Below are 120,232 nucleotides of genomic sequence, written 5' to 3' on the forward strand. Positions count from 1 at the left end.
CTCTTTTTGTATAGCGCCACATTTTATGCCCTGGTGGTTGTTGTGGCTTCCTTTTCTGAGGCAATGGGTGAAAAGGGAAGAAGAGAAGCTAAGCTGGGGAGAGATTAAGACGCCCCATAGAACCAATATGTAACATGTAGGGGAACCTGTGGCCCTCCAGACATGGCTGAACGACACCTCCCATCATCCCTGACCATTGGCCAGGCCTGCTAGACAGTGCTGGCCCGATATATTTTGGCACCTGAGATGAACCACAAAATGGCTCACTCCCCTCCCCACCATGGAAGAAGGCATCAATGAAGATTTACATCAGGAACAAGGGCAGGGGGAATAAAGATTGATATTGGGATCTGCCACCTGAGGCAGTTGCCTCACCTTGCCTCTTGGGTGGGCCGGCTAGGGCTGCTAGGAGTTGCTGTTCAGCAACATCTGGTGGGCCAAAGGTTCTTCACACCACTGGGTGGGGCTGGGTGCATGCCTCCTATTACATTGGAGAACTGGAAAGCCGTAGTATGTAGCTATGGGTGCAGCCATTTAGCTTCCTGAGAACTATATTCCTTCCTTTTTGCTTTTTAAAAGAGAGAACTTGGCTAATATGTGCTTGAAAGTCTGGGCAATGCCTGCTGAACTCTCAGAAGCCCGAGAGGGGTCTAAATTAAGGTTTCCAGAGATGGGAGATGGATTCCGCTTAGCTCTTTCTCCTGTCCATGACAATCAGAAATGCAGAATAACTATGCAAAATGGGAGAAATGGTGCAAAATTGCTCCATTCCTGTAATTTATAAAGACTGAGAAACAATGCACAAAGCCCTAAAGCAGGGCAATAGTACTCAGCGAATTAATCTGTGAGGACTGTACTTTTTTATCAAACTGCACTTTGCCCCCAGCTCTTGGAAATGTTTTGTTGTCATTCCTCACTCCCCCTGCAGTTAGGTTGATTTTTGGATACCTAGTCTGGAGAATTCTGTTGAATGTTCCTTGTTTTTGGAATCTCGCCACGTACCAATCGCTCATTACTTTGGGAGGGTGTCCGAAAGCAACTCGGACGGGATGGTCCTTTTAACCTCAGCCAGCCAAAGACTGCTGGGATGTAGAAGAAAATGCAACAGAGGGCTTCTCATGAAGAGTGGTGAGAAAAGCTACCACTGGCCTTTGATCTAGTGCACCAATCACCTTTTTTGTGGTCCTCGCTGGTTTTCTGTGCCCTGCCTCTTTCTGGTATAGAGGCAGCCCTATCAATAAACAGATGACAGCGGCTGCTTCAATGTCTGGCTCCAGGTGCCATTAAGGGCGGCAGAAATTGAGATGATAAATCCAACTCATGGGGGCACAATTCTCTGGGACAATTCTCTGTACAAACCTCATTGCAACGGATGGGCTTTCAGTTAAGTCTTGTACAGCAAAAGATCCATGGGGATGTGCAACAAAGACACACGCACACATTGATAGTGTGTGGTAATAACATAAGAAGTGTATGCTGGATCAGGCCACTGGCCCAACTAGTCCAGCCTCCTGTTCTCACAGGGGCCAACTTGGGAGAAACACACAAATCTGGACATGAGTGCAACAACACTCTCCCCAGTTGTGGTTTCCATTAAACTGGTATGCAGAGGCATAATGTCTGTGTTGTGGAGGCTATTTGGATTTCCTGCTTCCCCTACTAAAGTTTCTTGAGGCAGCTCAATGGGAGGAACAATGGTGTGTTCCTCAGTCTCCTTACATGTTGAGCTTGGCTGATGAGAGTCACAGTCCAAATTATCCGGACAGCACCAGGTTAGAGATAGTGGCACTAAGCTTGGGCCCAATGCTCCCTATTCCGTTGCCTCTATTTCTGTTTTGTCAAGATGGCGGACTCAATTATTCTCTAAAACAATGTGAAATGTTCGCTGTACCTACAGCCAGTCAGTCCCCATCCTTCCTCGGGAAGCGGAATTTGGGGAGGAAATTAACAGCACAAGGGACGTGGAAGTATGAATTTTGCAAAGAAACCAGGGAGCCATCTCAGTCAGGGCAAACTGCCTGAGGAAGAGGCCCTCTGGAGCTGCCCCTCCTTGCATGCACAAAGGTGAGGGGAGCTACCATTAGCATCAACTGAAGAAACACGTTTAGACTTTGTTTGTGGTGTGGGAGAAGGTGGGGAAATGACTTGTGCCATTTCTAAAGTTTGTTCTGCCCTGACCCCTTGCCCTGTTCAATCTCTCTCTCTCTCTGAAACCTGTGTTTTCCAGCTTGTGGGTACATTGAAGGTATTCTGCTGTGGGTGACTTTTAAAAGAATCAGTTGTGTCATAAGTATTTGTATATCTGAGAATTGTACTGTACAATGGTTTTCATTTTCTACACTATTTGTCTTGAGTAATTATTGGAGTTTGTGAATTTGGTATACAGGGGGTTTGGGGGGCATTTTATGGTTGGATTTCAGCTCCCCTAAGTGAGGTAAATTGCATTCTGCTGAATCCAGGATGCGGGCCTGATTGAGGTAGCCTAAGGTTATTGGCTTCCTCTAGAGCAGTGTTTCCCAACCTTGGGTCTCCAGCTGTTTTCAGACTACAATTCCCACCATTCCTGACCACTGGTCTTGCTATAACTAGGGATTATGGGGGTTGTAGTCCGAAAACACCTGAAGACCCAAGGTTGGGAAACACAGACCTAGGGGCAGGCCTTTTATACACCAATGTGAGGTTGCAGTCTCTGGTGGCATTTTTGGTACCACTAAGGGGCAGAGACCTGATCCATCACGGGTTCAGTCTGAAGGGAAGTTCTTGTAGAAGCCCAAGATATTGAAATAAATAGGTATTGTGGAAGAGAACATCTGTTTCATTTACATTAGGAGTGAGGAACCCATGGTCCTCTAGCCTTCATGACCAAGTCAGGGAAGATGGTAGTTATAGTTCAGCACAACCTCCCACCCACTTCAAATTTTCTGCTTCGGGGTTTGGTTCAGACCCAGTGTCCTGTACCACTTTGTTCTTTGCCAGAAAGTTCTAAATTCCTTTAAGATTCAGTCTTAGAATCAATGTATGCACAATATTGAAATGTGCTTTCAAAGTTTACTCTGATGACTACTTTTTGTGTTCCAAAATCCCCGCTACCCATCCTGCCTTTTGCTATCCATTGATTTTTCTTCCCAACAGTTCAGTGAACTTTTTTCTCTCCATATAATATGTAAGAGAAGAATGTATTAAGTCTCAAAAATATTGTGCCTTCCGGAGTCAAAGCCTTTCCCCTTGTATGTAAGGACTGGGTAGATCAGAGTTTGTTTTTAAAGACTGTATTTTTAGAAGTGTATATACAGAACTGGATACCATAGAGCAGTGGTCAGCAACAGACAAAATTGTGAGCTGACTGGCCATCAGTTATGAAGGCAAACACCAGACCATTCTGCAGTAGTGATCTCTCCCATGTAAAAGTTTAGAAACCGCATGGTTGCTTTCTGTTCTAGGCTCTTTAACCCCAAAGCAAGGGCAGCTGAGCCCACGACATGTTGGAATTCCTAAATTTATGTGTTCCTATCAGTGTTGCCGTTTTTTCCTTGTAGGTCTCTGAACAGTTTGTTCTTTTGGGAAAATCTCAGAACAGAAGAGCGTCAGCATGTTTGCTTGTACGTATACTGCACAGCTGTAAGTCATTCCCAGCAAAAGGTTGCCAGGTCTCAAGGCTACAGCTAATGTTTCCACTTTTAAAATGCCCCCAAGTCTCTTGCAGGCATAAAAATTTGGTGTATGCCTTAGTATCCTACGCAGAAGAAAATGCTAGAAATGGGTGGCTTAATCATCGGAAGAGGTGAGCCAGACCTTTGAGAATAGCTTGCCCCCTTGACTTCTCACCCTCAAATAACTCCTTGGCTAACATCCTAAAACTTTGGGTCAAAGTGTGAGAACTGGCAATTTTGTGCTAGTCCGAAAACACCGCCAATTTTGACCAGAACGTGCTCTGGTCCATGGGGTCACGAAGAGTCGGACACGACTAAACAACTATTCGTATCTGCCTTGCCTGGAGTGCACCTCCAAGGCCAAAGTCACACCACTGTGTGACTGAGGCGACTTTCCTGGAGTGTAAACCTGGGCAGTGTGTATAGGATGCCCAGACAACAAGACACGACACGCTCACCCCAATATGTCACTGAAGTGATTCAAAGGAAAGCAGGGCAATGTTTGGCACCAAATTGGCTGCAGGAGTTGCTGGAAGGAGACACCAGGCACCATCCAGCAGTCTTGGGGACTCCACTCTGGATTAGTGTAGAAGAGCGGTTCTCTACCTGTGGGTCCCCAGATGTTGGACTACAACTCTCATTATCCCTGAGCTCTGGCCTTACTAGCTAGGGGTGACGGGAGCTGTAGTTCAACAAAATCTGGGGACCCACAGGTTGAGAAAGGCTGATGTAGGGTTTACTCCTTAGCCTTTTCTTCTTCCAAAGATGTCCTTCAAGGTGGCAGAGGTTTAGGACCAGAGTTTTCCTTCTCCTAGATGGGCTACCTTTCCAGGTTGATGAGCCCCATCTGCCCCTTAATTCTCTTTACAGCATGCACAGAAAATGAACAACTTCCATACACACAAAAGGAGACAATTTAACTTTTTTCCTTTATATAAATTGGACCAAACATAAATTCATCAACGTTTGCAGCACGTAAACTAGACAACAGGAGGTGGGGTGGGAGGCATGACTGGCGTTCTCTGATCTCCCCCTTCTTAAAGAGTTAGCAGCAGCACTTATGTGTCACTTTGCACTTCAACTGTGGCAGATGTGCCAAAGTCACCAATTGACAGATTAGAAAAGTGAAAACAGGGTGATAAAACCCAAGAGCCTAGGAACAGGGTGGAGGCATGAAAGTGGAATTTCAGATTTGAGCTAGATGAGATGGATATTCATGACAATAACTACACAGCAGCTCTTTCACACCTAGCAAAGCAAAATGTGTGGCCTATTATGCCAGAGCTTTCCCACAGAACCCTGTTCTGTTTCATTGGCTGCTATATCGCACTGGCAGGGAAACTTAACAGCATAATCAGGCCATCATATACATTCTGTATTACTATCAATGAGATGCAGGTCTAAGCATGCTAACTGCAAGAGATCAGGGTTTTATTTTTCAAAAAAAAAGGCATGTGTGCGTTCATATGAGCAATCTAACCAGAATTAAACATCTCAAGTCCCACGGGTTTGCAGCAGGAAAATTAAGCAAGTATTTCAATCCTGAAATCAACAGATCTTGAAAATGCCTCCTTGTATAGCTGGATAATGCTTGAGAATATATGGTTTAGTTGTGTGTTTTTTTTTAAAAAAAAAGTTCTTGCAGTTCTGCAGAGAGAATTATAACCATTGACTAAACAGCTTCAAAGAAGTAAGTTCTCACTGTATTGCTAGCCTGTTCTGAACTATGCTGAGTTTCATGCTAGCCTTCAAAAAGAAAAAAAAGGGCCAAAGCAACCAGCAGGTAGGTAGACTCAAGTGATGGCAGATCTCGTAAAAGGCATGGGCTCTATTTTCTCCTTTGTACAAAGATCTGGTCTGGCTTGAGGAGATCTCTTCCACTGCAGGTGCCTGCCCTGCCCTTATAGCTGCTATAATAAAAGAGAAGCCCCAAATCTCTGTTGTACAGGTTGCTATGGATCATGGGTGGGACTTGAACAAGCTCTGCATCACCACTGTAGTGGCCAACCAGATAGACCTTAACAACACAAGATGAACTGCTTCAAGCTAAGCCAAGCCTCCACTTTCAAGCCCACATTTGGGCAAGACAGAGAAGGGGACAATTGCAGAAGTATTGTGGAAATTTTCCCACATATTGTGCAAACAGTGAGCAGCTTTCTACACTGGTCCCCATGACTATAGTTTGAAGGTGTCTGAGGTCCTTCAGAGCTTGCTGCAACAGTATGAACCCTATCCAGACTGGATAAGATAGGGTTTCAATGAGGGCAGGACGAGATACTAGCTCATCCTGGCTCAGTTAAAGGGGGTTATGGGGACCTGGGAGGAGGAAGATCGCTGATGGCCCCGGATGAACCACTAAAGGTCAGAAGAGATGACCCAATTTCGAAAGGAGATGGGGGAGGGCTTCATCCTTGTCAGTTATACATTAGGACAGAAATGCAGCACATCAAGACAAAATTCATTCTGGTCTTTTTAAAAATGGGAGAGGCTCCCCAAGCAGGAAGGCTGATCCGCTGAAATTAATTTAGCAAGCACCTTGTTCTCCTCACCTCCTTAAAGTGGCTCAGGTTCTTGTTTATAAGGCTTCTTGTGTGTTAGCAACCCAAATCACCTTGCTGTGTTTCATCCTCTCCCCACCTACCAAGGTAATTAAACTAGGGTAGGAGATGGAGGCAGGGAGAGCGAGACTTAAGGGTGGGCAGGCAGGTTTGGACCAGAGAAAAGAGAGACTTAAAGGATGACACAAGGTGGTCGGCTCTTGGTGATCTTCTCGAGGGGCTCCCCGTTGCCAGCCTTGCGGATGGCTTCAATGAGCTGCAAGAAGAGAAGGGAGAAAACCGGAAGTGTGAATTCTTCATAAGCAGCTAAAGGATCTGAATATCTGAAAAGCTGGCGATTTCAAAATAAGTGCCAGCTGTTCCGCAGTACATAACCATAGAGTCATAAACACCCATACACACACTCCTCCTTCCTTCCCCATAAGCTCATCTCTAGAAATTGAAGTTAGTTTTTGCAACTAATGCTGTACACTTTAGCAGCTGACCAATCAACTATGGGTTGTTTCCAACTAAATTTTACTCAGAGTAGACTCAAAGAAATTAATGGACCCAAGTAATCTATTTATTTAAATGGTGACGCCTAGAATTAAGAGCATGCTAGTTTTCTTTTTCAAGGCTATTTTGCTTTTAGGGGATCATTTTTAAAAAATCAAATATTAAAGCTGTCTTCATTTTCTAAAAAAAACGAAGTTAGAAAAGCTTATTTTTATTAAGCTGTGACTTATTTCAAAGAGGCACCAATACAGAACTTTTGGCAGCACACAAAGCTATTTAAGCTTAATGAGCTGTCTGCCTTTTAAGATTTTGAAACGCCACTTATAATACTCCACAACTGTGACAGATCTTTGGACCAAGGGAGCCTGATTAAGAGCGCAGCTGTCTTTTAACAAAAACAAGCATCTTCAAGATGTAACGGATCTTCTAGATGTTAGGAGAAGCTGCCACTATTTGGATTAGGATGGAGAAATGCAACTTGCCTGCATTTTGGAGTACAAAGAACTCCATGCACAATACAATACATTTGGGGAAAGGGTAACTGGCAGCATATTGGACACTAGGCAATCCCACGGTGTCAGCGTTTGAAACTCCCATTGTTCTAGGTGTGTTTTGAGACAGGGAATCTCATTAACGCAAGCAGTTTCTGAGCTCTGGGCGCAGTATGCACCTAAGATTTCACATCAAAACTGCCATTGCTGGAACGAAAGGACCTTTTTCTGCCTCATCATTTCCAGCCACTTTGAGGACTGGAGAAGGAACCCTCATAAGACTATTAGGGGGGCGGGCAGGGGAAGTACGGCTTTGTTTTTTGCAGTCTTCAGATGAGGACTAGACCATGTGAAAAATGAATATAAGAGTTTAGCTGCAGTTCATTCAATTTCAGCTTTGTATTCTTGTTATAAAAAAGCGTGCCTAGACATTCCGTTGCTGTGCCCATAACAAAGGTTTAAGGTGCCATTTAGCTCCCAGCTTTCATATTTCAGTTTCTAACGCTGCACGGTGAAGCTGTTACCATAGTGGCTGAAGCATCCTCCCCAAACTATGGTCTTGGAACTGCTGCAGGGGGTGGGAGGGACTTACATCTTTCTCATAAGGGAATCCTCCATTTTCAAGTTTGGAGAAGATCAGCTGCCCATTTATTTCTATTTCAAATGCACCTGTAAGGGGGGCAAAAAAAAAAAAAAAAAAAAAGAGAGAGAGAGACAATATAGCACAAGGAGAAACTTAGCTCCAGCTTTACACCAACTGCTCACCACCATTTCACTGCCCAGATATCGGGCAATAAATCAAGATGACAAAATATCACAAAGGAAAAAGCAAACCCACAGAAGCCATGTGGCTTGAAGAGCAAGAAGGTCCAAGATGGCAGGGGCGAAACTAGCCTCTTTTTCACCCAGGTCAAAGACCCAGTTTGGAAAAGCAAAACAAAACCACGTGTATTTGCACAGACATACATACGCACACAGAGGCTGGGAGCTTCGATGGCACCCCTCTGGAGGCTTAACCTGGGGCAGAAACCCAGCTAGCCCACCCCACCCAGCTACACCTCTGCTAGATGGCACACTAGGAAGTGAGCCCAAGCCACATGAGAAAATAGAAGGCGCATCATCTCCTGTCATTTGGGCTGCGTACACACTACGCCTTCAAGGCACATTTGAAGCACCATTCCGCCCATCAAATAATTCTGGGCACTGTAGTTTGTTAAGGGTTGCTGGGAATTTTAACTCTAAACTACAGTGCCCAGAATTCTTTTAAGAGTGGAAACGTGCTTCAAATGTGCTTTAAAGGTATAGCGTTTACACTGCCTTATTCTCTCTTTCTGGTTACAAAACTCCCAACTCCCAGGGGAGGCCATAGGCTAGGAAGCTTCAGACTGTGTTCCTGAGATGCCTGGGGTTCTGCAATGAGAAGATTAGCAATGGTTGACAAAGGGATCTAAAATACTGCTGGTGCCCATTGCAACTGAGCTTCCTTTGCTAATGTGCAGCCACGGGGGGGGGGGGGGGAGGTTGATTGTATTCTAGGGCACAGATCTTCAACTGGTGGGTCAAGAAACAGATCCCGTCAGATCTCTATGGCTGCCTCCACAACTGGAACCCAGTGATGCTAACAGAACCAACCCATTTCTAGAGCATTATTGAGCATGCTGATGAGGCTAATATCCCACACAATCACAGGAATTCTGAATGATGTGTTCACCCTCATCCCACTATGAATGGGGTCCTTGCTCACTGCTGCTACTGTCAGCATGGAAAGTTCCACAGACACCATACCTGTCCCCCCAAGCCGCGATTCGATCTCCACGTCAGGAAATTCCTCTTTTACTGCATTTTCCAGCTCTAGGTAGGCAGACTCAAAGCCACAAGGTTTGCTAGGAAGAGAAATTTGGTTAGGGTGTCAAATGGAAGCTGAAGATGGCAACGACGAACGGAGAGGAGGACTTGTGAATGGAGTGGGGGAGGGAGAAAATATTTGCTATTTGTATGTGACTGCTTTTGTTTAAAGGCAACGCTGAAGTGGAACACCTGTTCAGATGTGACTGGCCTTTGAAAAAGGCAGAAACTTGCACAAAGAGCTTGATCCAGGTCCCCATTCTGCAGGACCCCTGGATGTGTGCCTTTGTAACAGAGCAGTGCTGAATGAAGTACAGCGGTGGAGTCTGATCTGAAGTTTCAGGGCTTCTTCCTTCTTCCCAACAACTCCAGAAAATCCCAAGGCAGTAAACCCAAACCAAGAGGGCAGGCTACCTGTTGCTTGTCTTGAGGGTTCTGCCACTGGCTTCCCTGTCACCCCATCCTCAGTCTACACATCATTGGAAGCACCAAGCACTGGGCTAAGAATTTCTACTGGTTTACATGAGTCATCCTACTCTTGCTAGCTTAGTCCACTCTGTCTGCCCCGTCCCAGGCTCCACACATTGATCTGCAAGTGAGACTAGACCAAGTGCAGCCAGAACCCAGCCATTCTAGCTTTGTCCCCCAACTTTCCTTCTGGTGGCCAAGTTATGCAAAGGCAACATTGATGCTTAGGGCAATGAAGGTGACATGCAGTGCCAACCCTGGGCTGTTTGTAAGCAGGAAGACAGGCAAGTAGCAAGTGAACAAAGGGCTGGCTGAGGTTGGTGGGGCTGTACTCCTGTTCCCCATAATGGACCAGCCCTCCCTGACTTAAGGCTCCCTTTGGTTTTTCCTAGAACTGGTCTGGGAGGAGAAAGCCTTCTCTGCGGCTCTCGGAAACGCCGTAAGCAGAGGGGGCAGCCTCAAGTTTGCCAGGAAGTTCACCTTGACTAATGGCAGCCTGTTGATAGCTCCGCCAGGAGAGCATAAGACTCTTAATCTCATGGTTGCATGTTGGAGCCCCATATTGTGCAAAAAGACTCCTTCATGGCTGGGCCTAGATGACCCTCGTGGTCCCTTCCAATTCTATGATTTTTATTTTTTGAAAGGGGTGGGTGACACATAAAGGTGTAACACTCGCTCTGGAAGCTCCTCGGGGCAGGCCCTTGTCCTTCTGGTTGCGAGGAGTCCTTCAACCGTGGCTCCCCAGGAGTTGCTGGCAGGGCCGGATTTTGGTTTGATGAGGCCCTAAGCTACTGAATGGGGCCTTTATATGTCCAGCTGTCCTTTGTCAACAACAAATCGTCACTTTTTTGTGTTGAATATATGCTATATGGTAATTTATGGACCTAAAAGGTTTCTAAAGCCATTTGCGCGTAACAAAATATGTATTTTATCAAAGTAATTGTTGAACGGAAATACATTAAAAATAGTTTTTTTCCTTTAATTTTTTCGGGGCCCCCTACGAAAGTGGAGCCCTAAGTTATAAACTTGTTTAGCTTGTACGTAAATCCGGCACTGCTGGACTTCAGCGCCCGTCCCGTCCCCCGCTGCCACCATCTAACACTGCGAAGCGCAAAGAAAAGAGTGCAACGCGGGAGGGGCGTGGCTAAATCGAAGCTGGGCGGGGCCAAGCAGTCAACCGCGGAGTCTTTCAAAGAGGGAGGGCGTGGCCAGGAGCGCGCGAAGGGCGGGGCCCGGGGCGGAAAGTGGGCGGGGCCACGCACTCCCGAGCCTCCTTCCTCTCTCACCAGTATTCCACCACGATCCGAACTCCTGCTCCGGTGGCTGCCGGGGCCTCCGCAGCTGGCTCGCCGGACCCGCTCATCGCGCCGCCGCCCAGGGAGCCAGCAGGCCCAGTCAGTCCCTCCCGAGCCGCAGCGTCGAGAACGTGAGGCGCGCTTCCGTCGGTGCAGCGTCACGTGCGTGGGGCGGGGTTGAGAGGCCGGGTGAGACGGCGCTTCCGGGTTCCCGCCTCTCAGCGGGAGGTCGGGTTGTGACGCCATCGGGCGCGCCGGCGTTCCTCGCGTCACGCGGAGGGGGCGGTTACCAAGGCCTTGTTCTCGCGCTCTCTTCCGCCGCCCGTGAAGAGAGCGCCGAGCGTTTTGGTGCCCCCTGGTGGCTCTTCACGGGAAGTGCAGGCTCCGCGCAGGCTGCTTTGCCTCGCCTTCCTCAGGCAGCTACCATGGGTCTGACCCTTTCACTTTGTAGGGTTTGGGCTCCGCCCCTCCCTCACAGACCACTCTTCCTACCCCACCCCCACAAAGGAGTTCAGGCAGGTGCTCCTGCACCGTGAAGGGTTGTGCAAAAGAAGAATTCAACAGGTGTAGCTTGCAAGAAGAGCTGCACCTGACGAAATGCCTTCTGCCACGCCCTGTGTGGAATCTGGTCCCTTTAGGCAGGTTCCCTCCTATCCTTGGGGGATGGACAAGTGAGCACCAGCTTCTTATCAACCCCATCTCTCCAATCACAGGAACACATCTGGGACTCTAATGCTTGACATCTGATTCCCCTCCTCACTCCAGCTCAGAGTCCTGCCATATCTCCCCAGAAGTCCCAAGTACACACATTTTTTTCTGGCACTTATAGGGCACACACACGTACACCGACATCATCTCCTCTAGGACAGACACCTCAGACATTGGCTGGTGTTGACATACTTTAAGACCTATCAATGTTTCTCAAACTTGGTTCCCCAGCTGTTGTTGGATTGCAACTCCCATCATCTCTGACCACTGGTCCTGCTAGCTAAGGATGATGGGAATTGCAGTCCAACAACAGTCGAAGACCCAAGTTTAAGAAACACTGATAGGTCCTAGGTGGACACATTCCTATGCACCCTTACTAGGGAGTAATTCCAGTTGAACTCACTGGGCTTACTTTTGAATAGTAATTGCATAATAAAACCTCAAACCTTGGCATAAGCTCTGTTAAACCGTTGTCCGTGCTTAAAGCATGCAATAGTGTCACCCCATATGAGTAATGCAAAACACATGCAAGTGAATGTATGAATGAAACACGATCTTTAAATTCACAGATATACAACCATTTGAGATGTTATGTGCAGCAAGTTCCATGGTAGACCAACACTAGACATGTCAGGAGAGCGGTAAGTAAACCAGTATTAAAAATTATTACATGTAAACATAATCATGGAGACTTCTCTCCCCCCCCCCCATAAATCAGATTCTTAGATGTTACAGATCATAACACAATGGTGCTTTTAACCCAAAATCAACACAATAACATCTTATCTCTTTCCAGTAATTTCCAGTTCCCCCAGAATTGTTCAGGCTTCCCCTTCTTTGTCTTTGGTGCAGACCCTCAGTCACCATTCTGCATCCCAACACAACTCACATCCCTAGATGATGAGTTTCTATGACATTTTTAAGCTAGGATACAAGCCTTGGTACCAAAGCTGCATTATCCAAAGCTTTATTCATTTCTCCTTGTACTACTGTGGCATGAGGCAGTTTTCAGAAACACACAAATGCACCTGTAAACCTTTAACACTATTATTTATTTTCCTGAGCTTTTTCACTGTTCGCCTTCTCCCTCCAGACTGTCCGGTTTTTCCTCTTTCCCTCTAACTGTTTATTGTCAGAGGATAGCAATCCTCTTCCGCAAGTATCAAGCCAGGGCAGAAGAAGGGATGCAGCATCTCTTGAAAGTCACCTGTGATCGTGCAGATTTCCACCATGTTCTCTGCACTGTAAAACCCAATCTTGCCATTTTCATAGTCTAGGAGCACTCCAACCTTTGAGGGGCTGTGGCTGGGAGCAAGACTCACTGGGGTTGAGCTCAAGGCGTAGAAACGGTTTCCAGGCGTTTTCCTGAGGATCCAGTATCCATTTTCAGGAGCGAGGTTCTCCACTGCCTTGCGGTTGACGCGGCAGCTGGCTACCCCAAGGACCCAGTTGGTTTTTTGCCCAACGCTCACTTCCCAGTAATGCTTACCTGACTGGAAGCCCTGTGAGCAGAGGACATAGAGGCAGGGCTGAAAACGCCATAGGCTCTTTGGAACTGCCTGGCAGCGAGGGCTCAGCTTGACCGATTTTAAGTCTGCAGAAACAATCAGGTGAGGATGGGCGCTGCTGTCATCAAGGGTGAGGTCCTCTAGTGCACAATGTGCCGCTCTCTTCAGCATCTGCCTGCAAATGGAATACTTTAGGGGTGGGCTACACAGCACATCTGGTCCACAGAACCTCATCTCCTTGCTGTACCTGGCCATCTGCATCCGTAGCTGCTTCAGTCGTAACTCGGTCATGCGCATGCCGTGTCTGCTGGTGTTGTCGGCCACACTGAGGTTGTCCGCCAGTTTCAGAGCAGAGGATGCTGCCTCAGACACATCCATCAGCTTGTTCTCCAGAAAGCGCAGGTGTTTCTCTTCATCTCGGTCTATTTTAGCCATAAGAGACGACTCCTCGTCATAGAGGAAGTCATGCAGCTCCTTGAATCCCATTGTCACTTTCTCTCGGAAGGAATGCAGAGCTTTCAGAGTAACTTGGATCTTCTCTGTGTAGCCACTGCAGAGTTTTTCTGCTTCCTCATGCAGGCCCAGGGCATTCTGAGCCACCTCTTCCGCTTCCTTTCTGCTGTCGGCACCTGCTGTTGGCGATTCCATTATGGAGGCTTGTGGTTCTTTTTAGCTTCAGGAAAGCTGTTGGAAACAGTGGCGTTAATATAATCAGAAGGATTGTATTAGCTCCTTCTCTAAAGCCAGAAGACCGGCCACTTTTTTGAGGTTGATTCTGACACTTATCTTCTGGCCTTTTATAATCAGCTGAGGAATAAATAGGTTTCCTTTTCCCAGGGTTAATGTCCACACCCAGGTGACGCTTTAGGAGTTTCGTTTTCTTCTTCTTGCCCCTCCCTGTAGAAAAGCTTCTTTACATTCTCAAGCTACATGTTGCTCATTTCAACTGCATATTTTCCTCCACTTGTTTTTGTATTTTAAAATGTCTCAGGCTTCTGAGCAGAGAAAACTGGGCAGATGAAACAATATACATAATCAAAATACAACTTCCCTCTTTTGTCCTTTTCTGCCTCAAAAATCACTCCCTTCTTTATCACACAGCCTGAAGAGGGTGGTTTGCAGCTGGAAAAGGCACAGGAAGGGAAGGGTTAAACAACCTCCTGCCACCTGCCCTCCTTCTCCAGGCAGTGTTGGTTTAACAACATTAGCGGCATGGAGGAGAGAACACAGAACTCCACTGAACGCTTACAAAAAGGGTTGTGATGGTTTACAGGGGAAGGAGAGGGATGTAGGTGGAGCCCAGGCTGTTTGCAAACAGTTGCGGGAAAACATTTGCAAACCTTCCTGCTGCAGAATTTCTGTAGGCATGCAAAAACCTGTAAGATGCAGTGCAAGATGTTTTTCTTCCATCTAAAACGAAAGATGAAACACGGATAAGCAGGAAAACGATGTTTGAAGCACCTGCTCATCATTATATGGCAAACCCAACCCTCTACAGGGGGACTTTTTGGAATTCCCTTCCCCTGGAAACTTGTATTGCTTCCACATTACAAGCTTTCCAGCAATCTGTAATGACTGTTTTCTTTTATTTGACCTTTGATTATTATTTTTTGGCTTTCCTGCTCTGTTGTTGTGATTTTGTAATTCAGTGTTGGTTTTCTACTCTTCTACGCTAGAGAAACGTATAGCTTTGTTCACTACACTTTTGCTTTGCAAACTGCTTGGAGCTGCCTTACAAATTACATTAAAACAGGCAGATGAATCCAAACTCCCCCGTCTACTACGCCAGACGGGGTTTGTATGGGGGCAGAGATGTCCCTTGGTTTCAGCCCTGTCTGTTTCCACTGGTCTCTGCTGTTGACAGGCAAGCCCTGCCATCAAGGAGCGTCCCAATATGCTCTCCAAAATGGCAGGTGGAAGCTACCTCCAGCGCTGCTGCTGGTAGTTAAGGGAAACCCCAAAGATGAGGCTTTTCAGGGGCAGGGCTGGCATAGATTCCACTGGACGCCACGCAGACCTTCCTCCCATCATGTGATGGTAAATGAGCCTGATCCAGACCATTTCACCACTGGGAGCAGATACAGAGAAGGGGCCAGTCTCCCTCCTTCCCACACCACACCTTCTCCAGGTTGGTGTGAGTGCTGGGCCAGGACTGTGGATGCAACAGGGACTGCTCTGCCCTGTCAAGTCCCACCACTGCCAGCCAGGAGTTGGGATTGCAGCCTAGGTTCCTCTGAGTTCATTAGATTTTACTTCCTTGGGGGAATATGCAACCTTTGTTCTCCTGTTTTCCCACAGGACGGATGCATATGGGCAGATCTGTTTTACCTAGTGCTGGTGCGAATGTGGGCAACCTGGGCTGACTGTTATAGGAAAATCCTTGGGCTCACTTGGATTACCAAACAAAGACACCAGCCAGGAACATAGGAGCAAAACAGAAGCCAGTAGGCCTGGTCTTTATTCAAACGACTGTTGCAACAGTACTTCCACCACATGAGAGAAGCAGGAAGAAGCCCAGAACAAAGGATGGCTCCCACTTTTATCAGTTTTGCAAAGATACTCACAACACCCCTAAAATTACACCATGCATACATTACAAATACATCACATGTTGGGAGGGTCTGGGGACAGAAACCTGAGCGTCAGGGCTTGCCCCCTGCCCCGCTTCCCTTGACCACCACCATACACCCATCAAGTGATATAAAAGAGATATTTACATGTCCCTGTTTCCCAGCCAAGTTAATCACAGCCTTTTGTCTTGATTTCGGTTTGCTATTGTTTCTGGAACGGCTACCTGTCTGGCACTCAGGTATCAGGATGCCAGAGATTATCACTCAGGCAGAGGAGCTGCTGAGTGCATGGGCTCACACTTTAGGGATTATGGCTGCCCTCCACTCATGTCTCAAGCTCCCCCCTCGGTAGCCATTTCCTTCCCAAACTGAACAACATTGGAAATTGTGTGGTGTCATGTGTTATGTGGTGTGTGTGTGTGTGTGAACAAAGGGGGGGGTGCACACTGCATGCTGGAGGGGCAACCCTCCCCTCCAATCATTATAAAAATTCCTGTAACACTGACTGAAAACCCTAGCTGTGGGCAGAAGTGAGGGTGGAAAGCCTCGTAAACTCATGGAAGCCATTTTGGATTCCCAGATCAAAGCTTTTGTTTGTCCCACGTTAAGTCTTGTATTCCCCTTCTCTCCCACCTTTACTTTTTTTTAAAAGAAGTCACCGCTGCACCTAATTAAAAGGAATAGGTTCTACTCCTGCATCACTCAAATCTTAAATCAGTTTGGCTCAGTCTAATTATGGCAAAGTCATCAATCACAGCTACCATATTGTGCCTCGAGACTGGAGACTTGTCGCGTGTTCCTTCAGACAGAATAGTTTCCTTCCCTCTTTGGCTGCCCCAACCCCTCCTCCTGCTGCCCCAAAGGCCGAGAGCGAAATGCAGCCAGTCTTTTCTTTTTTTGCAAGAACCATAATAAAAAAAAAGCACCTCCCCGGATATAGCTGGCATGTTCCCCTTGTTAAAAGTTTATCCGCTGAGGCCTGGTTTGGGAGAGATTTTGTTAACTCTCCCTGTGCCAAGGCAAACGTGGCTCACTGGAGAAGAATGAATGTGCGGCTAAGTGGCCTCGGGTTGCCTGAGCAGCTGGGTCTTTCTTCAAAAGCTGATAAAAAGTCCTGGTTGGCAAGGAAGTCCTCTCTCTCTCTCTCTCTCTCTCTCCCCCCCCCCCAGTCTTCTAGCCTGTAGTCCGTGCTCGGCCTGACTTGGCCCTGCCAGCCTCAATCTCGAGGCAGACAGAAATAGCTTGGCACCATGTGGCTTTTGAGTCACTCAGCATCTCTGGACGGCATCTGCTCCTTAAGGATACCCAGGCAGATTCTGCCCCGCAGGGCGCGCAGCCGACGTCGCCTTCTTCTCCAGACGGGTCCTCCAGGCCGAGCGTGTGGCACGGGGACCAGGGAGCACGAAAACAGAAGTGGGTGTGTTTAAGAAAGCCGGAGGAAGGGGCTGCTACAGAACGAGCCGTGCCGCCGGATGGGTCCCCTGTTAGTCGTCGCTATTCCGAACATCCAGTCCTGTCATCTTAGCCGAGTGTGAAGCATATGGGAGGACCAAGCGGGGAGGTGGAATCGGGGGGGGGGGCGTGGAAAGAGCCCCTTCTGCGCAGTCGCTTCGGAGTAAGGTGGAGAGCAGTCGTGGAGTCCCCGGGCCAGCCAGTGGGGTGGCTCAGTTAAAAGAGGATGACCTGGAGGCTCTCGCTTGTGGACCGCAGTATGCAGGAGACCCGGGGCTTGTGCTGGAGGAGAGCTGTGGGGGTCGTCTTCTGCTGCACCTGCCTGCGGAAGCGTGGCTCCCCAGGCAAGGGGCTCGCCTGCCCCCGTCAGAAGAGAAGTCGCAGCTTTGCTCCCTGCTACAAGGTAATCCCCGAACTTTGGGAACTGGTGGCTGCTGTCTTAAAGAGGGTGAAAAACCAGGTTCCCTTTACTCTAGAAGCCAACCCAGATGATCTGAAGGGGCTGCCTGTAATTTCCCTGGGGTGAAGCAAAAAGTTTTTGTATTATCTCCTTTCCAGGACAGAACTTGTTCCTTTTCTTAGGCAGTGGGTAATTCTTAAATAGAGGGATGTTGGGACTCAATAGGGCTCCCTAAGCTGAGCTGTGTGCTGGACTGTGGCTGCTGAGAAGTGATGGAACAGCACTCTGCACATGCACAGCGACAGTCTCTTTATTCCAGGCTTGAACTTCAACACTCAAAATGCAAAGCTAAGTCAAACTAAGACTAACCAGAGTGTTAATAATGAATGTGCAGAAAATGACTTGTCTGGAGCACACAGATGGTTCCCTTTTCTGCTAACGGATCCTGAGAGCATGAAGCTGCACTTTTGAGGTGAACGTCAGCTGTGAATTTGCATGTTGTCATACCTCTGATAATGTGAGTGGTTGCACATACGCAAGTTTGTTTAGAACGGGGGGGGGGGGGGGTGTGTGTCACAATTCAGCCAAAGGACACAGCTTTGTATGCAGGAGGTCCAAGATTTAATCATTGGCGTCTTCCTTGAAAAATATGTTGCGTAACCGTGCTGGGAAAGACCTGTTCCTCAAGGCCTTGAGCAGGTGATGCTAGTTGGTGGGGCTGGCGCTGGGCTGAATGGACTAGTGGTCTGCTGCCTATAAGGCAGATTCATACTTTTGCATCTGTGTGGGGAAGTGTGCCAGTGTGGGAGCTGCTATATGTCCGGGTGGAATTCAACGGAATGCCACAGCGAACATTTTGTCTGTGCAGGCATTGTAGCTTGCCAGATGAAACAATCCCCTCTCCCCTCACTGTTCTGGGGGGTTCTCCTGACACTCCCACCCCAAGCCAGTTTTGGGAGTGGGGGCAAGCCCCCTTTCACAAGTGGAAATCCTAGTGCAGTGGATGCAGACTCATTAGGTGAATTCTGCCCCATGGGTTCTAATGAATTATGTCCACCTGTGTAATAGGTCGTGTTGACTGATCTTGCATATTCGCGTATTTTCAAATGAAAACATCATTTCTGTTTTGAATATAGGTGCCTCCCCACTTGCACACGGTCAGCACACGTGCTTACACTGACACATGTGCCAAAAATTGCACCAAAATGGGTGCTTGTTTAGTACCAAGAAACCACAGTCTGAATCTATGCTTTGTTGCTGGCTTATGAACTTTGGCTCGTTCTAACTATAGTTTAGCATTGCATGCAAACCCAGCTGCTTCCTTTAACCATGGTTTGTTTGGCCACCCCCTGTAAACAATGGCCAAGGTAAACAGGCATGAGGCAACAGCTGCTGCAAAACAAACTGAACTTTGGGGGGAAAATGAGACATGGTTTGCTTGATTGCTGGCACAACTTGTGGTTTGTTTAACAAGCTTAATGTTAGATAACCTTAGTGTTATGTGGGAGCCAGTTTGGTGCCTCTTCCTCCAGTGGCGTAGTGTGGGGGGTGCAGGGGGGGCCGGCCGCACCGGGCGCAACATCTGGGGTTAGGGCAAATCCACGGGTTAGGGGGCGCAAATCCACGGGTTAGGGGGCGCAAATTACTTGCCTTGCCCCGGGTGCTGACAGCCCACGCTACGCCACTGTCTTCCTCCAAATTCTATGCTCAAGCTGTATGAGTTGGTGCATAAATTTCCCTAGTTTTATTTCTTGAATAATTCACTATTATTCCAAGATTCACGTTTAGAGATGAGACAAGCAACATACTTCCCCTGCTGAATTTCCACTGATGGTGTACCAGTTAAAAGTCCAAGCGATCCTGCCAGGAAAATAATGGCAACCCTAGGTTAGGGCAGTGAAGCTGGTGTGCTCAAAAATGCATGGCTCATCCCCACTGTTCCATTTGGCCTGTGACTTCTAGGGCTGGGTCTGAGCAGTTTTCCTTTTGTTCCTCTGCTTTCCCTAGGGAAGCCTCTCTGTTTACTGCTGAATTGGAGCAAACATCAGCTGGGTTTTCTGCATATTGATGTTTGATTCAGCTGTAAGCAGCAGGTTTTCCCAGGGAAAGCGGTAGGACAAAAGAAAAACCTCTGGTGCCAGTGCTGAGAAATCACAGGCCAAACAGAAGAAATTGCAGGGCAAATGGAAGTCAGAATGAGTCCTTAGTTGAGGGACTTTTGCCTAGGAGGCATACAGGTGTGTCAGTGCTTGCTGAGCCAATATGGTACCTGCACATGTTTCAAGGGAGCCAGGCTTGTCACCTTTCCCCCCACTTGTGGCAGGCAACAAAGCAACAGGTGAACTTTCCCCAGCACGTGAGATGAAAAACCTAATTTGTTTAATTTCTGCCTGTATTGCAGCTTAGAATAATAGAATTGTACAGTTGCGGGGGGGGGGGCACGAGTGTCTTCTAGCCCAAACCCCTGCAATGCAGGAATATTTTTGCCTAATGTGGGGCTCGAACCCACAACCCTGAGATTAAGAGTCTCATGCTCTACTGGCACAGCTGTCCCAGGGGATAGCACTGCCTTGGGGGGAAATGTAGTGACTGTGAGGAAAGGTGAGGTACAGGGGTGGGGGTGGGGGTGGGGATGCACCACCACAGAACCACGAGAAAAAACCCTCAAGGTGATGCTATAAGTAGGAAGGCTTGTTTTTGCAGCATGAAAACTGGTAGAAGCCCAGTGAATTTTGGAACCTGAAATTTTCTTCCTTCAAAGTAATCATTAATCATAATGTACTGGGTTTTTTAAAATTATTGCCAGCCATAGGGAAAAGTGGACCTGACCTTAATTACACACACAGAGAGAGGTTATCCCAAAATGAACTACATTCGTACCTTGGAAGTTGTACGGAATCCGTTCCGGAAGTCCATTCGACTTCCAAAATGTTCGGAAACCAAAGTGCAGCTTCTGCTTGGCTGCAGGAAGCTCCTGCAGCCAATTGGAAGCCGCGGAAGCCCCATCGGACGTTTGGCTTCCAAAAATAGTTTGCAAACCGGAATAGACACTTCCGGGATTGCGACATTCGGGAGCCAAAACATCCGAGTACCAAGGTGTTTGGGATCTAAGGTACGACTGCTCTCTACATAGGATTGCCTTTGAAGGCACTGCAGACACTTCCACTTATGCAAAGCTCCACCACCACAATGCTTGTGGGGACTAGGCAGTTGGCCACATCACACTAGCTTTGCACCAGTTACATTGGTTACTTATTCATTTTCAGCTTAACCGCTAGTATTAACCTTTAAAGGGAATTTTGGAGGACTGCCTGAACCTATATGAACCTGCCTGTGCCCTAAGAGCCTGTGCTCAGAGAGGTTCTGCTGTCTAGCCCACAATGACCCCTTTTTAGTGGCGACCCCACACGTGAGAATTCCCCATCACAGGAGGTGCGTATGGCCTCTTCTTTTGTGATCTTAAAGAACCCCTAATTTAGTGTTATTATTCAGCCAAGCTTCATCTTCTTGGTGCCCCCATATATGATGTTTTTGTTGTGTTTATTCAATTGTGTGTGTGTGTGTTTAAAAAAAACAACATTTTAACTGCAAGCCCTCCCAGTGATGACTTTGCCTTAAAGGGCAGGGTAGAAATATCCTAAATAACGACATAACAAAAACCTCATATCATTTGGCATAGTGCAGAGAATGTTTCCTTGGGCTCTGGGGTGGCAGGCTTCAGGGAAGAAAGCGAGGCTGTTTCTTGGTGGTTTTGCCAAGGCTTTGGGTTACTGCTGACTTCAAATCCCAGCAGCGAGCGCAGCCCATCACTTCAGCTCCAGGATGACACAGCATTTCAACACTCTAGCGAGGCCTTTGCAGCTGTCTTGGCCTCAGAACTATAATCAGATTTATGTGTCGGCTGCATTGCCAGTAGACGCTGCCCCTCTACTCCCTTCCGTTCTCAAAACACGTAAGATCTCATTCTTGGGCAGCCCATTTTTGCACCCAGTGCCACACTGGCTGCCAGATCACTGTTCCAGGCAGCCAGGGATCCCAGCTGTCAATTTCTTCCCCCAGCCAAGCAGCCACTTTCCCGCTTTTAGCATTTTGGGTGTACGGCATGTTCCTGCGGCTTTTGCTTCTGCTGCTGGGAAAGAATTCCGGGAAGAGGCTCCTTGTTCCTGGAAATCTCATGTAACCTCAGCACTTTCGGCAACCAAACAGCCAAGGGGTGCTGTAAATCAACAGCCATAAAAGGGTTTTGAAGAGGGAGAGGGAGTTGTTGAATGTGGGGCAAAGATAAACTGGTGTCTCTTCCCTTCGCTTGGTGCCCCTCTCATTTGGTCCTGCCTTCTCAGAGATGCAAGAAACGGGCTTTATGGAATCACTGAGCTGAGCAGAATGAGAAGGGTGAAACAGAGAGCCTGGGCAGTCAGTTTGATTCCAGAAGTCCTGAACGCTTATCTCTGAACGACACCAGTGCCGACTGCAGATGTTTCAGTGCCTGAAATGAAACTTTTGACCCCTCTCTTGAAGTCGGCTTCTAGGAACTGGTGGCAGAGGGCAGCAGTAGTGTATTAAAGCGCAGGTTTGGGGCATGAACTGAGACGCTGTTGGTTCAGTGGTTGAGTACATAGCTTGCATGCAGAACATCTCTTATTCAGTCTCCAGCATTCTCCAGTTACAAGGAGATTAGGGATGATCGCTGGGGAAATCTTCTGCCAGAGATCTTGGAGAGTCACTGCTCTCGGCGTCTGTAAGTGCTGAGCTAAATGGACCAATGATCTGACTCGTTTTAAGGCCAGACGGTCTGCATGCCATATGTCCTCTGTGTACACATCACAGGTTCAGCATGACCCAAGGCACAGAAGTGCCACGCTGCCTTTTATCCACAGAGCAAGTTTAAGCTCTGTGAAATGTCACCGGTGGGATATTGGCGTGTTGTAGGGAGGGCTCCCTCTCTTTCCCTACCCATCACCCATGTGGTAGGGAGCCATGTGTGGCCCAGGCTGAATTTTTACAGCCGCCTCTGTGCAAGGTGGCTGGAGAAGAGAGCTACGTGTGTAGAGCTCAGTGTGGGAACTTGCCACTGCCTCAGCTTTTCATCACCTTCAAGTGTATCTTAAGAGTCTTGTGTCGAAACCTGAATCTTGCACCAGGTATCTGGGGTTCACAACTGGATTGCCGCAGGCTAGGAGTAAGGATGTTGGAGAATTGCAATGCAAAAGGAAGCAGAAACTGCTGCAGTTCGTATGTTCATCCATGGTCAGGAATGGAAATATCCCAGCGAATATTCGTTCATCAGGAATGGAAATTAGTCCAGCGAATATTCGTTCACCTCACTGTTGTTTATTAAGTCCGCATACAGTATCTTATTAACGACAGATGGTTTTTAAATACTGATGATATGATAAAACAGAAAAGCAAATAAAACAGTAAAAAAATAAAATAATATTGTTTCAATTTTTACACTGAAATTAACGTAAGCGTACATAGTATGTAAATAGTTACATCACCTACATCTTCTTCTTCTTCTTCTTTGGCAATCACTCGTAGCTGAGTAAGATTGTCTTCCATAAACACGGTTTTAACAATGAGTCCGTAAGTGACTGTGGAGGCCAATTCTGGGTCCACACGTCCTTCCACAGTGGGGACATTGGTTTCCGGGAGGGAGTTGATCACGGTGTGGATTTGCTAAGCGTGCCTTCCTCTTAGCACATTTCTCCCTTGCGTCCTGAGTTCGAGTTCGGAGTATCTTACGTCTAATAGCAGATAGCAAGGCAAATAACATCGTATTTGGTGAAAGCCAAACAGTTGTGATGAAGACCAACCAGAATGGGAACTGCTGCCTTCTGGCACCCCTAGCTGTGAGCCTCAGTGGGCAGGCTTTCTCCCACAGCCGCTTCAAAATGAAGTGGTTTTAGATACTCTTTCTCAGGTCTCACCCAGTGGTTTGGTAAGTAAGCAACAAAGCTTGGGGTTTAAACCAGGTTCTGGAGCATTGCACCAGCGAACTTCCATTTTAGTTATGTCATGAAAACATACCTAGGCAGACCTTACTATAAGACAGCATGACTGGTTTTCTGCTCGCAAAGAAAACCTGACCCTGTGAATGGCTGCTTCTAGATTTTCTTTTTTCTTTTTTAAATACATTTTTATTAAAGTTTTGCATAAACAGATATACATCAAAAGGAAAAATACACAAAAGGTCATAACAATATGGGTACATAGGCTAACATTTCCTTTCTCCCAACTATATATAAAAAAGAATAAAGTAACATGAAATCGTCAAAAAGGAAAAAAAGAAAGAAAAAAAAAAAGAAAAAAGAGAGAAAAAAAACTGGAACGTGAATGGGCTGAACAATAAAAATAAAAGGAACAAGATTGCACATATATTACTGAAAAAGAATTGTGATCTAATCTGCTTACAAGAGACCCATGTAATAAATAAGCATAAGAGGGTGCTAAGTAATAAGAGACTTGGATTAGATTTTGTGACGTCGGATAAGGTTAAGAAAAGGGGGGTGGTAATATATATAAAAGAAAAATACGACCCACAATTATTGTATAAAGACAATCAAGGGAGAGTGGTCATAGTTCAGATGGTGTTTCAGGGAGAAAAAATAATTGTTGTTGGAATATATGCACCAAACGATAAAAAATCAGCCTTCTTCTCTGAATTAGGTGATAAACTGACGGAATGGATGGACCAAAAAATGATATTGATGAGTGACTTTAATGGGATGGTGTCTCCAAATTTAGATAAGTTAACAAAAAAGCAAGAGAAGAAAGAAGGTAAATTACCCCGATCTTTCTTCGATATGGTAAATAACCTGGGACTAATTGATGCATGGAGACTTAAAAACCCTACTATAAAACAATATACTTTCTTCTCAAACCCAAATCAGAGTTGGGGGAGAATAGATAGCATTTGGATATCGAAGGAATTGACACAGAATTTAACTAAATCGGAAATTCTTCCACGAACTATATCCGATCATAATGTGGTGTCCATTGAGTTAAAAGGAAAGGACACCAAAACAGGTAGATGGAGAATGAATGAATTCTTATTTAATGACCAGAAGATTATAAATAAGGCCATAGAAACAATAGAAGATTACTTTAAATGGAATTTAAATGGGGAAACTGCTATAGAGACGCAGGATAAAAATAAAACCAAAATGCTGGTTAAAAATCTAACTAAGGAAGAAGCGATAGATTTGGAACGAAGGGCGGAAATTACGGTAGTTAAGAAAGTGAAATATCTTGGAGTGTGGGTTACGGCTAAAAACTTAAATTTGTATAAGGATAATGTGATGGGATAATGAGCTGCTTGTGCGTAAAAGCTTGATCCCTCTGGGATTTGGCTGGTCAACCAAACCGAGTCACTAACGGAGCCCCCAAAGCATGACTCCGTCAGTCGCTGGTAGAATCTGACAGTGGGCGTCTACGGAATTTACGCCAGCATAAAAGCTGTTTGACGGACATGCGCCTCCGTGACTCTCTGCGTGACAGCTTCCGGCGAAGGGTGGGAGTTCCCAAGGGGGGTCCTGTTACCTCTTCACTATTCTCACTGGAAGTATCCCAGAGCCTCCCCTCCGACTCCCCCTCCGCCGAAGCTCCTGCTCTCCCCCTACTGGTTCCTTCTTCTGCTGCAGAATCTCTCCTATTCTCCTGGAGCCTTTCCACCACCTGTTCCTCTGATGGCAGTTCCCTGACATCCACCTCCCCCCCAGGGCCCCCTTCACCCCCCCGCCTCCTCTCCCACTGGTGGTGAGGGCGGAAAGCCCCTGAAGGAACTCTCCTCCTCGTCCGAGGATTCAAACACTTCTAACCACGGCGTACCGTCTCTCTCCCCGTCTTCCTCTTCTTCGTCGGAGTCGGCTTCCTCACCCACCCCTGACTCTGGGAACCCTTCAAACTCCCCTTCCTCATCGGTGGTCCCAAAGTGTTCCCTTCTAAATCGTGCCACGGGTTGCGGTTTTTTTGGGAAACGCTGATGAAATGTTTCTATTACAACCTCGTCGTTGACTACCTCTGCTGGTACCCAAGTGTTTTCCAACTCTACTTCCCCCTCCCATTCTACCAGCTATTCCACCTGATTCCCCTTCCACCTGGAATCAACGATTCCTGCTACGTTCATGTCGCTTTCTCTCTCTTCGATCACGGGCGTTTGGGTGACCTCTCTCTCACGCTCCCCCCACTCACGTCCCTCTCGGTACGGCGACAGTAATGACCTGTGAAATACTGGGTGCAATTTCATGTGACTGGGCAGTCTGAGTTTGAATGCTACTGGGTTGACCTGCTGTATGACCTCAAAGGGTCCCAATCTTTTGGGTCTCAATTTTTTACTCCCTCCCTTGAATGGTAGTCCTTGGGTGGATAGCCACACCCGGTTTCCCACCCTTATAGTTTCACCTTCCCTCCTATTTCTGTCTGCTTGCTTCTTATATTCTTCCTTGGCTTTCTCTAAGTTAAGTTGAAGCTGACGGTGGATCGCTTCCATCTCTTCAACAAAATGTTCCGCCGCCGGCACGCTCCACCTCTCCCCTCCTTCTCCTGGAAATGCCCGGGGATGACACCCATAATTTGCCAGAAAGGGACTCATCCCTGTGGACACGTTCTCCGCATTGTTGTAGGCAAATTCTGCCAGAGGTAACTTATCTACCCAATCATTTTCTCTGTCTTTTACATAACACCTCAGGTATTGTTGTAAAATCCCGTTTGCCCTTTCCGCTTGCCCATTTGTTTCTGGGTGCCGGGCAGTTGAAAAATTGAGTTCCACGTGCAGTAAGCTCATAAGTTTCCTCCAGAACCTGGAAGTAAACTGTTTCCCTCTTTCGCTGACCACCCTCAAGGGGGCGCCATGCAACCTGAAAATATGCTCTACAAACAACTTGGCGGTTTCCTCCGCTGTGACCGCATGTGAACAGGCTATAAAATGACACATCTTAGTTAATAGATCTACCACCACCATGACAGCTGTTTTGCCCTTGGATTTTGGCAGGTCCGTCATAAAATCTATGGATACTGCCTCCCATGGCCTTTCTGGTGTGGGTAAGGGTTGTAATAGCCCCGCTGGCGCCACCCTCTCCCCCTTCGCTCGCTGGCACCTGTCGCAACCCCTGACATATTCCCGTACGTCCTCCCTCACCTTGGGCCACCAAAACTCCCTGGTAACCAACCACATGGTTTTGTGCTGTCCAAAATGCCCCGCTGTGGGGCTGTCATGCAACTGCTTGAGTACTCTGCCCCTCAGTTCCCCATCGGGTATGTACAGTGCCCCTTTGTAATACAACGCCCGTTCTTTTCTTCAAACCCCCCTGTGTTCTCCTCTGTCCTCCTGAGTTCTCTGAGTTTCTCTTGGGCGTATTCATCGTTCTCAGTACCCTCTATCAGTTCCCTCTGCCCCACCAATGCCGCCCCACACACCCAGCGGTCTTCAGGGATTACATGCCTTGCCTCAGGCGCTCCCTCCCCCTCTAAGTACTCAGGTTTCCTGGAAAGAGCGTCCGCCCTCACGTTCTCGGAGCCTGGCACGTAACTAATCTCAAAGTGGAATTGGGAGAACTCCTGGGCCCATCTCACTTGTCTCTGGTTCAGCACTCGGGCTGTTCTCCAGTATTCCAGATTTTTGTGGTCAGTTCGGACTTGAACCTTGTGCTGCGCCCCAATCAGCAAGTGCCGCCATCTCCGGAATGCTTCATGAATGGCGAGCAGTTCTCGGTCGTATACTGTGTAGTTCCTCTCGGATTTGTTCAACTTCCGCGAGAAGAATGCACACGGTCTCCATTCAGACGTATCTTTTCCCGGCTGGAGAAGCACGGCCCCCACCGCTCTGTCTGACGCGTCAGTCTCCACTCTCATTGGTTGTTGTAGATCTACGTGCAAAAGTTGCTCTTCCGACGCAAACGCCTGCTTTAAGTGTTCGAACGCCCGCTGCGCTTCTTCCGTCCAAACAAATTTTTTCTTGCTGCTAAGACAATCCGTGATGGGCGCTGTTAAATGGGCAAAGTTTTTGATGAACTTCCTATAGAAGTTTCCGAAGCCCAAGAATCTTTGCACGTCCTTCTTGGTCTTTGGTGTTTTCCATTCCAGTACCGCTTGAACCTTGCTGGGATCCATGGCCAATCCCTTGTCAGACAACCGGTACCCCAGGAATTCCACCTCCCTGGTATGAAACTGACACTTCTCCAGTTTCACCCACAGCCGATTTTCTCGCAGTTTGCTCAGTACTTCTCTTACATCTCGCACATGCTGCTCCTCATTCTCTGAGTACACCAGGACGTCATCTAAGAATGCTGCGCAGTTCTTGTAGAGCAATGGCCCCAGGACGTGATTCATGAATGATTGAAAACAGGCCGAGCCCCCCTGTAATCCGAAGGGCATAACGAGGTACTCAAAGGCCCCCAAGGGGGTGAACATAGTGGTCTTCCACTCATCCCCCTTTCTCACATGTATCAAGTTATATGCCCCTCTAAGGTCCAGCTTGGTAAAAATTTTCCCTTTTCTCACCCGTGTCAGAATGTCATCAATTCTAGGCATAGGGAAAGTCACTGGTTCTGACACTGCATTTAGGGCCCTGAAATCACATACAAGCCTGGGTTTACCCGTGTTTTTTTTGTCCACAAAGAACACTGGGCTGCCCCCCACCGCTCGTGACTCTCTGATGAAACCTCGCTTGAGGTTCTTGTCAATAAACTCCCTTAACTCCTGCATCTCACTGTCTGACATTGCATACAGCTTGCCCACTGGCAATTGTGCTCCTGGGTGTAAGGTAATTTGACAGTCAAAGGGTCTGTGCGGGGGCAGTTTATCTGCTTCTTTTTCGCTAAAGACATCCATCAAGTCAGCGTATTGTGGTGGCACCTCCCCCTTGTCCATCACTTCCATCCCTGCTAGAGTGGCCCTGGCCCCTGCCTGAGCCTCTCCCTCCTTGCAGTGTTCTAGGCAATGTGCTGATCCAAAGGAAACCACTCTCTGATGCCAGCCTACTAGCGGATCGTGTAGTGCCAGCCAGCTCATTCCCAGAATAATAGGAGCTCCTCCCAAGGTGGCTACGTTAAACGCTATCAGTTCTGTGTGTCTTGCCACCCTCATTATCATTGGTACAGTCTGTTGGCTCACTTCTCCTCCCAACAGTTCCCTCCCATCAATCGTGGTAACCTGCAAAGGCTTACTTAATGGGATAGTCTGTATCTGGTGTTCAGCTGCAAACTCCTTACTCATGAAATTACAGGAGCTGCCTGAATCCAATAGCGCTTTTATCTTTAGTGGGTGTCCGTTTGACAGTTCCAGCAACACCTCTATCACCAGCGCTGGTCTTGGAGGTTCCGGCGTGGGCACATTCACTACTCCTTGGCCTGGCTGCTGTGCCCTGCTGTTGGCAGCCAGGCGTTGGCTTTTACTTGCTCCTTGATTTCTCCTTCCTCCTTCCCCCCAACAGTTCCCGCCATCCCTTGCCATTCCTTCCTTTGCGGACAAACTCTGGCAAAGTGACCTGGCTGTTGGCAGAGATAACATCTCTTGGCGCTCTTTCCCTCCTTCTTCCGCCCTTCACTGGTGTTTGAAACTGCGCGCGCGCGCGCTGTTCCAAGTTCCATCGGCTCTGCTGGCGGGAAAGGCTGCTCCGGAATCTCTGGAATGCGGAAGTCCTTCCAACGTTCCCCCTTTCCTTCCCGCTTTTCCAAAGCTCTTGCCTCCTGGCGCCCCCCTATGGACAGCGCAGATTTAGTCAGCTGATCCATAGACTCCGCCCTAGGCGCCCGGGAAAGTTCATCTTTCACTGCCGGAGAGAGCCCTTCTTCAAACAGCATTTGAATTGGTTCACTCGCAAGGTCCACCCCAGTCTATGAATCAGCATGTTGAACTCAGTCCAGTACTCACGTACAGATCGGCTCCCCTGTTTACACGCCATTAACTGCCTGCGCACCACCCCCTGCTCAATCTCGCTGGAAAACATCAAGTCCATGGCGCGAAAAAACTTCATTGTGTCCTTTAAGATTTCATTATTGGCTGCCATCAGGGGTCTAACCCAGTCCTTCGCCCCTCCCTCTAGATGGCCAATCACGTACGCCACTCTAGAGTTCTCATCGGGGAAGTCATCAAATAGTAGATTGAGAGCATATTGCATCTCTGTCCTAAAGGCTTGATAGTTCCTGGGATCCCCCCCAAATTTCTGCACCAATCCAGGCACCTTTCTGGCAAGTGGGGCGGTTTTCCCCTTATCCACATCTTGAGCCCTCCTCTCTTCGAGCCTCGCCGTTTGCAGCGCGAGCTGGACCTCCAACGCCCTGTACCTTTCTTCCAGGCTTGGACCTGCTCCAGCTCCAGCTCCTGCTCCTCCGGTTCCGGCTGGTTTGCTCATGATGCCCTCTGCTTGCACAAGCTGCTTTCAAAGACTGTCAGATTGCTGTGATGGGATAATGAGCTGCTTGTGCGTAAAAGCTTTATCCCTCTGGGATTTGGCTGGTCAACCAAACCGAGTCACTAACGGAGCCCCCAAAGCATGACTCCGTCAGTCGCTGGTAGAATCTGACAGTGGGCGTCTACGGAATTTACGCCAGCATAAAAGCTGTTTGACGGACATGCGCCTCCGTGACTCTCTGCGTGACAGCTTCCAGCGAAGGGTGGGAGTTCCCAAGGGGGGTCCTGTTACCTCTTCACTATTCTCACTGGAAGTATCCCAGAGCCTCCCCTCCGACTCCCCCTCCGCCGAAGCTCCTGCTCTCCCCCTACTGGTTCCTTCTTCTGCTGCAGAATCTCTCCTATTCTGGAGCCTTTCCACCACCTGTTCCTCCGATGGCAGTTCCCTGACAGATAATTATGAGGTCACCTGGAGGAATATAAAGAAAGACATGGAAATTTGGGGGAGGATGAAATTCTCCTTTTTGGGGAGCATAGCAGTTGTTAAAATGAATATTCTACCTAGAATGCTGTTTCTATTTCAAACTATCCCCATACTTAAAGGATTAAAACAGTGTAAAGAGTGGCAGAGAGACCTGGCGAAATATATCTGGCAGGGGAAAAGACCACGGATAAAAATGAAAATTTTGACAGATAAAAAGGAAAGAGGGGGTTTTTCTTTTCCGGATTTGAGTTTGTATTATGAAGCGGCGTGCATACTTTGGTTAAAAGACTGGATAAAACTGGAGAATAAAGACTTACTGGACCTGGAGGGTTTTAATAATTGGTACGGATGGCATTCGTACCTTTGGTATGGGAAAGTGAAGGTCCACAGGAGCTTTATGAACCATATTTTCAGGGGACCAATATACCAGGTATGGGAAAGGAATAAAAATCTCCTGGGAAAAAAGACCCCCTGGTGGATATCCCCAATAGAGGTCTTAATGATCAAGAAAACAAATTCGGAGGAGAAGAACGCCACCTATGAAGAACTTCTAAGAAAAACAGAACAAGGGCCTAAACTTAGACCCTATGAAGAGATAAAAAGTTCATTCACTGGTTTTTGCAATATCACCAGGTGAATGATTTGTTAAAAGAGGATAAAAAGAACCTAGGTTTTGAAGATAAAAAATCAAAATTTAACATAGAGATAATAGAAGGTAAAAACAAAATATTGTCCAGAATCTATGATATGTTACTAGAGTGGCATACAAAAGACGAGGAGGTGAAGGAGGCGATGATTAAATGGGCAATTGACTTTGGCTATAATATTGACTTTGAAAGGTGGTCGGAATTGTGGAATAGCAATATAAAGTTTATGGCCTGTATGACACTGAGAGAGAATGTTTGGAAGATGCTATACAGATGGTACCATACACCGGTGAAATTGGCCAAAATGTATAGATTAAAGGATAAGAAATGCTGGAAATGTGGTGAGGTGGAGGGTGACCTCTACCATATGTGGTGGACATGTAAAAAGGCGAAAGGCTTTTGGGAATCAATCTACAATGAGCTCAAAAAAATATTTAAATATACCTTTCCCAAAAGACCTGAAGCCTTTTTGCTGGGAATGATGGGTAAAGAAATCAAAAAAGAAGACAGGACGATATTTCTTTATGCCACCACGGCAGCAAGAATTATGTGGGCACAATACTGGAAAGTGGAAACCATTCCCAGCATAAATGATTGGCAGATTAAAATGGTAAACTATGCTGAACTTGATAGACTAACAGGCAGAATACGAGATCAAGATGAACAGAAATTCCAGAAAAATTGGAGTAAATATTGGAATTATATTGGAACAAATTCATAAAGTGAACTGGCGGGGTTAGAACAATTCTTTCAGCGAGTGAATTTAAGACTTAAAGATTAAAAATCAAGTACGTAACAGAGGAAAATATTTGATACTTACCAAAAGGGTGGAAGGGAGTCTAGGGCTCGGTTGAGCCCCAAACATTGTGGTGTTTTTTTTTTTTTTTGGTTTGGTTTTTTCTTCTAGATTTTCTATTTCCTGGGGACAGTGTTAAAAAACAACAACACACAAGTGTTTGGTTTTAAAAAAAATAAAGTCTGAATTTTTATTGAAAGTTTTCAACATATAATACAATAAAAACCAAACTAATCTAAATAAAAATAGAGAAGGAAACAAGAAAAGAAAACAGTAAGAAATAAAAGAAAAATAGGAAATTAAAATACAGAGTCCTTTATCAGGGGTAGATCTTAACCCTTATCTCACATAATATGGGATGGGCCCTCCCAGCTCTCACCTGGGAGCTTCCATTTCTTTTCCCAGCCTCCCAGCCTGGGAGTTCTACCCTTCCCTGCCTCTCACGCAGGATCCTTCATCCGTCATCTTCCTGTATTAGTTAAAAGTTTTGTTGCTCCTGTTCCGATAAGGTAGTTCTTCAAGAGATTACTGCTTACTCCCAAATCAGGGTTCTCTCGCTGAACCTTCTGTTTCCTTCATCAGGAGAACGTGGAATCGGTTGCATCGGGACTCCCACTTCTGGAATGGATCCACAGGGGATCGCGCTTTGATATTCAGAGGCCAGGGAAAGGTAGGAGATCCCTTGCGATTATTCCTCCCAGGCCCCACGGCTCACAGATCGGCTCCCTTTCAACTGAAACGTGCTTAGGCAATACTTTTCAAACTCTGCCCATAGCTGACGACATATACAATAAGGTTTTTACAGTCTGAAAGGGAGAATATTCATGAAGTAGTGCTTGAATGAACAGTGTTTTCACGCAGCTTTAAAAATATATATATTGATCAAAAATATATATTTTGAGAGTCGTGAGCATCCCCAGGGCACGAAGCAAAGTCAGGCTTCACTTGGCTGTTTTCCCCCTTAGGGTCCCTATACACACACACACAAACACACACACACACACACACTGATGTGAGGTGAGAATATTCTCCACAAACTGTCAATTCTAATGTAAGAACCAGTTTTACAACCCACATTTTAAAAAATCTAGTAAATAATAAGTCAAGGTGTGATATTGCCAGTGTAAGTAATGAATAACGATTTTTTTTAATCCATTTACATTACTGGGCATTGTGTCCTTCACCATTGGCAGTTCTGAAATGTGAGCTACAGAAAACATAAAAAACAATAGTTTAAAAAAATGCTATTCATTTAATTTGATGAACATTTGAATTCATAGGTATTTCAACTATATGTAATAGTTTTTTTCTGTTTTGGTGTGACCTTATTCTTAGCAATTCTATACCCTTGGCCATATAATGGTTTGTTTCTTTAAAAAAAAAATCTACAGAAAGTAGCTTTAATGCTTTATACACTTAAAGTACCTAGGCTTATACAATTATGTGTAACTGCATGTGAGGTGGCCTTGATTTAAACAGCTGACGTTTCTATATTTTTGTTTATTTCTTGTGACAATTTATCAATTATAATTTAAATATGTTGTGTGTTGCCTTGCTTGTCTAAGCAGATCATAATTTGCATTTCTGATGTTATGTAACTTGTCATTACTGATTATTTGTGTTATATTTTCTGGAAATAATAGCATTTATTTTAAACTTTGTATTGATTTTATTAGTGTAGCACTGAAAATACTGTACCATGTAGATATGCTTATTAAAGAACGTACTCATGTAGCAGACCTGATGGTTTTTTTATATTCCTTTTAATTTAAAAGCTACATTTCATACATACGCAACATTATTAGAATTTGAAGTTGGTGGTAAATATACGGTTAGTGGCAGGCTTAGTGATTAACGTGAGTCATTCACGTTGAATTTTCAATTTCAAGTTTGGTGCAGAAAATCAAGGAATGTGAATTCACTTCATTGCCCCACTGAATAAAAGTATCTGTACAGTTCTTGGTTGTCATCTGAACAAGTTTACCCACGAATAAACATGTATATTGACTAATTATATCATTTTCAATGCATTAAAGTGAATATTCCTCTATTTTAAATGAAAATTCTCTAATATACTCATTAATTGAGAATATTCTCAAGAATGTTCTCCAGAATATTCTTCAAAAGATTATTCTCAAGAATTTAACATCACTACACCCACCCACATCCCTGAAACTACTGCAAGCCTCAAAGTTCTTCCCAAGTCTGCTTATAGCCTCTCTTTTGTGCATGGCTTTTTCTGTTTTGGCTCCATAAGCAGTAATATTAATTAAACCTGAATGAGAATACAGTGGTACCTCAGTTCTCAAACTTAATCTGTTCCAGAAGTCTGTTCCAAAACCAAAGCGTTCCAAAACCAAGGCAAACTTTCCCATAGAAAGTAATGCAAAATGGATTAATCCGTTCCAGACTTTTAAAAACAACCCTTAAAACAGCGATTTAACATGAATTTTACTATCTAACGAGACCATTGACAGATAAAATGAAAGCAATAATCAATGTACTGCAGTCACACAATCAATCAATCAATAGCTGAACTGGGTTCCACACAGTCACAAAAACAAGACAAAAAGCTGCAAAAACACAAAATAAATAGCAAAGCAAGACAAACCTCAGCTTAACACTCAAAATGGAAGTGTGGCACTCAAATCAGAAGCATAACACTCAAAACGGAGCACGTTCGACTTCCGAAAAAAGTTTTCAAACCAGAACACTTACTTCCTGGTTTTGCAGTGTTTGGATTTCAAGTTGTTTGAGTACCAAGGTTTTTGAGAACCAAGGCACCACTATATAGAATGGGTCTGCTAGTGGAGAAGAAGCAATGCCAGCAAGTTTCGCTAGAGGATGCTGGTGGACACAGTCAGGATATTTGCTTAAGAACGGCTGTATTCTGGTCCGAGGTTATAAGGTGCTGGGTAAATCCTGATGGATGTGAATATGCCGTTGAATTGCATTCCGGTGTTCTTGAGCACAGCTGGTTAATGAGGGCACTTAACGGTGGCGAAGCAATTGCTGCTCCAGTACTGGCAAGAAATAACATTCAAGTTGTGCAATGAACTTAGAACCTTACCAAGTTGGGACATGCGAAAAAGTGGCTTTTTGCAAACAGCAATCAGAAGGGAAATATTTAGACATCTCAATTCCATATATGGACTTGTTTGTGTCATTCTGTATCCCTATTCCCTCCCTTCCTTCCTCTGTCAACATTTTTAAAAAGTGTTTGTATTGTTACAATTATTATTATTTTTATATAAAAAAAGAATGGGACAATTTTCTGGTATAGATTTAAGTAACAAATAACTACTCTCACATCTTTTATTGAATTGTGAAAGCACAGTACAGGAAAACGATGTTTGAAACCGATCCAATTAGTATGCTTAAAGCAGCAATCCACTGCAGTAAACCTTCACAGATTCCCCAGGGTCCTGTTTTTGCACAGCATTTAGGCAGGAGAAGAGATTGCAGCAGGCAGGCCTTTTGGAAGACTTCGATTGGTGTGTTAAATATGATGGCTAAGGTCAATAAATCTGAATTGTGAGTTCTGTGTGCCCCAGGGGGGACTCTGGAGTTGTATTTGTCAGATTCACGAACTCTATGGCAAACTTCTGTTGGGTTTGTTATATTCTGCTATCCAAAGAATAAAACGGGGAGGGAAATCCTTCTTTGTACACACAAAAAGGGATCCTATACACCCGGAATTTCCCAGCTGGACATAGCCGGAATACGGCAGTCAGAAACAGTGTCTAGGAAAATCCGGACGTATGGCAACCCACGCCGGAAGTCTAGATTTTGCAGAATTTCCTAAAGAATAGTTCAAAAACTTTGCAAAAGAAAATGGCAACCCTAACACAAAGCGATATTTTGTTTCTATTGGCTGTAACCGATCAATCTGAAATGAAGTTTGTGTGCTGGCCTATCCTGAACACTGCCTACCCCCCCCCTTTTTTTGCACAGATTTCCATGTCAGCACTGGAGCGGGAAATTCTGCCTTTTACTTGGCACAGAATATTTATGCAAAGTCAAAGGCATTGTTTCCAGCCAGCCCCACTCCTGTGCTGGAGTGCAGGGGGCTGGCAATGCTGATTGTGTACGTATTTGGGTGTGGGAATGTACATAGGAGTGTGTGCAAGAGCGGGAGGTGGTGATGTCTTTCTGTAAGAATGTGTGTGGTCCGTAAGTCTAGGGTGTGGGTGCATGCAAGCATCAAACAGCCCAGGACACAGTGCATGTGGAGATGGCTGGAAAAGGGGATGTCTTACTGTCCTTCTGCATACCTGACCCATCCAATCAGCTCACCTCTGTGCTGCTGCTACTTTCTGTCTCTCTCTCTCTTCCCCCCTTCCTGACCACTAATGACATAACCCAGGCATATAATGATTTACAAACAAAGCAGAACCCTTGTTCTGATGACTAATGACTTAAGAACAGAGAGGAATTAAAAATTTAGTTATGCAAAGTAATATAAAACAAATAGATATTAAATAACGTTAAAAGCACAACAGAATATACTCTCATAAAACAGTCTCATAAATCTCAACATTAAAGTGCAAAGTTTCAGCTGATTCTAATATAATACAGATTATTCAATCATCAGCTGTTTAAAAAAATGTTACTGAGTAGATTAAAGGAATAATAGATTAATAAATGCTTAGACCAGAGGACAATTTCATAAGGGTAACTGGAAAATTTCCATCCATAATAAAGTGTGGAATACTCAGAATCAATCAGGCAGCTTTGGGAATTACCAGTTACAACTTGATCCATGGTTTTAGAGATTCTAACACCCTCCAGTCTAGCACCTGGAAGACTGCTATATCCTGAAACCAATCAATGAAGTTCAGGTAGGGTGGTGCCTTTGTGTAAAAACCCAAAGTGGTTCTGGAGTTTTGCTCACGTAGGGGATGGGGGCCCACCACTTGCCCACCACAGACTCCAGGGTTTTCCTTCCAGCCTATGAAATTGATGCAGATGTCATTACCCTTGTACACAGTGTTTTGTGTGGTCGTTTTCAGCAAATATTAAATGGTCACATAATTGTCCAACTATCTAGGATCTGAATGCACACATGAAGGGAGAATGCATGGCTGTCCTGCTTCTAACCTCCGTGTAGATTGTTGTGTGAAATTTGATGATGTGTCATACGGGTCAAGGGATCCAGCTGTTTTTGTCATGTCCAACTACATTGGAATGGAGGGTAACTAGGAGGAAGAACTGAGGTGCGGTCACACTCCCCCTCCACATTTGCAGTCTGCAGCTGGGCTAGGGAACCTTTGCCTGCTGGCCTCATCCAGCCTGCCAGTCCTCTCAATTCAGTCCACCAGACTGTCTCCAAGACATAGCCAACATTGTCTCTGCTCCGGCTATTAGGTTGATGCAGCAGAGCTCACTACTGCTGCTTTGTTGGATGGTTTAGCTTCTGTACTGGCCACTGAGGAAGTTAGGCCACTTCTTCCGCAGCTAATATGGAAACCGACTGGGCTGGTGAAACAGTGCCAGCGCACTCTGCTTTGTCAGCCCTATCAGGTATCGTTTTCAGCTTCCTAGTGAAAAAGGGATCCTCGCCATATAGCAAAGCATGGAAGTAAATTGAGCTGTGTGAGTACAGTGGTACCTCAGGTTACAAACACCTCAGGTTACAAACACTTTGGGTCACAGGCTCAGCTAACCCACAGGTAGTACCTCAGGTTAAGACCTTTACCTCAGGATGAGAACAGAAATTGCTGCGCGGCGGCAGTGGGAGGCCCCATTAGCTAAAGTGGTACCTCAGGTTAAGAACGGTTTCAGGTTAAGAATGGACCTTCAGAACAAATTAAGTTCGTAACCAGAGGTACCACTGTATAAGAGGGGTGTGTGTGTGTGTGTGTGTGTGTGTGTGTGTTAATAGGGTGTGCACGTGTGTTTCTGTTATGTGTGCTTGGGAGGGAATGGTATGTGAATGCATTTTCCCTGCACACTACTGGTAGGTGACCCCTGAACATAGAATCGTAGAGTTGAAAAGGATCCCAAGGATCATCTAGTCCAACCCCCTGCAATGGAGGAAGCTCAGCTAAATCATCCATGACAGAGGGCCATCCAACCTCTGCTTAAAAACCTCCAATGAAAGAGAGTTCACCACCTCCCGAAGGAGACTCTCAAAAAGCTCTTACTATCAGAATTCCCCCACCCCCCAAAAAAAATTATTTAGTCGGAATCTCCTTTCTTGTAACTTGAAGACATTGCTTTGAGTCCTGCCCTCCAGAGCAGGAGGAAACAAGCTTGTTCCCTCTTCCATGTGACAGCTCTTGAGATATTTGAAGATGGCTCTCATAGCTCCTCTCAGTCTCCTCTTTTCCGGGCTAAACATACCCAGCTCTTTCAGCCGTTCCTCATAAGGCTTGTTCTCCAGATCACACAGTATGTGTTAGGAAATAACATATGAAAAGGGCAGCAGACAGTGCGGGAGGTTTTTCTTCTATCTAGGTACATCCAGGCAACCTCCCACCTGTAGGAAGAGCTCTGCCACTTGTTATTTCTGCATATTTAGATTTGGACACCACTCGATGGAGTCGATAGCATCAATGGATTGCCAAAGTTCTTACGAGGTTCAGCCTTTCCTGTTCTCCCATACCAGTGATAAACCTTTTCTCAATGTGCCTGGTACACCCTGCCACTGAAATCTGCTACATGACTGTGCTTCTGTTTTCATGGAACATTCATTTCTCATCTACTGCAATCTGAGCTAGAAGAAATTGTAAAACGAGGCCAATCATTTTTCACTTCATGGATTTCCAGATAATCGTCACGTGGCTCATTTAGTCACTTTCCATTCTCACTCCCAATTTTCTCACCAGAGCAAAGTTCCTTCTGATATAATTTCCTGAACTAACCTTAGGATTATTTCCTGTGCAGCTGTATTCTTCTCCCCTGCCTGCTTCCTAACATTTTCTCTTTTGGCAAGGCATCCTTAGATGCGTTCTCCTCTTCTCCAGGTGCTTTCCAGATTGTTTTTTCCCCTGGGCCCTGACTCTTTCCAGAAGGACCTTAGGGCTGTGTTGTGCTATCCACATTCTGGCACGAATGTTCCCATGTCACTTCTGGACCAGCTCTGTTTACATGCAGCCATGCTAGTTTCTCCACAGAGTTGCCAGAGGCCTTGGCTGGATGGTCCCTGGCAGATACATTTAAAGATCTTTAAAAACTGGCTTTTGATGGCATCCCCTAATAAATGTATTCAATTGTTGCTGTTCATTTGTTAATTGTACAGTCATATCTCTTGTTACGTTCAGTTCAGAGTACATTCTTTCAGGATACGGCCCGCGGCGACCCAGAAGTAATGGAACGGGTTACTTCTGGGTTTCGCCACTCATGTATGTGCAGGCTCAAAATGACGTCGCGCGCATGCGCAGAAGCAGCGAATCACGACCCGCAGACGTGGGATGCGTTTTGCTCATGTTGCAAACAGATCCTGTTCACAACCAGAGGTACCACTGTAGTTCTGTAACTGTTTTCATGTAAAAATAAAGGTTTAATAATAATTATTAATAAGTTAAACAATATATTGCTGGGAGCACAATCCAGCAGTTTTATATTCCAGGGAGGTTCAGCAGACACCTTTCATTATACACTTTTAGCCGCGAGATAAAAACTTTCCTCTTCAACCTGGCCTTTGGCTGATTGACATCTGATGTCCTTTCAAATACATTGAGGGAGAGGGGTTTATTGGTTTGTTTTTGTTCTCGTTGTTATTATGCATTTTGCGTTTTTTGTATTATAATTTTATGTCGTGAACTGCCCTGAGATCTACGGATGAAGAGCAGTATTCAAACTTAATAAATAAAATAATAATAATAATTTCCCGACGTCATTGGTTCCAGCATGCAGTACGACCACTGACTCCTCCTTAGCACTATCTACTATGTAGGTGATGTGCAATAACAGCAATCTTCACGCCAGGCAGGCAGTGCACCCTATGGTCTGTATGCCCATCAAAAACCCTATGGTCTACCTTAGGTAAAGGTAAAGGGACCCCTGACAATTAGGTCCAGTTGTGACCGACTCTGGGGTTGCGGCACTCATCTCGCTTTACTAGCCGAGGGAGCCGGCGTACAGCTTCCGGGTCATGTGGCCAGCATGACTAAGCCGCTTCTGGAGAACCAGAGCAGCGCACGGAAACACCGTTCACCTTCCCGCCGGAGCGGTACCTATCTATCTACTTGCACTTTGACGTGCTTTCGAACTGCTAGGTTGGCAGGAACAGGGACCGAGCAACGGGAGCTCATCCCGTTGCGGGGATTTGAACCGCCGACCTGCTGATTGGCAAGTCCTAGGCTCTGTGGTTTAACCCACAGCACCACCTGCGTCCCATACGATCTACCTTATCACTGTTCAAATCAGCCACAACCAGAATCCTTCCATCCTACCCCACCCCACAGAAGTATCCTCCTCATGAGACCATAGCTTTTCAGCTCCCAAGGAATGTTTCCCTCAGGAGGGAATGTTTCCCTCTTCCTCAGACCAATGTTCTCTTTCCGCGAGACCCTCCTTGACAGCAGGGGAGCTGTCATCGTGGAAGTGTGACACAGCTGCAACATCCCTGAGGCTCATTGGACCTCAGTCCACAACGTCTGTTGAACAAGGGAATAATCATACGTGGAAAGACCCTGTAAGGAGCCGGAGTCAAGCATAGATCAGCATTAAAAAAAACACACCCAAAAAAGGATGCCTTATGAGGAACGGCTAAGGGAGCTGGGCATGTTTAGCCTGGAGAAGAGGAGGTTAAGGGGTGATATGATAGCCATGTTCAAATATATAAAAGGATGTCACATAGAGGAGGGAGAAAGGTTGTTTTCTGCTGCTCCAGAGAAGTGGACACGGAGCAATGGATCCAAACAAAGATTCCACCTAAACATTAGGAAGAACTTCCTGACAGTAAGAGCTGTTCGACAGTGGAATTTGCTGCCAAGGAGTGTGGTGGAGTCTCCTTCTTTGGAGGTCTTTAAGCAGAGGCTTGACAACCATATGTCAGGAGTGCTCTGATGGTGTTTCCTGCTTGGCAGGGGGTTGGACTCGATGGCCCTTGTGGTCTCTTCCAACTCTATGGTTCTATGATTCTATGATTCTAAGGTGTTAGTGCCGTTAACTCTTTATTCAAAGGAACCAAAGTAGCACAGGCCTAGTGATTCCAGCAACTCTTCCCAGTAGGTCTTGCTCCAATGAAGCATTTGTGAGGACTGACGGTTCCCACCACTCTCTAAGGCTCCTCCTCTCCAGGGTCTTTCCCAAGCAGGTCGCAGACGGCATCTGTACACAACCAATCTCTGCTCTTTTCGTTTCTTTGCGTGTTCTAGGAGACCAGAGGGGAGGGGAGCTGGTTGCAGCAGGAGGGAGAGACTCCCTGGATTCCTCAGCAGCCTGTCTCAGCTCTGCCTCTTGCCCAGCTTCCTCTCCAGCCTCTGCTTCAGCTTCGGAGCCTGAATTGCTCTCCCACACAGCCTCTTCCTGCTCACTAAACCCTGTTGCCCTTCTAGCTTCCAACACCTCCCCTCCCCAAGTCTTCTCCCTCTGACCCCTCATTGTCGTCCCACCACCAGTCCCTTGGCTCTGAGCCTTCTTCCCCTGGGGGTTCCCCAACTGGTGCCTCCCGCCACTCCTCACCCACGACAACATCCCTGCTTGCATTCTACTTGCATAATTGTTTTTGTAGTCCAAGTTGTTTGAGAGCTTGGAGTTTCTTTAGGTCACGGAAAGGAGGGGCAAGGAGTTGTGCCCTGGCTTCCTCCCACTACTGCGGAACTCACACGCCTGCTCAGTCCTGCTTAGTATATTATTGGTTTTTTTAGTCCTGTGCTGCTGTATGTAGCATGAAGTGGTAGACCTGAGGTGGTTGCCGTCATGGGATTCGTCCCTGTGGAAGGTTATATACATCAAGGCACCGATCAGCAGCCAGCAGGCCAGCTCGAAATGCGATCTTTGCTTCTCCAGCCTCTGCTCCCTGCCCCCATTCCATCTCTACTCTCCCGAAGCTGTCAAGTCTGGTTTTATCAGGCTTACGAGCAACACCAGATGCCCTTCCCTTGCTAGCTGGCAGGGTTTGAGGTGGCGTGGAATATTGTCATGGCCTGATTTATTTTTTAAGAACAAGGCAAAGGCAAGAGTATTGGAGGGAAGGGAGAGGGGAAAGTTTGGCAAAGTTAAACATCAAACTCTGCATGCTGTGACCGGGGAGGGGGGCGAATTGGAGGCTTGGTGCACCTGCCGTCTCGCGGTCGATCCCGGTCTGGGTTTTGTGTATATGTGACTGTGTGTGTTTTGACTGGCTGTGATGTCAAGAGGAGGAGGCGTGGCCGTTCCGGAGGCAGGTAGATAAAGGATTCACTAAACAGGATCCCCCAGTTCTGAGAGTCGAGGCTGCAGTGGAAACTCAAATCACCAGGGCCAGGTAAGCAGACTCCCTTTCCTTTCTGCCTCTTTCTGCAGGCTGCACTTCCTCTTCCCGCTGGGAGTCAGAAAGGGTCACACTGAGGATAACAAGTTTGGGAGGGGGAGACGAAACGGTTTGAGGCATCTATAGCTTGATCCTGAGTAGATGTACTCAAACCTAAGTTCCCTGCCTTAAGTGGCGCTTCCTCCCGGTATGTGTGGGTTGTACTGTGAGATCTCCACAACGTCCCGGTCTCTTTCTTTGTTCCTGCCTGTTTTGGTTTTGACGTCTTTCTTAATTATTATCTACGGTCTACCATACTAATTTTGAAGCTGATTGCTCCACTCCCACCCCCAATGTTTATGGTTTTTGTCTCAATGTAGTGAGAGATTGCCTGTTCTGAGTTTGAAATATATATATATTTATTACTGTGTTTCTGGCTCTTTTGACTTTTTTTTTTTTAATTCTCCTTTCACTTGTATCTGTCTGTTCGTTAGAGTTCAGTCCTCTTCCTGTTTCCCACTTTACCTTGAAGCAGAAATGAAAAGAGGACCTGAACAAAGGCAAATGATTGGGAAATCACAGTATAATTGGTTTCAATGTTTCTGTTTTCGGAGGGGGGGGTAAAAATGGGGGGGGGAATTCCTAGAGCAGAAGCTGGGGCAAATTTTGAGCGAGATTGCAAACAATACAACGGGCATAACTCCCAAACTTCAGCAACTAGTTTCACTGGAGAGTCACTTTCGTGTTTTTATATAGACAAATCTGTGGAGGAGGAGAGGTTTATTCATAGCTATTGTGTATGATACCCAACCAAATGTCCAGAAACAGTGTACCTCAAGTTCAGCAACAGTTTTCTTCTGATTACCAGTTGCTGGAGTTGAGGGTAGGATGAGTAAGCAACAGGAGATGGTTACTGCCTTCATGCCCTCCATATAGATTTCCTGGAGGTATTTGGGTAGACACCAAACCATGATGCTGAACTTGGGACTCAGCTACATTAGTCAAAAAACACACCAGCGCTTTGAATGCATTATAAACATGCAACACCAGATGGCGCTGGAGAGCAAAAAAAATTCTTTGCGCTTTTACATAGTGGTTGGTTTTTTTAGTAATAACAATTTAATTTCTGACATATTTACAGCGTGGTTTCCCCCCCTGTGTGTAGATCCACCCTGGGTGGATACTTGGTCTGTTGAAGCAGAGCTTGTCTTTCAAAAGGGGATATTGGGTAGAGGGGCCCCGGAGCAAGATCATCCTCAAAAGGGGGCTGCCACTACCTGCTCCCATGGTTGCAGATGCTGTCCCTAAATAGATGTACACTTGCTTCTAAATTACCAGCTGGGAGCAGTATAGTAGCCTTCATGAGGCTAGATTTGGCCACCTTGCTTAGTTTAAATACCCCCCCCCCCCGTGTGTATGTGTGACTAGTCCAGGGATGGTGGACGTCAGATCCAGGAGCCAGATGCAACCCCTCCAGGTCTTTTTGTCCAGCCCCCATAACGCCCCTTAGGCCACACAGCCATCCCGGGCCATACAGGCGTTGCTGTCAACCCTCTTGAAGTACTTTTGTCTGGTTGACGGGTCTTTAAGCTTCAAGGATGCCTCTTCATTGACTGTTTAGAGGATGGAGAGGTGTTTGCAGGTGGGTGTGAATGAACCTCTGGCTTCCACATGGCTGTAGTACAACCTGCTCTGCAAAGGGAAAAGACACATCCATTTCTTGCTTTACTCGCTTTTGTCTCTGACTCTGCCCACCACTAGTATGTGGCCCCTGGTAGGTTCCCTATTAGATTACATGGCCCCTCGTCTAAAAACGGTTTCCCACGCCTTGGCTAGCTAGATGGAGCGCACAGAATAAATAAGGTTTATTTACATATTTACATATAAGCTAAACAAGCTATAGCTTAGGGCCCCACTCTCTTGCCCCCCCCCAATATACTTCTTCTTAATTGTATTTCTCTACACTGGTACCTCGGCTTAAGTACTTAATTCATTCCAGAGGTCCGTTCTTAACCTGAAACTGTTCTTAACCTGAACCTGAACAGTTAGCGTATGGGGCCTCCTGCTGCTGCCGCGCTGCCAGAGCACAATTTCTGTTCTCATCCTGAAGCAAAGTTCTTAACCCAAGGTACTATTTCTGGGTTAGCAGAGGCTGTAACCTGAAGCGTATGTAACCCGAGGTACCACTGTATTAATATACTTCTTCTTAATTGTATTTCAGTTCAACAATTACTTCGATAAAATACATATTTTGTTATGTGCAAATGGCTTTAGATACCTATTAGGTCCAAAAATTACCATATAGCATATCTTCAACACAAAAAAGTGACAATTTGTTGTTGACAAAGGACAGCTGGACATATAAAGGGCCCCATTACCTTCAGTAACTTAGGGCCTCATCAAACCTAAATCCAGCCCTGCACAGGTGAATTAGCCACCCTTTGCCACTCTGTCATAGGCACTGGCAGATTCAAGGGTGGCAGGAACTACTTTTTTAAAAAATATACAATTTTTTTGTACAACAACGCCAATCGAAGCCAGGTGCAAAATGGTGGCAGAGAGCCAATTGCATGCAGCACCCCAGGAGCCATAAAGTGGAATGATCTGCATATGCAGATACCCCAAATCATCATCTACATCTGAGTTACTGCAGGTCAAGAATTCTACCGACTTCATTTGGTGGGGTTGGTGGGAAGACTAAATAGAAGGCTTTTTGTTGCCGTTAAACAATCGGGAGCCTGAAGCCCTTGCTGATGTCCGTTTGCCAAGACTTGCTGCATTGAGTAGACACTCAGCAATCAGGATGGTGGATAAAGAGCTGATAACAAGGTAGCCTTTTCTTCATGCTGGAAGGCAGAGGAGATGTCAAACAAATGGCAGCTTATAAGGGAATGAAGGTCTTCAATCCATATTCATGGTTGGGAGCATGTAAGGAGTGGGGGGTAGTAGTAGATCTGCATTACCCAATCTGGAGCAAGAGGCATGTGTGATCTTGCATGTATTGCCACCTGAGAACCTTCTGGAATTCAGAAATGGTGCATGAAAGTTGGGTGGGGGTGGGGTGGGGAGCGGACTACCAGAGTTGAGATTCTTTTGTTTATCACCCTGGGTGGCGGGGCATGTGACAGGCCGACATGGATTTATATATAGGGTGTGATACAATTTCAAGTTCAGTTCCAAGATTCTCTGTTGGCCTGATTTTGCCCGCAGATTGCAGCCTGTGGTTTGGCTGTCCTCCTGCTTCTTAGGGCCCAAGCAAGTGTAACACATAAACACAACTAACCAAATCCCACCTGCTTCCTCCCACCCCATTCCTTTCTAGAGAAGATCCATCAGCAGAGGTGGAGGTGATTTGAGAGTAAAAGAGCTGCTTCTTCATTCCAGATCCCCTCACCACCACACACTCCCCATGCTTTCCTTCCTAACTGGGGATCCAAATGCGTGTAGGGTTGCCCAATCTGAGGATTTGCCCGGCATTGTAGGGTTCTAGCCCCCCTCCCAGGGGTGGAGTTAAATTTCTAAGCGTGAAGCCAAAAATAAGGATTAATAGTCGTTATTTTTTACAAGGCCCTCTAACGAAAGTTCCTTGGGTGGCTTCCAACGTAAACATAATAATCTCATTACCGTTAAAGAAAATGAAACCCCAACAGCAACAACATCTAAATAACCAATTAAAGTGGAAAGGGAGATAAAGGCGCAGGACCAGATCAATTGAAAGAGAGAGCAGTGGTGTGTGTGTGTGTGTGTGTGTGTGTGTGTGTGTACATGCACACACAGAGAGAGAATAAAAAAATATGAAATGTTATGTTGTTGTTTAGTCGTGTCTGACTCTTCGTGACCCCATGGACCAGAGTACGCCAGGCACTCCTGTTTTCCACTGCCTCCCGCAGTTTGGTCAAACTCATGCTGGTAGCTTCGAGAACACTATCCAACCACCTCGTCCTCTGTCGTCCCCTTCTCCTTGTGCCCTCCATCTTTCCCAACATCAGGGTCTTTTCCAGGGAGTCTTCTCTTCTCATGATGTGGCCAAAGTATTCTCTTCTCCTGGTGTGGCCAAATGTTATAGCATTCTTTAAAAGGCCTGGAAAACCTGGCAACAGAAATACATTAAAGTAGGTGCCCGGCAGGCCTTTTGGGGGATGGTATTTCAGAGCTGAGAGGCTGCTGCAGAAAAGTCCCTTTCCCCAGTAGACATCCACCCTTCCTCATGGGAAGAGGGGGGATTTGGAGAACAATGCGGGGCAAGCTGTCTTCCATTGAGCCCGTTTACATTTTAAAGTTTAAGCCTCGTGCCCTCTTTCGAATATATTCACCCAGATCCCTTTCTGCGCAGGAGGGGGAGTGACTGAAAGGAAGGCAGGCGTCATTAAAAGGGGGCATAATATGTATTTTAAGACCCTTTGGAAAGGGACTGATAATCTTGCCCTGAAGAAACACTTACTTACTCAAATGAATCACCAAGTACTTCTTGGCTCCCACCTCTACTCCAGAAGGAGCAACCCCAAAACTCCACACACCGCATCTCAGATGCTGAGCATCAGAAGACCTGGCAGCCTGGCACATTAGAAGCATGCATTTTTAGCCCTGTTGTGGGGGAGGGGTCAAGGTGGCATGATTTGGAGAACAGCAGCAGCAAGTGTGGCGAGTTGTTCACTCTCTCCCAATCTACCCGTTCTTTGTTCCCCCTCTCATAGCAGCTCGTCTCTTTCTCACACAAACCCCGCCTTTTCAAAAGGCTTTTTCCACGATCTTACACACATTTCTGTGTAATGCTTCGGGCCTTAGGGCAGAACTGCATGTTCCTTTGGCGAGCGTGTGTCCCCAAAGCAGTTTGGGAGGCATTTGTGCAAGAGGACCAGCTGGCAGAATGGGTCTGTTTGACCCTCTCCAAATGCCCCTTTGCCCAAAGAGCACAGAGGTGGGCGAGGCTGGAAGCGGGGCATGTTTACTGAAGCAACGCCTCTCCTGGCTGCAAATCCTTCCCTTGCAAATGCTCCCCGTTCTCCCACAGTAGCTCTGTGGGGCAAAACATGGGTCGACTGCGCTCCTTAAACGGTGCAAATTCTGCCTTAGTCTTAGATGCACGAGGACCGGTTTTCCTTCGGTGACGAAGGAATCGCCCAGACGCAGAGGCATTCTCGCCTACATTTTGACCGAACGTGGTTGCCAGGATCCAGCCTGTGGGCTGCCAGTTGGCCGCTGGCCAGTTTTAGAAGGACACGGTGATGATTGGGAGAGGTACAGAGTGTTCAGTTAATAAAAGAAAACCCAGGTGGAACCCAGCTCCCGCCGTCAAGTTTAATTAGTTAAGACAGAGCACGTAGCAGATTGATCTGAAGTCACTGAGGACTGCCTGACAAAGGAGGCCGTTCTTTCCGAAGTGGTTCCCGAGTGGTTGGCCTCTGCCGTGGCCTTGTAAGCTGTCTGTCATGGTGGGGTTGGGTTAAACTTTAAACATATTAACTGGAGCATGGACTTGGAAGGATATCTGGATTCTTTAGCAGAGGTATATTAAAAAGAGAGAGAGCAAAAATTGCAAGCTTGTAAAAATGCCATTAGGATAGGTTCTGGTGCGGGTTTGTAAAATCATTGTGGAACTGATTTTTTAAAAAAATGATTTAAAGATTATGGCTTTTGATACACAAGGTTCCAGTGTTAATTCCTGTCACCTCTGCCTGAGTTAGCAACAATGGCCTAGAGGGGGCAATCCAGAAGTAGGGAGCTGTGCAGTTATGGGGAAACCAGCAAGGACACCCCTCTGTGCGTACTTGCCATTTGAGCCAGGCATTCGGATGTTCCAGCCAGCAGCGTGTGCACACAGTTGCTCTTAAAGGTTGTGTTGCCCAGAGGTGTGTGGATCCTGAGCCATGAAGGGTCTCATAGGTCAAAGTCACTTTCTGTTCCTTCTGCCCTGCCAAAGGCCCTTTCGGCCTTGGCATTTCAAACCTGTCCTCTCGAAATCCGGTGGGCTGGTTTTAAAACTACCGATAAAGCATTCTATTGCTTCTTTATAATCTTTGTTTATTGTGGTAATGACCTTAAGATGAATAATACAGTGGTAGTGATGGTTGTTGCCCTCCCATTGGACTCATTTGGGTTTTATTAGAGATGCCATTAAGAAAAAACAATAGGGAATTGATCATAGCCTTGTTAGCATAGCCAGAATGGAAGCGGCATCTAAATGGAAGACCAGCAGTTGTTTCATTTAATCCTGGATCAGTTTAAAGCCTACCTCAGCCAGGAAGCTCTTTTGGCTAAACTTGAGCCGATAACTGTCTCTCGGCCCAGCTTATTTTACAGTTCATGGCTACATATGGACGCGGGTGGCACTGTGGTCTAAACCACTCAGCCTCTTGGGCTTGCAGATCGGAAGGTTGGCGGTTTGAATCCCTGTGACGGGGTGAGCTCCTGTTGCTCTGTCCCAGCTCCTGCCAACCTAGCAGTTCGAAAGCACATCAGTACTAGTAGGTAAATAGGTACCGCTGCGGTGGGAAGGTAAATGGCGTTTCCGTATGCTCTGGCTTCCGTCATGGTGTTCCATTGCACCAGAAGCGGTTTAGTGATGCTGGCGCTGGCCACATGACCCGGAACGTTGTTTGTGGACAAACGCTGGCTCCCTTGGTCTGAAGAGCGAGATGAACACCACAACCCCGTAGTCGCCTTTGACTGGACTTAACTGTCCAGGGGTCCTTTACCTTTAGAGGTCAATGGGGCTCCCAGGGATAGGGTTGTATGTAGCTTTAGAATGTTGTTGTGAATTTATAATGGCTGCACATCACTCAGAGTTCCTTGGAGGAAGTGTGCAATATATGTGTTTATAAATAAAAATAAACTACACGTTGCTGTGCTTAGAGAGGGCAGAGAAGGAAGGAGACATTTCCAGCAACAGTGCAACCACAATTGTTGTCAAGCTTAGGAAACAACATTAACTCAAATACATACTGTCTGGCTGAATATTTATTTTCTGTTGAATGCTTTAATGCCTTTGGATGCCGCTCCCAGTACCCAAAATCTTAGTATCGTGGTTTTGTTGCAATTCACCCATGCTGTCCACACGGGAGTCCTTAAAAACATATTGCCCTGGAGATCGCGTTGTGACTGCACCTTTTCGAAAAGGTGTCATCAGCTCCAGCCACTGCATAGGAGCACTCCAAAGGACATCCCCTTTTCTCTTGTCCTGAGCAGTTAGTAAAGCCCTGGAATCTTTGCATGAGACAAAGTCCCCACTCCCCACACGGCGGGTGTGGGGTGGAGAGGCTGCTGACCTGAGATGTGTAGTGTGCTGGAAAGGAAAACATGCCACATGGACACATACGCAGAGGAAAGATCACAAATAATAAATGAATGATTAAGCTTCACAATCAATGGTCAACTTCATTTTCCAAACCAGACATTTAGCAGAGCTGCTTTCTGCAGGTCTCTCGGTGCACCCTGTGCTGAATACGTGCCTATGGGCAGGGCTTTCTTTCAGCTGGAACTCACTGGAACCCAGTTCCGGCACCTCGCAGGTGGGCGCCATTGCCATCCTAAGAGTACAAGGGAGGCATTCATGGCGAGCCCCGGCACCTCTTTTTCTATAAAAATAGCACTGCACAAAGGTATAGACTGCTTTCATCCAACAAAGATTAGTGGCCAGTGTTGCTTTTTAAAGTAGCCTGCATGTACACACATACCTGCAGTAGCAATTCATGGCTTAAAAGAAAGGGGCGGGGAGTGAACATGTGTCGGGTTGCCATATCTCAAAAAATGAAAGAAAAACCAGGAGACCCCAAAGTTGTTGAACTTTTGAATTATGGTGCTGGAGGAGACTCTTCAGAGTCCCATGGACTGCAAGAAGATCAAACCTCTCCATTCTTAAGGAAATCAGCCCTGAGTGCTCACTGGAAGGACAGATCGTGAAGCTGAGGCTCCAGTACTTTGGCTACTTCATGAGAAGAGAAGACTCCCTGGAAAAGACCCTGATGTTGGGAAAGATGGAGGGCACAAGGAGAAGGGGACGACAGAGGACAAGATGGTTGGACAGTGTTCTCAAAGCCACCGGCATGAGTTTGACCAAACTGCGGGAGGCAGTGGAAGACAGGAGTGCCTGGTGTTCTCTGGTCCATGGGGTCACGAAGAGTCGGACATGACTAAACGACTAAACAACAACAAAGATCCAGGATGAAGCGCCACCTTTTGGAACACCCCCGGACGTCAATTCTGCCTTCAAAATCCCAGTAATGTCTGGGAAAATCTGGACGCATAGCAGCCCTAACTTGTATAAAGTCCCCCTGCATGGTTTCCTACAGGCAGTTCTTGCCTCGCTATAGGCATTTGCTAGTCTCTATTTTGAATGTCCACTCCAATCAGAAAGTGGAGCAAGAGTTAGGAAGGCCTGGAAAGGCAGTGCAGCATGGATGCCTGCATAATCCAGATGTTTAGCCAGGACGGCCTTTTTGCCCCATTCCATCACCAGGGATGTTGACTCTGGCAAGGTTTCTGTGTGGGCGGCAGCTTCCTGCCTTCCCACTGTGATAAGCTTATGGTATGGAGACAACGCAGCCTATCCTTGGAAGCAAATACTAATGGCACTCCAAAATAAGCTTGTCTTGAACTGCACCCTTAGTCTTGCTTTCAGATGAAAGCTTATCTTGCAGTAGATTGTTTTTAAAGCTGCCAGAGGTCTGGTATACCTGAACTGCAAACCTATATTGGTTTTATGCCAGTTTGAAGGAGCCTGGGAACTTCAGTTTGGTGAGGTTGCAGAATATTCTCTGTTAGAAAACTCTTTAAGTCGCCACCCCCCACCCACCCCAGATCTCTGGTTCCCTAGGGAAAGGGCAGTTCTGTTGAATCTGTTTGTCTTGTAGCTATGCCCTTAGCTTTGTTTCCTGCCATTGCCAGACACAACTGCCCCACTATAATCTTGGGACTCAGAGGAAATAAATACTTTTTTAAGGGGGGAAAAGCCACTGCATTTACACAACCAGGTTGTTGTTCCACGACATCCGCTGCCTTTTAGACAAAAGCTGGTAGTTCCAAACATTATGTTAATTAGATTACAGATACTTAGGCCTGTCCTGATCGGATTCATGTTACAGAAGTCCCTCTGCAGACGAAGCCAGCCATGAGAAATGGATGATACCTTTGGGAATATAATTACTGAGAGTGAGGCACAACTGCCGCACTTCCCATCTGCATCTTCAGAAAGAAACCCTCCCCATAAGAAGAGAATTCTTGCTTGGAGGTTTGGCAGCTTCATGAGACAGGATCCAGAGTCTCGTCTATAATTAGCATCTCGAGGGCTGGTTCATACGTAAACATTGCTGACCGCTCCGTGGAATGTGTGAACTGCCTCTGTGGAGTTTGAATATTTTGCGCATGAGTTGGCACCTGGAGATAGCAGAGTTCCCTCAGCAGAATATTATCTGCGCTTGCAAAGCAAATCTTCACTTGTCAATGAGCGAGGGCTCTGCAGGTGTGAACTGGGCCTCAGAGAAATCAAACTTCCAGCATCCCTTGCGTAGCTTCGTCCACCAGAATGTGGGATGTGGCGGCAGCAGCAGTGGCAGCACTCCTGTGTGGCAAGCGCACCCTCAGCAGCTGATAAACAAAATGCAGTGCACATTGGAAAGTGGCACACCATGCAAGTCGCTTTCACTGGAAAACTGAAGGCATTGGAAGGTAAAAAAGGAAAAGAAAGAAAGAAGACTTTGACACCATTTGGTTTGGTTTCGTATGTTAACAGATCGAATCATACCATAATTCCTCCATCAACCCATGGTGACAGGCGGAAAGACTTTAATCTACTCGACTTCACAGTCAACACTATCCAGTGGTGTAGCGTGGGGGGCCAGGGGGGCATGCCCCTGGGCGCACATTTATGAGGGGGTGCAACCAGGCGCCCTCGTGACAAGCTCCCTCATCAAGGCCAGAGCCACGGGGAGGCAGGCTGTGCCCGGGCCAGGCCTTCAGGGCTGGGGTGGTGATGGTGGCTCCCCCTTCTCCTCTTGGCCGGTGAAGAAACACCCGTGCATACCCCACCCCTGAGCCAGCCAAAGAGGAGAGGGGGGAGGGTGGGAGCAACACTCACCGTGGTGGGAGGAAGAGGAAGGCGGGAAAGCACTGCTGTAGCCACGTGCATTGCCCAGAGCGCCTCACTGCAAGGACAGGAGGGCGACGTGACAAAGCAGTGCTCCTGGCTTTGCGTTTCTCTGCCTTATCTCTGCTCCCAGGTTGGGGCTACTTAACAAAAAGAGACTCCCTTGCATTATACCTGAAGGAGTGTCTCCACCCCCATCGTTCAGCCCGGACACTGAGGTCCAGCTCCGAGGGTCTTCTGGTGGTTCCCTCACTTCAAGAAGCAAAGCTACAGGGAACCAGGCATAGGGCCTTCTCGGAAGTGGCGTCCGCCCTGTGGAACGCCCTCCCATCAGCTGTCAAGGAAATAAACAACTACCTGACATTTAGAAGACATCTGAAGGCAGCTCCATTTAGGGAAGCTTTTAATGTGTGACATTTTAATGTATTTTTAATCTTTGTTGGAAACCCTTTGGAGAAACCCAGCCAGATGGGTGGGGAATATATAATAAATTATTATTATTATTATTATTGTTGTTGTTGTTGTTGTTGTTGTTGTTGTTGTTGTTGTTGTTAATAATAATAATAATAATAATAATAATAATAATAATAATAATAGTAATAATAATACTAGGTGCTGGCCAGCAAAGGGACTGACTTCTGCCCAGTCCACCAGGGGGGGACACAGCATTTTTCCTGCCCCGGGTGCCGTCAACCCGCACTACACCCCAGTCACTTTTCCAGCAGATGCATCATGATTCTGCTTTGTTGATGTTTGTCGCTTCTACATTCAGAAAACCATTCAGTGAAAATATGTACAAAAAGAGGGAAAGGCAACACACACTATGTGTCCAGGACATGCAGTCAGAGGTCGTGTCTGTGTAAAGAAGGAGTGAAAATTGGTAGTGTGGAGAGAGAGGGTGAACTGAGCCTGCGCTCTGACAGTGACGGGGAATGGCAGTTCTGAATAGCTCAACAGTGCACTTCTGAGGTCATTTCCAGGAAGGCAATAGGGCATGGCCAAAGGGACTGCTGGTCTTTGCCTGCGAAGAGAGCAGGGGCATTTTGCATGCTAAATGCCTTTATTATAGATTTAGGGCTAAGGGGTAGGGTTTAAGCCTTGCTGCAAAGCAGCTGCCAACTGGCCTATACTGGCTAGAGTCAAGCTACCAGGCTCCGGTTTACATCTGCAGATTTCTACTTAAATCTTAAGGACTTTGTGATAGACAGGGAGTTTTTAATTGAATCCTTTTTCTTTTGCATTTTGTACATATGCATCTAGCTATGTATCTGTAGAAAGATATGAGGCAGGTTTGCTTTTCCTCATGAAGAAGAGGGTTTCTTCATTTGTTCAGTAGTTTTGGGGGTCTGTTTGGAGACCTTTTGACAGATTGGTGAATGTCATGGTGGGTTTCTTCAGTAGAAACGCACCATTGTGCAGCTGGAGATGGAGCAGGATATTTGCCCCTGCTTCCTTTGGACTTCTTGTCCTAACTAGCAGGGATGCAGTTTCTGAAGGCTACAAAAGGACCTCTGTGTTTTGGAATGGTAAGCATGGCCAGGATCACTGGCTACTGATTATGTGGGGTCATTGGTGTATATACATGGATGCTTCTGGGTAGGGTAACCTAAACAAAAAGACATGACCCTGCCCAAGTGAGCTTCTTCACAGAACCATAGAGTTAGAAGGGACCCTGAGGATCATCTAGTCCAGCCCCCCCTTCAATGCAGGAATACACAGCTGTCCCGTACAGGGCTTGAACCTGAAACCTTGACATTATCAGCACCACTCTCTGACCAACTGAGCTATCCAGACTGAAGGCTTACAGTGTAAATTTTAGCAGAGGAAGAATGAACAAGAGGCAAGATTAATAAGATAAAAATTTAGGGGTGCATGTGTTTATATTATATCTTCAGTTATATTATTTATTCAGTTGTGGCTATCTTCTCCTCTTCCTCTCTTCCCTCTGTCTTCTCCTCTGTGCTTCACCCTGTGTGGCATTTGTGCTGCGCTTGCAACTTGTGCCTAATCTCAGCAGAACTTTGACCCTCCGTTACTCTATCTCTTTCCCCTGTCTGGGTTATGCCACAAACCCTGATGATATTTCCCCCCCTCCCCCTTTTTTTTTTTTTTTTTTTGCTAATATAGGGAGAGCCGGTGAAAGGGCAACTGATGTGCTGGGCTCAGCTTAGCTGCTGAGCTCAGATCCAGTGCCAGGCTCCTGGTGTCGGTATATCAACTTGCTCCGCTGTGTCAGTGCTTGAACGTGACCCTTGCATTGCCTCAGCCCAGCTGCTGACTCGGGCACTGCTCTGTTGCCAGCTTCCCCACCCCCACCCCAAGCAGCTGCATTTATCGCAATTAGCACAACAACAACAAACCTATGGTTACGTGAAACATACAGTGGTGCCTCGCAAGACGAAATTAATCCGTTCCGTGAGGCTCTTTGTATAGCGGTTTTTTCGTCTTGCGAAGCAAGCCCATTAACAGCTTAGCGGATTAGCGCTATTAGTGGTTTAGCGGCTTTTAGCGGATCAGCTGATAAGCGGCTTATCAGCGGATCAGCTGATAAGCGGCTTATCAGCGGATCAGCTGATAAGCGGCTTAGGGCTTAGGAAAAGGGGGGGAAAGGGGAAAAAACCCCGCAGGAACTTGCAAGACATTTTCGTCTTGCGAAGCAAGCCCATAGGGAAATTCGTTTTGCGAAGCGCCTCCAAAATGGAAAACCCTTTCGTCTAGTGGGTTTTCCGTCTTGCGAGGCGTTCGTCTTGCGGGGCACCACTGTACTCAATAAACACCCAAGACGTAACCGGCTGTACTTTTGAATAAATAAGGTATACTATTCGTTGTATCAAATTGTAGATTTCAGCGGAAGTCTCATAAAGTTCCAGAAAAAAGCAGAAGACCCAGTGGATCAGTTCATTCTCTAGTCAGTTCATGCATAAGGTCCATACATGTATAAGTGTCTATTCCACCTGTCTGTTCATAGAGTCCAATAATCCACATGAAGGGTTGTTACAGTTCGACAGAATCCTTTCCAGAGTCTCTGACAAGGATTTCTGGAATATTAGCCTTGTTTTGCCATCCTAGGCTTCATCAGTAGTACAGGCTTATATGTAATATTACAGGATAGTGGATCTTATATCATAGTAGTGGCTGCAACCAGACAGGTGGAATAGACCCTTATACATGTATGGACCTTATGCATGAACTGTTGAACTTTATGAGACTTCCATTGAAATCTACAATTTGATCAAATGAATAGTATACCTTATTTATTCAAAAGTACAGCTGGTTACGTCTTGTGTGTTTATTGAGCATTTATTGCAATGGCAGGCACCGGTGTGCTCCACTGGGGTGAGACAGGGCGGCAGAAAGTCCTCTCCTTGGGAATTCTGCATGGAGCCTCCTCCGAGTGCTATGCTTCCTTGGATTCCCTAAAGTAAGAGTCGTAATAACTTATTCTGAAAAACCGCACAGTGCAAAAATGAACTACAGTCTAGATGTCATCCTTGTCATTGTGTCAACAGATATTGGCTAAGGCATACATAGTCTTTCAGATTACACTGAAGTTTTTATTACGCTTTTCTCCCTGGTGAAAAATCTTAGGCAACTCAGTAGGGGGCATGAATTCCATTTTAGTTTTACAGTACCACAAAGAACTACTTGTTGCAACCCATAACCAGAGGCTAGAATGAATTAATAAAGGTTGCACCTCTTTGAAGCAACTTTGCATTGCAAACCTGGGGAGTCCTTTTCAAATGGGTGGGCACCCTCAGGCTGTGGATCTCATTAGGCCTGCCAATACCATTGTGGCCAAGCCACACCCATCTGCTCTAAATGTGACATAATGGAATTTTTTCTTTCTTTCTTTCTTTCTTTCTTCTATGATTCTATGATTCTTTCCAGAGGAAGCAGTTTGTATTCAAAGCACTGGAGAAAGTACTTGGAATACAAACTGGCTTTTCCTGCAGAAGGAAAAGAAAAATGCTCTGTTTTTAGGAGCATTTTCACCTTTGCTGGGAACTCCGAAGAGGCTGAACGGAAGTTACAGGGAGCCTCTTTGATGCCGTGGTAGCCGTGGCAATTGGGTGATTGGCACAGAATTATATCTTCAAAGGAGGCTCATCAGGGGTTGCAGCGACCCCCTCTGAACTTTGACAGGTGTTTGATGCCTGGCATAATTAAGATGACAGATGATTGACAGGTGGGTGGTCCTGCCCACTTGCCAGAGTTGGCACACGGGGTGGGAGAGAAATCCAGGCCAGACTCAGTAACACCCCCCAATCAATGGCTATGCTCTGCCTCCACTGTCAGAGACATCATGCCTCTGAATGGAAATCGCAGGTGAGCAGAGGGCTGCTGTGCTCACCTACTTGCCAGCTTCCCAAAGGCATCTGATTGGCCGCTGTGAGAACCGGATGCTGGATTTGACAGGCCATTGGCCCAATCCGGCAGGCTCTTCTTCTGCTCTTATGTCATCAGAGGTCCTACAGCAGGGATGGCCCGTGTGGTGCCTTCACAAATGGTCTCCCTCTCTCCTAATACCAGAACCCTGGGGTCTTCCAATGAAGCTGAACAGCACGAGATTCAGGAGAGAGACAAAAGGAAATGTGCTCCTCCACAGTGCACAAGTTAAATGATGGAATCCGCTGCCGTAACATCAAGATGTAATGATGGCCAGGGGTTAGACACATTCATGGCCATCGATGATTAGTTGTCATAATGGCTAAATCACCTCCAGTGTCAGAAGCAATATATCTCTTGAGCACCAGTTACTGGGGAATCATGAGCAAAAGAGTGCTGTTGTATTCGTGTCCCTGATTGGGGCCTCTGGTTTGCCGTGTGAGATTGGATCGCTCTTTGGTCTGATACAGCAGGACTCCTCTTGTGCTCAGATGTTATTGGACTACAACTCTCATCATCACCAACCATTGGCTATGCTGGCTGGGGCTGATGGGAGTTGTAGTCCAGTAGCATCTAGAGCAGTGGTTCCCAACCTGTGGGTCCCCAGATGGTGTTAGACTACAACTCCCATCATCCCTGACCACAGATCATGCTGGCTAGGAATGATGGGAGTTGTAGTCCAACAACATCTGGGGACCCACAGGTTGAGAAACACTGATCTAGAGGAACACCACATTGGCTATTCCTGCCCATGGTATGTTGCTCATCCACTTTCAGCTTAGAAGGAGTGTTGATAGTAACTCACTTACCTTTGGGTTCATGCCAGGGGAGACTGGTGTGCATTTTCCCGCTCTTCCTTACCACACACAGTTTGAGAAATCACTAGCGTATGTTGTAGAAACAGGACAAGGAAGTAAACAGAGCTGATAACCAGAGTAGGTTGGCTCCACGGTGAGTGTCTTTAATGCAGATTCAACACTAAGAGAAACACCAGGGTTGAAAGCAAAGGGAAATCCCCATTTAGCCCAGCTTCCTACTCAAATTCTAGACAATCTCCCCCCAACATACTATCATTTGAACTTGATTTATAATGACAATTAATTGCCAGCTCATGTCTGGTTCCAATTCAAGGTGCTAACAGTGTTTAAAGCCCTAAATGGGAGGCCCCAAGTATCTGCTTCCCTACAGACCCTCTCATAGAGCCAGTTTTTAATCTCTGGCGATGCTACCATTTGAAGGACCCCCCAGATGGGGCTCATCAACCTGGGAAGGTAGTCCATATAGGAGAAGGAAAACCTCTGCTGCCTTGTAGGAGAAGTAAAGGCTAAGAAGTAAGCCCTACACAAATCCACTCTGGATTTGTGTCCCCAAGACGGTTGGATGGCGCCTTGTAGGCCTCCAACCTGCAGGATTTGCTCTTCTTTCCTTTGGACCACATTAGTGAGGCTGAGAGGGGGCTCTTGTCGTCTGGGCAGCCCAGGCCCTCCATATCCAGTGCCAAGGCTTGTGCCAGGGGAGTTCACTTTGGTGCTGCTAATGCAGCGGTTTGACTTCACCCCTGGAGGTGCACTCTGTTGTCTCTTAAGACAGATAAGTGCACAGCATGGGGCTGTTTAAGAACCCTTTGCAAGCAGTCCCTTCGGAAACTGGAGGTGTAAGGAGCAGCATGCGACTGTTCGCTATAGGTTTTCCACCAGCCCCATGCTTCTTTTTAAACTTCACGTTTTTGGAGGTTCAAAGAGCGGTGCCAGGAGGAAGACATTTCCCTTGAATGGAGAGCACTTTTCCTTCCTTGTGCAACACGTGCTCAAGCAAAGGAATGAGAAGAAGCTCACTTTAAGCTCCCAATTGCTCCATCGAGGCCCTGTCCTTACCCACCCCACCACTGACATCGGGTATGACCCCAGGTGTAGGACAGGTGGGTGTGGCTTCCCCAAAATGTCCTCATGGGCTAAATGAGGAGGCCTGGTAGGCCAAGCTTGGTCTGCAAGCCTAAGGTTCCCTGTCCCTGATATACCCAGGGAGCGCTGCTCTAATCCTCTGAGGTAGATTAGGCTGAAGGACAATGACTGGCCCAAGATTGCCCAATGAGCTTCACAGCCGAGTAGGGCTTTGAATGCAGGTCTTTCCCCTCATTCTACACTCTAAGCAACACCACACATAGGCATGAGGACTGAAACCTTTTGCCATTCAGACAGTGGCAAGTGGGAGGGAATTAATGAAATGAGTGTCAGGACTGCAATGGTAAGGGAGAGAGATCAGCCAGTGCCTCTTTTAGCATTTGGGCTTCGGGAGTGGAAGATTAAAAAGCCCTTTGTGCAACAGTAAATCAGCAGATTGCTCTTCAGTCTTCGCCTGGTTCAGAATTCATCTCTGTTAGAATTAGCTGCTGGCCAGGCTCGTAGAACCAGCCACGGGAAATTGTGGACCAGCCCACGTGTCCCGAATCAGATCCTCAGCCTCGAAGAGGAGGGTTTTGTGCCCCCTTGTTTAGCTCTGTGCCCATCCCCGGAGAGTGGAGGTGCCTTGCTGGCCTCAGTCCCTCAGCTCCCCACCTGGCCTTATCTCTGCTCCCTCTCAGCGGGGGTTTGTTTTGTTAACACAAAACTGAGAGCTCTTGAACTTCTCTGCCTCATAAACCAGGGCAGGGAGCCAGTGTGGGAATTTGCTAACCTACAGCAACAAAACCGCTCTCTGTCTTGGCTCCTCTCCTGCAAACACCTACTTATGTGGGCCGAATGAATTGAGCAAATGTATGCAAAAGGGCACGGCCCACGTGGATTTCCTTGATGCGAAAGGAGGATTTTGGAGGTATAGGAGGACTCTGGAGAGAGAAAGAGGTAATGCTTTGAAGTAGAAGGCGCCCTCAGAATGTATGTTGAGGCCTTTGGCAAAATACTGGGGTGGCACGGGGTTGGGAAACAGAACCTTGGTCTGGGTGCCAACTTGGGATAGGGAAAGAGTTTGGTGCCTCTTCTCTCCCTTGCCTTCAGTCACACACACACTCCTTCCCATTGGCTTTTCCAGTTTACAAAACAGATGCAAGGCTATGTTTCTAGGTTTCACATTGATTTTGCGGTTTGGTCCAGAGATCTCTGGGAATGGGGCTGAAGAAGGGCCACTCCAGCAACTCGCACTAAGCAAATGTAAGAAGGTGTTCCTCCTCCGCAATCCAAAATAGGAACAATGCTATAGCAGCCACAGGTCTCAGAAAATCAGGACTTTTCCTGGGTAAATTGGAACAATTGGAGTAAACGGTGATGGAGGTGGAGTCCCTGTTCCCCCAGCTTTTCCACTCCTGGCCAGCCAGCCCCCACCCCCAGCTGCTTATGTTATGACCTTGAGATTGCTCAGAAACTTGCTCGACCATGGAAAAAAGCCTCCCGAAGGGCGCCGATCCAAAGACAAAAAGCCAAACAAATATGTTTGCATCGCTCACCAGGCTCGCTCCCACTCCAGGGACAGGGGCTGGGCATCTAAGGGCCTTGTCAATCCGAGCTCTTTCCTGCGTAGCTCAGTTAACACTGTTGTCGCCTTGTATAATTGACCACCTAAGGCAAAAGGGTGGGAGAGGATTGCCCTTAAGGAGGGGGTGTCCATCCCCAAGTGGCACGGAACTCGTTGGAAGGGACGGGAGCAAATTGAAGGATGTCAGTATTTAGTGTTGACATTGTTGTTCTGTTTTTATGTGGAACTCCCAACTCCCAGTGACTCACCCCCCTGAAGCCTCCTAAAGCCGAAGATGACGGGTTCTCGGTGCAATGTAGAAAGCAGAAATACAAGTGGAAAAGGGTCCACTGGTGTGTGCCTGACGCCACAGGGCAGATCATAGCTGCACTGGGTTCATTAGGCTGCACTTGTAGCATATGAGTGATGGGTGACAGGTTGGTTAGCTGTATTGCTTTGGGATGGTGCAGCATAGAAAGGAGTGAAAATCCTGGAATGAGCTCTAGCTGTAGACAGATACGTCAAAACTATTCTTTTGCGGTGAGCTAGAGAAATGTGAGACATACCAGGTTCTTGGCGTCCATTGATCTGAGCTGGTGCTATCTGTTGGGAGTGCCTTACCTTCACACACACAGCTGTGTTATACTGAGCCAGATCTTTGGTCCATCTAACCTAATACTGTGTACCTGAGTGACATAAGCTCTTCAAGCTCCCAGTCCTGCTGCCTGAAAAGTACCTGGGGCAACCCAGACAGACAGATGGAGTGCAAATAATAAAATTATGATTAAAACAAAACAAATTCCTTCCAGTAGCACCTTAAAGACCAACTAAGTCAGTTCTTGGTATGAGCTTTCGTGTGCATGCACACTTCTTCAGATACACAGATCTGAAGAAGTGTGCATGCACACGAAAGCTCATACCAAGAACTGACTTAGTTGGTCTTTAAGGTGCTACTGGAAGGAATTTGTTTTGTTTTGACTATGGCAGACCAACACGGCTACCTATCTGTAACTAAAATTATGATTGTTATTATTTTAACTGAAGATGCTCAGAATTTGACCTGGGACCTTCTGCACATAAAGTATGCGCTCTCTGGCTCTTCTCTCACACATCTGCTTGGGCCTTTAGACAATGTGTAGCCCATGTGGTTCCCATCTAGACGTTGTTGGACTATGACCCCATCAGCTCTGATCATTGGCAATGCTGGCTATAGTAAGGTGACCAGATTTTATTTCAAAGAACCTGGAGACACTTTTTTTTTTTTGAAAAGAGAAAAATAGTTATTAAAAAATTATTAAAAAGAAAAAGAAGAAGTAATATCTTCTCTTCTGTGGTCTCCTCTGTCACACGGCTTTCCTCTGGGCCCCGGCCTGCTCTCTGCGCTTGCTGCCATGGAGTCGGTTCTGGTCAGGCCTTGGTTCGGTCACATGTCCTTACCCTCCCGGTGCGCTCCTATCTCTCGTCCTCAGCGGCGGCAGCAGCAGCACAACAAGGTCGGGGCTCCCCTCTTTTTTCTCCTTACTCTTTCTCTCTCCTCCTTTCCTCCTTCTCCCTTCATCAGCTCCGGGGTTTTTCCTGGCCCCTGAGCACCGCTGGGCAGTCAGTCGGGTGGCCAGGCGCTCTCGCTCCCGGCTTGATTTGGGTCATGGGGGTGTCAGCAGTTCCCCCAGTTGACGCGTTGGGCATCCCCAGTTCCCCCTTGGCAGTGGCAGTGGCAGTCTCAGCAGCCCGGAGCCAGCCTGGTAGCGCAGTTGGCTCTGGCTGGCTTCAGGAGCTGCTCGCTACTGTGGCGCCTGCCATTTTGCCTTGCCGGAAGTCCCCATATGATGTGTCTTGTGCCGTTGAACCAATCACGCAACATTCATTCCCTACTAATAAATCTACAACACTTAAAATATAAATCCGGGGACATTAAATGAAATCCGGGGACAGATTTTGTCTGGGGACATATCCGGGGCCTGTCCCCAGGAAACGTAGGCTATGGCTGATGGGAGTTGTAGTTCAGCAGTACCTTGAGGGTACCACATTGGCCATATCTGCATTAGACAGAGCTCTGCTTTGAGTACGGCAGCTTTCAGGGCCCTTTGGACTTTGATGCTCTCTACCTGGGAGTTATTTCTGAAGATGGGTTGGCAAGATGGATTGCTTATGATCTCCAGGAAAGGGACAGGAACCCTTTTTGTGGTAGGTGATGTGTGGGGCACCTGGCCAACATTGCTGTCCTCAGATTTTGGCCTGTTGTCAGCATCCATCTGTCTCTGGAGTGCAACATGTTTTGTTGCAACCGGGGCAGATGAAGTTGTCCGGTTGTGCTGCTGCAAATGCACCATGGAGTTTCTTCTCTCTGCGCTCCTCCCAGTGGTCATTTCTCCACTGGTCACTGCTGGGGATACACAACTTGACTGCCTGTCTTCAGGCACTGCAGTCATCTGCAATGGATTCCCACTTGGCGGGCCCGATGTTGCCAGTCTTCACCTCATGTTTGCAGACATCTTTGTAGCACAGAGTTGGTCTGCCACCAGGCCTGGTGCCTGAAGCCAGCTCCCCGTAGAGCACATCCTTGGGGATCCTGTCATCTTCCCTTCTGTGGCCTGAATCACTGGTTTCTCCCCAGACCTATTTTCAATGCTGTTGAAGTTTTCATATTTTGTTTCGTGGATTTGATTGTAAACTACTTGGAAAGCTTATTTGGGCCAGAATGGCTTTGCAAGAAAAGACATGATAAAAAAGGGGAAGTATCTAGGGGACCCCTCGCTCTGAACTACTGCAGTGTGGAAGAGAGATTCCAGTGTAGGTGAGGTCCCTGTGGTTTGAGCTGACACAATAAGGCCACAAGATTCCAGGCTAGCTGGCAACTGTGTTAAGTTGACGTAACACGAAGGGAATGAACACACCAGGTAAGCCTGTGTATTGGGCTCCATGACCTGGGATGCCCTTTCTCACTCTATAATACTGAATTTTGCTCTGAACTTCTGCAACAGGGGAGAAAGAGGCCTGAGCTCTTGGGCCAGGCAGTTGAGCTCACATCAGCTGACCCAGGAAGGAAAGAGTCCAGACTGGTGGTGGTCCCTGTTTTGTGTAATGGGAGAAGGAAGTTTGAGCTAGCCGTTTGCACCCTGCTTGTCTGAGAAGGTGCAGAAAGGTGGTGGGAAAGGTAACCATTTTAATCTGATTAAAATTACAAGCGCAGTGCCCGTGCCAGTTGGTAGTTTTGTCAAATGCTGTTTACTTATTTTATTTTATTTTTTTAATTGCTATGTTTTCGGTTGTAGCAGGCCAGCCTCGTACTGCAATTTCCTCCTCTGCTTGCCAGCAGCTATCCCCACCTCCCTCCATTCCTCTTCCCTCCCTACCTACACCTCTCCAGCTTTTGCAGATGCTGCCTCCTGCACCCAAAATGAGCCATCCTCCCTTACTTACAGTGTCCCAGATACCAAGCAGATGAGGTGTTTACAAGGGAGGGGCTATTTGAGCATCCTGCCTGGGAGATCTTGATGCAGAACTGGTTTGACCGGAAGCAAGGAGGCGTATGGGCCCCGGGGTGTGTTGACCATGTGTTTGGTGGTGAGCTGGGGGTGGGAGGGAATTTATGTGTTGCGCATTCATTTCACCTGCTGTTTGGGTTTCATCACCTTCTATGTTTTCAGATCCAGGACCTGCCTTTAATCTCAAAACCGCCTTTCTTATCTTCCCTCCTCTCCCTCAATGTTTCTTCTCTTTCTCTCACATTCTGCCGTGGGCTCTCCCTTCTCTGTGAGTGAATACATCCATCTGACCAGAAACAGGGAAATTGCTTGGGAGAAAACTAGCAATATGTAAACGTCTTGAGTTGCAAGATTGGATGCGGCAACCTACTTATGGATAGCTATTAGTTTAAGAAGCTGCTATTTGACATAACGTTCTTAAGAACATTACGTTTCCTTCTTATTTTTTAAAAAAGCAGTGGTCTAGCGGCCAGACTCCAGCCCCTGCGGCTGGCCCACTGAGCACATTATATATGTTGGCAGTAACCTAGTGAACTTTCAGAAGCTGTGCGGGACTTGTGGAAGCAATGAGCTGTGGCTTCAGTGCGCTGTACAGCTGCTAAATCAGACCAAATTCTGCAGAAAACAGAGTTTTCGTGACTTCTTGAGGCTTTGAATGACCTTGACCCAGAATTTGGAACAACTAGGCAGGTCTGATTTGACTCAGATCCTGCCTCAGACCCACACCTCAGACGTGTTGTTGTGCACCAAAGCCTTTTGCCCGTCAGGGGTCAGAAGTTCACTGGGAAGGAAAACAGCAAAGTGAAAAATCCTGCCTTGTGAGTCTGACATCCCCAAGTCCTTTAATCTTTTCGGATGTCTGTCTTACTTCTGAATAATGATTCGCCTTCATCATTCTCCACAGCTTGGGCGATGCTGTTCCTGGCCACTCTTAATAGCACATTCTGTTTTATATAAAGCTCTTCCGGCAGGCAATGCATTCATTATTTCACTCTGTCCCATTCATAGGTAGGACGGTGGAATCTTCACTGTCAGTTTGCAGATGGAAAACTAGGTCAGCAGGTAGGAGCATTCGGAGGCCTCCAGACAGACTGGCGATTTGAACTAATGGTGCCTGGCTTTCAGGGCACTTCATCGAAACCACACTCGCTGAGGACAGCTGGTAAGCTTTGAGTTCCTGAGTGCCTGGTGAGCCCTAGGTGGGGAAGCATTTGTCTGTCATGAGTTCAGATCATCACTGCTCAACCTGCCATTTCCCCACTCATTTCTATAAACTGAGTACCAGCACAGTCAGAGATGAGTTTATATGCAGATTTGGTGTCCGTTCAGCATATAATGTGCGATTGAACAACTCACTTCCATTAAAGGAATTTTGGACCAGCAGTCGCACACCCATCCATGCCCATCTCTTATCACTGCTGTAAGAATCTAAAGATTATTCATGAATCGAAGTCTTCATATCTGCCATCAAATATTTTTTTCAGAGGAGACCTTGCACACAACCAACTGAGAATCATCATGTGATAGGTGTACATGTGTGAATTCTGCTCTCTTGCTTTCCTTCTATGTGATTGAGCAGCAGCTTTAAAAGCCCTTTGAACAGCTGTTAATAGGCATTGGCACCCCATGAGTTAATCTCCCAGCAGTATCTGGGGATTTCCAAATGAAGTTTACCTGTTCCCTTCTCAATCATTTTCTCCATTAGTCTTAGCAACCTGGCATTGCTAATGGCTCCTGGGGCACGTTTGGGAGCAAGACCTAGCTGTGCCCATGTTTTTCTCCAGGTAGGGTGAATGGCAGCTTTGGGAAGGAAAGACAACTTTCAAGAAATGGGGAGGAAGAGTGGACACCCCCTTTTTCAGCACTGCTGCACTGAGCCAATTTGTTCCTCCTTCTCTTCTCCAAGCTTCTTTTAAATCTTTATTAAAAAATGTCTGGGATTTTGAGCACAGATCTGCCACATCATGTGTAGCTTGGCACTTTTTTACAAAAGAGCAGAGAAATTCGTGGAGGTTCATTTATCAACTGGAATTCACTGTGATTCACTCGATGCGAGGGGTGGGATAGGAAAGGTTATTGGCTCCCTCCCTATTTACATGAATGTCAACTGTTGGAAATGGGACCCAGGGGCCTATCCAGACCCTTCTTTTGTTTCTTCCGCTTGCTGAGAGAATTATTGATCATTTCAGTGGTTTTGCTAGATGCGGGTAGGTGCTTTCTAGTCTAGGCAAGTGAACTTGAGCAAGCTTCTCTTGCTGTGGTTGGTCAGAGGCATGTGGTTCAAGAACAGGCAGGTGCTGTTTGCCTCAGAGACATGGCACCTTCTCCACCCCGCCTGCAGCCTACACAAACCTCCAAGGGGGGAAAGGACCCAAGGAGAGGCAAGGGGAGGCAAGAAGCGGAGGTGTATGAGAGGACTCGGACGTGCTTGAGCCAGTAGAAAGGGGTGGGGTGGCAGATCTGAGTCACCAGCCCACATTCTGACTCATCGCTTTGTTTTGATGGAGGCGTGCAGGAGGCAAAAGGGCCGGTTGGTGCCAGGTGATCGCCGGTAAACGAAACATGTATTTTGGTTTTTAGACGCATGTTTCTTTCTTCAACATTCGCTGGTGTTGACAGAAGCAGAACTCCTCTTTATAAAAGGCACAGGTGTGCGATTTTTTTGATAAGCCGGATCAAACCGGGCGTTGTGAGTTGGTGATTCATCCCTGACTGGTCTAGTCCCACTACAATGGAACACAAGGCGATCTTGGCGCCTATATGAAAAAATAATAATGGTGGCAGTGGTGATGATGATGATAATAATAACAACCACCACCTCCCGGAAGAAAACAAGTGCCGGGAATGAGATGGTGATGTTGCTTTCCTACAGACATCCTGACTGGAAGCAAGCTTGCCTGTAAAGCCGAAACAAATGTCCCCTGAGCAGCTATTTATTGCTTCAGCACTCTGACTTATGCACAGGCACATTTCCAGGTACAAGAGTATAATTTTGCATAGCAAGGTTTAGGCCCAGCGTGCCTTAGAAGCCTCCCACTCCCTTGCGTCCCATTGCCACCTCTCAAATCCGCCAAAGGTGCTCTTTTAAGGATACCATATATGTGCCGGCAGGGCATGAAGAGAACCAGTGGCTTCCCCACCGCCACGATCTCCCTCTGCAGATTCATCAAAGTCCAAACTTGCTAACCTTTTTGAAAGCCTTGTAAAGCCAGCCTTACTTAGTTTGGCTTTTGAGGCTCAGGATTAAGTAAATCAGGAAAGAATCTGGTGCGGGGGGTGGGGAGAGTCATTGACTTGATTGTAAACTTATACTGTTTTTCAGGTTCTTAAAAAAAAAAAAATTCCAACCTGTCAGGATGTGGCATGCTATAACGATGACTATATAGTGTATTTACATTTTGGCAGTTGCTGAGAGGTCTTGAACCTCTGTCTCTCCTTCCTCAGCTGCAGACATCAGTCTGGTGAGAATTACATTGCCCAGAATCTTCTTACTTCACAAACCCTGTGAATCATGAATCTTTTTGCACCTCCTGCAGATACATTTGGGCATTATTAACACATCTCCACCTTTCTCATTATCTTCCTGCAATGTGCTCTGGTCTTAACTAAACCACAGCAAAGTATAAAAACCACTTTGAGGGTCCCCCCCCCCTTACAATTAATCGGCATATAAATTTTATGAAATAAATAAAACCTGACGTCGTGTGTGGAGAAGTGTTGCTCCCCACAAAATGGCCTGGCATGGCATATGGGGAGGCCTGGTGGGCCGAGTTTTGCCTGAGAGTTCGAGGCGCCATCTTTGTAATGGGCAGAGGAGACTACAGAGTCTCCATCTTTCGCCAGGTTCCTTGTGTGTCTTTTAGGAGACAGGCTTGTAATAGACACTTTCCTGTTCACATACTGTAGGAATTGTGCCAATTTTTATCCCAATTGTGGTTGTTGTTGTTGTTTGAAAACCCTTTTTGGGCAGTTGAAGTAACACATATGGCTGCTTTAAAAAAATATATTATCTAGTAGTTTTCATGGACTTAATTGTGATCCTCTTGGAATCTCATAATTCTGCAAGCATACTTTGCAAGCACTGGATTTGGGAGCAGGCGGAAAATTTAGTGCCTTCTTTTGGTTAATTGTGTTTCTCGTCCTTCCTGTTGCAATGATAAGCCCAAAATTGTAGGGGTAGCATGTGATGAAATCTCAAACCCAGAGGGTATTTCTGATCACCAGGGAGTAAGGTTTCAATTCCCTGCATACCCCCCTTTTTTATACCCCCTCCCATGAATATCATTTTTTTTTTAAAATTAATCAAGTTTTGCTGTTTTGCTGACTGTTCATATTTTTTTATAGGTCATATAATTTTAGCTGTTCTTTGTGAGACGCTAGCACTTCTTCCCATGCCACCTAAACTGCGTTGTGACCTTTGGCTTCATTGATGCTCTGACCTGGGAAGGAACCCTGAGTCATTTTGCCCAGTTCTGATAAGGAAGCAGCAGGTGAAGCGGCAGGTGGCTAAATGAGGGAAGGAGGGGTAGGAGGAACCCTGGCACTGGAATTTTTTCATTATTATTATTGCTGAGCATTTGAAAATCCATCTCTTGTCTGAATCATGTAAGAAACTGGTGACAAGGCGGAAATGTGGCCATGAACCTGGTGCCACAATTGCCACCTGCCCGTGTGAGTCTCTTGCAGGGCAGGAACCAACCTACAAAGAGTCTTGTGGCACATGAAAGTCTGGCAGATTTATTGTGACAAGATCTTTGGCAGTAGCTAGGCTGGTTGAGATGCCGCAAAAATGATTCGCCTCACATGCAGTCTAATGCAGATTGGGCAAAAGATTCCCAGGTTAGCTGTACCTGCACTCAGCGATATTTCTAGGCTTTGCTGACCCCGTGTGACCGCATCTCATTTGCATCAATTGATTGACATGCTTGTATGTTATCCATTTTCAGTGTATTTTTATTTATTTATAATCCTAATTTGTTTGATAATTCCCAATTCCTGTGTACTGTATAGTGCTTCCTGTGCATAGCAGTGTTTAGATTGATCTCTTGGATAAATTGATTTAAAATCATTTGATTGACTGAAGAGGTGCAGCAGCTATGCAAAACTGAAGTTGTTAGGTGCTATGCTAGAAATTAGTTGGAAGGCGATTGTCGGCCTCATTGCTGAGCAGTGATTTGAACCTGGACCTCCCATCTCTGAGGAGAGCAGGCATAGTGTATGTGCTGGGGTCACTGGGAACTGGGAGTCCAACAACCTCTAGATGGTCACAGGTTACCCATCCCTGCTCTCAAACCTTCTGGTCCCTTTGTAGCAGCTGCTCTCCTGCTCAAAAGCAGTCATGCCAAAGTCAGGTGGAAAAGACAGGTCCCCCTGGCTTGAGGCACTTACCATCTGCCTGCAATTGTGTGGAGTGGCATTATAGAATTGTAGAGTTGGGAGGGATCCTGAGGATCATCTAGTCCAACCCTCTGCAGTGCAGGAATATGCAACTGCCCCACGCAGGGACCGAACCTGCAACCTTGGCATTATCAACACCACACTCTAACCAACTGAGCTATGCAGACTGTCTCCATTTACACCTTGAGAGCCTCTTGGTACAATAAGGCTAAACACTGGGCTTTGTTTTCCCTTCCAGACTATGAGTGGGCTCAGTGCCTGGAAAAGAGAAAGAAAACGTTCCATGCTAATGTCTGCCAAGGCTATCTACCTTTTCACTTTAAAGACCCAGTAGCTGTTTGACATGGTCAACGAGGCAGGGCTGACCAGCCTGCTGAGGAGCTCTGAGGAAGCTAGTCCAAAGCTTCAGAGCTAAGGCAGCATGCGGTCTTTGTGTTGAGTCTTAACTTGGCTTGTGGTTAACCATCTAAATGAACTGGGGATTCAACAAGTGAAATTCGGATCCTCATCTCCATTGGTGTTTGAGTCATCTGTGCAATCAACTCTCGGGTGCTCTTTATGTGCTCCACCACTTGATCAAGGGACTCCAGTATCTGGAAGATGAGCTTGCTCTGTGAAATTAGAAGGCAGAATGAGAGCTTTGCCTAAAGCAAGGCAGGCAACCAGACTACTGACTAATTGCAATCTTGGTCAAACGGTTGGGTGGTTAACCTAGTGCACTGCTCAATTTCCTGTGCTGCTGCAAAGCTGCCAGAGTAAGTCTAGGGCTAGTAAATTCCCCTAGCCAAAGTCTTTGCCTGTGCATTTTCCCAAAAACATAGATCAATACCATCTTGGCAGGGCTGGGCTTTAATGTGTGGTGCTAAGCAGGCTAGGGGTACATCTTTAATTGTAGTATTTTCAAACAAGTTTCGTTGTGTCTAAAATCCCAAATTATGCAATTTAACAAGTGGAAGTTTGCATACTCCGACACCGGCAGAAATTTGGCCTGGTGGGTAAGTCTGCCCTATTGTATTTTTATTTTTATTATTATTTGTTTTACAAATACAAAATATATATGAACACAAACTGTAAAAACAAATCTGCATAAAGAGATTCTCGGAATCTCGAGACTTCCCCCCTTCCCCTCCGTGGGGTCCCATTTTAAACATCTAAAACTGCATATTCACCCATACTCCAATTTTTATATCAAACCATATTATCCATAATAATTTTTATGCTACAAATCCTGCTCTTGTTTCCATCTGCTTACAGTGGTCTCCTAAATAACTTATAAAATTTTCCCATTCTTTTGTAAAAATTTTATCCTCTTAGTTTTTGAGTTTTCCAGTCAGTTTTGCCATCTCAGCATAATCCATCAGCTTGGTTTGCTATTCTTCTCTGGTAGGGACTTTATCTTCTTTCCAGTTCAGAGCTAATAGCATCCAGGTGGCCGTTGTTCCATGCGTGAATAGTCTTTTCTGCTCCTTTGGTATATTGGTACCTGTAATTCTAAATAAAAATGTTTCTGGTTTCCTCTATTGTAAATTTTACCCAGGAGATGGGGAACAACAAGAACATGCTCAGGTTGGAACCCTTCGGAGCAGCAGCTGAGGTCTCCGTGCCTCTGAATGGCCCATCACTCACCAGATCTCTCTACTACTTGCTGCTCCTGTCACTCACTCACCATCGCATCTGTCGCCATTACCACTCACTCATATACTGAGGTTGATGCTGAGGTGCCACTCCTGCTTGCTCACCTGCCCACTTCCTCTGTGCAGTGGCTCTGCTGAGTCCCCACCACTGCCCTGAAGGAGAGGGCAGGAGACTGAGCAAGGAGCAGCAAACAGTTTCTGTTGTTCCTCCTCGCCAGGCACACTCGCTTGCCCACCAGCTCCTAAAGTGAGTGGGCTGGTGGCAGCAACAATGGGGAATTACTCCCGTCAGAAGGAGGAGTAATGGTCATCCATCGCCAGGGACCACCATGTCTGAAGCCCCGCACCAACACACACACACACATGCACATACGAGGCACACTGCCTGAATTTCTAATTTTGTTCCTTTGAATAAATTTGGAGGCCTGGCAATGTGTCATTTCAAACAGTGCACTTTCACATCTCCTTTCAAGTACATATAACCATAAATACAAGAGGTCCAGAGTAACAGCTGTGGAAAAACTGGTTCAGACTTAAGCTCTGCAAATTGTTTTGGTTTAGCTCTGCCTAGGGATCTTGTCAAATTTGGATGTTTTGCTGGCTCTTGATTTCACCTAACGTGGAAAGACGGATAGGCAAAAAATGAAATAAATCATGGGGGTCTCCTCTCTTTCACTACAGATAATGACATGGACCTGGGAACTCTCCAAAACAACATCAACAACACTTTGGACAATGTTTACGAGGATGGCCTGGAATCGGACCACAGTAGGCCCCTTTCAAACAGCAATCCTCTCTGCAACGGTGAACAGGCCAGTCTTCTGACCGGAGGCGATGTTGTCAAGCGCTCTCAGCCTCTGCTCATCCAAGCCAATAGGTACGTGGAGATGGAGCCAGGAATTGTGGGAAACTCCAACCATCACCCCCAGTGATTATTTTGTGTTTAAAAATGAGAAGTAGTTCTGAGCTGATTTCTTTTTATCTCTTGACATGTGCAGAGTGCATGGCTCAATCTGAGCTGACGCTCAGCCCTGGAACAAGACAAATACAGGTGTGAGGGTCTCTGGGTATGAACTGAGTTGATTTCCCTCATTACTGAGGAGTCACAGTCCGCCTATCTGGGAGTAGGAGACACAAGTTTCCAGGAGTCCTTGAAACCTGGCCTTCCTCTTTTAAGAAACTGACTGTGCTCCGAGGCACAGTTCCCACCTCAGTCAGGAGCAGGGAAAGAAGTCGTGCAGATAACCAGCCTGCCGTTTTCTTTGCAAAGCAAGACTACAAAACAAGAAGATGGATTACTGATTTCATTCACGGTGAAATTCATTAGTTGTGTGTGATCACAGTGGAAGCGGGGATCACTGCTTCCAGACAAAGTGTGAGCTTCCTCCTGTGATATGATAGGAAAGAGGGGCTTGAATAGGCTTGCAGTGGACAAGCAGCTTAATAGGATGAATCTAGGTCAGACATTCTGTCCCAGAAATTTGAAGCCCTGAGCAAAATCCAGAGTTGGTTTAGTGGCTTCTCCTCGGGGGAAGCATTGAGAAATTCTGAGAGAAGCCAAGAGGGTTTCGATAAGAATTGTGTGTGTGTGTGTGTGTGTGTGTGTGTGTGTGTGTGTATTTGGAGGGTGAGCAGGATTGAAAGTAGGAAGATTCTCTTATCCCCAGTCTGAAGGTACCCAGCATCATTTCATCTCTGAAGCTGAAGGCTGGGCTTAACTAGTTCCTGGAAGCAAGACCTCTTGGGATCACACAAAAGCCACTCTGAGCAGCTTCTCTAAGATGGCTGTTCAGTCGCTGTCAGAACTGGATGCTGAGATGGGCATTACTCTGATTCAGCAGCCTCTCCTTCTGTGCCTCCCAAGCCTTGTCTCACAGAGGATACCTCCACAGCACTGTTGACATGCAATCTTTCATGCTCCATCACGGCTGTGCACACATAAAAAGTCTGGCGTGCTGTGCCAGACAGATTTCGGACTAACTGCCTGTATGTGGTATGCACTGGCAGGAAAAGGCAACGTGCATTGGAGTTAATCATTAGCTTCCTTCCCTGCTCGCGGGGCCAGTGCCATGGTGAGATGGAGCACAGCAAGATTGCTGAGTTGAGTGACTTTTCTGAGGCTGGCTCGGGCCCTTTGCCCAGCAAATGCAGTGCTTAGTGCCAGAGGCTGGTGAGGGTGGGGACTGAATCTGACACACTGAATTGAATATCCACCTGTATCTTTGGCTGCGGGTTGGGAACGCGTTAAAAAGGTGCAAAAAAAATGGGGAAGTGAGTGCACAGTTCAGCTTCATGAGAACGTTTGCTTTCTTGTTTTAAAAGCAGGTTTCTAAGTATATGTAGAGTGCCTTATGAAATCTCAGAAAGGTGGCTGAATAAGATCTCAAGTGGTTGTGGGTGAGGGGAGACATAGCTCATTATCCGATGGGCTAATGCAGCCCATTATCAGCAGAACCAGAATACAATTTGTGCAAAATAAAGAGCAGTCATGGAAATTCGGTGGGTTTGTTTAGTTTATTCAGAATTTGGATTGCCTAGATGCTGAATTTGAATATCTGTAGATCTAGCCCTGGCCCTAGATCTCTAAAGTACATAAGGGTTTCAGACTTTCTCATGAACAAATAGGCTTTTACTCACTAACCCATAAATCTCACTCTTTCCCCTTTATGAGGATACAGCACTTCAGGCCTGCATGATAATCCTTCTGATGTGCTTCTTTTTCCTTTAGAAAGCTGAAAGAGGAGGAGGAGCAGCAGCAGCGTGCCTTATCTTTGCCCTCCATCCCAAACCCTTTCCCAGAACTCTGCAGCCCCTCCAACTCACCCATCCTCAGCAACTCCTCCTTGGGACCAGGCTCACCACGAGAAGGAGGTTCTCATGTAAGTGTGCCTATTTACGTTTCGGGACGGAGGGCGATCAGAACAGGGCTTAATTTTGACACAGGGTTTGCTAAGGCATGGTACTAGAAGCTTTCTCTTTTGGTGGTGGTGGTGGTTGTGGGCCACTTGCACAGCCAGCTAGCTACATGTGAAATCAATGAGAGGGCCCCTGAGAATGTGCAGAGGATGTTTTCCTTTCCACAGTGAGACGGGAAACATCTTAGATGAAGGGCAGGGGCTTGCGGTTTTACAGAGGCTGTGCAAGGTTTGCCCAGAGATACGTTGTGCCCCCATCTCCTCCCCACTATGGTTTCCTTTCAGTACACAGACTTGAGCACAAAAAGAGTACAAAACCCAACCTAAATATGAAGAGAATTAATGGTGACTGAAAGAGTTGAAGAACCCGTTGCCAATGTCTCCTGCTCCAATCCATTAGGTAGGGCTCAGCCAGGCAAGGTTAACTACTTGCACCCCATCCCACAAAATCGCTAACTTCAGTTTTCAAAAACACGTTTTGTAGAAAAACAAACTGCACATTACTCAAAACTGGCAAAGTTGTTACGCTAACTTCAGTTTTCAAAAACACGTTTTGTAGAAAAACAAACTGCACATTACTCAAAACTGGCAAAGTTGTTTCAGATTGCAAGAATAAGCAATACGGCAATCTTTGATTATCTTTCTCAAATGCAAAAGCAAATGTTTCTACACACAAATCATTTTGAACAATCTGTATAAAGCTGTGCCCCTCAAAGGTCAGCACTGTGCTGCTCCAAGGTCTGTGCCCTTGGCAGCTGCCTAAGTTGGCCTAATGATAACTCTGACCCTGGACTGTGCTGGAAAACATTCAATAGGGTATAAGAGTTGTTGTTGTCGCTCCCCCACTCCGCCCCATTTCCTCAATTGCACCCCCTTCCCTTCATTTCCATTTATTGCGAGTCTAGCCTGTGTGTTTGTAGGTCCTGGGCTGCCCAGATGACAGGGCCTCCCTCTCAGCCTTGTTGATGTGGTGCAAAGGAAAGGAAAGCAATACATTTGGCACCAGCTTGGCTGTAGGAGTTGCCGAGAGGAGGCATACAAGACACCATCCAGCCACCTTAGGGATTCCAGATTTGTGTAGCCTTTTCTTCTCCCGAATATATCCCACAAGGCTGTGGGTACTGATTTTTTCCTCTCCGGAGAAAAGGAGTCGCAATGGAGGAAACACAACCTTTCCTTCCCATTCTTAACACAATCAGATTCTGTGGTAGGGGCAGCCAAATTAATTCTTGCTTTGGGTAGCAATCCTGTGCGAGCTGGCCTTGCATTAGGCTTTTCAGCCTCTTCTAAGAGCTGAGAATCAAACACTTGTCTGGTATGATCTGCTGCTTCCCCCCAAACTACGGACAAGAAGAGCCAGAGAGTAAGAGTTAGAAATGAGGACTTGTTAGCTAACTGGGCACGATGGGGCAAGGCTGGTTCCCATGGGGACTGTTGCCAAGGTTTCAGGTTTTGTTTGGCTAGCCTCTGGGCCTCCGCTGGGAGCCTGTAATTATGGGACAGGAGGTCTCCAGCTGCCTGGGAAGTTTTTCAATCCACCTGATGCCTCTTGCAGTTTCTATCAAAGGCCAACACAGGTGCTTTTCACCTTCACCCAACAGTGAGGAAAACATGGATGTTCATTTTTTTGCACAGTATACAAAGGAGCTGATAGGAGACTAGAGAGCAAGACAAATGGGCAAACTGCTTCTGTGTTATCTCGCGGCTTACCTGTGCTTGATGCATTTTCTTTAAAAAGAATCGATTTATGCAATTTAATATCCTGCCCTCCAGCTCAAACTTGGGCTCTTACGCCGACTCACGATAAAGAACAACAAAAGAATAATAATAAAACCATGAAATTGCAGTAGAGCAAGAGAAGGCTTAAAAGAACAGCAGCAATAGAAGATAATAGAAGATAGAATAGAAGATAATAGCTGTATATCTATACCCACTTTCTTCAGAGCGAACCCCATTGTACCAGGGTGAGAGAGCCAGGATGGTGTAGCAATTAGTGCATTGGGCTAGGACCTGCAAGTCTAGGGTTCAAATCCACACTCAGCCAGGAAGCTCATTGGGTAACTTTGGGCCCTTCGCGTTCTCTCAGTCTAACCTATTTTACACAGTTGTTGTGAGGATAAAATTGGGCAGGACCAAATTAATAACTTTTTAAAAGTTATTAACTTCCTGTTGGATGAATTGTGAAAGGCACAAAGGACCGTCGCAACCTTGCCATCTTCAGAGGAGCCATAAGAGAGTGATTACCAGCCTTTTCTCTGAAGAGCTCTCGTCCATCCTTCTATTTGGAGGCTCTCAGAATCTTTGCCAGTTTCCAGATTTACCAGCAGCCCAGCCTGAGATTACCGTTAAAGTGGAGATTGACAACAAACACTCCCTTGCCTTTCATCTGAAGACGGGGTGCCTACTGTTCATGGTGGGGCCTCCTAATCCTTCCCCTGGGATTCTAGCCAGGGTGCTGGTCAGGGAGCGGGAGAGCATAGGTGTTTAAAGACCAATTACTTTCCCACAGTCTTCCCCAAGCAGGTCAGTGTTCCCTCTCCGTCATCTCAAAAGTGGCGCGTGTCAAGATATGAAGAGCTGCCATAAGATTTAACACGGTGTAATTTTTTTTAAAAAAAGAGGTTCCCAAATGCATAGTGAACAAGCAACTTTCCAAAATACATAGTCAATTTCAAACCTAGTCACTCTTGTCTCATCTCAGCCTGTGGAAATTCCTCCAGAACATTGAAGCAGCATAGCTTGGGCCAGCATAGATGGTAAATTAATCCAAAATCCAGCTTAGCTCCTCCTTTCCCATGTTCCTCCTGCGCATGATTGATGGCTTTCAGTTGCAAGTTTCCATTCCAATGTAGCAGCCAGGTCAGTCTGGCCTTGGGTTATCTCCTTTTTCTGGAAAGAAAGCAACTGACCCTCGGGGACGTGCTGCCCTAACAGATGATAGGTCCTATTAGAAGTGTCTGGGTTGCGGAGTCCTTCCTTAAATGGAGCCCTTGGCCCACGCACTCGCATTGTTAGCATGCCGGCATAGCGACTTCAACCCGGCCACAAATCCCTCTTGCGCTAGCCACTGCGTCATGAGCAAGGTCCTGCTGCGTGGGTGATGCTTACACATGTTGGCTGAACCTTTAAGTCAGGCACTCACAGATGTTATTTGTCTATTGGGGAGGTGAGGGCACATACACTTTCCTCAAGTAGGCACTCCCAGTCCCCAAAATATCAGGATGGCTGCAGCTATTGTCACAGCAATGCATCAGCCCCGATAGGTGGGAAGAGGACCTGTATTGATTGAAAAAAAATAAAGTCCTTTTCATGGCCCAGGGAGGCTGGTTGAAACAAGGGAGAAAAGAGCCAATTGGTGACTTGTAAACCCTTCCGCTCTGGCTTAGGTCAGGGGCAGGGGACCTTTTTCAGCTCAAGGGCTTAGGGAATGTGGCCTTGCGAGAGCCCCAAGAGTGAAATAAAGAGGCTTAGGGGGCTGCTTTTGGTCCCTAAGTCCATATCCCTCAATTGTCCCGCCACAACATCCTGGAATTGCATAAGCCATTCCTGCCTCTGGTTGGATCCCGTAATGTCCCATTTTGGCAGGCCTGAGTGTTAGCAATTCACTCCTCTTGTTGCTGCTATGTGGCTGGATAGTCACATGTCACTGTTTACTTTCATGAGCTGGGAAAGTCTGAAGACGAAAGTTACGTCTTATCTCTTCCATTATGTTGTGCTGTTGCACTGTTTCTTTCTTTCTTTCTCTCTCTGTCTGCTGCTGAAGAAGAGAGCAGACGCCATTATGATTTGTCCTGTAAATATTGCTTAATAAATCCTGAGGATGCTCACATTCACGCTTCCAGTTGTCACTGCTAACTCTGCTGATTAATAGCGTGCACAGGTCATCCGACCTGTGTTGCTGAGCACACCGGAATGAAGATTGATGTCCATTCTGGGGGAGCGCAACACCGAAGGACGCCCGGAGAGGATTGTCTCATACCAGGGCAGTGGGGCCCCCCAGGGCGTATTCAGACACTGAGGTTCTGCACTCCTGAATTAGATGGAGGCAAAAAGAGGACCCAGTTTCTATACCTCTGAACAGAATCTAGACCTAAATGAATATTCATGTAGCCCCGGGCCTTTCGTTAGGAGCCAGCAAAAGCACCAGATTTCATTTAAAAACAAAGTTGGCTATTCCATTATTTGCCACCTTCCCCATGAAACGAGCTTAGGAAAAGGAAGAGGCGAATTCTGCAACAACTAGAACAGAAGGTTTTGGGCATCTTAAACGCTTAACAGGTTGATTGTGGTGGAATGGAGTCAGCGTCATCAGGTGCATGTAGGGTTGCCCTGCGTCGGCAGGTGTGTCTGTGTCTATACACACACAGGTATAGAGGAAAGACATCGTAAACAGTGAGTCAAATGTGAAACGGCCAAGAAATGCAATAAGTACAGTTTGTGCCCACTCTAAAACAAACAACAAACCCTGCTGTGATTCAGAGAGATGTCTAGCCATGTAACTCCTCTGCCCCAGAAGGTCTGGGGAATCAATTGTTGCCTAATAATAGAAGAGGAGGCTTATTTTGAATAGCACGTATTTATGAAGCAATAGTAATGGAGAAAATGTATTTAAGATGTGCAGAGTGCATTTCCCCCTCACCATTAGATAACCATGCCTGGAATAGAGAGTTGGGCTGTATTTCAATAGACAGGATGTGGCACAGCTCCGATAACTCTCATTTAATAAATGTAGCCCAGAGCCCTGTGATCTTGTTGCACGCCACCCCAATCTCTGAGTGGGGGTTTCAGGCACTTCCCCGGGGTTCGTGCTTCCTTCAGAATGAGGCACAGCAGAGACTGTGGTGTCTTTAGGATATATGGTTTATTTAAAGGTAAAGGTACCCCTGCCCGTACAGGCCAGTCTTGCCAGACTCTAGGGTTGTGCGCTCATCTCACTCTATAGGCCGGGAGCCAGCGCTGTCCGCAGACACTTCCAGGTCACGTGGCCAGAGTGACGAAGCTGCATCTGGCGAGCCAGCGCAGCACACGGAACACCGTTTACCTTCCCGCTAGTAAGCGGTCCCTATTTATCTACTTGCACCCGAGCGTGCTTTCGAACTGCTAGGTTGGCAGGCGCTGGGACCGAACGACGGGAGCGCACTCCGCCGCGGGGATTCGAACCGCCGACCTTTTGATCAGCAGGTCCTAGGTGCTGAGGCTTTAACCCACAGCGCCACCCGCGTCCCACATGGTTTATTTACACACTCATATATACAACCTGAGCCTACCATGGAGGGGTTCACGGCATTAACACCCCAAAAGAGTATTGTTTCTCCCATAGCTGCAGGCTTGGATTCAGACCGAAATTGAGCCTTGTTCTTTCTCTCTTGCTTTCCAGTTTGCTGCTTTGCTTCTATCTCTCAACACTGCAACTCTCTGCTCTCAATGCTAGCTTTTTCCTTCTAACTACCTGGAGTTGAAGGAGGCGCCCCCTGCCCGTTTGCCATCTCCCACTGAGCCCCTTCCTATGTTCTGCTTAATGGCCGTCACCCAGGCTATCACCTGACTAGGAGGCTGACTTGGCTATTCCAAGAATGGGAAGCCTTGGTTTACTTTTAACACACGCTGGATCCAAACTCACAGCAATATGATTGACTCAGTTGTCTTACTTGAGCAACTGGTTTGCTCCCTCTTGTGGAATAGTTGGGTTAAGGAGAAATAATCTCCAGCTGACTAAGAAAGTAAGATCATTGCAGTCAAAGGAGATCAGTATCCTGTTTCCAACAGTAGTGAAAAGCAGATGCTTTGGGAGTCCCTGGTTCCCCACTCCTGCTCTACAGCATGCAAGGGTTCTGTGGCAAATATTTGTGAGCAAAAAATTCTTTTAATAGCTCTCCCCAATTCACTCCTTTCCCCCCACAAACCTCACAATGTCTGTGACAGCAGTGTCTCATAATGAATGTAACTGACTTATAGAAAGGACTCTAGGAACTGAGAACAGAGATATTGCATGTACCCTTGCCATCTGTGAAAATCCATCCACCAAGGGTGTGCTTAACAACTATTAAAATAATTTATCTTTTAATAGTTGTTAAGCAACTTCCTGGATCAGACCAAGAGTCCATCTAGGCCAGTGTCCTGCTTCCAACAGCAGCCAGCCAGAGGTGCCCAGGACGTCCACAAGCAGGACATGAAAGCAAGGCAGTCTCCCTTTGCTATTTGTCTATCAGGGATAATGGCCCCTGCTAGACCTCTCCTGAGCCATCTAAGCCACTGGCCATCCCCAGGGGATATGCTCATATGTCTGAACCATCCTTCAGCATTTGTGCTTCTCTGCCTCTCCTCTTAACCTCTGCTCGCTTTCTCCCAGTGTGGTGTAGTGGTTAAGAGCGGTAGTCTTGTAATCTGGTGAACCGGGTTCGCGTCTCCACTCCTCCACATGCAGCTGCTGGGTGACCTTGGGCTAGTCACACTTCTCTGAAGTCTCTCAGCCTCACTCACCTCACAGAGAGTTTGTTGTGGGGGAGGAAGGGAAAGGAGAATGTTAGCCACTTTGAGACTCCTTCGGGTAGTGATAAAGTGGGATATAAAATCCAAACTCTTCTTCTTCTTCTTCCCCACCCCACAGGTCGTGAAGGTCTACAGTGAAGATGGCACTTGCCGCTCGCTGGAGGTCACAGCAGGGGCCACGGCTCGTCATGTCTGTGAGATGCTCGTCCAGAAGACTCATGCTTTGCATGATGAGTGCTGGTCCCTAGTGGAGGTCTATCAGCACTTGGCTCTAGGTGAGGATTGAGAGGGCCAGGCTGTCTATGTTTGTGACTTTTAGAAGACATCTGAAGGTAGCCCTGTTTAGGGAAGCTTTTAATGTTTAATAGACTATTGTATTTTAATATTCTGTTGGAAGCTGCCCAGAGTGGCTGGGGAAACCCAGCCAGATGGGCGGGGTATAAATAATAAATTATTATCAGAAGGTGAACTGCAGCAGAACAGAAACAAACTGCTCGTGATGAATACGGGGTGGAATGGACACACTTTCTTTTTCTGTGTGCAAGGAATGTTATATTAACTAGCATGCTTCATACCCTTTACTAGAGCTGTTCTCCATATTGGTTGAGCATGGAATAGAAATGAACTGCTAAAGAGGCTCTTAAACTCAAATTGCATTTTTTGTTTTAATTTCTCTCTGCTCTTATTTTGCCAGAGCGAAGCCTGGAAGATCATGAGTCGGTGGTGGAGGTTCAGGCCACGTGGCCTGTTGGGGGTGACAGCAGGTTTGTCTTCCGGAAGAACTACGCCAAGTATGAGCTGTTCAAGAGCTCGCCAGTAAGTGGAATGGACCATAAAGCCAGGAGGGGAGGCCATTCTTTCCTTCCAGCATTAAATAGAAGCTTCCTGATCCTCTGCTTAAAAAAAAAAAGCCACACCCTAATTCCACATCTGTTAGCTTGTATGAAATGAAATTGTAGCACCTGCCAGTTGTGATTAGTAAACGTTTTGTGTTTCACTTTAGAACCCTAAACTCAGTTTCTGCAAAACCTTTAGGTTTTACAACATTATTATTATTTGTTGAATTTATATACCACCCTATACCCGGAGGTCTCAGGGCGGTTCACAAAATAAAATCGAGATATGAAAACCACAAAATACATCATAAAAGTAAAAACAACAACCCAATAGCCCCCCCCCCAAAAAAAACACAAAAACACATTTCTGCATTACTTGAATTTATATCTGTGGCTGTAAGGTACAACAGAAACTTTTTAAATTTTAGTTTTCAAATATGAAACACATCTTATTATACCAACTGATAATGTAAAAAGTACACGACATTTTATATTTGGGGATGTTCTGCTTCACAACTACAAAAATAATGTTTCTATATATGCTAGAAGCCGCCCGGAGTGGCTGGGGCAACCCAGTCAAATGGGTGGGGTACTAGCATCATCATCATCATCACGGTCCCTGGTCAGACATTAAAAGTCCTCTGCAAGTGCCATCATCCCTGACCTCTGGCAATGCTGGCTGGGACTGATCAGAGCTGGGAAGAAGCACCAGGCTGCTTTCGACCTCTGGGTGCTGAGTTCGAAAGTCTGAAGGGGGCCTCTGCATGTGTTCAGCTGAACTTGCGCAGAAGTCACCCCATAACTGGGAATCCCGATAAAGCAGGGTTTCTGATTGTCGGAAGGTTTCTAAGTAAGTTCGACCGAACAAACTCAGAAACTCTATTCAGACCTTCCTATATTGCTGAAGAAGCACAGGGACGTGTGCCTCAACCTCCCCACTTTATTATTATTATTTGTAACAAAGTTTTTCGTTTTCATCTTTTCAACAGTTTAACATGGTTGCATCAAGATATATCTTTGTTTACATTAGCACACGACATCAACAATCACGTAAAAATAGAAATAAAACAACCATAAACACTCAGATAAATGTTTCTGAATATATTAACTACGTTGTGTCAAAGTGTGTATCCCAAAATGAAATGCAGCCATGAAATGATGTATAGTGGTGTGTACTGCTTAGATTGGTGACCATAAGTGTTTGTATCAATAACCATTAGAAATTATATGACTTTATAGGATCTTAGGCTAGGGAGCACGTTGTTTTGATATTGAATATTTATCTGTGTAATATTGGGTGTTATAGGGTTATCAGCATTATAGAATGGGCACAAGAACATTTTAAAGAGAGGGAGAGAAACAACTTGAAGCAAAAATGGAGCACATCTTGGCAGTTTCTCTCTCTCTCTGCAATTATAAACTTGTCCTTATTTTTACCTTAAAAAAACAACAACAAAACATTGAGAGCATTTCCCCTCTTTTAGCACTAGAAACACCAATATATGACAGCCAACTATCCGAATTGTCTCTGTGTAGTTTTGGAAGGCTCACCCCTTTTCTTTTCTTCTCCATTGCAGCAGTCACTGTTCCCTGAAGCCATGGTTTCCAGCTGCCTGGATGCAGCCAACAAGGGCATGTCCCATTCAGAACTTATACAGGTACAAAGCTCACCTGCTTCCTTTCCTCTGCCCATTCAGACCTGCTCCCATTCCCAGGTCTGCATTTATTTCCAGAAGGATAAAGCACTATTCTTGGGTGGCCATGCTCTTATGCCTAGCGCAATTCCACTGGGAAACACTAGGCCAGGGGTTAGCAAACTTTTTCAGCAGGGGTCCACTGCACTGTCCCTTTGACCTTGTGGGGGGCCGGACTATATTTTGGAGGGGGAAATGAACGAATTCCTATGCCCCACAGATAACCCAGAGATGCATTTTAAATAAAAACACACATTCTGCTCATGTAAAAAAACCACACAGGCCTCACAAATAACCCAGAGATGCATTTTAAATAAAAGGACACATTCTACTAATGTAAAAACATGCTCATTCCCGGACCGTCCGCAAGCCGGATTGAGAAGGCGATTGGGCCGGATCTGGCCCCCGGGCCTTAGTTTGCCTACCCATGCACTAGGCAGCCAGAAAATGTTGCTGGGGTCTTCTGTATCCCCAGGGCTGCACTCCTGCACTCCTGAGTGTCTCCCACACAGCTATGCCCTAAACTGAAGGGCTAGTTATTGCTGCCAACATAGACTGCCAGCAGCATTGGCGATACCACTTGTCTACCCTTGCCATCCATTTTTTTTTTTTTTAACTGACTGCCTCTTTCAGAATGTGCTGAATTCCGGAAGCTGCCCCGAAATCCAAGGTTTCATGCACCTGAAAGAAGTTGGACGCAAAGTATGGAAAAGGTTTTACTTCTCCCTACGGCGCTCTGGGCTCTATTACTCAACCAAAGGCACATCAAAGGTAAGTGGTGTGCATTGTGTGGGTGGAAGGGTTGGTGTCTTAGTTCAGTCATCCAGTCCTGTTTGCAGCCTGTCAGGGTGATATTGCTGTGCTCTATCGGAAACAACAGCAGCCGTCAAGGAGGCAGGAACGCCTGAACCACCGGGCGATTTAATTGAATAATGCAGATTTCAGCAGGTACCTTATTGCAGTCGAAACGGCTACATGAAGCCTGATGCCAAGACCAGTGGCTTAGGATGTGTTTTGCCAAAAGCTGAAAGTGCCATACAAACTGCAAACTACCAGAAGCAAAATCCATGCCCTTCCATTTTTCTTGGTATCTGCAATTAAATGAATCTAAGTTATGCAGCACAGAAAGAGAAATTATTGAACCTGAATAGAATACTCAGTAATGATTTCCCCAGCCCTTCACCCACCTTAGATCAATAATCCTTGCAACACCTAGAGATAGTGGTTTGTCTATGGTCACCTATTGAATTTAAGGCTGCAATGAGTTCTGAATTACTGACTTCTTTCTTATTCACAACAAATTTATATTAGTTAGTGCTGGGGTGAAGTATTTGGCCAAGTGATTTTTGCAAATGTCAAAGGGTGTGGGAGGGTGGGGGGACGATATCCGCGCATGCGCTGATTGCAATTCGGCGCTTCTGCGTATGTGCAGAGCACGATTTAGTACTTATGTGCATGCGCGAGCGCTGAAACCTGGAACTAACCTGTTCCGGTAATTCCGGGTTCGGTGTGGTTCGCAACCCGAAAATGTGCAACTTGAAGCATCTGTAACCTGAGGTATGACTGTATCTGTTTTTGATCTTCCTCATGCCAGGACCCCCGACATCTACAGTATTGTGTCGACATAAACGAATCCAATATCTACTACATCACCCAAGGCAAAAAGCAGTACAGCACCCCCACAGAATATGGCTTTTGCATCAAGGTAAGAAGGGTGAGAAACCCTCATTTAATAGGCACAAAGAGAAGTGCCTGGTGGTAATACAAGAACATAGTGCGCTTAAAATACATCCCTGGTTAGAGCAAGCAATGAGATGTCTTGGACAGAATCCAGAATCAAACCTTACCCACAGCCTTTCAAGATTATTAAGATACACACACATACTGATTTTTAATCAATACAGTCAAATTGTGCCTACCCCGCACCCAAAAGTTTTAATCTTGACTATACACCAGTGTTTCACACAAGTGTGATAACTGAGGCACATTTATTTAGAAAATAACAATATTGGAGACACATGTCACTCTTAAACCTGACAAAGCTTACTTTCAGCGTGTGTACATATATCTCTATCTCTCTATCTATACCCGCCATCCCAGGATCCCTCCCTCCTGTTTCTGCATGATTCACTTTTCTGGGCATGCCTTGAAATTGGAAAGAGGCAAATCCAGAGCACTAACTCATGCAGAGAGGTGGCAGGTACCATCCCCCGAGGGCGGGTTATCTTGCTGTGCCCCTGTGTTGGGATTGATTGCTTTACCAGCCAATCCCAGAGCAGAGAAGGGGCAGACAGAGCCCCAATGGAGGCTGATTAGTATAAAGGAAAGCCAGAACAGTAAATCAGAATAGCGAACTACGCAGAAATGCAGACTCGGTGGATACATACTTTTGGAGAATTTAATTATTTAAAATCTCAATTTGGTTGATCCAGATGGGGAGTGGGTTCTGTGGGTCAGGGCTCATCCCTAGAGCAAATGAGTTCTGACAACTTTCAAAAAATGGTTGGGTGGGGCAGTCTTTGACTGTCATTTCATGTGCACGATTATTGCTCTTACCTCTGCAGCCATGCAAGGCGCGAAGTGGCGCCAAAGGCCTGAAGCTCTTCTGCAGTGAAGACGAGCAAAGTCGCACGTGCTGGATGGCTGCCTTCCGCCTCTTTAAGGTACAGGGAACTCTTCTAAAATATGACGTCCATAGAAGATTCCTCCACAATGCAAAGAGCCACTTTAAAGGAATGGTCTTCATCAGGATTGCAGAATAAGAAGGAATAGTTATGCTCCTTGCTCCTTGTCTGTTACAAATACAGGGGCGCGGGTGGCGCTGTGGTCTAAACCACTGAGCCTCTTGGGCTTGCCAATCAGAAGGTTGACGGTTCGAATCCCCACAATGGGGTGAGCTCCTATTGCTCTGTCCCAGCTCCTGCCAACCTAGCAGTTCGAAAGCACACCAGTGCAAGTAGATAAATAGGTACTGCTGTGATGGGAAGGTAAATGGCGTTTCTGTGCACTCTGGTTTCCATCACAGTGACCCATTGCACCAGAAGCGGTTTAGTCATGCTGGCCACATGACCCGGAAAGCTGTCTGTGGACAAACACCGGCTCCCTTGCCCTGAAAGTGAGATGAGCACCACAACCCCATAGTCACCTTTGACTGGATTTAACCATCCAGGGGTCCTTTACTTTTTTTTACCTTGCTACAAATACTAATTAGCCTGCCCACCACAAAGTTACTATTTGCACTTAAAATCCCCCCCCCCCAAAAAAACTGTACATGTTAAATACAAAGACCCATTTAATGTCACATCAAGTTTCACTCTTGATTGGGATTTGAACTTTGGACATACCAATGTTCAGACCCACTTCACTCCATCTGTAGTCTTCAAACTGCATATTATGACAATTTCTGAGGATGTGTGGACTTCGGATAACGTGAATACAAGGTTTCCTGGTGTGGGGGAGGGGAACAAGTTTTTGACCAGAGTTCATTTGCAGTTTGCAGCCACAGAGGGGTCCTAGTTGGTTTCAGTTTGCACAGAGCAACAGGAAGGTCTGAAAGACCCCAGTTTGTGCTCCACATGAATTTAGTGTGCACCCTAGAATATGCCCCAGATTCCCTTGCAACATTCAGGGGTTCTAGGGGTGATGCCTCGGACTCCTCCTAAACGTGTTGGTGTGGAAAGAGTTCCCTGTGGTACAATCAAACCTTGGCTCCCAAACGTCCCCGTTACCATACATTTTGGCTCCCGAACGCCAAAAACCCAGAAGTAAGTGTTCTGGTTTTCGAATGTTTTTTGGAAGCCGGATGTCCAACACAGCTTCCGCTTGAGTGCAGTCTCGATTGTCAAACATTTTGGAAGCAGAATGGGCTTCCAGAACGGATTAAGTTTGACAATCAAGTATGCTTCTTCCTTGACTTAGAGAGCAATCCTTTACATATCTGTTTCCTTTCTTTCCTTATGTGATTAAACAAGAATCCCCTCCCCTCACAAGTCAGAATTGTCGTTTTAAGGACTTAAGCTGTGGATTTAAGGCTGTGTGGAGATAAACTTTCGAACCAAAGCATGTTTTAAGAGGAGCGTGGAATGTATAAGAGCTTTGGAATGACGCAGTTAAAAATGCCGTCGCCATATTGGGAAGTTCTGTCGGAGGACTTAAGTCTGAGAGGAGAAATAGAGAAATAGAGCTGTTTTTATATTGTGGGTGAAACTCCTCAGTGGGACTTAAGAATGACAGTTCTGTAATTAATGATGGAAAGAGCGCTGTTATCTATGAAGGTGATGATATATGGAAACCATCTCGATTTGAGGATTGGAAGAACGGAAAATTCACACAGGATTATTATTGGTGTTTATCGGCTTAAGGAGACTATCAGAAGAGATCATAAAGAAAAAAGAGAAAATATATGAACAAGATGTGATGTGGAAACAGCAAGATAAGACTGGATAGAATTATGAACTCTGTTTGGACTGATTTGGATTGATTTGGACATTAACGCAGTAGCAAGAAGATGATCGGAATCCCCCTTCGGATCTTGAAATATGGGTCCCCCCAACAAAATTTAAAATTCGGCTTTGTAATTCGGAATTTATGTGATGTGATTTAATTTGATTTGATTGGCCGGTTAATAAAAATTATTTTTTAAAAAACAAAACAATCCTTTACATATCTGCACAATAGCTAAGTTTCACTGAGTTCAGTGAGGGTTTATCCCAGGTAAGAGATGAAGTCTCAAAGAGTTGTTTTTTGTGTGCAGTTATGTAGAGGATTGCTCTCTTAAGTCAAGGAAGAAGCATACTTGTACAGTAATCATTTCAATATTTGAACCAAGAGACTACATTTTCCATGAGGCAACCATCACTGCAGGTCACCCCATGTAGCACCATGATTTTCAAACTTTCTGCAGTCAAACCTTGGTTGTCAAACTTAATCCGTTCTGGAAGCCCATTCTGCTTCCAAAATGTTTGACAATCGAGATGCAGCTTCCGATTGGTTGCAGGAGCTTCCTGCACTCAAAATAGTAAATAGTACTATTCCTGTACTATTTCTGTACCTGTACTAAAATAGTAAATAGTACTTCCTGCTCTAGCAAATAGTAAATGTCAAGGTCACTGCCTAGAATATTGATCATGCTGGGCTGATGCTGACAGGTTTGCCTACCTCACAGATACCAATAGCTATTCTCCTTTCCGCAGTACGGCATACAGCTCTACAGAAACTACCAGCAGTGCCAAGCACGGCAAAGAGAAACAGCGTGGATCGGGCCTGTACCCCTGGTAAGCTCCCTGCTATGACTGTGTTTCAGAGATTTTCATTATCAGTGGATAAAGGCAAACATAATATCTGCAGAGTAAGGATGGACACACCTCCCTGTCAATTTCCGTTTCTGATTTTTCCAGTCCTAAGTTTCCTTCCACATCTGCTTGGAAATTGGTTTCAAAAGCCTGCACACAAATTCATTCACTGCACATTTCTCTGAATGGACGCATTTTTGCTTAAGATGTGCAATTTTGCTTAAGATATGTGTTTTTCCTAACAGTTTTCCCCAATACAAAACATTTTTGTATGTTGCTTTCACTAATATGTGGGGGGTTTTCTACACTTTCCCTGATGGATGCATTTTTATACACTTGAGCATTTGTTTTGGGCCTTTAAGGCTACATAAGAACATCTCCTGCCAGGAGCTAATTTGGTGTGCCAACTGAGGGCAACCCTAGAGGATCCCTGTCTGCTTTGTGATACTTTATGATCCTTAAATTCAACTATGAGCTGTCAGTAATAACCAGTCTGCACCAAGACATGACAGCAAAAGAAGGCACTAAATCTGGAATACTCTCCCATTGGAGACTCCCCAGGATTGCAAGCTTTCCCCCTCCCCCACTGGAAATAGAAGGATTTGTTTATTTTAATTGGCAGGTTATGTACTTCTATTTCAGGTATTATTAATTTGCTTTCCACTGGCTATTGTATATGTGTTTTTGACTCTGTCATTACCTGGTCCGGAGATATTCATCAAGACTTGATTAAGCACATCATTTTAGAAACTGAATTGCAATTTGCATGCTGCCATTTGGGACCTACTATTATTGTAGAGATCTGTTGCTGAACCCTTTCTAAAAAAACAATCCCATAGCGGAGCGTGTCGGATAACACCTTGGTGGCCATGGACTTCTCGGGTTGTACGGGCCGAGTGATTGAGAATCCCAACGAGGTCCTGTCGGTCGCGTTGGAGGAGGCTCAGGCGTGGAGGGTGAGTCTGCTGTTTGGTTCCTACTTAGAGATCACAGGGTACTTGGCGGTCAATTGGGGAATGGGGATCACTACGTTGGGCATCTTTATTGAATCAGGTATTACATGGGGCGGTCTCTTAAACTCCACAGTTTGAGCTCCACCCATGTGGAGAGCCTAAACAGGGCTGCCTTCAGATGTCTTCTAAAAGTCTGGTAGTTGTTTATCTCTTTGACATCTGGTGGGAGGGCCTTCCACAGGGCGGGTGCCACTACCGAGAAGGCCCTCTGCCTGGTTCCCTGTAACTTGGCTTATTGAAGCGAGGGAACCGCCAGAAGGCCCTCGGTGCTGGACCTCAGTGTCCAGGCAGAACGATGGGGGTGGAGGCACTCCTTCAGGTATACTGGACCGAGGCCATTTAGGGCTTTAAAGGTCAGCACCAGTACTCTTTGTTCTTTGTGCTGCAGCAGACTGCTGGCATGACCACCTGTCCAAATTCAGAATTTAACATAAACAAACATATTGCTATTGGGGGGGGGCACTCCTACATGGAACAGGGAAATGATAATTAACATGGCAAGCTTAACATACCTGAAACAACCTCCACTGTTTTTCCCACCATGCTTCAGAAGAAGACGACGCACCGATACAGCCTGCCGACCCCGTTCCAGAGCTCCTCGTTCAGTGCTGGTGAGTACCGAGGGACCCTGGGCGCTGCCTTGTGCTCCAACCACTTGGAGCTGCTGCCTTCGGCTCCAACCAACACAGTATCACCTACAACTGACTGGCGGCAATTCCCCAGACAGGCCATCTCTCCCAGTCCTACCTGGAAATGCCAAGGATTGAAGCTGGCACCTTCTGCGTGCTCTGACACTGAGCTGTGGCCCTCTCACCTGTCGCAGATCACTGGCGTAAAACACAACCCCTTCTTTGTTTGAAAATGTAGTATAACAGCCAGTGAACGGTTGATAGTAGAGGTTCAGGGAGGGGCAAGGATAGCTTAGCCTGTAGAGCACGAGACTCTTGGTCTCAGAGTCATGGATTTGATGTTGGGCAAAAAGATTCTGGCATTGCAGAGGGTTGGACTACTCTCATGGTCCCTTCCAATTCAACAATTCTGCCCTAAATCCCAGCAGGCATTTTAGCTGATTTCTGGTTTTTATAACTGATTTATTTTTATTTTTTTGCATTAAATTTCTTGTGCACAACTTTAGAGAGGATTGTAATTAAGTGACAGACTTTTTTAAAAAAATTGTCTAATTTAGATAAAGGGGGCCAAGCTTTGTGGGGCTCATCTGAAGCCAGGCTACAGCTCGCATCTGGCTGTGCCACCATCTATAAATTCCATTGCATGAAATGTTGAACATGTGAAGGGGCAGGCTGGATAAGTGTGTGTGTGTGTGCATGTGGAGATTTATATGTTTCATCTGAGCTACAGCACAGCCATGGCGCTTGACTCCAGTGCCAAGACCCAATGCTGGCTCATATGAAGTGATAGGAAGGGGTACACCAGGCTGCTGAGGATGTAAGTGCTGCATTGCTCTATCCGCCAGTGCCAAATAATCCTGGCTAGCCCCACATGTCTAGGACGAAGGGATGGGTTTTCCAGTTATCTTGAACCCTAGCAACCCTCATTGCAGAGACTAGGGCTTGTGATTGCTAACAAATACATTCTTAACACTCCAATCAAGGCTGAGTTTCTGAAAGCTCTTTCCATTCCTCCCACAGCCATCCACAGAACCCAGCCATGGTTCCACGGACACATTTCTAGAGAAGACACCCAGCGCCTTATCGTTCAGCAGGGACTGGTGGACGGGTAGGCTGCTTGCTACGTCTCTCCAACGCACAACGCTTGTGCAACACAATCCTATATGCCTGCATACTCGCACATAGTGCCAACCCTTCCCATCCCAGGGTTATTGTACAGAACGGGATTACATCAATATTGCTAAAAGCCATTTGACCCAGGCTAGAGCTGGGAGAGGCAGGTGGTTGCAAAGACAGAATCTTCTTTCTCAAGCAACTGAAGCCCATCCCAGCAGAGCCTCTGCCAGGCTTAGGCTGTGAGCACTTTGCCGGCTTGAAACGCAGTTGGCCATTCTTCTTCTCAATGCGGATTAAGAGTGGCTTTGGTGAAAATGCACCAATATGGAGTATTTCGTAGGAAACAACAGGATAGCTGTGGGTTGTGGCTAACCTTGTGTTCACACCACTTCCCAAACCAGCCTTGGGGATGTGGCCTTGCACCTTAGGGGAAGAGGAAACTGTCTTTCTAACTGCCCACCTGCCTGTCTGCCTGCTGCCTCTTCCAGTTCTTGAATGAATTGCAGTCATACCTCAGAAGTCGAATGGAATCTGTTCCGGAAGTCTGTTCAACTTCCAAAACATTTGGAAACCAAGGCGCGGCTTCTGATTGGCTGCAGGAAGCTCCTGCAGCCAATCAGAAGCCACGGAACCCGCAATGGACATTCAGGTTCCAAAAAACGTTCGCAAACCAAAACACTCACTTCCAGGTTTGTGGTGTTTGGGAGCCAAAACGTTCAAGTCGCAAGGCGTTTGGGATCCAAGATATGACTATACGTTCATTCATGATTTTGACTTCATGTAGTAACTCTCTTTTCTTGGTTATGGTTTATAACGGACTATAATCTACGAAGTCAGGCTTAACTGGCAAATAGATCACATTAGGGGCAGAGAACCTGTGACCCTCCCAAATGCTGTTGAACTCCCATCTATCCCAGCCAGAATGGCTGATGGTCAGCGATGATGTGAGTTGTAGTCCAACAATGTTTGGAGTGCCACGAGGTTTGCATGGTTATAAAAATGGCGAATGAGCCACAGGCTAAAGAGTTGGGCTTAATTTGAAATGAAACCATCTCACTTCCTTCCTCCCCACCCACCCCCACTTTAAGCACTGAGTAATACTGACTGTGTTTAATCCCAGGTAGGTGCAAATATACCTGCAGCCTTAGAGACTTGAAGATCAGCTTCCCAGAAGCAGAGCCATTTGCCCACCACCATAATTATCCCTTCCTACCCTGAACCAGCCCATTTAGTCCAGATCATGCACTCAGCAAGAGATATCTTGACAGCAATAGCTCCATATGACGCATGAAAGCCTGAAATCATTTTTTTTCAGGAGGTGGGGACCAGAACTGAGTGTTAGTGGTGTGATAGTCATGAGCATGGACCCATGAAGATGTTAGTGCGAGAGGACCGTGGGGTTGGACCTCGGCTCACATGCTGCACTGCTCCTCCTTGTAGGCGGAGGAAGAGGTGCAATGTGCCTTTAACAGCCTTCCTATTGTCTTGTCGATTGCAGGGTCTTCCTGCTGCGGGAGAGTCAGAGGAACCCCAAAGGTTTTGTCTTGTCCCTCTGCCACCTGCAGAAGGTGAAGCACTATCTTATCCTTCCGGTAAGTGGTCGCATTAAAGAACGTACAAAGCTTGCCTTTATAACAGCTGCATTTGGACAATCCTGGCTTAGGAAATAAACCAAGATATGCATGAGCTCCTTGCACCTGCAGGCAGCCCGCTTTGCGTGAGCAGGGAAACAGACTTAGAAGCTGGGGGGGGGGGGAGTGTGCATGAGAGAGAGTGAGAAAGAGATAGAGATATCTTGAGTTTGAGGGAACGTGTTACCAGACAGGCTTCAAAAGAATGAACATAATTAAGCAAACCAGCCTGGTATAAGTTACAGGTAGGTAGCCATGTTGGTCTGCCGTAGTCGAAACAAAACACTTCTTCTGCATGCACACAAAAGCTGATACCAATGACAAACTTAGTTGGTCTCTAAGATGCTACTGGAAGGATTTTTTGTTTGTTTGTTTGTTTTTGTTCAGCCTAGTATAAGGCAGGAAAGACATCTTGGCAGTACCCCTTCCTGCCAGCAGTGGGAGAACTGAACAGTCACCCAGTCAGGAATGCTTTGGAGACCTGCACCTTTTCCAGCCCTTTTTTTTCTTCAAGCTAGCCTGGACCCTAATACTAGTTGTGGAGAGCAAGGGCAGGGGGGTTGGAACATGGCCCTGGCCTGCAGCACAGTTACTACTTTGTGTGCTCCCGAAAACTGAGCCCAGACTCCACTGCAGCCTTGCTTTACTCCAGGGGTAGTCAACCTTTTTATACCTAGTGCCCACTAATGCATCTGTCTTGATGGTAAAATTTCCTTACCGCCCACCAGTGCTCAGTGGAAGGAGGATTCAGCTTGTGCTGTAGAACGCCCTACCGCCCACCTGGAATCCTGAAAGTCCACTAGTAGGCAGTAGGGACCAGGTTGACAACCCCTGCTTTATTCTCTTGTGTGCCTTCCCCTCTTGCCGGCAGCTCACTGTCTTTTGTGGGTTTCAGAGCGAGGAAGACGGACACCTCTACTACACCATGGACGACGGCCAGACTCGCTTTGCTGACTTGATCCAGCTGGTGGAATTCCACCAGATCAACCGCGGCATTTTGCCTTGCAAGCTGAAGCACTACTGCACAAGCGTCGCCTTATGATAGGCTGTCTTCCCAAGCGGCCTTTCCCTGTGCCCCACAGATTGGCCACAGCTGGTGACAGGGAGAGGGGGTCTGGGGAGCAGGTCTTTTTTTGAACTCTGTACACCGGGATCGACTCCGAACTTTGAATTGCTCCTTAATAAACTTCAGCTGCTGCAAGCGACCCAATTCGAACCTTCCCATTCCACCACCACGCCGTCATCGGAAGCCTCCGGATTTTGAGCAGACTTGGGGATGGATTCGAGGTCACGGCAATTGCACTTCACTTCTTAAGAGAACACGGCTCTGTCGGCGGGTGGCTTCCGCCATGAAAGGGAACCGGTGTCGGCCTCACCGCCGAGTGTCCCGCTCCACTTTGCAGCTTTGTGTACATCTCTGATCCAGGGCTTGTTTTGGTACCGCACGCAAGAGATTTCGCTGCTACTTCAGTCCTCCTGCCTCCTAATGTGTTCTCCTTTTCTGAGAGTTGCCTTTCAGGTTTGTTGTGGGTTTTGCATCGCTTCGAAAACCTGTTTGACCGGAGGCAACAGCAGGGGACAAAAGAAATATTGGATGCACATGCCACGGGAAGCAATGCCTTTTGCACGCTAACTTCCAGCTCTCATTTAACAACAGCGACAGAGGTTTGCCTGCCTCCAGCACTAGATTTTCTGGGAGCTCCCTCACCTTTGTTAGGAAAGGGAAATTTTCTTTTCTTTTTCTCTGGTGCTTGGCATTGCAGCTTATTTAAAGTGGCAGTCTCCTCTTGGGATGCTGGGCCCATGGGCATAAGGCTGGTGGAGAGTCAGGAGGGAATCCGGCGAAAGTAGCTGAAGATGAAAAGAAAAAAGACCCTGAGATTAGAGTTTTATGTGATACCAACTGAGCTGTCCCCGCCCCCTGCAGCTGTTGTCCAGGCAAAGACCAAGCCTGCACTGGAACTTTTTATAGCTCTACCAGATTAGAAGAAGCACACAGGATGGGTGGGTGGGTTATTGGCATCGCCCTGGAGGCTATCCTTTACCAGGGATCTCTTCAGTCTGCAGTCCCAAATGTCTTTTTGCACAGAAAAGCAGAGGAACACAGATTTGAAGTTGCTTGGTTCTAGTCCTAGCTGCTCCCCCCACTCGAACACACAGGGATATTCCTTTCAGCACTCTCTCCGGACACCCTATTCTGAATAAATTTAAACCCAAAGATCTCGACACACACACACACACACACCGCCAGCACTCTTATTGGATATTTGGTGCAATATGGCCAATACCACTGTGCTATAATCCCCAGCTCTCATCCTCTCAAGCTGTTGGGTTTTGCCGTGAGTTGGCTTGTGCTCTTGCAGCTAAGAATCACAGGCAAGGAATCGAGATAGGAAGAATTGGTTTTCTCCCCTTACATGAAAGGGGATTTTAAAAACATCCTGGGATGGGGAGTAGGAGAAGCAGGAAGGCTCTGCCACTAATGTTGTGCAAATCTATAAGGCCAGTATCTACTGTGATGAGTTGTGTATATATATATAAGTGATGATAATAAATATTGTATTTTTTTCATACATTTGCTTTGATTTTGTACACAAGATCAGTTGTGAGAAAAGAACAAGCTAAGAGCAGCCAATTAAATGAATAGCAGAGATCACCCTGTAAAGAATCAACAGATTATTTTATCTCTTTATTTATCTAAGACACACAAAACTTCTTACTCATAAATAAAAGTTTATGTTTGATAACTTTTTGTTTCCCTATCCTTAACAGCCCTTGTGGCAGGAATGAGCGTGAAGCCAACGCCGGGCTTCCTCCGTTTTCGTTACTGATATATCAGTTTCGCCTCTCAGTGCTACTCTTTGGGCCTCTCTAGATACTGAATCACCCAGATACCATCACATTAAAAAAAAAGACTGCGTCAGAAAGGAGTGTCACTGTTGATTTCCTCCAGCCCAGCACCATGGCATTGGTTACACTTGAAATTTCGGTATGGGGATCCTAAAAGCAAAGCATGCTGGGTGATGCTTCTCGCAAGGCACTCTGGGCAATGTCATTTGCCTGTTCGCATACCGTGTGCCAAGTCTCGTGGTTTTGTTTGTGCATCACGAGTGGTCGGGCCTGGAAGTGATTAGGCAGGATTTGCCATGCAAATCCATTTGGGATTTAGCAATGGCCAGGAGATTAAGGCCTTGGGAGTTGGCCAATTAGCTGGCCTTTTTTAAGATCCTTGAAGAGGGACCCACTGGGGAAGATGTGAGGGCAAATCGCAGAGCTGCCAGAAGCCCACAGCCTTCTCTATAGGAGTCAGAGGAGCCACTGCCTGGTCTCTGGAGTCTACATCTGCCTCCTCAGCACAAGCCACCATGGCTCCCAAAGTTGTGTTGATAACAGGATGCTCATCCGGGATTGGGCTGGCATTGGCTGTGAAACTAGCACAGGACAAGCAGAGAAGGTTCAAAGGTGAGCTTCTTTAAACAGTGTTTTATGAAACAACATTTTTTAAAAAATGTGTACAATATAGGTAATTAAACTGAATTTTTTCTCTGCCTAGCTTCCTTTTAATCTGATGCAGCTACACAAAATGACATGATCAGGTTGTTAGCTTTTCCAATTTCTTTCCCGTTGGAATCGCTTCTAAGTCTCTAGCATTTAGCATGGATGGTGGTGGTGTAGAGAGCCCTTTGCTAGCCTGGATGAGGGTATTCAGGGCACCTATCTTATCTTCAACTTCTTACCCTCCCTTCGCCATGACGTCCCAGGGTGGGTAAGAACAAAACAATTACGCAATTTGAAAGCAAATACTTAATGCAACACCAAAACGACAATTTAAAATGGAGCGAAAAGGTAAATTCCAAATTAAATGCATAATTCTGTTTAATTGTTTATATTCATAGTTGCCAGCATGTTGATCCAATGAACTTGCCATGGATATAAGAAATATTTACCTGAAGGCTGTAACATGCCCTGTACCCCTGAGACAGGACCATCTCTTAACATCCTGTTTAGGGAAGTTTTTAATGTTTGATGTTTTATTGTGTTTTTAATATTCTGTTGGGAGCAGCCCAGAGTGGCTGGGGAAACTCAGCCAAATGGGTGGGATATAAATATATTATTATTATTATTATTATTATTATTATTATTATTATTATTATGACTGCACAGTGCTGAGCTTCCAACTCTGGTTTTGAGTGTTTCCTAGAATGAGTGTGTTATCAAACAAATGCAGGGATCATTAGTAGTCTGGCTGCGAGCTTTTTAATTAGCTGCTGATTGTATTGTAGTAGCTTTTAAATTTGATTCTGGTGATGCATCACCTTACAGCTGCTAAAGAATTAAAATCTGTTGATTTTGGCTACTGCCTTCTATTCTCTAGCTCCGGTTTTAATTGGAAACTCAGACTTAAACTACATCTAAAAAAAAAAAACATACACCAAACCTCTGGTGTTTTCTGTTCAGCCATTTTGAAAACCTGAATTTCCAGGATTGAAATTTGGAACTGTGGTTTAGGGTTGCCAACTTGAACACCAGGAAAAGGGGGGGGCGGGGAACGGGGACAAGTCTGCCATTGTGCCCTTAACAGCAGCATGATACACTGAAATTAGCAGGTGAACTATATCATAACATAGAAATAAACATCATCCATCAGCTGAAGGCTTTAGGCCACACTGTTGATAATAATAATAATAATAATAATAATAATAATAATAATAATAATAATAATAATAATTTATTATGTATACCCCACCCATCTGGCTGAGTTTCCCCAGCCACTCTGGGTGGCTCCCAATCGAGTGTTAAAAACAATACAGCATTAAATATTAAAAACTGCCCTAAACAGGGCTGCCTTCAGATGTCTTTTAAAAATAAGATAGCTGCTTATTTCCTTGACATCTGGTGGGAGGGTGTTCCACAGGGCGGGCGCCACTACCAAGAAGGCCCTCTGTCTGGTTCTCTGTAACCTCGCAATGTGGGAACCACCAGAAGGCCCTTGGCGCTGGATCTCAGTGTCCGGGCTGAATGATGGGGGTGGAGACGCTCCTTCAGGTATACAGGACCAAGGCTGTTTAGGGCTTTAAAGGTCAGCACCAACACTTTGAATTGTGCTCGGAATCGTACTGGGAGCCAATGCAGATCTCTCAAGACCGGTGTTATGTGGTCCCAGCGGCCACTCCCAGTCACCAATCTAGCTGCCGCATTCTGGATTAATTGCAGTTTCCGGGTCACCTTCAAAGGTAGCCCTACGTAGAGCGCATTGCAGTAGTCCAAGCAGGAGATAACTAGAGCACAGCTCCTGCAGCCAGTTTAAAAGTTGGCAACTTAGGTTGGGTACTTTGGAAGTTAAAAAAATGTCCTTTATAGCCCCAGCTATGAGGGTTTGGCCATTTTGGGGCGAAATGCAATGTAAAAGCTTTGGTCCCAAAGTTGGAGTGGAACCGAGGATGGTTTGGGACTGAGTGACGAAAGCTCCTGTGTTCCAGTGATTGCCACAATGAGGAATGTGGCCAAGAAGGAGAAGCTGGAAACCGCTGCGGGGGCTGCTCTCAACAAGACGCTGGAGATCAAACAGCTGGATGTCTGCGACGAGAAATCCATCCGCAGCTGTGTCAACAGCATCCCCCAACGGCATATTGACATCCTCAGTGAGTATCTGAAAGGTTTGCTGCATTATCTGTCGCCCAGAGTAAGGATTGTGTTAGAAGGAGGAGCACAGTGAATCAGAACCCCCGCCCCACCAAAAATAAGTGTGGGCTCTTTTTTTCCTTTCTTTTTAACCCAGAAAGAATACTTGGGGTGAGGTAGCAGCAACAGCAGTAGGATGATGGGGATGAAAGGACTTGCTTAGGACTTCCTTAGATGTTTACATTGTGCACATGTATGCTAATTCCTACACACACCCAGTGGTGAACCTACATTTTTGGGGCAACGAAGTCTGGGTAACCACTGTTATCTTCTTCAATGGGTTTGTTCCACGACACAAATTCTCCATGAGTTTGCTTTTTTGGTATCCGCTTATGAACTCATCTTTATTCCTCTAGGATCTTGACCACTTTAAAAAAAGTGGTGGTGGTGGTGGAGAATACATTAGCCACAGCAGAACAGCCAACTTACCGCAACACTCCACATTGACATCATTTGTGTTACTGACTCTCAAACTTTGAGATTGTTGAAATACATACAGCAAAACATTAGTCAATTTTTGTGAGACTCAAATTGGGTGACTCAGTTTGGATCTACTAATTTGGGACTTGGGGACTCAAGTCATTTCTGGGGGCCCTGAGAGATCCACAAGATTTCAGATTGCTTCCTAGTAGAGCCTCTCGCAAGTCTGGGACTATGATTAAAGAAAAAGAAGAAGACATTGCGTGTCAGATTATTGTGATCTGTGTAGGTCAAGAATGTTAACCAGAGATGGGTGGCAGTAGGGATAAATAGAGTAGTGTAGGGGGATTGTCCTCTGAAAAATTATGGAACAATGGGGTCCAATGTGACCATTTTGCCTACACTCCTTAGACCCATATCGTGCTGTGCCAATCTAAAGCCTTCCAGATTGGATTAGGAATTTACTAGAACAACACTCAAGCCAAGGGTTGCCAAGGGTTGCTTAGGTCCTTAGCAAAAGATCACAGTTGTGCAGGGTAATAATGCTCACTCTCTGTGGGTGTAAACAGACATTCAGAAACCACACAGTAGCTGCTTAAAAAATTGCAGTAAGGTGGTGTGCATGTGCAGTTATCGCTTGAGACTGAAGACTCAAGGAGCGACTCTCGTGACTGGACGACTGCAGGTCAAACAACCCCCAGCAGAATGCTCATTTTACCAGCTGCAATGTCATCTTTGCTACTGCTGCTCCCCACCTCACCCCCAAATAAAACCATGGCATTCCAGAAATGGAAAGGCGGCTCTGGAATCTTGTCTGGTGGGAGAGAGTGTGGGTGGAGAAAGGGTTAACCGTTCCCCTGCCCCCCTGAAGCTGCCCTGCTCCCATCACGTTTCTTTGGTGGAAAAGCAGCCAAATTTTCCAGAAAAGTGTGTCCGCACTATTAGGTAGAGAGAGGCAACTGAATTTAGGTATCATAAAAGGCCAGTAAATGGTTATCTGTTACATTTTTACTAGCATGGTAAGTTACTTGCACGGCCCCGATGGGATTTTCCACCTCAGCTGTCCAAAAATAACTTGACCAGTTTTAGGTATTCTGCACAGTGACTTTGGCAGGCGGAGGGGAGCAGCACTACTTTCTGATTGCCTCAGACAACAAAATGTCTTGGGATGGCCATTCCCAGACATGCAGCTGACAACAAACACACAGCTCTGGCCTAATGTGAGCCAGTGCGGTGTAGTGGTTAAGAGCGGTAGACTCATATTCTGGTGAACCAGTTTCGCTTCCCCGCTCCTCCACATGCAGCTGCTGGGTGACCTTGGGCTAGTCACACTTCTCTGAAGTCTCTCAGCCTCACTCACCTCACAGTGTGTTTGTTGTGGGGAAGGAAGGGAAAGGAGATTGTTAGCCACTTTGAGACTCCTTAGGGCAGTGATAAAGCGGGATATCAAATCCGAACTCTTCTTCTTCTCTTCTAATATTTTATGAAACGCCAACTGGATTATCTGTCTGCATCTCTACAGTTACACACTCATAGTTTAATGTGGCAATCACTTAGTTCTCAGTTTCCCCTAGTGTCTGAGAACATGGGAAGGGGCTGGAATGGGGTAACATTGGCTCTACCATTGGGCTAGAGTGGGAATGGGGAAACTGCAGCCCTTCAAATGTTGCTGGACTCCAACTCCCTCAGCCCCAGTCTGTTTCCATTGTTCCCTTCCTCTCACTGAACACCAAGAGTGGGGCTCACAATAAGATCTTTTGTCTGCCTGTTGCAGTCAACAACGCTGGCGTAGGTCTTATTGGTCCCATCGAGTGCCAGACCATCGAAGAGATGAAGGCCATCATGGAGACCAACTTCTTTGGCGTGGTGAGGATGATTAAGGAGGTCCTCCCTGACATGAAGAAAAGGCGGAGCGGCCACATTGTGGTCATCAGCAGTGTCATGGGTTTGCAAGGTAAGGCTGTTGTTTTTTTAGCTAGGTCTTCATTCACACAAGCTTTTTTTCAGCCTTCTTCGCAAGCCCAGATTTTAAGAAGCAATTTCCTTTCTGTGTGGATAGTGCATTATGCAGCTCAGCCCACTAGGTGGCACCAAGGTAATTTGCATCTGGGTGGAGTCAGGAGTTCCCTGTGTCTGTTGTCTTCCTATGAAGAGAGACAATAAAGTTTTTTGCCAAATTCCTGACTGGTGCATCTTCCTCTAAGTCTTCCATGTCACCTGCTTTCTGTGCCTCAACCTCAATGCCTTACTTACTTATTTATAAGTAAGCTGTTTATACGCTGCCCTCTCAATTAAATACCATTGATATATTTAAAAGAAGACACAAAACAGAATAACTATTAAAAGGGCTGGCTACTGCAGCCATAAGAACATTGCCTACTAAGCTAAATCAGTCAAAGGGTACATATAGGCACTTTCCCATCTCCTGGGAAACACACAAACAGCAAAACACGATGGCCATTCTGTGTTGTTTGTCACCAGTATCTGATGTTTTGAGGTAGGCCACCTCCAGAGACAGATTCATGGAGGATAAGGCTCTGTTCTGTTTCCACTGTCAGAGGCAATATATCTCTGAATGCCAGAGGCTGAAAATCACTGGTGGGGAGAGGGTAGCTGTTGCACCCTAGGCACTCGGAGAACAGGATTCCTGTTTCCTGCTTGGCAGGGGGTTGGACTCAATGGCCCTTGTGGTCTCTTCCAACTCTATGATTCTATGATTCTATGATTCTAGGATGCTAGACGAGGTGGGTCTTTCTTCAGAAGCAGTGGGCTCTTGTGATGTTCTCTGAACAGAGGCTCCCTTTAGATTAGGATCAATAGCCACTGACAGACCTAGCCTCTTAATAAATCGTCTAGATCCGGCTTCCTCAACCTCGGCCCTCCAGATGTTTTGAGACTACAATTCCCATCATCCCTGACCACTGGTTTTGCTAGCTAGGGATCATGGGAGTTGTAGGCCAAAAACATTTGGAGGGCTGAGTTTGAGGAAGCCGGATCTAGATCTTTTTCTTAGCAAGCTAAGGCTTTGTTTGCACGTGTGCAGCAGAATGAGGTGGGTAAATCCCAAGGACAGACTCAAATCTTGAATATTTTCTCATCTAAAACAAAAACCAGAAACAAAAACAAAAAACCCCTGCAAGTAAACAGCTAACACATATGGGGAAACTGGAAATTTTTATCCCAGCCCATTTTGCCATGCCAGTTTTCACTTGCAGGGAGGGTGTGTGTGAGAGAGAGTGAGAAACCTTCAAAATGTGGCTTATTCACTTGCTGTCTGGAGTGCTGAACACTTTAGCGGCACAGAAACTCCATGTGAAAGTAGCAAAAAAGGATCAGGGTGGCTGGTGTAGGAGACTTTTAAGCAGATAGCAGGTCTTTTTTTGTTGTTTAAGTTAAAATTTTATAGTACAGTGTTACCTTGGGTTAATAACTTAATTTGTTCTGGAGGCCCGTTCTTAACCTGAAACTGTTTTTAACCTGAGGTACCACTTTAGCTAATGGGGCCTCCTGCTGCTGCCGTGCCACTGGCGCACGATTTCTGTTCTCATCCTGAGGTAAAGTTCTTAACCCGAGGTACTATTTCTGAGTTAGCTGAGTCTGTAACCTGAAGTGTCTGTAACCTGAAGCATCTGTAACCTGAAGTGTCTGTAACCAGAGGTACCACTGTACTCTGTATAGAACGCATGCCCCCTCTCTCTGTATAGGTGTGTGTATGTGTACACACACACACACCTCAATTGTAACTTGTGCAACTGTCATTTTATATTGAAATGTTGCCTGAAAGTTGTCAAAGCCAGTGGCTCATAAAATAAATTTGACGCCTGAATAAACGAGGACATAATTAATTTTGTTTGACTTGGCCATCAGAATGGTCTGCCTGCAGGATTTGTCTATGTCCAGCCTCTTGCTAATCTCTTCTTTTTTAGGCATCGTGTTCAATGACATCTACACAGCTTCCAAATTTGCCATTGAGGGCTTCTGCGAAAGCCTCATCATCCAGGCGCTCAAGTTCAATATCTTGTGAGTGGCTAATCGGCAAGTGATGTTTTTAGACCCCTTCTCCTCCCCTGCCATGCCTATACAGTTAGGGTTGCCTTCTTTTGCATTTCTGGCAAGTCTCCTTCAGTTTTGACAGCTGCAAAAGCGGAAGGAGTTCAACAGGGGTAGTTTATTCCGGTTGAAAGAGTCTAGTGAACGGAAGAGCTTCACTTCATGAATTTCTGGCAGGGGGAAAAAGTGGTCACTTTAAATACTGTAATGGGGAATAGTGGCGCTATTGACAGGATAATACAGCTGGTGGTCAGACGAAATTCACTCTGTTCAGATCAGAGTTAGCATCTCTCTTTGGGTAGTTTAGCTCTTCATGAGGGGTAAGTGGGGAAACAGGGAGAATTCAAGTTGATTTAGTGTTCATTTGTCTCAAAGTGGGGTGACAACCTCACCACACATTTAAAGCAGTACTATACTGCTTTAAGCATTCATGGCTTCCCACCCCCAAAGAATTCTGGGAACTGTAGTTTATTAAGTGCGCTGAGAATTGTTGGGAGATCCCTATTCCCCTCATGAAACTGCAATTCTAATAATTCTGTGGGGGTTCCCTTTGGACTCTTTTCTCTTCTCTCATCTCTCTTCTCTTCTCTTTTCCTAGCAGGCCATGTTGAATCCAGCCAGCTTTTTTAAGAATCACAAATGGGAGCTAAGGCATGGGGGGCGTACATAAATAAAGGATTTTGAACAGTGTATATTTAGGGTTGGCTTTCTCCCCCCCCCCCTCCTAATATAGCTTCCAAATTAGCCGCTTTTTCAGTCATGGTTCACTACAGTCATACCCAGAATAGACAGGGTGACTGAGGTTAGTCATCTGTATTGATCTGAATGGGCTTACTCTGCGTATGACTTGTTTCTCACTGCCACTTCCACTCCCTCCAACAATTGCTCATAACTTGACTTGGCCTCTTCTGTGCCTCTGGAAGATGGTAGCTCCCTTCCTCACAGCCGAAATGGAGGGAGGACCCCACAGGCACCAGAAAAGAATGCCTGGCTTAAGGATGAACCTTACATATTGTGTGCTTGGCTTGTAGTGTCAGTTTGATAGAGCCTGGCCCAGTCGTGACCGAGTTTGAGATGAAGGTCTATGAAGACGCAGAGAAAGCTGACTACTCCCAGACGGATCCTGAGACGGCAGAAATATTCACCAATGTCTACCTGAAAAATTCCAAGGCCATCTTTTCCAGCTTGGGTCAGACCCCTGAAGATGTAGCTGAGGTGAAAAAAAACTATTGTCTTCTTTATGTGTGACAAGGGCTGCCATTATTATTATTATTATTATTATTATTATTATTATTATTATTATTATTATCATCATCATCATCATCATCATCATCATTATCACTTGCAGGAATTTCTATGCTGCTCAACACACAAAATTCCAGATTGCTGCACATTTTAGGATTGGAAAGCACTTGTAGAACCAAGCATAGGGGGAAAACAGCACAGCATCTTCAGTAGAATGGACAACCTGCCTGGTTCACACCACAGGCAAAGTGTGTGAGAATATAAAAGCTTTAAGCACATGTCTAAAGCAACCATTCTGAAGCTTGGGGGCCCCGACATTGTTAGACTACAACTCCCATCGCTCCTGTCCACTGGTCCTGCTAGGGAGTTGTAGTTGTTAGGCTATCCCTGTCCAGGTAGGAGTGCCACTGAGGCTACCCGAGCCTCAAGCAGCAGCAATGCATCCAAAATTACCCCCAAACTTTGTACCTGCTCCTTCAGAAGGAATGTAACCCCATTGAAAGCAGGCAGCCTCCCATCCAACTGGTTAGATGCAAATTAACTGTCTCTCACCCAATGTTGCTCAAGAATTCAAAGAAACAAAAAACAACAACACAACAGTGCAGTATTTAACATTGTAGTCTGCCATCTTGATTCAAGTTGTATCCAAACACGGGTGGAAACCTCCTTAATCACAGGAACCATCTTGCAAAATTTGGTTGAGGTACCCAAACACATACAGATCAGACAAACAACTTTCCAAAATATATAGCGGATGTGGTCAACTGATTAATCGTAAGAGTTTTAGAAGGTTCCATTGATTAATCAACTAAGGCTGGATCTACACTGACCTTTTTAATATTATTACTACTATATTAGATATATAGTTCTAAAACATCACAGGACATACTGGCAAATAAAAAATGCTCCTTTACCTTGTCCCCCCCCCCCCCCCGTAACAACAGAGTTTCTCTATTGCAGGTTCCTGGTTGCTCAGCAGCTTCCTCTGGTGTATAATTATTATTATTATTATTATTATTATTATTATTATTATTATTATTATTTATTCATTCATTCCCCACCCATCTGGCTGGATTTCTCCAGCCACTCTGGACAGCTACCAACAGAATTGATGATGGTGATGATGATGATAATGATAATAAGAATAAGAATAAGAATAAGAATAATAAAGTGATAAAACATCAGACATGAAAAGCTTCCCTAAACAGGGCTGCCTTCAGATGTCTTCTAAAAGTTAGATAGCTGCTTATTTCCTTGACATCTGATGGGAGGGCGTTCCACAGGGCGGGCGCCACCACCGAGAAGGCCCTCTGCCTGGATCCCTGTAACCTCACTTCTCACAGGGAGGGAACCGCCAGAAGGCCCTCAGAGCTGGACCTCAGTGTCTGGGCTGAACGATGGAGGTGGAGACGCTCCTTCAGGTATTAACATTACAAGCATTATGAAAATCATTCCTTAACCGTTCCTTAACGTTATAAACGATAAGCGTAGATCCGCCCTATGATTCCTTTAACTGAGTGAGTAGCCACAACCAGCAGCCACACACATCTAAAATTAGAGGCCGCTTTTTCTGGCACCTCAGATTTCAGCAATCTCTCAATAAATAGGCATCAGAAGAGCAAAATAAATCATTATGAGGCTGGGGGGTTGGGTTATCATTGTGAGGGAGGATGGGCTTTGGAGTGCAACCCCATCTGCAGAGACACAGGTTTCCCAGCTCTGCCTTTGTGTGGATGTCCTCTGGCATTTATTTACGTGGGTGTCCTGTGTTTCCCTCTGCAGCACACGCTGAAGGTCATCACCACGGCCAAGCCGCCCTTCCGCCACCAGACCAACGCCATCTACACGCCCATGACGGCTCTCAAGCACGCCGACCCCACCGGGGCCTTGATGACCGACTCGTTCTACAAGATGGTCTTCAAATATGATACCCTCTTGCACGTCAGCCTGAAGGCCATTCGGCTGATCCGCTGGCAAGCCCAGAAAATGAGGCAAGGAGCTAGGTTGTTGGGCTTCAGATGAGGAGGCCCTTCAGAGGCCGGAGAGAGAGAGACTGGGGAACGGAAGATCCCAAAACAGATTCACTTCTCTTTTTACCAAACTTTCTGTTCGCACATTTGAAACACTTTAAAACCCTCAATTCTATTCTCACTACTTCTGACTAGGCTTTTTGTTTTTTGTAATTCACACCCTGGAGCCCTGCTTTGTGTTTATTTGCATGCTTTAATCCCCGTTCTCCCTTTGAATTGACCCAGAGTTGAGGTTGAAAGGCCCGTGTTCATGCAGAAGCTGAGTAGGAGCAGCAGCAGCAGCAGCAGCCAGGAAGGCATGGCTCTGAGCAGTCTCAGGATAGCAAACCACTTGGAAATCTGTGAACTGGTCTCACCTCTTAGGACAAAGAGCAGCAGTGCAAAAAAACTAAAACAAATAAAGGCTGAACTGCGCAATATGTTAAATACAAGTGGCTTGCAGCCACATGGGGGGATTAGAGAAATTAATCCCAGGCAAGGGGGGGGGGATTGCCATCCAGATTCGAGGTTTAACCCTCCCGTCCCCTGGCGTGATTCTGACAAAAATCCTCTCTCCCCGCCCCCTCCTTGCTGCAATTAGCAATAGCAACAAAAAAAGAGGTTTCCTTGCTGCTCTTTTTTGTTTGTGGTAAATGTGATAGCAGTAAAAAGAAGAAGAAAAGAAATAGCCTACCCTGTATGGACTGGAAAAGCATAATTCACACACCTCCCACAGATGTGAATTTTACCTTTGTAGAGGAGGCTAGTTTCTACATGCACTCGGACATCCCTCTCTTGCCTTCCTTGCTGGGAAGCAAGAGAGTTCAATGACACATTTCAGCCAGGCAAAAACACTCAAGGATGGCGCAAAGAAGCAGGGCTGGTGAGGGGGTGTGGCCTAGGGAAGGGGCGTGGCCTGGGGAGACCACTGAGGATCAGGTCCAGGGGTCTGGAGGCCTGCATTTGACCTCACACTCCTATCCCTCCTTGGCAGGAATAGAAAGGTGGTTGGGGAGAGAAGGAAGGGACCACAGAGGTGCTACAGGAAGAAACCCACTTATTACATCTCTGAAAGTCATACCCTCCAACATTTCTCTGAAGAAAATAGGGCGTCCCATTCCATAATGGGATATTTTTACTATTTAACCCCACCCATCTGATTGGGTTGCCCCAGCCACTCTGGGCAGCTTCCAACATATATAAAAACATAATAAAACAGTAAACATTTTTTAAAAAACACCTTCCCTATTACAGGATTGCCTTCAGACGGCTCGGGGGGTCAGATAATCCCACACCCTCCAACATTTCTCCAGTGAAAATAGGGACATCCTAAGGAAAAGCGGGACATTCCGGGATCAAATCAGAAACCAGGACGGCTTCTCTAAATCAGGGACGTCCCTGGAAAATAGGGGCTCTTGGGGGGTCTGCAAAAGAGTGAAGCCCCAAGTGATTGACTCTACCATCCAGAAGCAGCAATAACACAATCGGAAGGAGCTCCTCCCCTCTCCATCTCAACCGTTACAAGTTTTTGCCGCTGCAAAGAGAAGATGCACCTGTGGCACAAATGGCCACTGGCTATCCATTCTGTGTGTGCCCGCGTTTCGGGGCTGTCTCTCTCATCACTACCCCAAATGCTCTGGCTAGGATCCGCTGTGGTGTTGAGGCAGGGGACCCCTGTGTGTATGTGCGTACCCACCCAGATCCTTTTTGAGCTCACAGAGGCGCTTGGCACACACCTTGGCAGTTGGGAAGAAACCAGACCAAGGAAGAGTCCGTTTGTGAATCCTGTGGAGAGTAGGGATGGGTAATTTTTGCCAATTTCGGATTCTCATGGTTTCCACTCTAAGGTTCAGTTCTCTCCCTTTTCCTCACCAGTTTATGATTTATAGGGAACTGAAACCAAAAGTGACAGATTCGTGTATCCCTATCCACAGTACACTGTGGAAACTGGTTTTTTCCAATGGTACCACAGTGGGGTAACTTCAGTCTCTGAAGAAGAGTTTGGATTTGAGGAGTCTCAAAGCAGCTAACATTCTCCTTTCCCTCTGTGAGGTGGGTGAGGCTGAGAGACTTCAGAGAAGTGTGACTAGCCCAAGGTCACCCAGCAGCTGCATGTGGAGGAGCGGGGAAGCGAACCCAGTTCACCAGATTACAAGTCTACCGCTCTTAACCACTACACCACACTGGCTCTGGTCTTCATGGTCTGATTGGAGGGCTCTTTAAATGGTCATATGACTTCCAACACACACTGGGTCATTAGGGTGAATGGGAGCCTGCCCCACCAACCTCAAGCCCATCCTCAGCCAGCCGGCCAGCCCCCCCCCCCGCCTGCCTTCTTATTTGCACCCAGTCAGGGATTGGCTCTTCCTGTCACCAGTTCTAGATCCACCTTCTCTGCCTTCCTACCTATCAATTGCAATGGGCACCAGTCGTCACTGCCTTCTTCAAAATGTGACAAGCCAACAGTCATCCTCCTGTCATTCTGCTGAGTGGGGCTTTGGCCTACTGCCCCAAAGTCTTACCTCATGGTACCACCCATTCTTTATCCTTTAGCATTTGAGAGTCCTGAATCAAGGTTTACTTTTTGGTTGTTTTCTGGTTGTTGTTACTCTTAATAGTTTTTAAATCACACACAAACACAATGCAAAACCATGGCAAGGTTGCCCTTGTGTGTTGCCTGTTTCTCCTCAATCTCTCTCCTTGCCCTCTTTCCCTAATCACCCTCAAACAGCCCTCAAAATATGTAATAGCAGAAGTCGAATGAAGAATCCTTTCTGGAAATAATAAAAAGGAACAACGTAAACACACCAGTATGATTCCAAGCACAATTCAAAGTGTTTAAAGCCCCAAACGGCCTCGGCCCAGTATACCTAAAGAAGCGTCTCCACCCCATCGTTCAGCCCAGTCACTGAAGTCCAGCTCTGAGGGTCTTCTGGCAGTTTCCTAATTGTGAGAAGTAAAGTTACAGGGAACCAGGCAGAGGGCCTTCTCGGTCGTGGCACCCGCCCATCAGATGTCAAGGAAATAAAGAACTACACAACTTTTAGAAGACATCTGAAGGCAGCCGTGTATATGGGAGTTTTTAATGTTTGATATTTAATTATGTATTTATATTTATTGGGGGGCCCAGTCAGATGGGCAAGGTACAAATAAAATTACTATGATTATTATTATTATTCAGGAACAAACAAATAAGTGCTTCTCTAGTTGGTATGTAGCAGTCTGAGTGAATTTCCATGCACAATAATAGTTTAGTGAGAACAAGAACCCTGGAAGTAGAAGGAAACCCCAGTGGTGGGTCATTGGGTACAGGAGGACTAGACTTCTGTAAGATAAATCAATTCTCCTGGAAACTCAAACCTGAGAACCTTTGCTTCTAGATTATCAGTTGCCCTGTTTGCTGATTATAATGTCTCTGTGTGTGAGAGAGATGACACCTAGCGGCCCATGCAAGTATTTCTCTTCTTGACTTTTTGCCAAGAGACCTATTCTGCAAAATGATAAAGGCGGATTTGATTATGATGACAATGATTCGATCATTTGACATAGAACTCTTGCAGAGCACATGAAGGGGGAAAAGGGAGGAGAAAGAGGGAGAAGAAATCAGAAGGTTTTTGCTTTGTTTTTGCTCCACATCCTCTGGACTTCTACTTGTAAATTGAATACCTGGAAGCTCCCCTTTACTCATCTGTGCCCTGGTCCCATAGGCAGAAGGGGGTGACATTGGGGGTGGCCATGTGCTCTCGTCGTGTTGGTTGAGTCACATGATCCTGAGGTAGACAGCCCATGACCAGCCTTAGGGGTTTCAGTTCCCAGTCCCAGACAGAAATATCTCCAGCGAGCTGTGCTTATTAGACCCTGACGTGGTATTTTTAGCCACTTGGGGTTTAAACTGTAAAGAAATGACTGAACAGCACCTAATTCTGATGACTGTGTGGACTGAAAAAGCAGATACAACACAGAGGGAGGGAGCAAAGGTTGCGGCTTGTAAGGCGAAGGGAACCTTCAGTCTAAATAAATACAAGAGAGGTTTTCAAGGAGATAATTGGTGATGATAATGGAGGGGCTGATTTCTTTGAAATGGTGTTTTTAGGAAAAGGTAGCCGTTTCCCAGAACCAGGCTTGTTTTACGTGAATCATAGAATTGGAAGGGACCATGACTCCCACCCTCTGAAACACAGGAAACTTTGACCCAACATGGGGCTCAAACCCGCAACCCTGATATTAAGAGTCTCGTGCTCTACTGACTGAGGAGCTCATCTGTATGTACCACAGTCAGCCTTGTTTTTCCTCTGACAAATCCTCTGACAAATCCCATTTGTGGGATTATGAAGATGGGCAGAGCAATCCTAGATTCCCATTAGGCTGGGACTTGAGATATGCTGTGGCATGGCCACTTCCCATAAGCCCCAAACAGCATGGCCAAAATGGCAGGAAGTCCCTTCCAATCTGAAGGTCACCACGCTGGCCACCCTTGCTACACATTCTCCGCCTGGGGGACACACACAGACAAAACTGGTGTAAAAATACCACCAGTCTGGGGCTGTGCTAGCAAAGACACTCACATACTGCCTCTACACCAGGGGAGCCAATGAGTGTATAATGTTATGATATCACAGCGCACACACCATGGTGCCACAGCGCCCCCTGTCTACCAGTCCAAGCAGCACGGGCAGCAGCAACCCCTGCTACAACAAGACCCCTGGTGTCCATACAGGCAGGGATTCAGCGACCACACAAACCCCTGTCACGTTCCTCAGAAACCAATGGGGTCTAATGCTTAGAGTACTGGGTCTTGGACCTCACTTGGCCATGAAGCTCAGTGGGTGACCTTGGATCAGTCACCATCTCTTAGCCTAAGCCTACCTCACAGGGTTGTTTTGAGGATAAAATAGGAAGAGGGAGAAGGCTGTATGCCACCTTGAGCTCCTCTGAAGAAATAATAACGATGATTCTGGTGGTAGTGGTAGTAATAGCAGTGTTTTGGAGCCCAACACAAAAAGGAAGGAAGGAGAGCGAAGGAATAGTACCACTCTATTCTGCCTTAGTCAGACCACACCTGGAATACTGCCTCCAATTCTGGGTACCACAATTTAAGTGGGATATTGGCAAGCTGGAGTGTGTGGAGAGGAGGGCAACCAAGATGATCAAGGGTCTGGAAACCAGGCCTTATGAGGAATAGTTGAAGGATCTGCTTAGCCTAGAAAAGAGGTGACTGAGAGGAAATCGGGTAGCCATTTTCAAATATCTGATGGGGTGTCGCATGGGAAAGGGAGCAAGCTTGTTTTCTCCTGCTTCAAGTTCCAAGAAAGGAGATTCCAACCGAACACCAGAGAAACCTTTTTCACAGTGAGAGCTGTAGGACAGTGGAACGGTCTTCCTTGAGAAGTTGTGGACTCTCCATGTAACGCAGGACCCGCATAACTCCCTGAGCAGGAGGACTGGGCAAAGCGCACACTGTTTCCCTGGGACAAAGATTGAAGACGTACCTAAGGAGGCAAAGCCCTTTCCGCCTGTAAGCCAAGGGAAGCCAGAGATAAACGGCAACAGCAGCCTCATTAAACAGGACATGGGATTGGGAGCAGGGCCAGATTTAGGTTTGATGAGGCCCTAAGCTACTGAAGGTAATGGGGCCCTTTATATGTCCAGCAGTCCTTTGTCAACAACAAATTGTCACTTTTGTGTTGAATATATGCTATATGGTAATTTATGGACCTAATAGGTATCTAAAACCATTTTATTTGTTTTTTATCTTATATTCTAGAAATGTACATCCAGGTTTTTTTCCTTTAAATTTTTTGGGGGCCCCCAAGAGAGTGGGGCCCTAAGCTATAGCTTGCTTAGCTTATACGTAAATCTGGCACTGGTTGGGAGACAGGAGATGGGAGTTCAAACCTCATTGGGGCGAGGGGTGCAGGGCAAACACATCCCCATTCAACACTTGCATGTCTACAAAATCCCACAGAGCGGCCTCAGCAGTGAGGCACAGCCGCAGACAGCACTTAATCACTTCATGGAGCGTTGTGGGCTGCTGCGAGAACAGACTGATGAACCAGATTGGCCCTGGACCTGATCCAGCACAACTCTCTTGTCTTGCTTATGTTTATTTGACTTTTTCCTCTGGCCTCAGCACTGAGTCACAGACACCTGGATGAGCCCTAAGTAAAACAGCTCACATTGCACAAATGGAGCAAAGGGACAGGCTGAGAGACATTTAAAGGTGAACCTACCTAATTCATACTTTCCAGAGCGAGATGTGAACTGAAACGCAACCAACTTCACGCAGTGCTGTTCTCCAGCCAAGTAATGCATACAGAAATGCATGTGCTGAGTGGAGGGCGCATATAAATGCATATATTAGTGGAAATAGCGCACACAAATGACAAAGTGTTTTCCCATCAGGCAAAACGATGTACGAAATGGCGTATATTAGGAGAAATGGACAACAGAATGTTTTTGAGGACTTTTCTTCTTTTCTTAAGCAAGCTGATGTGGAAATGTGTAGAATGGAACTTCAGATTTGAAAAATGAGAAAAGGAGAGAAAATAAAACTGTGATAGATTCCTCCATCCCTACAGTAGGGTCCCCAGTTCAAACCTACACTAGAAAACATAGGCTGCATTGTATACTCTGAGGGCTTGTCCACTTTTCTCTTTGCCCCATCATGTTCCCCCAGGAAATCCCGTTCTTTACTGTTGAATAGGAGCAAATGTCAAGTGGGTTTCCTGCAGATTGACATTTGCTCTGATTCAGCAGCAAAGAGGGAGTTTTCCTGAGGGGAAAGCAGTATGACAAACAGAATACCCCTTGGATGAGGTATCCTTCCTAGACATGGAACCAGAGGAGCTATGGATGAGCTGGAGCTGGGAGCAGTTCTCCTGGGTTTCGGACAGGGCTGGGGATTGAACCCATGACCTTGTGCATGCAAGGCTGATGCAACCCTGCCCCTGATCTACAGCCCTTCCTCAAACACTTTTGCATGTTGCACACCATGGAGCTTTGCAGGGATACAGGAGCTTGGAGGAAACAGTTTAACAGCCTGTAAGGTAAAGGTAAAGGGACCCCTGACCATTAGGTCCAGTCGTGGCCGACTCTGGGGTTGCAGCGCTCATCTCGCTTTATTGGCCAAGGGAGCCAGCGTACAGCTTCCGGGTCATGTGGCCAGCATGACTAAGCCGCTTCTGGCGAACCAGAGCAGCGCACAGAAACGCCGTTTATCTTCCCGCCAGAGCGGTACCTATTTATCCACTTGCACTTGACGTGCTTTCGAACTGCTAGGTTGACAGGAGCAGGGACCGAGCAACAGGAGCTCACCCCGGCACGGGGATTCGAACCGCCAACCTTCTGATCGGCAAGTCCCCCCCCCCACAGCCTGTAGCATCCTCCTGCTGGCTGCTGGCCCTGGTGTGAGCCTCCCCCCATGGAAAATGGTCGCAGCATGGATCCTGTAGCTGCAGGAGAGCAAGGGAGGCACACACAGAGGACGACAAGCAGCTGGAGGCCGTTGCCCCTGGCCCTGGATGCCCCGTAGGCGTTTGTGAGGAAGTGAGAGAGAAGAGGGAGCGGTGCCACCTGAGCACACAGCCAGCCAGGCTCACGCCACAGCCCCACCCCCACCCCACTCTCTGTTGTGGTCAGGGAGGAGGAGGAGAGCAGAAGGCAGCGAACCCATCTCTCTCAGGGCTTTCAGGGAAACTGTGATGCAACAGCTTGCTCTGCTCTCTCATATTATCCAAGCTGTGACCTTGCAAGGCAAAACGGCTCTGCAGTGTTTGGGTGGCAGTGAGCAGGGTTGCTGTGGGTCATCCAGCAGAGCCTCCCTGCATGTAGGGATGAGGGCTCACAAAGTGTGGGCGATGCCAGCCATCTTGGGTGGATTTAAAAGAGAATCAGACAAATTCATGGAGAATAAGGCTCCCTCTGACGGCTAGGTTCTTCCTCCACCCACTGAAGGACTTTGGGCTCTCCAATTTCAGCAGTGCCCTGTGCAGCACTGAAATTTGGCATGCATGAGGTCAGAGAGAGAGGCCATGCGACACGCCCTGTCATCTGAGCCATGCTGTCCAAACGTGAGGGTTTATCTACTGATGCTTGGGTGCTGAGGTTACACCAGGCACCCCCAAACTTGGCCCTCCAGGTGTTTTGGGACTACAGCTCCCATCATCCCTAGCTAACAGGACCAGTGGCCAGGCATGATGAGAATTGTAGTCCCAAAACATATGGAGGGCCGAGTTTGGGGATGCCTGGGTTACACCATATCCAGTTCCCCAACATGGAGATTGTGGTCATTCACACAGGGGTAATGCCTGAAATATTTTTTCTTTCCTACCAAAGAGCAACCCTGCATAAACAGTGAGGATGTAACTGTGAACTAAAGGGGTATAGGATTTGGTAAAAGCATATACATTTAGCGCATGGGCTGTAGCTCAGCGGTAGAGCATCTGCTTTGCAGGCAGAAGGTTGCAGGTTCAATCCCCGGCTTCTCCAGTTGAAACCTGGAATTGCTCCTGTTTGAAACTATGTAGTGCTGCTGCCAGTCAGTGCATGTAATATTGACTTGGATAGAACAATGGTCTGACTTGGTGCAAAGGTAGGTTTCTATGTTCCTCTGAATTTTAAGACCCACTGACTCCAACTGGAGACTCAGGCATGAACTTAGGGCTCCCATCCTAGACACCCTTACATCCCACTGAACTCAGTGGGGCTTGGGTTTGTTTTTTTAGTAGCCGCATTGCACTAGCAACCTACTGAGCCTTTCAAAGCTGAACCCAAGCAAGGTTGTTCCTCTTCGCTCCTCTTGCCTCTGTCCTTGGGCACTCTTTTCAGACTGCTTGCCTCCTCCTGCACTCCCTACATTTCTGAAGAGAGGAAAGTTTTATTCAAATTCTCAGAAACCACAGAGTCAGGGCTGGCTGCACCTTTTTGGGTCTTTGATGGGAACACTTCTGAAGTGTGGATCCGGCAGGTGTTCTTCCTGTTACTGCGGTGGAGGAGGAGGAGAAGAAGAGGAGGAGGAGGAGGAGGTAGTCGAATGCAAAGCAAGTGCCTGTCATAATTTGTGAAGAAGAAATGAGAAAGGCTCCTTCATTGGATAAGGGGCAGGGAGGAGGGGCAGGATGGAAATGCAATAGTGCACAGTTCCAGGAAATAGGAAAATCAAAGAAATGGTGCCCTCCATATGCTGCTGCACTACAACTCCCATCATCCTTTGGGAGCATCATCCCACAGTTGGAGCTGATGGGAATTGGAGTCCAGCAACTTATGGAGGGCACCAGGTTGTGGAGGACAAGGGGTGCCATTAGAGCAAGAGTACAGAGTGGCACTGTGGGTTAAACCACAGAGCCTAGGACTTGCCGATCAGAAAGTCGGCGGTTCGAATCCCCGCGATGGGGTGAGCTCCCGTTGCTTGGTCCCTGCTCCAGTTTGAAAGCACGTCAAAGTGCAAGTAGATAAATACATACCACTCTGGCGGGAAGGTAAACAGTGTTTCCGTGTGCTGCTCTGTTTCGCCAGAAGCGGCTTAGTCATGCTGGCCACATGACCTGGAAGCTGTACGCCGGCTCCCTTGGCCAGTAAAGCGAGATGAGTGCCGTGAGGTCCCCTTTACCTTTACAGACATGTTTGCCATTCCTTCTGCCTGCAGTTCAAGTGTCTAGGTGCTCAGGCAAAAGCCCTGGACCACCCCCCGATTAGGGAAGGGGAAACTGATCTATACACTGTCTGGCATTAGTTCCCCAAAGTCAACTTTAGCAAATTTCCCCAGGACGCCTACCTACCCAAGTAGGGTGGCCATGTGTCCTACATGACAGAGGACAGTTATCTCTTTGAAGGGCAAGTCTAATTTTTTTCAAAATGCTAACCCTGTGAAGGGAGACCAGGGACTTTGAAGCTGCCTATCAACAGATAAGATTGCAGACCCATGGGCCTGCTGGCCAGAGTCTTCCCCACTGTGGTGACATACACCATATTCCTATTCAACTTGTAGTTAAGTATATTAAAATATTTCTAAATTTGCACCTATATATCTTGGCAGAGGCAAATGCCATGCAATATCCAGGCCCTCTTTTGATGAGGTGTTAAGTGGCTGTTCTCCCCAAATCCTTTCAAGATGGAGATTCCGGGGCCTTCTGCTTGAGAAACATTTGCTCTTTAACCCAGTGAATTATGAGCCTTCCAGTAATATTTTTGACATTCCACCCATAGCTTCCTTCAATGCTTGGCTGTCTCCAGCCTAAGGACTCTAGGATTGAAATAATTGATGTCATTGTGTCTACCAAAAAAGAAAACTGCAGCCTATGGGAAACACAGAATGGTGTGTCTGCCGGAATCCTCCCTCCTCCCTCACCTTGCAAACATATAGGAAAGTGTCTTCTAAGGGCTGTGAAAACCTCTTTAAAGAATGTTAGACGATACCCATAGGTCTTAACTTCTCACCTTTTCGGTGGTTGTGTGCTCACTCGAAGTGGGAAAATGTGTGTGGGTGGCTTTAAGGTGCAGCTTGGGCCAAGGTGGCTGGAAGAGGAAGAGAGAGAAAAGGCTGCAAGGCAAATTCTCAAGGATGGCGAGAAGACACAAAGTGGCAGGAGGGGGGTTAGTTGTCTTCACCTGCTCACAGAAACTTACTACAAGCTGAGTTAGCAGTTAAACTAACCTTATTTCTGATGAGACCAGGGAACCTGCATAGAACAGTAACTAACCACTCTAGCCAAGCTCTCTGCTGCAACGCTTCTTAATGCTCATTCATCATTGTTTGTGCTCAGGATGCTTGCAGGGCATCCCACATGATCCCAATTTCAATACTTCATACCCTTCAATTGCCCCGATTTTGCTGGGATGGTCCTGGAATTCCTAAAGCTGCAATGGCTTCTGACTTGATTATGGAATATCCTGGTGCTCCCTGCCAGCAGATGGGGCCCGTGGAAACAGCTGCAACGGTACTGGGAAGCAGTGGCATAGCAGGGATGGGGGTGGCCCCAGGTGCATTTTTTGGGAATGGGTATGACCAGCCGCCCCCATAACAGGCTCCCTCATTGGAGCCTGGCTCCAGCATGCAGCTATAGCAGGCTTCCTCAAACTCGGCCCTCCAGATCTTTTTGGCCTACAACTCCCATGATAACTAGCTAGTAGGACCAGTAGTCAAGGATGATGGGAATTGTAGTCTCAAAACATCTGGAGGGCAGAGTTTGAGGAAGCCTGAGCCATAGCTCCGCTCCCAGGTCAGGCGGAAAGGAGGAGAGTCTGTGGCAGCGCTGCTGCCCCTCTCCTCCACTGGGCTGTGGCGTGTGAGTGTGCCCACACACTGCTCTCCCTGTGCCGTGCCTCCTTGGGACAGTGGCAACTGGGTGCTGCTAAGTCGTCTCCGCTTTGAAGCGTCTCAAGTGACTTTTGTACACCGATTGCACCTTCCGGTTCAGGAAGACGTGCTCCAAACCATGTGGTGCCTCCCCCTTTATTACCTTGGTGGAAAAAGAAACCAAAACATACAGAGCCACGGGTACTGAAAAAAGCACTTTGTATTAAAAAATAAATCCATCACTTTACACTGTAGATAACACTTTTTGAAAACAAACACACTCGGAATACTTGACAGCAGGTTCCCATTAATTCTTCGACTGGAACGAAAGAACTCCAGAACAAGTGCAGAGACCTATTTTCGAGGCAGAAACACGCCAGCGTTGCTGTCTTCAGAGCGACAGCCATGAGCGACGAGTAGTCAGAAACAGCAATGTTAATGCAGAGGCACATTCGCGGCCCTCCAAGGTAAGGCAATGGCATTCTCAGCTTCCATGGAGGGTTTCTTATCACAAGGCAACAGTGGCTTCCTTCTGCCACTTCTCAACAGAGGCAAGAACAACTCCCAAGGAAGGTTCACAAGCAAGGATACAAAGGGCTCCCCTTACCCCCACCCGATCCTGCTGGGAAATTTTGCTAGTCTTTTACCATTGCTTTTTGCTGTCCTCAAAATCCCTTCCATGTATCCCCTTTGAGAGACCTATTAGGCAGGAGCAGCAGCAACAATGGTGGCAACACAGGGGTGTTTGGAACCTTCCTCACTGGGAAATTTGGCTAGTCATCAAATTTCTTTCTGCTCCTTCAAAATTAGCCTGCCATTTTTGCCCCAGCAAAAGCCTTCACATTTATCTCAAAATAAGACGTTAGGTAAAACTGAATGGTACACCCTTAATTTCAGAATGTTTTCTGATGACTTCATTTCACCAAATCCAAAATGTGGGTTTGCGAACACCAGAGTTTACTATGGGTTTGCAGCTGTTTGTGTTCCCATTTAATTTGTGTAGTCCCCAGGACGTAAAACTATCTCAATGCTTTCCCCTTGCAAACCCAGGTTTACCCAATACAGGGATAATCCAATAAATTGGGGTGAAGCCAGGCTCCAAACTGCTATACTCAGGGGCCGCAAACAATTTGTCCCTGTGTTTTTGGGTGAGTGGAGTAGCTGGCCCTCTCCATACCCCCTACTTCCTAAATATTTTGTTTCCTTTCCCCTTATTTATAAAAATATTTAAATTCATAAAAAATAACACAAAAAATAAATGATTATAAAAAATTCACAGCAGTTTACATTTATACATAAAATCATACAATAAAAAGACATAAAATGTTAAAATCAGAAATCAGCTAGCGCATATTCTTAATTGCCTGCATAAGCCTGATAGAATGGAAAAGTTTTCAGCAGACATTTAAAAGTTGAAACAGAAGCTGCTTGCTGAATCTCTGTTGGCAGAGTATTCCAGAAAGCAGGGCCAATGACCCTAAAGGCTTGGTTTCTTCTTGTCAAATAAGCCCCGCCAACTTGGGGAATCATAGAATTGCAGAGCTGGAAGTGACCCCAGGGATCATGTAGTCCAACCCCCTGAAATGCGAGAATTTCAACTAAAGCATCCATGACAAATGGCCATCCAAAACGCTGCTTAAAAGCCTCAAAGGGAGGACAGTCCACCACCTCTTGTGGGAGTCAGTTCCATGGTCAAACAGCTGTTACTGTCAGAAACTTCTTCCTGATGTTTAGTCAGAATCTTTTTTCTTATAACTTGAAGCCATTGGTTTAGGTCCTGCACTTCAGAGCAGGAGACAAGCTTGCTCCATCTTCCATGTGACAGTCCTTTAGATACTTGAAGACAGCTATCCTATCTTCTCTCAGTCTCTTTCCCAGGCTAAGCATACCCAATTCCCTCAACCATTCCTCATAAGGCTTGGTTTCCAGACCCTTGTTCATCTTGGTTGACTTCCTCTGCACACGTCCTTAGCTCTGCCTACTGACCCTGTTAAGAGGTGGGGTCAGAACTAGGGGTGGGAAATAAATTATATTAAGTTCACCTTTAAAGGTGATTCTACCTATCTCACCATTTCTGAAACAATTCACATGCTGAACTGCTCTGAATTTTGCAGTGAAGTTCTCAAACCAAGTAACATGTACCAAAATACATATACAGGGGAAAGATGTGCACATATGTATGTGTTGTGCGTGGAAAATAAATGCATTATCTTAGAGGAAATCGCATTGCGAAAATTACATGCAAATACCGTATTTACTCGAATCTAATGCTCACCTTTTTTGGCCTAGTTACGTTGCGAAAATTAAGGTGCAGATTAGACTTGATGGCACATTTACATTCGCCAGCAAATACTCTTTTTGTTTCAAGGTTCTGAAAATTGAGGTGTGCATTAGATTTGATGGCTGTTGTGGAAATATTGAACACATGACTGGAAAAAATAAGAAGCTGAGAGAAACTGAAATTTGGTAGATTCACCCATCCGTAGTCAGTACTGTGTGAAGTTGCAAGCTGGCAACTCTAAATATGCAGGACTGGTGATTTGTCCAGAAACAGAGGTGCCCCTGAAGGATAATAACATGTGAACTGAAAGACAGGGAGGAAGAGGGAGTGTGTGTGTGTGTGTGTGTGTGTGTGTGTGTGTGTGTGTGTGTGTTCTCTCTTTTACACACACACACACACACACACACACACACACACACACACACACACCAAGAGAGAGAGAGCAAGAGAGAGATGGAAATAGCACAGATTGCCCTTAAGGCATATATAAAAATGCTCACCAATGTGACAATAACAAAAGACCACTTTTACATCTTTGCTACTGACAGGATAAAACTAAAGTCACACCTCTGCTACAAACAAGCTGGTTGAACGGCTCCTCTACCAAGAACCACCAGGAATTGCAGCAACTGAGAACCCACCCTATAAAAAAATATAACTCACTGAGGTCAGGGCTCAATCTTAGCCCAATAACTGTGGGCTTATCCACATCTACCTTTCCTCCACTCTTTCTAGACATCACATGCTCCCTGTCCGATCGCCCCTTTTTGGTTTTGCTCTAGACCAGGGGTAGGCAACCTAAGGCCCGGGGGCCGGATGCGGCCCAAACACCCTCATGTTTTTACATGAGTAGAATGTGTGCTTTTCTTTAAAATGAATCTCTGGGTTATTTGTGGGGCATAGGAATTCGTTCATTATTTTTTTCAAAATTTAGTCCGGCCCCCACATGGTCTGAGGGATGGTGGACCAGCCCACGGCTGAAAAAGTTTGCTGACCCCTGCTCTAGACCTTTTCCACTGAAAACCTGCTCTTTAAAGCTCAATCAGAGCAAACAGCCATCCACAGAAAACCCCAATTGAAGTTTGCGCTGG

At 46.4% G+C, this 120,232-nt stretch overlaps 4 protein-coding genes across 10 annotated transcripts; 2 read left to right on the forward strand and 2 right to left on the reverse strand.

The window, feature by feature from the left end:
- Nucleotides 1-5,092: 5,092 nt before the first annotated feature.
- MIEN1 (migration and invasion enhancer 1) lies at nucleotides 5,093-10,928 on the reverse strand. The gene is made up of 4 exons (XM_081837071.1): nucleotides 10,794-10,928; nucleotides 8,980-9,077; nucleotides 7,787-7,863; nucleotides 5,093-6,464 (listed from the first exon to the last, which is right to left on the reverse strand). The coding sequence occupies exons 1-4, from the start codon at nucleotides 10,868-10,870 to the stop codon at nucleotides 6,381-6,383; spliced, it is 336 nt and encodes a 111-aa protein (XP_081693197.1). The 5' UTR covers nucleotides 10,871-10,928; the 3' UTR covers nucleotides 5,093-6,380.
- Nucleotides 10,807-94,729, forward strand: GRB7 (growth factor receptor bound protein 7). 6 transcript variants are annotated; one of them, XM_081837002.1, is made up of 17 exons: nucleotides 10,807-10,933; nucleotides 12,080-12,151; nucleotides 32,298-32,385; nucleotides 71,229-71,424; nucleotides 73,276-73,426; nucleotides 80,070-80,226; nucleotides 80,646-80,767; nucleotides 82,365-82,445; nucleotides 83,115-83,252; nucleotides 84,076-84,186; nucleotides 85,046-85,144; nucleotides 87,674-87,754; nucleotides 88,612-88,728; nucleotides 89,336-89,396; nucleotides 90,435-90,522; nucleotides 92,029-92,122; nucleotides 93,057-94,729. In XM_081837002.1, exons 4-17 carry the CDS (start codon nucleotides 71,237-71,239, stop codon nucleotides 93,201-93,203), a joined length of 1,635 nt encoding a protein of 544 aa, XP_081693128.1. In that variant the 5' UTR covers nucleotides 10,807-10,933; nucleotides 12,080-12,151; nucleotides 32,298-32,385; nucleotides 71,229-71,236; the 3' UTR covers nucleotides 93,204-94,729. The 6 variants fall into 6 exon arrangements, with proteins under 6 accessions (XP_081693128.1, XP_081693127.1, XP_081693125.1 ...); XM_081837001.1 differs by lacking the exon at nucleotides 10,807-10,933 and adding an exon at nucleotides 11,201-11,218; XM_081836999.1 differs by lacking the exons at nucleotides 10,807-10,933; nucleotides 12,080-12,151 and adding an exon at nucleotides 16,772-17,443.
- Nucleotides 12,629-13,666, reverse strand: LOC309327048 (zinc-binding protein A33-like; the record flags this gene model as incomplete). Its single annotated transcript, XM_081836084.1, has 1 exon — nucleotides 12,629-13,666. The coding sequence occupies one exon, from the start codon at nucleotides 13,664-13,666 to the stop codon at nucleotides 12,629-12,631; it is 1,038 nt and encodes a 345-aa protein (XP_081692210.1).
- Nucleotides 94,730-95,196: 467 nt separating the features above from the next.
- Nucleotides 95,197-105,712, forward strand: LOC309327667 (retinol dehydrogenase 8-like). Of its 2 annotated transcripts, none has more exons than XM_081837056.1 (6): nucleotides 95,197-95,623; nucleotides 97,642-97,803; nucleotides 100,038-100,217; nucleotides 102,190-102,283; nucleotides 103,345-103,528; nucleotides 105,341-105,712. In XM_081837056.1, exons 1-6 carry the CDS (start codon nucleotides 95,527-95,529, stop codon nucleotides 105,578-105,580), a joined length of 957 nt encoding a protein of 318 aa, XP_081693182.1. In that variant the 5' UTR covers nucleotides 95,197-95,526; the 3' UTR covers nucleotides 105,581-105,712. The 2 variants fall into 2 exon arrangements, with proteins under 2 accessions (XP_081693182.1, XP_081693183.1); XM_081837057.1 differs by lacking the exon at nucleotides 95,197-95,623 and adding an exon at nucleotides 95,680-96,007.
- Nucleotides 105,713-120,232: the final 14,520 nt, after the last annotated feature.

The sequence above is a fragment of the Podarcis erhardii genome (genome assembly GCF_964252035.2).
Source record: "Podarcis erhardii genome assembly, chromosome: 13".
Lineage (NCBI taxonomy): Eukaryota > Metazoa > Chordata > Lepidosauria > Squamata > Lacertidae > Podarcis > Podarcis erhardii.

Excerpts from the sequence above, each read along its gene's own strand:
- MIEN1 (XM_081837071.1), bottom strand. The coding sequence starts at position 10,870 with ATGAGCGGGTCCGGCGAGCCAGCTGCGGAGGCCCCGGCAGCCACCGGA. Across the intron at positions 9,078-10,793 it reads CGGATCGTGGTGGAATACTG|CAAACCTTGTGGCTTTGAGT; the intron begins GTGAGAGAGGAA and ends TTCTCTTCCTAG. Across the intron at positions 7,864-8,979 it reads ATCGCGGCTTGGGGGGACAG|GTGCATTTGAAATAGAAATA; the intron begins GTATGGTGTCTG and ends CCCCCCTTACAG.
- GRB7 (XM_081836999.1), top strand. The coding sequence starts at position 17,267 with ATGACCTGGAGGCTCTCGCTTGTGGACCGCAGTATGCAGGAGACCCGG. Across the intron at positions 17,444-32,297 it reads GCTTTGCTCCCTGCTACAAG|GAGAACGTGGAATCGGTTGC; the intron begins GTAATCCCCGAA and ends TTCCTTCATCAG. Across the intron at positions 84,187-85,045 it reads AATATGGCTTTTGCATCAAG|CCATGCAAGGCGCGAAGTGG; the intron begins GTAAGAAGGGTG and ends TTACCTCTGCAG.
- LOC309327667 (XM_081837056.1), top strand. The coding sequence starts at position 95,527 with ATGGCTCCCAAAGTTGTGTTGATAACAGGATGCTCATCCGGGATTGGG. Across the intron at positions 95,624-97,641 it reads CAAGCAGAGAAGGTTCAAAG|TGATTGCCACAATGAGGAAT; the intron begins GTGAGCTTCTTT and ends CCTGTGTTCCAG. Across the intron at positions 97,804-100,037 it reads ACGGCATATTGACATCCTCA|TCAACAACGCTGGCGTAGGT; the intron begins GTGAGTATCTGA and ends TGCCTGTTGCAG.